The following is a 144179-nucleotide window of genomic DNA, read 5'->3' on the forward strand; positions in this document are numbered from 1 at the left end:
TATTTTGCTACGTTTTCGAACTTCCACTGCTATGAGTGTGAACCCCGAATCCTTTCCCGTCATGATGACACAGTTTTATGAATTTATTTGTAAAAGTGGAAATTAAAATGTCCTGTGGTGCCTCCCCTGTTTCAAGTCGGCTCGTTTCACGTCCTACCCGTCTTAAGTTGGTGGCGGAAGAGACCCCTCTGGCCTCTGCAGGCTACCTGGGGGAAGTTCGTAGCAGGGCGAAATGTAAACAATGTGATGGTGTAGGATGTCTGCATATAACTGAACAACAGAGTGGCAGATAGGGGTTATCGTCAAAATTTGTTGTTCTGTGTGGATCCTGCAATAAATATACCTCGAAAATGACTCAGAACATTGTACATAATTCATATGATTTTAATTTGAAGCTAGTGGTTGGAATGCGCGCAGTAGGAAAAGGAAAAAAGGCTGCTCAAACGCTGTGTGGTTTGATGGGCCTTCCTCCTCCGACTAGGTTCAGAAAGTACTTAAAAATACTGTTAGGTGCCTTGGCGGTTGTGTCTAAAGCATCTATGAAACGTGCAGTAGAAGAAACTGTAAATGTTAAGATAATCAGGGATGTTGCTGTTGCAATTGATGGGACATGGCAACGTCGAGGACATCGTTCCTTGAATGGTTTGTGTTACTTCTCTGGAGCATGGAAAAGTTGTTGATGTTGAGCGCTTATCTAAGTGCTGCCAAACATGCCATGGTAACACTGAAGGACTTATTGAACATCAGTGTTCTAAGAATTATGATGGTTACAGTCGAGGTATAGAGTGTGTTGGAGCTCTAAAAATGTTTCAGGGGTCGGTGCCCGTGTATAACGTTAGATATACGAAGTACCTAGGCGATGGGGACTCTAAAGCTTTCAATAAAATTAATGAGTTCAATGTTAATGGTGATACCTTGGTAACAAAACTGGAGAGTTGTGAACATGTGCAAAAGAGGATGGGTGCTAGGTTGAAGAAGCTAGGGAGGGAAATGTAAGGAAAGTTGCTACCTGATGGAAAATCTCTATCTGGCCGAGGCAAATTGACAGAAACTGAAATAGACGTTCTTTAGACTTATTACGGACTGGCCATTAGACGAACTGCACCTTTCAATGAGAAAAGCTGCATGGGCCACCTACATTCATAATTTGTCCACAGATGACCACCCTGTTCACGGACTTTGCCCTAAAAGAGCAGATTGTTGGTGTGGTTACGAAAGAGCAAAAGCAAGTGGTCAAATATACCATCACAAGCATTCTCTTACTGAGCCTGTTCTGAATTAAACAAAACGAATTTTTAGAGACCTGAGTGACCCTATTTCGCTTAGTTAATGACTTCATAGGGGCACTCAGAATACAAAAAAAAAGTTTGAACCATTGCATATGATAAAGATTACCCAAGAATGTTTCTGTCGGACCAAATACATTAAACGTTGGTGTACTAGATGCAGTGATATGTTTCAATGATGGAGTGATAGGAAGTTTGGAAGTCCTGAGAAGTTTAGAAATAAAATGTTGCTCTAATATGGAAGATCAATTGCTTGTGTTAGACAGACAACAGCTGCATGAAGCTGAATGATTTGCTCTTCAAGTTACCAAAGAAGCAAGAAGTGCTACAAGGAATGCCATGAGGAAGCTTGAAGAAATGATGCAGGATGAATACTATGCTTCAGGAATGTTCTGAGGTACAGTTTAATTGGACTCATATCTTCATTCGGAATTTCCTGGAAGTTGTATTTTTCAGAATTCAGATACAAGTATTTCCTAAAGTTTATAAAGCATTGCTCTAATTTATTTAAGTTGCGGAAGTCCATACCTATGCAGTAGACTTAAGCTTTCTTGCAGAATGATCTAAATTATAGACAAAAATAACATTTTACTAGGAAAAAAATTATAACAATTAAAATGTAAGATGTGATACTTGTTATCTTTGGAAAAAACAAAACAGGTGGAATTCAATAGGTCTAGTACTTAAGACATCATGTCATGCACGTGTGGTAAAAATGTATAACATTGGATTAAATGCTACTTCAATTTGAGGAAGCATTTTGGAAAAAAATGCATCAATTTCTTTGTAATTTTTAACAACACAAAGCAGGTGCAAAAACGTTCAAGATACTTCTAATTTGTTTAGAAAGAGTGCTGCATTACGTGATATCAACAAAAAATATGTAAAACATATACATTATAAACAGTGCCTCAAAGAAATAGGTGTTGATCTTCCATAATATTGCGCCAAAAAGTACCCTGCATTCTTAATGGTACAGGGCACTTATAAATGGTGAAAAAATTTAAATTTTTTATGACTGTATTAAATTCTAGAGCCTTACCTGGTTACATTGATATATACATCATAGGGTTTCAAATCAAAATAGACCTATATATATATATATATATATAGCAAATTTTAGAGCTATGGGCATGTATGCCGCCCCGCCCCTTTATTTCTGTTACAGAAACCAGAATAATTTCGAAAAGAACTGTGAAATTTCTATTTCCAGAGATTATACGTATGATACATTCTACATGTTGGTAACAGTGCAGGTTTCAAGTGTCTGTAAATGATTATCTATGCTACTATTTATGTTTGTTTCGCTGAAGCAGTTTGTTCACATGTTACTGAATGTTTGTTGCGCAAATGCTACATATACTTGCGAAAGTACATATCCCTTATGTGCAATAAATACGAACTCTGGCACGCATCAAGGAATTCAATAAAAGGCAATTCCATGGTAACCAGCTCACAAACAAAGCAATCCATACTGTTGAAAGTAATCTATGCATCAGTTCTTCAGGGAAGAAACCCCCACATGGCACACCTCCTGGTGATTCAAATTTTCTTTTAACCATGACGCTGTTTGTAGTGGATTTGTTGTTGTTGATGTGGGCATCTTATCTTCTTTGGTAATGGAAGTGGTACTCGAGACTGGACCTTTGGTGAAGAAGGTACTCTTAAGAGCGACTTCGTGCTGCAGAATGTGTTAATGTGTAATGGTGTGTAGCTATTCCCACTGATGTACACGTTTGCTCTGCTGTTTCAATTTCAAGTTCGGTAGTCGTATTTTTATATTTTTCAGACTGTAGTCATGAGTATATTTTTCTGTATGTAGTAAGGTTTCTGGGTCCATTCTTTGTGTAAATAGAATACGTGGTGTAGGAAGTTCGTTATAACAGAGCAGGTTTAAAATTCAGTCGTCTGACTTCTCTTCCAACTGGAATGTGTGTGTGAACTTTTCTTTTGTGTGTGTGTGTGTGTGTGTGTGTGTGTGTGTGTGTGTGTGTGTAAATAACAGTTCAGTTTCCATACCACGTGGTGGCGATTTCAACATATGTAATTTTAGTGTCATATTGAATAAGTTTTGTTCTTAATTTCGTGAGAAATTTTATTGCTATTTGTGTCTATACGATTTACATCTGTGTTCTTGAAGTTTTCACGAGTCTTAGTAATTTTGCTTTGTTCACGAAAATTCACAGCATTTGCGGATGTTTCACACCAGCGTAGCTAGGTTTCATGTACAAGGTGATGAAAATAAATTTCTTGTCGGGAAGTATTCCGTAGTATTCTTATTTGCAATGATTGAATGACAGCGACAGAGATGAGCCTCTGAGCCTTTGACTTATTGTGATGGGCAAGATTCTTTTTATCTGTATTCTTGTGTGTGTGTGAATCGTGTATGTTTGTGTGGACTTTTCCCATGCGCGCCGAATGTTTCCATCTCATTTATCACCGCAATTTTCCTCGGCACTCTCTGTGAGTGAGTTAATTAATTAAATAACATGCAGCCACGGATTATACTTTAGAATTACTGTGTGAGTTTTAAGTATGATGCTTTAGTATAATTAACTAAGTTAAATGGTGAAGACTGTTTCTCAGACAAACCCCTCCTCATTTGTAAGACTATTTTTAATACATCACACCTGGCGTTTCTGAGGAGGAAAAGACAGGCCTTATATTTGCAGACGTTTATCTGATTATCTTATCTTTTTGTTGAGGCTTAAGCTTCTGCTTGCTCTGAATTATGGGATGTATCGTTTGAGCTCAAATTGTTCCCATACATTCATTCATTGTATTAACTTGAAACGTGTTATTCATATGTGAGTTATGCTTACCAATTCAGTGATCAATTCAGTTCTTATATTACATTTTCCCAATTTTCATTACATTTGGCAGCGACTCAGAAATATTTTATGGTACACGAAATTTACAGTAGACTGCAGAGTTCCAGAATTACCAACTTCCCCCAGTTTCTGTTTGCAAATAACTTTCCAGATAACCGTTCACCCACTAACAACTATTTAACAGTTAAGCTTTAACTAACTAGCTAATTTGTAAGAAAAAAGTAGTGGGAGACACATAGTTGCTCTATGTGTACTTGAATTATACTCCCTAATCATTATTACTGTTATTATTATTATTGGCGAATTCTCCCCAGAAATGGAAGACGTTAAGCAAATTTTTCTTTGAATCCTTCTTGTTCCAGTAGGCTTTCATTTTTTCCGAAAAGGCTTGTTTACGCTCATTCGACCACTTTGGTCTGTACTGTTTTTCTTTTTGTTGCTGTGATATAACTTAACATTTGTCTGTGTCTGAACATGTCTCTTTCTAGAATGTCGGCTGGTCTTATGTTTGCAGGTCCTTTCGAATTTCGTCTAGCCAAGGTATGGAATTCTTAACTGAGAATAGATAATCTATAACTCTCTTGTCAATCGATTTTCTGGTAGTCGGCTGATATTACAAAAGAATTTCATTCGCCTTTTCCTAATATCAGTTTCGATGTTACAAGACTTTTCTGTTGTTTTAACCGATAATAACCTATAGTCGTCTTGGGTCTTCCTCCCAGAATTTTTCTGATTATCTTTCTCTCTTCAATTATTATTATTATTTCTTTCCTTTCTCAGACGTTATGTCTGGTTAAAAATGGAAAGTGGCGCGGACCTTGATCAAGCGTGACTTCCTTTTAACTATACAGGATATGTTACATTGCATTTAGGAACTTTTGGGTAATTGAACAGGTATCAATAATTACAGTTTCTGTAGTTGTATATATACGTTTGGATGTAGCTGTATTGCGTTGATGTACTGGTGGATATTGTGTGGTATGACTCCTGTAGTTGATAGTATAATTGGTATAATGTCAACTTTATCCTGAAGCTACATGTCCTTGACTTCTTCAGCCAGTTGGATGTATTTTTTTATAATTTTTTCTCCTATTTTCTTCTGTATATTTGTTGTATTGGGTATGGATATTTCGATTAGTTGTGTTAATTTCTATTGTTTATTGGTGAGTATGATGTCAGGTTTGTTATGTGGTGTTGTTTTATCTGTTATAATGGTTCTGTTCCAGTAAAATTTGAATTCATCATTCTCCAATACATTTTGTGGTGCATACTTGTATGTGGGAACGTGTTGTTTTGTTAGTTTATGTTGTATGGCAAGTTGTTGATGTATTATTTTTGCTACATTGCCACGTCTTCTGGGATATTCTGTATTTGCTAGTATTGCACATCCACTTGTGATGTGATCTACTGTTTCTATTTGTTGTCTGCAAAGTCTGCATTTATCTGTTGTGGTATTGGGATCTTTAATAATATGCTTGCTGTAATATCTGGTGTTTATTGTTTGATCCTATACTGCAATCACGAATCCTTCCGTCTCACTGTATATATTGCCTTTTCTTAGCCATGTTTTGGGTGCGTCTTAATCGATGTGTGGCTGTGTTAGGTGATACGAGTGCTTGCCATGTAGTGTTTTCTTTTTCCAATTTACATTCTTGGTATCTGTTGATGTTATGTGATCTAAACGGTTGTAGAAGTGGTTATGAAGTTGCAATGGTGTAGCCAATGTATTTATATGAGTGATTACTTTGTTTATTTTGCTAGTTTCTGCTCGTTCTATAAAGAATTTTCTTAAATTGTCTACCTGTCCATAATTTTATGTCAATAAATCCCTTTCCGCCTTCCTTTCTGCTTAATGTGAATCTTTCTGTTGCTGAATGTATGTGATGTATTCTATATTGTGGCATTGTGATCGTGTAAGTGTATTGAGTGCTTCTACGTCTGTGTTACTCCATTTCACTACTCCAAATGAGTAGGTCAATATTGGTATAGCATACATATTTATAGCTTTTGTCTTGTTTCTTGCTGTCAATTCTGTTTTCAGAATTTTTGTTAGTCTTTGTCTATATTTTTCTTTTAGTTCTTCTTTAATGTTTGTATTATTTATTCCTATTTTTTGTCTGTATCCTAGATATTTATAGGCATCTGTTTTTTCCATCGCTTCTATGCAGTCGCTCTGGTTATCCAATATGTAAACTTGTTGTTTAGTGTGTTTTCCCTTGACTATGCTATTTTTCTTACATTTGTCTGTTCCAAAAGCCATATTTATATCATTGTTGAATACTTCTGTTATCTTTAGTAATTGGTTGAGTTGTTGATTTGTTGCTGCCAGTAGTTTTAGATCATCCATGTATAGCAAATGTGTGATTATGTGTTGGTATGTTCCAGTAATATTGTATCCATAGTTTGTATTATTTAGCATGTTGGATAGTGGGTTCAGAGCAAGGCAGAACCAGAAAGGGCTTAATGAGTCTCCTTGGTATATTCTACGTTTAATCTGTACTGGCTGTGATGTGAATTTGTTTGGATATTAAGTGTGGTTTTCCAATTTTTCATTACTATGTTTAGGAACTGTATAAATTTAGGATCAACTTTGTATATTTCCAATATTTGTAGTAACCATGAGTGGGGTACACTATCAAAAGCTTTTTGGTAATCAATGTATGCGTTGTGTAGCGACCTTTGTTTAGTTTTAGCTTGATATGTCACCTCTGCATCTATTATCAGTTGCTCTTTACATCCTCGTGCTCCTTTGCAACAGCCTTTTTGTTCTTCATTTATCTCTTATGTGGTATTATTATTATTATTATTATTTTTACTGTTGTTGATGCAATTGATAGTTGCAAAAATTAGATGTAATTTGATAGATACTGCACGTCGTTTCTGTACCAAGTATGAGAAGAGCTGAGGAAGGCAAGAGAAGTAGGGACAGGGGGGAGGGGGAAAAACAGTTTTCAGAAGTGGGAGAGCGACGGAAAAAGTCTGAGAGCTCCTGATCTGGATCACCCACAGACTTGTACAAATTGTAAATTGTCACTGAAAAGCATTTTCCTGGCACGGGCACTACTTACGGTACCACTGCTGGGAGCCATGTCTCTGGCACTTACTACTGTTCACAGGTCTGCGTTTTGACAAAGGTGGCACCAGCGAGAATCTGGAGCTAGAGAGATGTGGTCCTCGATTTATTACGAAACTATTGAGTAATAAGAATAGTTGGTTGGTTGGTTCGTTTTAGGGGGAAGACGAAACAGTTAGGTCATCAGATTAGTGGAGGATGGGGAACAAAATTGGCTGTGCTCTTTCAAAGGAATCACCCCAGCATTTACCTTGAGCGATTTAGGGAAACCACCTGAAACCTAAATCGGGATGGCCAGACGAACCGTCGTACTCCCGAATGCGAATGCAGCGTGCTAACCACTGTGACACCTCACTTGCTGACTAATATGAATAAAGCACATTACATCCCATGCTTTGAGTGCTGTTTTTATAATCATCTGTCCCCAAATACTGGTTATAAGTGAGTATAAGTGAGGTCTGCAGGTGGAAAGAGGTATAGAAAATGAGGGAATCAGCATGGACACAATAAGGAACAGAACACATTTAAAAAAAGTAAGAGAAACGCTTGATATTGAGCGCTGGGAAAAAATATAAGGAAATAGACATGAGGAGAGAAGGAATTGTGGCATCATCCAGAGATTGTGGTGGCACACCATAGTCGGCAAAGCGAATCAACACCACTGATAATATTGAGGGCCCCACCACAATCCACTACCATGCCTCGGAGGCACTGCGAGGACTACCCCTCACCCCTCACCCCTCACCCCCCCCCCACACACACACACACTCTCAGCACTGCAGCGCCCTCACACTGAGCTCAATATACTGCTGAGCAAGCAACTGCGGCGAGGTGGGTTGGTCTCTCACCACCCCTTAAACAATAAGTCGGCCTACCCGGATAGGTTTCAGGTTCCATGCCCTTTCACTCTGTGATGGTAGATACGGGTTCAGCGGAACAAAAGCAGCGTCGACGAAAATTCGACTAAAAACCTGCCATGCAAAGGCCAATAACTCCAATCGATATGCAGTAGCTGAAACTTAGTTAAACTGTCGAGCGTTTGGGGTTCTTGCACGACTCATTTGAAGAAATGTCTAAAATTTCCTTTAGTTGGTTTATCGCCTTTAAAATGCGGAAAACAGCTGTCACCTCCATATTTAATATCCAGAAATTAGTCACGCAACGTTACCAACGTCTCTGTTACAAGTCCACACCCCAAAGCTGTCAGAAGATATTTAGTATGACCCAATATTTTGAACATCGTAAACAGTCAGTGACCCATGACTACTTGCTAGTTAACACAGTCAGTCGTTCAGCAGGTTACTTGTAAAGAAGTGCTCGCCCTTATGTATCATGAAAATGTACGAAACACCCCACTCAGAGTTTATGTGCTGCATGAAATGTTCACATGGGAATATCTCCTAAAGCAAACACTCACGAAGCTCAAAGTTTCACAAAATGCGCAATACTGTGGTGTGCATACTGTAAGACCTTCGGTACACACACCATCAGATAATTTGACTTGTCGCTCTACCGAAGTAGGCGAGTGTCAGCAATATGTCTCGCGGTCTTATCGTGGCGTGTTTATCTTCTGCCGTTAGGTCAGACGGTAGAAATGCCACTTGCATGCTTACAGTAGCAGATTGACGGTGACCAACTTTAAACAGAACTTGATTAATTTTCACACATATTTATGAAAATAATAAGCATAAACATTACGTAACTTGATTCGGGATGCTATTTACAATTGACAATCTGAAGTTCCTTTGGTCTTGGTATGTTAATCTTATTCTCACGTATCTCTGATACTTGACAAAGTGTCTATACATTTCTCTTCATGGCTATGTACGGGAATATGATAATCTTATTAGGCGCAGACTGAAACTTGACTACAGACTAATGTAGACTGGTACAGACTGCTGCAGACAAATCCAGACTGACTAATCGGAGGTCGGTACACTTATTATAATACCTCGAGTGTTCATGTATCACTGCGCGAGTGTGATCCGTGAGGAGAAAAGGTTCGACATTAGCAGCAATCTCATTGGCTGCGTTACATATTAATACGCAGATCGGCAGAAGCAGAATTTGGTCCGTCTCTATGGCAGCGCCATCCCGTAGTGCGGAGACGGACGAGCGCTGCACCTGCGCTGTTGTGCTTAGCGGGGTGCACTCTAGTAGGAAAGTTGTGTACGCGCTGACTACGCGGAACTATATACACAACAAATACTCTAGTCACTTTTCGTCAATGACACGAGAACGGACCAGATGCACAAATTTCTTCATTTTAGTACACATTTCGTCAGCGCGGTTTAACACACGTGCTTTACCAGAAGACAGCCCCCGAGCGACTATCTACCCATAGATCTATGGCACAAATATTCCACTCAAAAGCTTGTGTAAATGCTCAATTCCTATCGGCTGGTATGTTAACCAGCCAATCAGATCATCTCGAGCAGTTGTATACTCAGAGTATTTCTAATGCCAGCCAATTAGATTACTACAAGCGATTTAGACTAGAAATCTGGTAATGCCAAAACTAAATATAATTTAGTGAAAACAAACTATGGTTCTTTTTCACTAAATATATAACTAATAAATTTAATACTCCACGCCCCTTCTAGCTGCCTTTTACAAAATCAAGCACACTCGACCATACATCACAAATTCCGCTAATGCACAACAGATTTTTCACACATCTATTTACCTAGTTTTAATAAAACATCACATTTTCCCTTTATGTATGTCCTCCATTCACACTCAGACTCTCTAAAACACTCACACAACCAAAAAAACGATGACATAATAATTTCCCAAAGTGCTTTTAATTACGTCAGAAATCTGTGGTTCAAAAAATGGCTCTGAGCACTATGGGACTTAACATCTTAGGACATCAGTCCCCTAGAACTTAGAACTACTTAAACCTAACTAACCTAAGAACATCACACACATCCATGCCCGAGGCAGGATTCGAACCTGCGACCGTAGCAGTCACGCGGTTCCGCGCTGAAGCGCCTAGAACCGTACGGCCACAAAGGCCGGCAGAAATCCGTGGTAACTAAACTTAAGAAAATTTCAGAAAATTAGATTATATGAACCTATCCTGTTGGTTGTAGTTTTAATTGATACTACAGATGAATAGATTACATTTTCCAACTCAGTTTTATAAAGCTAGCACGATTATTATGTGTGTGAAGTAAAAATCTATATAGCTGAAGGTATGGGCGTTATTGATTTGAAATCTTAACAGTATCGTAGGGTTATCCATGGAATTTGCTATACTAGCCGTGAAAAATATTGATTAGTATTTAACAGTACTTCTTCAGATTCACAGAGAGTATGTGTAACGTACAGCACGCGGTGGTCAGCAAGTACACGGTTCGCTGGGCCCATTAGCGTGCGTCATCTGTGCCAGCGTGAGAACCAAACATCTGCTCTCTTCATGGCTCCAAGGCAAGCTACGCTTTCAGTGCAAGATGGCAACCCGTAATAATTCGCTACCCTACAGCAGTTCGAGCAGTCAGCTACATCAGTGAACATCGTCGAGTAGGGCAGTGGCAGTTGAAGTTTCTAATGAACTTTATAATATCCGTTCTCCAAGTTTACTGCAATAACTTACTAATTCACTCTTGAATGAATGTCTACTCTACTGGATGACTGTGCAGATAAAAATATTAAAAACCAAAAACCAGAATATTACGAATGTTTGTGAAGTTAATTGCAGGGCTTTCCCTAGCAAAAAATCTTGAAGATTCTCTGAAAATAATAATAATAGTAATTATTATTATTATTGTATCTGCAGCAATAGAGATTCTATGGAGTAAAGAGTTCTTCTTCTGAATCTCGGTGATGTCGATCCCAGGACTCCACAGCTGCGGTGATCGACGGTGGTTCTGCACAATCAAAGAAAAAACTGGAGGGGATTGAAAATGTCAGCAGATCCTTAAGCGTTGTAGCGAGAGTAAAGCTACGTCCGGGGTACTGAATGTTACTTTCGAGAAAAGACGGCATTGTCGTTCGTCGCTGGTTTTGATCCGTGTAATTATAAATTCGATGCAGGCTCTTGCAATTATTTGTGCCAGAGAATGTAAACCTTTCTGGTAAAACTTAAACATATATAATGTCCAATTTGAAGTGTCAGGGATTTAAAAGAATGAATTACCCTTTCCTGTTTTGTTGTATTTGACATCTACATCTATGTGATTACTCTGCTATTCACAATAAAGTGCCTGGCAGAGGGTTCAATGAACCACTTTCAAGCCGTCTCTCTACCGTTCCACTCTCGAACATCACGCGGGAAAAACGAGCACTTAAATTTTTCTGAACGAGCCCTTATTTCTCTTATTTTATCGTGATGATCATTTCCTATTTTGCCGTTTATTCACCAAGATGACCTCTTTCGACTTACAATGGTTTTTAATCCTTCCACCTTTCCTATATTGGCACCAGACATTAAAGTCACAGTCGTGATTGCAATGGCTAACTATCCCATTCATACAACAGTAATTACCTCTCTCTACCCCCGCTAGGAAGACAACGCAAAACAACAACAAAATTAGAAATTATATCCAAGTCGGCAAACAAAGCCAGAGAAACAATGTACAACAGTCTCTTTTTTGCATCGCTGCTGCCACTCTTTGAGTGTCAATATTACCGTCGTATTTTTTAACATACAAAATAATGTAAAGCTTGCTTAGTCTGTCTAGATATGACGTAAAACGAACAATGATGCATTACGTTTCAAATCACATGCGAAGTAAACATTTGGCCAGAACCAGCTTTTAACAAAATAAAAAACGTTGACAGCTTCACCACTTTCGCACACGCGCTGTAAGACAGAGAATACAATGAAATACTAAATTCTCTCGACGTGATACTACAAACTGTACTGTTGTTTATGCTTAACACTGTACAACAAGAGAACGGGTTGTTAATTAGTGTATCAAGAAATGTTTTTTCTAATCAATGATGGTCGTTAATTATCAAGTTGGTTCAAATGGCTCTGAGCACTATGGGACTCAACTGCTGTGGTCATAAGTCCCCTAGAACTTAGAACTACTTAAACCTAACTAACCTAAGGACAGCACACAACACCCAGCCATCACGAGGCAGAGAAAATCCCTGACCCCGCCGGGAATCGAACCCGGGAACTCGGGCGTGGGAAGCGAGAACGCTACCACACGACCACGAGATGCGGGCAATTATCAAGTAATCCTATGACAAAGAAGCGTGTCGAAGTTAAGTAAATCTTTAATTCATTAATGCAATAAAGTGAACTGATATTTCACGTGTTCTAGTATGATAAGACTTCTCCCAGAGTAATAAAAAAAACCACAGTTGTGGCCAGACGAAGGTAGTTCTGTCGTCTCACAACAGGAACAATAATTATTTTTTAAATATATGATAAATTCCTGTGGGACAAAACTGCTAAGGTCATCGGTCCCTAGGCTTACACTCCGTCTTCAGGCCACGAGTGGTCTACCCGGAACATCCGACCGCCGTGTCATCGTCCAGGGAGGATGTGGATAGGAGGGGCGTGTGGTCAGCACACTGCACTAACGGTCGTTATGATGGTGTTCTTGTCCGAAGCCGCAACTATTTGGTCCAGTAGCTCCTCAATTGGCATCACGAGGCTGAGTGCACCCCGAAAAACGGCAACAGTTCATGGCGGCCCAGATGATCACCCATCCAAGTGCCGGCCACGCCCGAAAGATCTTAACTTCGGTGATGTCACGGGAACCGGTGTAACCATTGCGGCAACGCCGTTACCTATGCTTACACTCTACTTGATATAACTTAAGCCAAGGACAACACACACATACACACACACAGACCCATGCGCGGCTACCCCGTGTGGTCAGGAACAATATCCTTGAAGAGTGAAAGAAGTTTCAGCATAAAGGAAACTGCAGTGGATAATAAAGAAGCTGAAACAACGTTTATTTCTAGTACACTCTAAGATGGTCATTCCAAACAATTAATAATAATAATAACAATTGTACTATGAGTATAAAACTACTAGGTTGGTACATAACTTCGTAGCGTTTTTGTTTTGCATGATGCTATTCCGGTTGCTATAGGTTTATTTCTCGATTGTCATATTTTATTTGTAGTTGACGTATTGTTATTTGGTCGTTAGGAGATACTGTGTGGAGCTGTGGACGCTAGAAACTGGAGTGACAAGTGAAGAAATCGGAACATTTCCGGCATATTCTTGTGCATTAGTTAAACAGAGGGATGACATTAGCGGAAGCAGCCAGAAACATTTGTGCCACGTATGGGGATAATGCCACTGAATAGAGCACTGCAGGATAACGGTATTCTCGTTTCCAGAATGAGACTTTCACTCTGCAGTGGAGTGTGCGCTGATATGAAACTACCTGGCATATTAAAACTGAGTGCCCGACCGAGACTCGAACTCGCTACCTTTGCCTTTCGCGGGCAAGTGCTCTACCAACTGAGCTACCCAAGCACGACTCACGCCCGGTCCTCACAGCTTTACTTCTGCCAGTACCTCGTCTCCTACCTTCCAAACTTTACAGAAGTTCTCCTGCAGGTGTGAGTCGTGCTTTGGTAGCTCAGATGGTAGAGCACTTGCCCGCGAAAGGCAAAGGTAGCGAGTTCGAGTCTCGGTCGGGCACTCAGTTTTAATCTGCCAGGAAGTTTCATATCAGCGCACATTCCGCTGCAGAGTGAAAATCTCACTCTGGAAACATCCCCCAGGCTGTGGTTAAGCCATGTCTCCGCAGTATCCTTTCTTTCAGGAGTGCTAGTTCTGCAAGTTTCGCAGGAGAACTTCTGTAAAGTTTGGAAAGTAGGAGACGAGGTACTGGCAGAAGTAAAGCTGTGAGCACCGGGCGTGAGTCGTGCTTCGGTAGCTCAGATGGTAGAGCAGTTGCCCACGAAAGACGAAGGTCCCGAGTTCCAGTCTCGGTCGGGCACACAGTTTTAATCTGTCAGGAAGTTTCGGTATTCTCGTTTTTAACATAATCGTTTTTGACACTAGTGACTCGCAAAGTTCATGGAAGACCTTCGGAGTCAGATGAAAATCTTTTAACGCATTAATCCACGACTATTCACGTCAGTGTAGCGAGAACTGGCAGATGTAGTGAAATGTGATCATTTCACTATCGTATGAAATTTGGGTATAATGGGAAAGATTCAGATATCAGGTGTATGGGAACCACATGTTGTTGTTGTTGTGATCTTCAATCCTGAGACTGGTTTGATGCAGCTCTCCATGCTACTCTATCCTGTGCAAGCTGCTTCATCTCCCAGTACCTACTGCAGCCTACATCCTTCTGACTCTCCTTACTCTATTCATCTCTTGGACTCCCTCTACGATGTTTACTCTCCACGCTGCCCTCAAATACTAAATTGGTGATCCCTTGATGCCTCAGAACATGTCCTACCAACCGATCCCATCTTCTTGTCAAGTTGTACCACAAACTCCTGTTCTCCACAATTCTATTCAATACCTCCTCATTAGTTATGTGATCTACCCATCTACACTTCAGCATTCCTCTGTAGCACCACATTTCGAAAGCTTCTGTTCTCTTCTTGACCAAAGTATTTATCGTCCACGTTTCAGTTCCATACATAGCTACACTACATACAAATACTTTCAGAAACAACTTTCTGACACATAAATCTATACTCAATGTTAACAAATTTCTCTTCTTCAGAAACGCTTTCCTCGCCATTGACAGTCTACATTTTATATCCTCTCTACTTCGTCCATCATCAGTTATTTTGCTCTCCAAATAGTAAAACTCCTTTACTACTTCAAGTGTCTCATTTTCGAATCCAATTCCCTCAGCATCACCCCACTTAATTCGACTACATCCCATTATCTTCGTTTTGATTTAGTTGATGTTCATCTTATATCCTCCTTTCAAGACACTACCCATTCCGTTCAACGGCTCTTCCAAAACCTATGCTTTCTCTGACAGAATTACAATGTCATCGGCGAACCTTAAAGTTTTTATTTATTCTCCATGAATTTTAATGCCTACTCCGAATTTTTCTTTTGTTTCCATTACTGCTTTGTCAATATACAGATTGAACAACATCTGGGAGAGGCTACAAACCTGTCTCACTTCCTCCCCAATCGCTGCTTCCCTTTCATGTCCCTCGCCTCTTATAACTGTTATCTAGTTACTGTATAAATTGTAAATAGCCTTTCGCTCCCTGTATTTTACGCCTGCCACCTTCACAATTTGAAAGAGAGTATTCCAGTCAACATTGTCAAAAGCTTTCTCTAAGTCTACAAATGCTAGAAACGAAGGTTTGCCTTTTCTTAATCTGGTTTCTAACATAAATTGTAGGGTCAGTATTGCGTCTCAGGTTCCAATATTTCTACGAAATCCAAACTAATCTTCCCCAAAGTCGGCTTCTACCAGTTTTTCCATTAATCTGTAGAGAATTCGTGTTAGTATTTTGCAGGCGTGACTTATTAAAACGATAGTTCGGTAATTTTCAGGTCTGCCAACACCTGCTTCCTTTGGGATTGGAATTATTATATTCTTCTTGAAGTCGGAGGGTATTTCGCCTGTCTCATACATTTTGCTCACCAGATGGTAGAGTTTTGTCAGGATTGGCTCTCCCAAGGCTGTCAGTAGTTTTAATGAAATGGTGTCTACTCCTGGGGCTTTGTTTCGACTTAGGTTCTTCAGTGCTCTATCAAACTCTTCACACAGTATCATATCTCCCACTACATCTTCATCTACATCCTCTTCCATTTCCATATTATTGCCGTCAAGTACATCGTCATTGTATAGACCCTCTATATACCGCTTCCACCTTTCTGCTTTCCCTTCTTTGCTTTGAACTTGGTTTCCATCTGAGCTCTTGATATTCATACAATTGGTTCTCTTTTCTCCAAAGGTCTCTTTAATTTTCCTGTAGGCAGGATCTATCTTATTCCTAGTGAGATAAGCCTCTACATCCCTACATTTGTCCTCTAGCCGTGCCTGCTTAGCCATTTTGCACTTCCTGTCGATCTCATTTTTGAGACGTTTGTATTTCTTTTTGCCTGCTTCATTTACTGTATTTTTATATTTTCTCCTTTCATCAATTACATTCAATATTTCTTCTGTCACGCAAGGATTTCTACTAGCCCTCGTCTTTTTACCTATTTGATCCTTTGCTGCCTTCACTACTTCATCCCTCAAAGCTACCCATTCTTCTTCAACTGTATTTATTTCCCCCATTCTTGTCAATTGTTCCCTTATGCTCTCCCTGAAACTCTGTACAACCTCTGGTTTAGTCAGTTTATCCAGGTCCCATCTCCTTAAATTCCCACCTTTTTGCTGTTTCTTCAGTTTTGACCTACAGTTCACAACCAATAGATTGTGGTCAGAGTCCACATCTGCCGCTGGAAATGTCTTACAATTTAAAAACCTGGTTCCTCAATATCTGTCTTACCATTATATAATCTGTCGGAAACCTGTCAGTATCTCCAGCCTTCTTCCATATGTACAACCTTCTTTTATGATTCCTGAATCACTTGTTAGCTATGATTAAGTTATGCTCTGTGCAAAATTCTAGAAGGTAGCTTCCTCTTTCATTTCTTACCCCCAATCCATATTTACCTACTACATTTCCTTCTCTTCGTTTTCCTACTATCGAATTCCAGTCACCCATGACTATTAAATTTTCGTCTCCTTTCACTATCTGAATAATTTCTTTTATCTCATGATCTGCAGAACTAGTTGGCATATAAACTTGTACTACTGTAGTCGGTGTGGGCTTCGTGCCTATCTTGTCCACAATAATGCGTTCACTATGCTGTTTGTAATAGCTTACCCGCATTCGTATTTTTTTTTATTCCTTATTAAACCTACTCCTGCATTACCCCTATTTGATTTTGTATTTATAACCCTGTATTACCTGACCAGAAATCTTGTTCTTCCTGCCACCAGACTTCGCTAATTCCCACTATATCTAACTTTAACCTATCCATTTCCCTTTTTAAGTTTTCTAACCTACCTGCCCGATTAAGGGATCTGACATTCCACCCTCCGATTCGTAGAACGCCAGTTTTCTTTCTCCTGATAACGACGTCCTCTTGAATAGTCCCCGCCCAGAGATCCGAATGGGGGACTATTTTACCTCCGGAATATTTTACCCAAGAGGACGCCATCATCATTTAACCATACAGTAAAGCTGCATGCCCTCGGGAAAAATTACGGCTTTAGTTTCCCCTTGCTTTCAGCCGTTCGCAGTACCAGCACAGCAAGGCCGTTTTGGTTAGTGTTACAAGGCCAGGTCAGTCAATCATCTAGACTGTTTCCGCTGCAACTAGTGAAAAGGCTGCTGCCCCTCTTCAGGAACCACACGTTTGTCTGGCCTCTCAACAAATACCCCTCCGTTGTGGTTGCACCTACGGTACGGCTATCTGTATCGCTGAGGCACGCAAGCCTCCCCACCAACGGCAAGGTCCATGGTTCATGGAGGGAAAGGGGGGGGGGGGGAATGGGGCAGAACTAAATGATCTAAGCCAAAATCACAAAAACCAGTGCGTGACCAAATGTGCACCTTTGCTTTCTCTTCATCTGTTGGCTCGTAAACCAACTATTCCTATCCTGTGACGAGAAATTGTGTTTTTATGCTATCGTAGGGGACGGAAAGCAGTGGCTGAGCCCAAATAATGCAGTAACGCTCCGTACAAAGACCTGTGCACATACATACAAGGACGTAGCCAGGATTTTGTCAAAGGGGGACGACGGGGCGTGTGGGTGTGGCATCAGATTTGTTCAAGAGAGCGTTAAAAAATCAGATGTTTTTCTTTCATTAAGAAAATTCCATAGTAAACGACCAACCGTTTTATTCGAAATTTATCTCGGAGTTTTCACCAACCGTAAACGTAATCTCGTTCGTTAAAAGTGCGGTATTTTTCATACCACTAACAAGAGAACCTCCCCATCGTACCCCCCTCAGATTTAGTTATACGTTGGCACTGTGGATAGTCCTTGAAAAACTGAACACTGATCAATCGAGAAAACAGAAAGAAGTTGTGTGGAACTATGGCAAAAATAAGCAAAATATACAAACTGAGTGGTCCATGTGCAAGATAGGCAACATCAAGGATAGCGTAAGCTGAGCAGTGCCGTGGTCCCGTGGTTAGCGTGAGCAGTTTCAGAACAAGAGGTCCTTGGCTCAAGTCTTCCCTCGAGTGAAATGTTTAGCTTATTTAATTTCGCAAAGTTATGATCTGTCCGTTCGTTCATTGACGTCTCTGTTCACTGTAATAAGTTTAGTGTCTGTGTTTTGCGACCGAACCGCAAAACCGTGCGATTAGTAGACGAAAGGACGTTCCTCTCCAATGGGAACCAAAAACATTTGATCGTAAGGTCATAGGTCAACCGATTCCTCCACAGGAAAACACGTCTGATATATTCTATACGACACTGGTGACGGCATGTGCGTTACATGACAGGAATATGTTGTCGACCCACCTAACTTTTACATTTGGCGAATGGGTAAAAAGTTTCTTCTACCTTTCCCAATTTACGTTTTCTTTTGGATGTGATAATCACTCCCAAAAAAGTGATGAAAACATAAGAGTTTGTCACATAAACTGAAAATAAAAAATTAAACTTTTCGCTTGAGGGAAGATTTGAATCTAGGATCTCTCGCTCTGCAGCTGCCCACGCTAACCACGGCACCACGACGCTTCTTAGCGCACATTGTCCTTGATGTTGCCTTTGTTGCACATGGACTACTCAGTTTGTATATTTTCCTTATTTTTTCATAGTTCCACACAACTTCTTCCTGTTTTCTCGATTGATCTGCGTTCAGTTTTCCAAGGCCTATCCACTGTGCCAACTTATAACTAAATCTGACGGGGGTGCGATGGGGAGGTTCCCTTGTAAGAAGCAGTCATGCTCCAAACTTCCTCCATCTTCCACGGTCATTTAACACTCTTCTTCTTTCAGTGTGTACTGTAGCTGAGGAAGTTATCATGAACGCACGAGTGCAAATTTTTTGGGGCACCGTGATTATTACCGACACGACTATTGGAACAAAGAGAAGTCTGTTCGAAAGAGAAACTAGAATAATTTTGGGTGGCGAAAACGCAAAAGTTTCGGAATCATTCAGCCTTACACTTTTCCACATTTCTTCATTTAAGTTTACATGTCTCCCTTCTTGTGTTGTAAGAACGATCATTTTATGCGCTAAAGAATGTCCCTGTAGACCAATGCATGAGCCTAAAAGAGGAGAATTTGAGTTATTATTTATTTACCGTACGCTTTCTGGTTCTGGGAGTCTTTGAAGAGCGGCTTGGCTCGCATTTGATGCAGCTCTTTTAATTTTAGCATATCTACATCTACATGGATACTCTGCAAAATCAGATTTACGTGCCTGGCAGAGGGTTCATCGAACCACCTTCACAATTCTCTATTATTCCAATCTCGTACAGCGCGCGGAAAGAATGAACACCTATATCTTTCCGTACGAGCTCTGATTTCCCTTGTTTTATCGCGGTGATCGTTCCGCCCTATGTAGGTCGGTGTCAACAAAATATTTTCGCATTCGGAGGAGAAAGTTGGTGATTGGAATTTCGTGAGAAGATTCCGCCACAACGAGAAACGCCTTTGTTTTAATGACGTGCACCCCAAATCCCGTATCATTTCTGTGACACTCTCTCCCATATTTTGCGATAATACAAAACGTGCTGCCTTTCTTTGAACTTTTTCGATGTACTCCGTCAGTCCTATCTGGTAAGGATCCCACACCGCACAACAGTATTCTAAAAGAGAACGGACAAGCGTAGTGTAGGCATTCTCCTTAGTGGGTCTGTTACATTTTCCAAGTGTCCTGCCAATAAAACGCAGCCTTTGGTTAGCCTTCCCCACAACATTTTCTATGTGTTCTTTCTAATTTAACTTGGTCGTAATTGTAATACCTAGGTATTTAGTTGAATTTACGGCTTTTAGGTTAGACTGATTTATCGTGTAACCGAAGTTTAACGAGTTGCTTTTAGTACTCATGTGGATGACCTCACACTTTTCGTTATTTAGGCTGAACTGCCACTTTTCGCACCATTCAGATATTTTTTCTAAATAGTTTTGCAGTTTGTTTTGATCTTCTGATCACTTTATTAGTCGATAAACGACAGCGTCATCTGCAAACAACCGAAGACGGCTGCTCAGACTGTCTCCCAAATAGTTTATATAAATAAGAAACAGGAAAGGGCCTATAACACTACCTTGGGGAACGCCTGAAATCACTTCTGTTTTACTCGATGACTTTCCGTCCATTACTACGAACTGTGACCTCTCTGACAGGAAATCGCAAATCCAGTCACATAACTCAGACGATATTCCATAAGCACGCAATTTTACTACGAGCCGCTTATGTGGTACAGTGTCAAAAGCCTACCGGAAATCCAGGAATACGGAATCGATCTGAAATCCCTTGTCAATAGCACTCAAAACTTCAAGTGAATAAAGAGCTAGCATAGGGGCTGCATGTCTAAGGGAATTGGAATCTGTCAGGAATGAAGGACATTCGAAGGGAATTGGCTGTGACTTATAGTAAGGGGAAAACCCCGGCATTCGTCTAAATTAAAAATGGGAAACCACAAACAACCATTTTCGAGGTCGCCTGCGAATGGATTTCAGCCACCTCGTCTCCCTAAGCTCAGCGACCCGACACCTAGAGGTACCCCAGGTCGGTGGGGAATTTGGAGAAACTGGTTGTTGTACATTGTTTTAAAGTAAAATAAAATGCAGCGCAAAAAAGAGTCAATTCTGACATTGTATATTTTTCCTTTGATTGCAGACATTTGACAGTTCATGAATGCATGCGTATCTTAAGATTTAATTTTGCATGGAATTGCTGGCTTCAGTTGTTACAGTATTACAAAGGCGTAAATAGGTTTTGGACGAAAGTGCAGGGGGGGGGGGGGGAGGAGAAGTTGCAAGGTGCAGTCGGTTGGATCTAAGTCAAGCAGTCCGCTGAAAAAAAATCTTTTTGAAACGATCGAGCTATAGAATGTGCAATCGTCACATACCCCTTCCGCTCTTCACAAACCCTTCCTCAGCGTTCCGCATCAGAACTGGTTTTTGGTAATTGAGAAACTCCCAGGTGACAAGATCGGGCGACATTTTGCCATTTGGGCTACTATTGATACAATATAAGCAGTTTTTCCTTAAAAAATGGAGCCATTTGGGCGATATTTTTGTTGACCAACTCAAGTTTTGGGCACCACAGACCAATCTGAGTGTACTTGTATGCACCTATTAATTATATGTTATTTATAATGATCTTGTGGTGTGTGTACTGTAAGATCTTTGGTACACACACCATCAGATTATTTGACTTGTCGCTCTAATGAAGTAGGCGAGTGTCAGCAATATGTCTCGTGGTCTTATTGTGGCGTGTTTATCTTCTGACGTTAGGTCAGAAGATAGAAATGCCACTTGCACGCTTAGAGTAGCAGATTGATGGTGACCAACTTGAAATAGAACTTGATTAATTTTCACACGCATTTATTAAAGTAATAAAAACATAAAATTACTTAACTTGATTCTGGATGCTATTTACAGTTGACAATCTGAAGTTCCTTTGGTCTTGGTACGTTAATCTTACTCTCACATATCTCTGATACTTGACAAAGTGTCTATACCTTTATCTTCATGGCTATGTACAGGAATATGGTAATCTTCTTAGGTGCAAACTGAAACTTGACTATAGACTGGTACAGACTAATGCAGACTGGTACAGACTGGTGCAGACAAATGCAGACTGACTAACCGGAGGTCTGTACACTCGATATAATACCTCGTGCATTCAGGTATCACTGCATGAGTCCGATCCGCGAAGAGAAAAGGTTCTAGATTAGCAGCAATCTCATTGGCTGTGTTACATATTAATACGCGGATCGGCGGAAGCAGAATTTGGTCCGTCTCTAAGGCAGCGCCATCTCATAGTGCGGAGATGGACGAGCGCTGCGCCTGCGCTGTTGTGCTTAGCGGGGCGCGCTCTAGTGGGAAAGTTGTGTACGCGCTGACTGTGTGGAACTATGTACACAACAAAAACGCATTGCAACAAAAGAGTCAATTGACAGTTCATGAATGCATGCGTATTTTAAGATTAAATTTTGCATGGAATTGCTGGCTTCAGTTGTTGCAGTATTACAAAGGCGTATATAGATGATTTTGGACTAAAGTGCGGGGAGGGGGGGGGGGGGAGGAGAAGTCGCAAGGTGCAGTTGGTTGGGCCTAATTCAAGCAGCCTGCTGAAAAAAAATTTTTTGAAATGATCGAGCTATAGAATGTGCTATCATCACATACACCTTCCGCTCTTCACAAACCCTTCCTCAGCGTCGTTCCGCATTGGAACTGGTTTTCATAATTGAGAACCTCCCAGGTGACCAGATCAGGCCACATTTTGCCATCAGGGCTAGTATTGATGAAATATAAGCAGTTTTTCTTTAAGAAATGCAGCCATTTGGGCGATACTTTTGTTGACCAACTCCTGTTTTGGGCAGCACAGCCTCAGGAAATGCAGAAACAGAGCTCGACGGTCAGCCACGCTCAGGACGTCCTGTCACAGCCACTGCTCCAGGCGTGCTGAATCGTGCGGATGCCATTATTCGTGCCGACCTGCCAATCACAACTCGACAGTTGGCTCTACAGTTGTCGGTCAGCATTGGAAGTGCGTCTGCAGTGATCGAGACTCTCGGATATTCAAAGAGGTGCTCACGACGGACTGCACGAATGCCCACAGTGCACCACAAGATTGAAAGAAAGGCCATTTTATCTGAATTGTTGGAGCGTTTTGAGGCTGATGGAGAGGCCTTTCTGTCACGGACCGTTAAGGGGGACGAAAGCTCGGTGCACAAGTTTGCGCCAGAAACAAAAAGCAGTCCATGGAATGGCATCATCCTCATTCACCACAAAAGAAGAAATTCTAGACCGTCCCCTCCACTGGAAAAGGTTCAAATGGCTCTGAGCACTATGGGACTTAACATCTATGGTCATCAGTCCCCTAGAACTTAAAACTACTTAAACCTAACTAACCTAAGGACAGCACACAACACCCAGCCAACACGAGGCAGAGAAAATCCCTGACCCCGCCGGGAATCGAACCCGGGAACCCGGGCGTGGGAAGCGAGAACGCTACCGCACGACCAAGAGATGCGGGCTCCACTGCAAAAGTCACAGTGACAGTCTTCAGGGATTGGGATGGCGTCATTCCCGAGGATGTGATGCCAAGAGGGTGAATCATCAATTCAGATGCATACTTGAAGAGTGAATAAAGTCAAGAACCGTTTCCGACGCGTTCGATCGGACAAGAATCCGGCAGAAAGCTTGCTCCATCACGATAATGCTCGCCCACACACAAGTCTGAGAACCCGGGAACACATTGCCAAATTAGATTGCACATCATTGCCTCATCCACCCTACAATCCATCACTGGCACCCTCGGATTTCTATCTCTTTTGGCTGCTTACAGATTCTCTATGAGGAACACACTTTGAAGATGACGAGAGTGTCAGGCATGCAGTGAAAACATGGCTATGCCTACAGGACAAGATCTTTTACCAGCAGAGAAAGCATGCTCTTCCACGACGTTGGTGTATGGCTAGAGTAAGTGATGGAGGCTACGTAGAAAAATATGACATTGACAAGGCATATTGATGTATATTGTCACCAGATTCTGACTCTTAACAGTAAATACAGGGTCTTACAAAAAGGTACGGCTAAACTTTCAGGAAAGATTCCTCACACACAAATAAAAAAAAGATGTTATGTGGACATGTGTCCGGAAACGCTTAATTTCAATGTTAGAGCTCATTTTAGTTTCGTCAGTATGTACTGTACTTCCTCGATTCACCGCCATGCTTTCATACGGGATACTCTACCTGTGCTGCTAGAATATGTGCCTTTACAAGTACGACACAACATGTGGTTCATGCACGATGGAGCTCCTGCATATTTCAGTCGAAGTATTCGTACGCTTCTCAACTACAGATTCGGTGACCGATGGATTGGTAGAGGCGGACCAATTCCATGGCCTCCACGCTCTCCTGACCTCAACCCTCTTGACTTTCATTTGTGGGGGCATTTGAAAGCTCTTCTCTACGCAACCCCGGTACCAAATGTAGAGACTCGTCGTGCTCGTATTGTGGACGGCTGTGACACAATACGCCATTTTCCAGGGCTGCATCAGCGCATCAGGGATTCCATGCGACGGAGGGTGGATGCATGTATCCTCGCTAACGGAGGACATTTTGAACATTTCCTGTAACAAAGTGTTTGAAGTCACGCTGGTACGTTCTGTTGGTATGTGTTTCCATTCCATAATTAATTTGATTTGAAGAGAAGTAATAAAATGAGCTCTAACGTGGAAAGTAAGCGTTTCCGGACACATGGCCACGTAACATCTTTTCTTTATTTATGTGAGGAATGTTTCCTGAAAGTTTGGCCGTACCTTTTTGTAACACCCCGTATATTCTGAGAAAAAAAAATGGCGTATGACTCATTGCGCGAACCTCGTATGTATGTTAGCTCCCAAACTTCCAAACAACTCCCACTATTAGATCAGGTGTTATGACTAATTATAGTAGTTCAGATTTATATGGATAGTACTATAGATTCGTAAACACACACACACACAAACACACACACACACACACACACACACACACACACAAGACACACACTCACACAAACACATGTCTAAAATGTCTGGAATAACCAGCTACCACTGTGTTACGAGCTAGCAATAAATGTCAGGGAGAAACAGTAAAGCAGAGGGAAACACACATGTAAGTGTATAAAAATGGCAGTTTATTTACAGAAACAAAGTGGTACAAATGAGAGCACACATCTTGTTATTCCCGTGCAGACTAATTTGTGATCAGCACCTCGTACTCACTCTTGCCTATCTCTCTGCCACCATATGGGATGTAGCACACGCCGTGGGAGGGATGGATCTGTCGACAGCAGAAATAAAGACATGTAAAAAAATTGTTATCTCACATTTTGAGAATTGTAAAAGTTGTTGGTGAACATAGCAGCACAAGCTGCTGACAAAAGTAACAAGGAGTTAGTAAGGAGAGTTAATGTAGTAGGTAAGTAATACACTGAGGTTCCAACTGTCGTGGATAGCGGTATGCACATATACAGATGGTGGTATTATCGCTTATACTAGGCTTAAGAGGGCAGTGCATTCACGGAGCTACCACCTGTACTCAGATGATTCATGTGAAAAGGATTCCGCCATGATTTCGGCCGCACGACAGTAATTAATAGACTTCGAACGCGAAGTGGTACTGGGAGCTAGATGCTTGGGACATTCCATTACGGAAGTCGTTAGGGAATTCAGTATTCCGAAATCCACAGTGTCAAGAGTGTGCCGGCCGACAATACCAAACTCCAGGCATTAACTCTCAGTATGGACAATGCAGTGGCCGATGGCCTCCACTTAACGATCGAGAGCAGCGGCGTTTGCGTAGAACTGTCAGTGCTGACAGACAAGCAGCACTGCGTGAAATAACCGCAACAGTCAATGTGGGGCGTACGAAAAGAGCATCCATCAGGACAATGCGGCGGAATTCGGCTTTAATGGGCTATAGCCGCAGGCGTCCAGTGTGAGCGATTTTGGTAACAGCTGGACATCTTCTGTGGCGCCTTCTCTGGCCTCGTGGCCACATTGGTTGGATCCTAGAAGAATAAAAATCTGTGGCCTGGTCAGATGGGTCCCGATTTCAATAGCTAAGATCTAATGCTACGGTTTAAGTCTGGCGCAGACCGCTCGTACACTACTGCCCATTAAAATTGCTACACCAAGAAGAAATTCAGATAATAAACGGGTATTCATTGGATAAAATATATTATACTAGAACTGACATGTCTTTACATTTTCACGCAATTTGGGTGTTTGATCCTGAGAAATCAGTACCCGGAACAATCACCTCTGGCCGTAATAACGGCCTCGATACGCCTGGGCATTGAGTCAAACAGAGGTTGGATGGCGTGTGCAGGTATAGGTGCCCATGCAGCTTCAACACGATACCACAGTTCATCAAGACTTGTTGTTGTTGTGGTCTTCAGTCTGGAGACTGGTTTAATGCAGCTGTCCATGCTCAGTAAAGCTGCATGCCCTCGGGAAAAATTACGGCTGTAGTTTCCCCCTTGCTTTCAGCCGTTCGTAGTACCAGCGCAGCAAGGCCGTTTTGGTTAGTGTTACAAGGCCAGATCATCAGTCAATCATCCAGACTGTTGCCACTGCAACTACTGAAAAAGCTGCTGCCCCTCTTCAGGAACCACATGTTTGTCTGGCCTCTCAAAAGATACCCCTCTGTTGTGGTTGCACCTACGGTACGGCTATCTGTATCGCTGAGGCACGCAAGCCTCCCCACCAACTACAACGTCCATCGTTCAAGAGGTGACCGAGACGTGTAACCAATGGCACCCCATACCATCACGCCGGGTGATACGCCAGTATGGTGATGACGAATATACGCTTCCAATGTGCGGTCACCACGATGTCGCCAAACACGGATGCGACCATCATGATGCTCTAAACAGAACCTGGATTCATCCGAAAAAATGACGTTTTGCCATTCGTGCATCCAGGTTCGTCGTTGAGTACACCGTCCCAGGCGCTCCTATCAGTGATGAAGCGTCAAGGGTAATCACAGCCATGGTCTCCGAGCTGATAGTCCATGCTGCTGCAAACGTCGTCGAACTGTTGATGCAGATTTTTGTTGTCTTGCAAAAGTCCCCATCTGTTGACTCAGGGATCGAGACGTGGCTGCACGATCCGTTACAGCCATGCGGTTAAGATGCCTGTCATCTCGACTGCTAGTGATACGAGGCCGTTGGGATCCAGCACGGCGTTCCGTATTACCCTCCTGACCCCACCGATTCCATATTCTGCTATCAGTCATTGGATCTCGACCAACGCGAGCAGCAATGTCGTGATACGATAAACCGCAATCGCGATAGGCTACAATCCGACCTTTATCAAAGTCGGAAACGTGATGGTACGCTTTTCTCATCCTTAACGAGGCATCACAACAACGTTTCACCAGGCAACGCCGGTCAACTGCTGTTTGTGTATGAGAAATCGGTTGGAAACTTTCCTCGTGTCAGCACGTTGTAGGTGTCGCCATCGGTGCCAACCTTGTGTGAGTGCTCTGAAAAGCTAATCATTTTCATATCACAGCATCTTCTTCCTGTCGGTTAAATTTCGCGTCTGTAGCACGTCATCTTCGTGGTGTAGCAATTTTAATGGTCAGTAGTGTATTTTCTCTCAGATGTTATATAAATTAAATAAAGTGACCACTGATGAAAAAAAGTAGTTTAAAAAAATTAGTGTTAGCTGGATTCGAACCCTCGCCTCGTCCACGATGCTCTCGCAAAAGCGCAAGCAGTAACCACTTTATTGTTGTTCATCTCATTTTGTTCGTTATTGTTCGTTGCATTTGTTCATTCAAGTTCATCGGTGATCCATTCACTCAGCTTTCTTCGTTACAGAGGGCAGTTAACCCTCACACCGAACAAGCTAAGCTATTGTGCCGGCATTACTCTGAGTTGTGACAACCGGAATCTTCGCATAGATGCGTCAGTTACGTAACTGTTCCTATTTCGAATTGTAATGACTCGGCTTTGTCTTTCAATGTTCTTTTACGCAAGTGGGCCGAACGTACTAATGTTATGGATTACACTGATCCGTTCTTAGTAAATAATTGGTCTCGTATTCGGTTCATTGAGAAGTATTTTGATTCATTTCAGGCAAATCGTTTGATCGTTAGGTCCCTAACGGAGTGTCATTTAAATTACAATGGCTGGGCGGGCCGCGTTGTACGGTGGTATAATAAGGCCTATCGGTCCACGGAGATGCGTAAGAAACAGTTATATCTTTATGGAGATACAAATATTGGCAAGTCTACATTAATTGAGAAAATACTGTCGCGGAAGCAGCATGTGTATCTACCATTTTGTTCCGAATTTGGATTTGGTGGATACGATCCTCGCGTCCATAATGTTATTGTTTTTGAGGAATTTGAGTGGTCTTGGTGGAGGCCGTACGCCACAATTTTGAAGCGTATAGTTGAAGGACGGCCTGTCACTGTTAATGCAAAGAATAAACCTGGCATGGTTATTAAATATCGTGGCTTGGTCATATTTGTATCCAACGAATATTCAATTGGTGATGAAGCTTTGATTTCACGACTTAATGTAATACATGCAGATTGTCACATATTGCATTGTTGTTCTATGAAGGCGGAATTGGACGCGTCGGACGCGTCGGATATGGAGGCCACGGAGGAAGTTATTTGCCTTTCGTCGGATGAGGATGATCCGCAGGGTTCGCGCTGCACGCCCGAGGCGTTGGATACGCCGACGGACGAATCTCAGTAGACCGTACTTTGGTAGTATGTGCAGATGGCGCACAGAGTACACTCAGTCTGATGGTGTTAGGTTCGAATATGGAAAAATGGGCGCCACTGAGAAATATGATGAGAGTGCTATTAATTTCTCTACATTAAAACATTACGACATTACAGATGAATTTAAGTTCTTTGCTAACAAGTATGCATCAATTAATAAAGTTGTTACGTATGTGTATAGGATTAATGTAAGAGTTGAACGCTTGACATTGGATGATAGAGCTAATAAAAAAATATTTGAGGACCAAGGTGCTTTGGAGAAAGTTCGGATAGCTTGTAGTAATAAAATTGGTCCATTTAGTCTTAGACCTGAACGATCTTCTGGAGTCCCATGGCGTAGATATAGTAGAAGAAACAGATTTAAGTTTGTAACGTATTCAAAGCTCGAGACAAGTGCAGACATATCAAAAGTAAAATTATGGACAGATTTGGAAACGCAATGTCGAGCTAAAAATAAGTTATTTCAAGGTATTAATCCGTTTTATATTGGGCTTCAAATTGCCGGCGATGAACCTGCGAAGAATGATGTAAAACTTCTCTTGCGATTTTCTCTGAATTGCCAGAGTAATGAACCTTACCACATGTACAGTACGTTGTTTAAATGGCCAACTAAAGTTGTACAAAGTTTGAAGTAAATCCGATTCCAGCATTGTATCCTCCCCTTATAATATACGTGAGGTATGTAGTTGCTTCCCCCTGTCGGTGGAGTACATAAGTTCTGAATAATGTTCACCAACCTGCAGTCTTCTATAAATGTTATCCCCTGCGCACATAAAAAGCACGTTCGTCGTGAATCCGTCGTCTTGAGTCTGTAACAAACTTTTCACGAGGAACTGATATTGTATAAATAGCTAGGTTTCCAATTAGTTTGTTTATACGGTATGCCACTCGCTTTTTATAAGTAGAATTCGAAAAATTGCAGAATGAAAAACTCAAGAGCCAAAGAAACTGGTACACCTTCCTAATATCGAGTAAGGCCCCCGCGAGCACGCAGAAGTGCCGCAACACGACGTGGCATGGACTAGACAAATTTCTGAAGCAATGCTGGAGGGAACTGACACCATGAATCCATAAATCCGTAACAGCACTAGAGGGTGGAGATCTCTTCTGAACAGCACACTGCAAGAAATCCCAGATATGCTCAACAGTGTCGATGTCTGGGGAGTTTGGTCGCCAGCGGAAATGTTTAAACTCAGAAGAGTGTTCCTTGAGCCACTCTGTAGTAATTCTGGACGTGTGTGGTGTCGCATTGTCCTCCTGAATTGCGCAAGCCTGTCGGAATGCAGAATGGACATCACCGGGTGCAGGTGATCAGACCTCTGTGTCACCTGTCAGAGTCGTATCTGGACGCGTCAGGGTTTCCATATCACTTCAACTGCACACGCCCCACCCCATTACTGAGATTAAAGAGCCTCCACCAGCTTGAACAGTCCCCTGCTCTAAAATGCAGGATCCATGGATTCATAAGGTTGTATCCATACCTGTACACGTACATCTGCTCCGTACAATTTGAATCGATACTCGTTCGACCCCCTACATTTCAGCAGGATAATGCACGATCACATGTTGCAGGTCCTGTACGGGTCTTTCTGGATACAGAAAATGTTCGACTGCTGCCCTGGCAGCACATTCTCCAGACCTCTCACCAATTGAAAATGTCTGGTCAATGGTGGCCGAGCAACTGGCTCGTCACAATACGACAGTCACTACTCTTGATGAACTGTGGTATCGTACCTGTATACGCCATTTGACTCAATGCCCAGGCGTATCAAGGCCTTTATTACGGCCAGAGGTGGTTGTTCTGGGTACTAATTTCTCAGGATCTATGCACTCAAATTGCGTGAAAATGTAATCACGTGTCAGTTCTAGTATAATATAGTTGTCCAATGAATACCCGTCTATCATCTGCATTCCTTCTTAGTATAGCAGTTTTAATGGCAAGTAGTGTATAATGAAAAAAATACCAAGTGCATTTTCATGAAGTTGTAGAGAATTTAATACGAAGAGGTTATTTCAATAGTGGTACAAGTACAATTTTGTTCATCTTGAGATACAGAGTCCTAAAGTGAAATTAGCGCTGAAAAATCTGCAGTTGAGATACCAGAAATATTCAAGCATATGGCTTCTGGCTAGAGATGAATCTTTCTTTCTGTTTGTTTGGATCATTAATTTTAGAATCATTATAGGCAGAAAAGTGGAGGTAATGAACTTGTACCACTATTGAAATAAGCCCTTCATATGTTATTTGACTATGTACTATTTGTCATTAAATTTTCAAGGACTAGGGACTGGCTTCTAAAGCCCAAGTCAAACTTCTATAAGCAATAATGCGATTCACGTTATTCAGAATCAGTAATATAATAAACCACAATATGCGGGACCAGAAGAGTAATTTACAAATACTCGTCCGATATGCTCCTCGACATCACAGGTTTCAGGGCGGTATTTGTCATACAGACATGGAAAATACGAATTGTAACTTCATGCAAATACACGTCGTTTTTTTTGCATTACATTACTTCTCAAATGTCATATAAATTAAATATTACAACCAGTGATGAATAAAAATACATTCATAATTAAATTCGATCGGGAATCGAATAGTCGCCTGATAGATGTTTGGCTTATGAAGCCGAATGCTAATCGTTTGAGCACCACGAACTCTAACATCGGGCACTTATGCACAAACGTGTAAACTTCTCAGGATTCGAGAGCAGCGCACGTAACTACGTGCACATTATGTTGTTTTAACGGCCTTTTAGAGGTTTAAGTAAATCTGTGATACCAACATCGTGGCATCCCCTTGTTAGGACAAGTGAGAGATCAGTGACACGAGGTAACACAGAGGAGGTACGGAGAGAGGAAATTTTAGAGGGAAGGGGTTTATCATACACACGTAAATCTCTCTCACTATATCTCTCTATCTCTCCCCCTTTTCTCCATTGCATACATGGAATCCATAGTGGGGATTTCCTTGATATCGAAGTGTTTTGAAATTATGAGGCTAGATTTATTATCGAGTATTGTGAACTGCTACCGACCAAAGAACTGTGGAAAGTATGCATAAAAGTGGAGGCTTTCATTAAAAAAAACTGTTAAGAAAAATCTGCCTCTTTTATTTTTATTTGAGGAAAGTCTTTCTTTAAAAAAATGCCTCGTATAAAAACAGAAGACCCTTCTTTTGAATGTACCACTGGAATTACATTACAGTCAAATCAGATTTGTTGTGTTGGAGCCAGGTATGAACAAATCTTTTGAATGATCCGTTGGAATTATATACAACCAAACAATATATACTGATGGAAAAAATCGCAACACCAAAAAATAATTAATGTAGAGTGATGAAATTTCGGGAGTACGTGTATCTAGGTATAATATTTAAGTTATTAGCATTGGAAAATCATTGGCTATTATGACCGCGAAATAAGCCACTGCAAATGTGAAATGCTGGCCCGTTAATAACCGATACAATGAGATCCCCCTAAGCTTGTGGTTATAGCTTGATACCAGTGCCTACCAATTATAATTATATATTACAGCACTGAGGATGGTCACTAAGTGACCGAAAATCGATTCTGCTGGCAATAAAACTACAAAATACGGCCAATGCTGATTTTCCTTCCAATTCTATCCACTATTTGGTCGTGGTGCACACAACACGCCATGGAGTCGCCAATCAATCATCAAAATGTTGAATGCATGCATGCAAACGTGCATGCATTATGTTGTACAGGTATCGCAAGTCAGTTTGCGGGATGGAGTTCCATGCGTGTTGCACCGGGTCGGCCAATGCAGGGTGTAATCGTTCTTTATTTACGTGACCATTAAGGCACTCCAACCCCAGTTCTCGATACCAGTAATATCGTACTACTTTCCTGCGAAGTAGCAGACATATTTTTGTGACAATATTCACATTTGGTTTTATTAATGCATAGGTACTCCGATGTAACGATATATTACAGTGATACGGTTCTTGTGTGTATTCATCTCTGTGAGACTGTCATAATCTTTGACTTACTTGTAACCGTTACCGCGCGAATGCGCACAGAGAGCAGTCTTTGTTTCACTTTGCAGAAGTTAAGTTGTTATTTCGCTTTGTAAAAGAACAGTCAAGTCTTGTGCTTGGTTAAAGTGGAAATTAAATGTATGAAGACTGATACAAAACTGTTTCTTGATGATGTGACAGTTAAGAAGAAGTATATGTGAATTTACAAGAAGTTTAATAAAAATGTGGATCGTGAACACCAAGTCAAAAATTATTTCTACCATACCATTGTTCCAATCTGGGATTTTTTGATCATTAAGAATTTCCTGAAAAACGCATTTGTTAGGTCTTCAAATATTGCTAAAATACAGATCTGTACCTTCTAGCAGTCAAAGTGGAATCACCCTAGAGTCAACAAGATGAGCCATAACAACTTCGACGAAATCTATGTGGAAATCCATTCAAGATAAGCGCCAAAATTAATGACTTTTTTCAGTGACTTCATTATTTCCATTCTGACGATACCATACAAACAAATGACTCTGAGCACTATGCGACCCATATCTGAGATCATCAGTCGCCTAGAACTTAGAACTGCTGAAACCTCTAATATTCAGTAGCACGTCCTGTTGCATTGATGCATGCCTGTATTCGTCGTGGCATACTACCCACAAGTTCATCAAGGCACTGTTGGTCCAGATTGTCCCACTCCTCTATGGGGATTCAGAGTAGATCACTCAGTGTGGTTGGTGCGTCACGTCGTCCATAAACAGCCCTTTTCAATCTATCGCAGGCATGTTCGATAGGTTCAAATGGCTCTGAGCACTATGGGACTTAACTGCAGAATCAGTCCCTAGAACTTAGAACTACTTAAACCTAACTAACCTAAGGACATCACACACATCCATGCCCGAGGCAGGACTCGAACGTGCGACAGTAGCGGTCGCTCGGTTCCAGACTGTAGCGCCTAGAACCGCACGGCCACTCCGGTTGGCGATACAATCCACAGTGAATATCTTTCTTGTTGCCCGAAAAAGCGAACATAATGCTGCGTGAGCAACATTATTAATCTGATTTTTAACCTACGTTGCAAGTGGTGGTATTGTTAGAAGGGGCAGTTAATACAGTTTATGTATGACGCTGGAGTTGTCCGATGATGTGCCGTGCAAGATCGATTAGAGGCGGATCTGCTGATCGAACAGGCCAATGCAAAGTATCGAACCTCTGAAATGCTGTCCATGAATTGCAGCAAGACGGGTCAAATCACCAGATTCTCTTACAAATTTGCAGTCAGGGTGCGTGGGACAACCACCATTGTGCTCCTGGTGTCATAACCATATCTCCTGGTGTGGGTCCAGTCTGAGCATCTCGCAGACAGATTGGTTCCAGGCCATCGAATGGCGTCCTTCTGAACAACTCACGACCATCATTGGCACAGAAATGGCGTTTTAGAGTAACCGTCGACAAGTACGAAGCCGTTCTGTTCACTAGAAGACCGAAGCAACTGCGCAAACACCGATACTGCACACCAATAACTCTACATGTACGCCCAATACGTTTCCGCGAGAAAGTCAAATACCTTGCTGTCTGGCTGGACCGGAAATTACTCTGGAGGAGGCGCGGGGACACCACATACAACACATGACCAACCGAGCAAGCGCGAGGCTCAAACAGCTCTACCCTATGCTCAACAGGTGTAGTACACTGAACAGAAGAGTGTCGAAGTCCATGTACATGAGACTTATTCGACCCATGATGACGTACGCAGTCCCTGTCTGGTGTAGCAGCCCTTTTTCTGTTTTCGCTTTTTCGTCTAATACGTGAAAGTTTGATTTTATTTTTTACACATTGACTGTCATTGAAGGGTTTTACTTTTATTTAATATTGTCCCGGCTAAGTATCAGTTTGATTACTTTTAAAACCCAATGTTAAACGTGGGCCACTACACGTATAGTCTTCCCAACTCTGAGAGAAAAAAATCTGTAGTTGCTTTACTACCAATGTATACAGACGACGATACTTTAACCTTTCGTTCATTTGTTTTAGTTACGAATCGCTAGTTTGTTCTAGGCATAGATCACGTAACCTTAACGTATATTAATCTAAGTTAAATTAATGTTCCAGCCTTGTATTATGATTCAAATTAACAACGTCAGTTTATTGACAAGAATTATTAATAAATAGATTCACTCATACGATCTCATTCAAAGAAGTTCTTTAATTAGATGTCTAAGTAGGATTCCCGCTAGCATCAGAGATGTTAGATAATATCCTGTCACTTTCGGTAAATAAGTTATTTCCATTTAATATCCACAAACTGTCATTAACTATGATCTCTAGTCGCGTAAAGTTAAAGTTTCACACTATCACACTTCAAAGTCCGAATCCGGTTAAAATTCAGTAAAGAGTTTAAATATTCACACGAACTGACATTAAAGCCAAAGACATTACTATTCACCTTCCCGTTTATCTAATCTGATAAATGTCCAAAGTCTTGAACTGACAATCCTCAAAAACAATCTCGTCACGATCTATTCTTGATCCCCGTTTAATAAAGTCACAATTGTTGTTCTCTAAAGCTGTACGTCCTAAATAACTTCCGAACTAGAGCAGACTAGAGACTAGAGTATCGTAATTACAACGTAATACTTTAATAAACGCTAGCTTTGGTGTCCCAGACCTACGTTCTATGACTATAATATTGATTTTCTTACGTATTGGAATAACTAATATTTTAATATTTTCTACTATTTTTCCCCCTTCCCATGTTTCTAAAATTTATAATTAAATTTTCCTTTTCTTGTCTTTTGCTTTCTATGCTAGATATTGCCCTTTATCTGTTTTTTATTTATTTTTCGTAATTACTACTTGTGGAGGGACATGGGCCATTTTGTGAATTGATATTTTAGGGACAAGGGAGATAATTTGGGAGCTATTTTTGTTTTTTCAACACCAAGAGGCGCTGTGGGTGTTACACTGGGGATACGCTGCGCTCACACGCCTGCGGCGTCTGCAGATCATACAAAACAAAATCATAAGCGACGCTCCACGATACACACTGTGATATTCGCTATTTTTGACTTCATTACAACAGCAAATAGTTAATGCTTTCAGCCAGAAGGCAAATACCTGTTTATAATAAGGCGTCGCATAGCGACGGTGGAATTTCCTAAATAAAGTAATTCGTCGTCTTTGGGCGGCAACGTAAACAGAAAAATACAGATAGATATGCGATCCTTCACTATTTTGTTTGCTGGAGAACAAATGAAGCCTTGAGCGTTAAAATAGTTGTACTGTTTTTCTTAAGTAAGACGGACGCAGATTTGTGGCAGTCTGATCTCACTTTTACTAAATGTATAAAAACATGTTGCGTCTAAGTTTGAGTGAACTGTAAAAAGAAGAACTGTTATAACTTATCGTGACGACACACGAGCGACTCAAAGAGGACAATGGCTATATAAAAGAGTGCTCAATGGACATGAAACGGACATAAAAATCTACTGTCATTGTAGTACTAAGCTTAAGGTACGATATATGGTTTAGTTACAATAAATATTTGTTCTGGAAATATTGGATCATTTAGCAGTGCTCATTCCTATCATCTCCTCAGTATTAGTTTCATTCTAATTATGCATTTTGCTAATATTACAGACACCAAGATCAGCAGTCCAATGTGCGTGTTACATTGATAAAAAGAAAACTGTTTTATCGTTTTCTTGCATCAGCTTTAATATTGAATTTCCCTTTTGTGTGGTGTTACAGTTGTTTTTGCGCCCTTAAGAACTTTCTGGTCCCTTAGGAAATTGTTTTGTCATAACAATAACTTCACAACCGGGTATGATCGTATCTACGATCATGAAGTAATTAGAAAGACGATAACGCAATTACTTAATCAATAGCACGCTAGCTGTGAGTGCTTCAAGCCACGCGAAATTGCAAGTAAAAACTATTCACATTTCATAATGCAGTATTTTATGACAATGGTCATTCATGAGTCTCAGGCCAATTGTGACTGATAAAACAGTAAGCGAAATCTCAAATTCCAACTTTTCCATTGAATAACAACATCACTTTTATTTTGTTACATCACAACACGCATCGCGTACCTTCACCGGGAATACCGACTTGAGACTCTCACTGAGGTAATCCACAAACTCACCACAAGACTATACAGAAACTCCAGACATTCGTAGAAACCCGTTTATTCTGGATCTGGGGAACTACGACCATAGATGGAAACTTAAAAGACCAAAAGACATACTTGTAAGCACCTAACATCTATGGCCAAGTACACGCAAACACAACGGTACAGGTGAGCCCCTGTTAATCAACCACCATTACTCTGGATATGCAGTTGGAACACACTTGCCGAATAACTGGCACTGCGCAGGGAAGTCGTCCCGTACAATACATGCAGACAAGCTCCACGCACCCTCCACACAGTGAGATGATCTATGGCCGATCTCCCACTACTACACTCCTGGAAATGGAAAAAAGAACACATTGACACCGGTGTGTCAGACCCACCATACTTGCTCCGGACACTGCGAGAGGGCTGTACAAGGAATGATCACACGCACGGCACAGCGGACACACCAGGAACCGCGGTGTTGGCCGTCGAATGGCGCTAGCTGCGCAGCATTTGTGCACCGCCGCCGTCAGTGTCAGCCAGTTTGCCGTGGCATACGGAGCTCCATCGCAGTCTTTAACACTGGTAGCATGCCGCGACAGCGTAGACGTGAACCGTATGTGCACGTGACGGACTTTGAGCGAGGGCGTATAGAGGGCATGCGGGAGGCCGGGTGGACGTACCGCCGAATTGCTCAACACGTGGGGCGTGAGGTCTCCACAGTACATCGATGTTGTCGCCAGTGGTCGACGGAAGGTGCACGTGCCCGTGGACCTGGGACCGGACCGCAGCGACGCACGGATGCACGCCAAGACCGTAGGATCCTACGCAGTGCCGTAGGGGACCGCACCGCCACTTCCCAGCAAATTAGGGACACTGTTGCTCCTGGGGTATCGGCGAGGACCATTCGCAACCGTCTCCATGAAGCTGGGCTACGGTCCCGCACACCGTTAGGCCGTCTTCCGCTCACGTCCCAACATCGTGCAGCCCGCCTCCAGTGGTGTCGCGACAGGCGTGAATGGAGGGACGAATGGAGACGTGTCGTCTTCAGCGATGAGAGTCGCTTCTGCCTTGGTGCCAATGATGGTCGTATGCGTGTTTGGCGCCGTGCAGGTGAGCGCCACAATCAGGACTGCATATGACCGAGGCACACAGGGCCAACACCCGGCATCATGGTGTGGGGAGCGATCTCCTACACTGGCCGTATACCACTGGTGATCGTCGAGGGGACACTGAATAGTGCACGGTACATCCAAACCGTCATCGAACCCATCGTTCTAACATTCCTAGACCGGCAAGGGAACTTGCTGTTCCAACAGGACAATGCACGTCCGCATGTATCCCGTGCCACCCAACGTGCTCTAGAAGGTGTAAGTCAACTACCCTGGCCAGCAAGATCTCTGGATCTGTCCCCCATTGAGCATGTTTGGGACTGGATGAAGCGTCGTCTCACGCGGTCTGCACGTCCAGCACGAACGCTGGTCCAACTGAGGCGCCAGGTGGAAATGGCATGACAAGCCGTTCCACAGGACTATATCCAGCATCTCTACGATCGTCTCCATGGGAGAATAGCAGCCTGCATTGCTGCGAAAGGTGGATATACACTGTACTAGTGCCAACATTGTGCATGCTCTGTTGCCTGTGTCTATGTGCCTGTCGTTCTGTCAGTGTGATCATGTGATGTATCTGACCCCAGGAATGTGTCAATAAAGTTTCCCCTTCCTGGGACAATGAATTCACGGTGTTCTTATTTCAATTTCCAGGAGTGTATATAACGATCCTGATTGTTCCAGGAACGCAGCGGCTGCGGTAAACTTGGATACATCGCCTTCACCTGCCACGGTAATGATGCATGATACCCACACTAACAAACCCAACCTTGCATGAACTATGGCAGCTAGTAAGCCACTACTGCTCTTACTACCCATCCCACTGTCGCATAGGTTTTTTTCCCACGGTACGAGCCTTCGAACTTTATTCCCTGTGCTCTTCAAATTGCTACCTTCATTCGCGTTTCGTCCACTATGGACCGTGTTAATGCGTAGTCTTACCGAGACGCACGGACAACATCACAGCCCAGCATCCTGTGATCCACTTATTACATAAGTAACATGTTGACGGAGGTGACAGTATTTATTTTTTATTTGCACGTCAAGTTCCATAGGACCAAATTGAGGAGCAAATCTCCAAGGTCATGGAACGTGTGAGTACATGAAATTGCAACATAAAAGTGATAACAGATATAAATAAATTGTTTACGAACCAAAAAACAATCTAGTCATAAGTTTAAGTAAACGCAATCAACAATATGTCATAGGAATCGTCTTAATTTTTCAAGGAACTCCTCAACAGAATGGAAGGAGTGACACATGAGGAAACTCATCAGTTTCGATTTGAAAGCGCGTGGATTACTGCTAAGATTCTTGAATCCTTGTGGTAACATTGAAAATGGATGCAGCAGTATACTGCACACCTTCGTTCACCGGAGTTAAGGAAGTCCGATCAAAATGCAGGTTCGATTTCTGCCTAGTATTAACTGTGTAAAAGCTGCTAATTCTTGAGAATAAAGTGATATTTTTGCCACGCGGGATTAGCCGAGCGGTCTGGGGCGGCACAGTCATGGACTGTGCGACTGGTCCCGGCAGAGGTTCGAATCCTCCCTCGGGCATGGGTCTGCGCGTTTGTCCTTAGGATAATTTAGGTTAAGTAGTGTGTAAGCTTAGGGACTGATGACCTTAGCAGTTAAGTCCCATAAGATTTCACAAACATGTGAACTGATATTTTTAACAAGGAACGACAGTAAATTTTATATATATATATACATATTGAGAGGCCAATGTCAAGATACCCAGACTCGTGAACAGACGTCGACAAGAGATTCGTGAACTCACACCACTTATTGCCCGAACCGCCCGTTTCTGAGCCAAAAATATCCTTTTAGAATGAAAATAAGCGGAGTAGACTAATTTTCGTGTCGAATGATCACTCACTTCTGATACCGTTTGAATAGTAAAAACGGCAGTATTAAGTCATTGAATAAGATCCTGAACGTGGGCTTTCCACGACAGCTTGCTATCTACATGAACACCTAGATATCTGAACTGTTCAGTTTCACTAATCATATGCCCGTTCTGTGAGATTAAAGCGTCACGTTTTGTTGAATTGTGTGTTAGAAACTGTAAAAACTTAGTCTTACTGTGATTTAACGTTAGTTTATTTTGTACAAGCTATGAAGTGAGGTCATGTACTGCACTATTTGAAATCGAGTCAATGTTACAAACAACATCCTTTACTACCAAGCTAGTATCATCAGCAAAGAGAAATATTTTAGATTTACCCATAATACTAGAGGGCATATCATTTATATAAATAAGGATCAGGAGTGGCCTCAACACTGATCCCTGGGGCACCCCCACTTGACAGTACCCCACTCAGATCCCACATCACAGTCGTTATCAACATTGTGAATAATGACCTTTTGCTGCCTATTGCTAAAGTAAGAGGTGAACCAATTATGAGCTACTCCCCTTATTCCGTAGTGGTCCAACTTCTGGAGCAATATTGTGAGATCAACACAATCAAATGCCTTAGTTAAATCAAAAAATTAGCCAAGCGTTCGAAACTTTTTGTTTAGCCTATCCAGTACCCCACAGAGAAAAGAGAATACACCATTTTCAGTTGTCAAACGACTTCTAAAGCCGAACTGTACATTTGATAGCAAACCGTTTGATATACGAGGTGCATTCAAGTTCTAAGGCCTCCGATTTTTTTTCTAATTAACTACTCACCCGAAATCGATGAAACTGGGCTTTACTTCTCGATGTAATCGCCCTGCAGACGTACAGATTTTTCACAATGCTGACGCCATGATTCAATGGCAGCGGCGAAGGCTTCTTTAGGAGTCTGTTTTGACCACTGGAAAATCGCTGAGGCAATAGCAGCACGGCTGGTGAATGTGCAGCCACGGAGAGTGTCTTTCATTGTTGGAAAAAGCCAAAAGTCACTAGGAGCCAGGTCAGGTGAGTAGGGAGCATGAGGAATCACTTCAAAGTTGTTATCAGGAAGAAACTGTTGCGTAACGTTAGCTCGATGTGCGGGTGCGTTGTCTCGGTGAAACAGCACACGCACAGCCAGCGGCGAGAATGAGAACTGTTTTAAATACTTAAAGTGGCGACGTTTTCCTTACTTGAACAGAGTGCAGTCATGTGCAGTTACTGGGTTAAACTGTTAACATAAAAGTAGACGTCTCAATGAGTAGACTGTGACAGTATTTTAAATGTTTAATACGCGAAATGCCTTCACACGGTTGGCTTGCAAGCTGTGGAAGGAGCACTAGAATCCGCCGGTACAGAGTATCTCAGTAAGTGGATAAAGCGACATCTGTGCGTGGAAACACGCACTACATGAACGCTGATGGCTGCGGCGTGCACGCTGCGACCAACAAGTTGCACATGTGCAGGAGCACCGCGCGCGTGCAGAATTTCTGGCCGGCCCTGATTTAAAGCAAACCTGGTTTGCATCCGCATGTTGGAGCTACTAGCGCCGCCCTTATGCGACTGGCTTGAAATCTGAATAATCATCATTCAGATGTAGAAACACGCCTACCAATTTCGTTTATGTTGCACTACTCCTTGGTGCTGTGATTTTTTTCTGTCAGCGTACGTACGTTAATATTTTTTTTGTGTGTTTTATTAATACTGTTTTTTGTTATATACCTGGAAGAGCAGTAGAATGGAATGGACAGTGTCTTCAAACGAGGATATAAGGTGAACACCAACAAAGCAAACCGAAGATAATGGAATGTAGTCTAATTAAATCAGGTGACGCTGAGGGAATTAGAGTAGAAAATGAGATACTTAAAGTAGTAAAGAAGTTGTGCTGCTTAGGGACCAATGTAACCGATGATGGGCGAAGTAGAGAGAATATAAAATGTGAACTGGGAATGACAAGAAAAACGTCTCTGAAGGAGAGAAATTCATTAACACATGAGAATTGATTTAGGTGTCATAAAGTCTTTTCTAAAAGTATTCGTATCAAAGTATTTGTATCTACATAAATGATCTTTTGAATAGGGTGGATAGCAATGTGCGGCTGTTTGCTGATGGTACTGTGGTGTACTGGAAGGTGTCGTCGTTGAGTGACTGTAGGAGGATACAAGATGACTTGGACAGGATTTGTGATTGGTGTAAAGAATGGCAGCTAACTGTAAATAAAGATAAATGTAAATTAATGCAGGTGAATAGGAAAAACAATCCTGTAATGTTTCAATACTCCATTAGCAGCGTAGTGCTTCACACAGTCACGTCGATTAAATATTTGGGCGTAACACTGCAGAGCGATATGAAGTGGGACAAGCATGTAATGGCAGTTGTGGGGAAGGCGGATAGTCGTCTTCGGTTCATTGATAGAATTTTAGGAAGATGTGGTTCATCTGTAAAGGAGAAGGCTTACAACACACTAATACGACCTGTTCTCGAGTACTGCTAGAGCGTTTGGGATCCCTATCAGGCCGTATTGAGGGAGGACATAGAAGCAATTCAGAGGCGGGCTGCTAGATTTGTTAGTGGTAGGTTTGATCATCACGCGAGTGTTACGGAAATGCTTCAGGAACTCGGGTGGGAGTCTCTAGAGGAAAGGAGGCGTTCTTTTCGTGAATCGCTACTGAGGAACTTTAGAGAACCTGCATTTGAGGCTGAGTGCAGTACAATTATACTGCCGCCAACTTACACTTAGCGGAAAGACCACATAGATAAGATAAGAGAGATTAGGGCTCGTACATATAGGCAGTCATTTTTCCCTCGGTCTGTTTGGGACTGGAACAGGGAAAGAATATGCTAGTTGTGGTACGAGATACCCTCCTCCACGCACCGTATGGTGGATTGCGGAGTATGTATGTAGATGTAGATGTAGATGTAGAGTGTAACCATGTATGCAAGTGAAACATGGACGATAAATAGTTTACACAAACAGAGAATAGAAGCTTGTGAAATGTGGTGCTACTGACCAATGCTGAAGATAAGATAGGTAGAACACGTAACTAATGAGGATGTACTAAACAGAATTGCGCAGAAGTGAAATTTGTGGCACAAATTGGCTAGAAGAAGGGATCGATTGGTAGGACATATTCTGAGGCATCGAGGGATCACCCAAGTTAGTGTTGCAGAGCAGCGTGGAGGATAAAAATCTTAGAGAGACACCAAGAGCTGAATACACCAAGCAGATTCAGAAGGATGTAGGGTGCAGTAGTTACTTGCAGATGAAGAAGCTTGCACAGGATAGATTATCATGGAAAGCTGCATCAAACCAGTCTCTGGACTGAAGACCACAACAAGAACAACTTTGTTATGTCCCTAATTGGGCTGACACCGAATGCACATGTACGAATGTCGTCACCAATAAAAAAGTATGCATGTCTGAGATACACACCTCAATAAATAATTAGTAATGAATCTGAGTTGCTGGCACTTTACACCAATGCAATCATGGAATTACCTACATATGGCATTGTCTAGTTTTATAACTCAGAAACGTGTGGAAATGACCAGAAGGGATTTAGGAAGTGTTTTTGATGAAAAGCATCTTAAGCTGTTTGTTGACCAATAAGCCTCGGAATGGAGTGTTCTGCAAATGGTTCAAATGGCTGTGAGCACTATGGGACTCAACTTGTTCAAATGTGTGTGAAATCGTATGGGACTTAACTGCTAAGGTCATCAGTCCCTAAGTTTACACACAACTTAACCTAAATTATCCTAAGGACAAACACACACACCCATGCCCGAGGGAGGACTCGAATCTCCGCCGGGACCAGCCGCTCAGTCCATGACTGTAGCGCCTTAGACTGGGACTCAACTTATGAGGTCATCAGTCCCATAGAACTTAGAACTACTTAAACCTAACTAACCTAAGGATATCACACACATCAATGCCCGAGGCAGGATTGGAACCTACGACCGTAGCGGTCGCGCGGTTCCAGACTATAGTGCCTAGAACTGCTCGGCCACCCCCGGACGGCAGAGTGTTCTAGAGCCTAGCGGGTACCAAAACGACGAATTCTAGCTCATTTCACGAATGGTGAAGACAGATGTCCTGGGACTGATCTTCACATCCTAAGAGGTCCAGTAAATAAGGTCCCCCTGTGAGACTCAGGGAGGGAGTGGTATATGCAAAGTTAGTGTGAAGATGCAAAGTTAGTTCTTTTTGCTGATGATACAAGTATAGTAATAACATCCAAAAACCAAGAACTAAGTGATGTAATTGTAAATGATGTTTTTCACAAAATTATTAAGTGGTTCTCAGCAAACGGACTCTCTTTAAATTTTGATAAAACGCAGTATATACATTTCCGTACAGTAAATGGCACAACTCCAGCAATAAATATAGACTTTGAACAGAAGTCTGTAGCTAAGGTAGAATTTTCAAAATTGTTAGGTGTATCCATTGATGAGAGGTTAAACTGGAAGCAACACATTGATGGTCTGCTGAAACGTCTGAGTTCAGCTACGTATGCTATTAGGGTTATTGCAAAATTTTGGTGATAAGAATCTCAGTAAATTAGCTTACTATGCCTACTTACATTCACTGCTTTCGTATGGCATCATATTCTGGGGTAATTCATCGTTGAGTAGAAAAGTATTCATTGCTCAAAAACGTGTAATCAGAATAATTGCTGGAGCCCACCCACGGTCATCCTGCAGACATCTATTTAAGGATCTAGGGATCCTCGCAGTAAACTCACAGTATATATATTCACTTATGAAATTTGTTGTTAATAATCCAACCCAGTCCAAAAGTAATAGCAGTGTGCATAGCTATAACACCAGGAGAAAGGATGGTCTTCACTATGCAGGGTGTAATCTGACTTTGGCACAGAAAGGGGTAAATTATGCTGCCACAAAAGTTTTTGGTCACCTACCAAACAGCATCAAAAGCCTGACAGGTAGCCAACCAACATTTAAAAATAAATTAAAAGAATTTCTAGATGACAACTCCTTCTACTCATTGGCTGAATTTTTAGATACAAATTAAGGGAGTGAAAAAAACAGAAAACAACTTAAACATTAGTGTCATGCAATATTTTGTGTAATGTAATATCTTGTACAGACATCTTTTATTAACCTGACACGTTCCACATCATTACGAAGTGTCGTATTCATGATCTATGGAACAAGTATTAATCTATTCTAATCTAATCTAATCTACCTTGCCAACGGCGGTGGCCCCGTCGTGCATCACACGGCCAACGAACAGCCTCTCGCCTGTGGACGTCTGCCCCACGTGGTACCCCGAGGGCGGCACGTGACCTGCTTTTGCATACATCCAGGCGGGGCTGCCACCACACAGCACCTGTCAACGACAGCAAGCAGCATCTATAAATATATGTACAAAACACTGCCTTACGTGCACCACCTCCGCTCTACTCACTATTCAGGCAAACCTCTGCAGGGGGAAAATACCACACTGTGCATGTAGCCAGTATCAAAACAAAATAACCACATGATGTTTCGGTACGAAACAGTTTTTTGCATTTTGTAATGAGGTAGATCACGGCAAGGCAAACCTACGCTTCTAGCATTTGTAGACTTAGAGAAAGCTTTTGACAATGTTGACTGGAATACTCTCTTTCAAATTCTGAAGGTGGTAGGGGTAAAATACAGGGAGCGAAAGGCTATTTACAATTTGTACAGAAAGCAGATGACAGTTATAAGAGTCGAGGGACATGAAAGGGAAGCAGTGGTTGGGAAGGGAGTGAGACAGGGTTGGCCGGCCGCGGTGGTCTGGCGGTTCTAGGCGTGCAGTCCGGAACCTTGCGACTGCTACGGTCGCTGGTTCGAATCCTGCCTCGGGCATGGATGTGTGTTATGTCCTTACGTTAGTTAGGTTCAAGTAGTTCCAAGTTTTAGGGGACTGATGACCTCAGAAGTTAAGTCCCATAGTGCTCAGAGCCATTTGAACCATTTGAGACAGGGTTGTAGCCTCTCCCCGATGTTATTCAATCTGTATATTGGGCAAGCAGTGAAGAAAACAAAAGAAAAGTTCGGAGTAGGTATTAAAATCCATGGAGAAGAAATAAAAACTTTGAGGTTCACTGATGACATTGTAATTCTGTCAGAGACAGCAAAGGATCTGGAAAAGCAGCTGAACGGAATGGAAAGTGTCTTGAAAGGATGGTATAAGATGAACATCAACAAAAGCAAAACGAGGATAATGGAATGTAGTCCAATTAAGTCTGGTGATGCTGAGGGAATTAGATTAGGAAATGAGACACTTAAAATAGTAAAGGAGTTTTGCTATTTGGGGAGCAAATTAACTGATGATGTTCGAAGTAGAGAGGATATAAAATATAGACTGGCAATGGCAAGGAAAGCATTTCTGAACATGAGAAATTTGTTAACATCGAGTATTGATTTAAGTGTCAGGAAGTCGTTTCTGAAAGTATTTGTATGGAGTGTAGCCATGTATGGAAGTGAAAAAGGGACGATAAAAAAACTTGGACAAGAAGATAATAGAAGCTTTCGAAATGTGGTGCTACAGAAGAATGCTGAAGATTAGATGGTTAGATCACATAACTAATGAGGAGGTATTGAATAGAATTGGGGAGAAGAGGAGTTTGTGCCACAACTTGACTAGAAGAAGAGATCGGTTGGTAGGACATGTTCTGAGGCATCAAGGGATCACCAATTTAGTACAGGAGGGCAGCCTGGAGGGTAAAAATCGTAGAGGGAGACCAAGAGATTCAGAAGGATGTAGGCTGCAGTAGGTACTGGGAGATGAAGATCCTTGCACATGATAGAGTAGCATGGACAGCTGCATCTAACCAGTCTCAGGACTGAAGACCACAACAACAACAACAATGAGTCACAAACCTTAATACTACACATACTTTCTCCAGTGCTGAATTCCGAGATTGGTTTGCAGTAGTACGCCATTCTCCTTCTGTCTGCCTTCTTCTTCATTTTCACTTACGCAGTGCATCTCACATGTACGTATAGGGTAAGTCACGAAGATATGCAAATAGTGTAATAAGTTACTCTACATGTAAAATTAAAGAAAAAAGTTCATACAAACACAGGTCTACAAATATTTAGTTATGGAGTTACGTCCAATGAAAGATTTTGCATGAAATTTAGCAACCCGATAATATGAAGCCTTCGCAGAACTATACGCGGTTAAAGTAAAGAACGATTTCCATTTATTTTGTTGTTATTGGTCTGGTGAATCTAATAAAACATGTCCCACACGTGTACCTGCAGTAGTTTTCCAGGACAATCAGAGAAGCAAAGATAATTATACAAGTACATTTGTTTACTTCCCACTTACTACTTGTTCAACAGGTTTCTATTTCTGAACACGAGCATTCAGTAACAGCACGCTGCTTGTAATGTGAGCCATATGTGGACGCCATTTTGACGTTGTACTACGACTCTGCCATCGGGAAGCACGGTTCGAAACTTCACCAGCGCACAGAACGAACATCACATCTGAAGCACATTCAATGACATTTGTCTTTGTATATTTACGGCTTTTTAAAATGATGTGGGGCATTACTTATTAAACGATGCTCTTAAAAGATCATGAACCACAATAAAACTCGTAAGGTTTATCATTTAGGCAACATGCATGGTTCCTTCTACCCTCTGAAAACAGATATTCAAAAGCTGGTTGGGTCTGAAATCGGATTTCTGGCCTGTGTGGGAAGTGGGCTCACCTCAAAGGCGGTCTTGAAGTGTTCCTGGCCGTTGTGGGGCACGTAGGCGCCGCCCTTGTTTGGAACCACCTTGGCCGGCACGAGGTCACCTGCGTGGTGAGCCCTTCCGACGTACACGGGGGCGCCGTCCTTGTCGTGCCCCGCCATCACCGCGCCATGGGGGACGTGTCCGCCCCTGCACACCTGCCAGTAGTAAGCTGCGGGACAGAGACAACACGACGTTACGTTGGATCCTTCTGCCTCAAACATCCTGTCAGACCGTATCAGCGCACACTCCGCTGCAGAGTGAAAATCTCATTCTGGAAATATCCCCCAGGCTGTGGCTAAGCCACGTCTCCGCAATATCCTGCCCTGCAGGAATGCTACTTCTACAAGGTTTGCAAGAGAGCCCCTATGAAGTTTGGAAGGTAGGAGACGAGACAGTGGTGGAATTAAAGCTGTGAGGACGGGTCATGAGTCGTGCTTGGGTAGCTCAGTTGGTAAAGCACTTGCCCTCGAAAGGCCAAGGTCCCCACCTCGACTCTTGGTCTGGGACACAATTCTAATCTGCCAGGAAGTTTCTTATCAGCGCACTTCCCACTGCAGAGTGAAAATCTCAATCTCGAAACATCCCCCAGGCGGTGACTAATCCATGGCTCCGAAATATCCTTTCTTCCAGGACTGCTAGTCTTGCAAGGTTCGCAGGAGAGCTTCTGTAAAGTTTGGAAGGTAGGAGACGAGATACTGGCAGAAGTAAAGCTGTGAGGAGGAGTCGAGAGTCGTGCTTTGGTAGTTGGTAGAGCCCATTGTTGGAAAAAGGCAAAGGTCCAGATTTCGATTCTCGGTACGGCACACAATTTTAATCTGCCAGGAAGTTTCTTATCCACGTACACTCCGCTGAAGAGTGAAAATTTCATTCTGGATACCTCTCACCATTGAGATTGTCCATATCGAAACAAGTATCAATGACAGTGATGCGGTCGTGACAGCAATGATTACTAAAGGTCAAAGGACAAATAAATTAGATAAAACAGTCGGTTATGCCACTTCTCAATGAGGAACTTGAAACTTTCAGCGCAGGTCAGGAGCATGTGGAAGAACGTTGGCGCCAATTTAAAAGTATACTTGACCGCTCACTGAATAGACATATACAGAGTAGTACAGTTTACAGTGGAAGTGAATCTCCATGGTATATAGTCACTGTAAAGAAACTTCTACAGAAACAGATATTACTGCAAGATAGGTGTAAAACAACACGCAAATCTATAGATAGAGAGATGGTGAATGAAATACCTTTAACTGTCAAGAAAGTAATGCGTGATTCCAGCAATAACTACCGTAGCAGAATATATCAGGTGATCTTTCACAGAACCCAAAGAAATTCTGGACCAAAGAGTGCCTAGTCCCTAGCGACTGAGATCAAAATGGTTCAAATGGCTCTGAGCACTATGGGACTTAACATCTGAGGCCATCGGTCCCCTAGAACTACTTAAATCTAACTAACCTACGGACATCACACACATCCATGCCCGAGGCAGGATTCGAACCTGCGACCGTAGCGGTCGCTCGGTTCCAGACAGAAGCGCCTAGAACCGCTCGGCCACACCTCCCAGCAGCGAATGAGAGACTGTAACTGAGCGTAGCAAAGCTAATGCTGAAATGCTTAATAGGGTTTTCAAACGTTCCTTTACAAAGGAAAACCCAGAACTGCTCCAATTTAATCCTCGTGCCACTGATAATGTGATTGAAATAAGTATTGGTGTCAGTGGTGTTTAGAAACAGCTAAAATTGTTAAAACTGAACAAAGCTCCAGTGCCTGGTAGGATCCCTGTCAGATTCTACGCCGAATTTGCGACTGATTTAGCCCCACTTCTCACTATAATTTATCGTAGATCCCTCGAACAAAAAACTGTGCCCAGTTCTTGGAAAAAGTCGCAAATCACTCCCGTCTACAGCAAAGGTACTAGAAGTGATCCACAAAACTACCATCCAACATCTTTGACATTGATTTTTTTTTAATCTTACGACACAGTCTGAGCTCAAACATAATGAGGTATCTTGAACAGAATGAGTTCCTTACTGCCAACCTGCATGGTTTTCAAAAACGTCGATCATGTGAAAATCCAACTTGCACTTTTCCCCATATGACGTACTGAAAGCCTTGAATCAAGGCAATCGCGTAGAAACACTGTTTCCTGATTTCCTAAAAGCATTTGCCTCTATACAGCACCTATGCTTATTGTCAAAAGTACCATCATATCGGATATAAATTGAAATTCGTGACTGGATTGAGGTCTTTTTGGTAGGGAGGACAGAGTATGTTATTTTGGAAGCACAGTCATGGTGAGATGTAGAAGCAGCTTCGAGTCGGTCCCAGAGAAGTGTGTTTGCACCCTTGCTGTCCATATTATATATTAATGACATTGCAGACAATATTAATAGTAAAATCAGGCTTTTTGCAAATGATGCAGTTGTCTATAATGAGAGAAGCTGAATAATGAGAGAAGCTGAATAAAAATTCAATTAGATCTTGATGAGATTGGTGCAGAGATTGGCATCTTCCTCTAAATGTTCAGAAATGTAAAATTGTGCACTTCACAAAAAGAAAAAAAACCTGGTGTCCTAAGTCTATCATATCAACGAGTCGATGGTAGAATCGCCCAACTCATACAAATACCTGGGTGTAACACTCTATAGGGATATGAAATGGGATAATCACATAAGCTAACTCGTGGACAGACCAGGTGGTTTATTGTTACACTAGTGGGGAAGCACAGTCAGTGTACAAGAGGGATTGATTACGAATTATTCGTTAGACCTACCCTAGAATATTACTCAAGTGTGTGAGATACGACTAATGGTGGACATGGAACGTATACAGAGAAGGGCAGCCCGAATGATCACAGGTTTGTTTAATCCATGGGATAGGGTCATAGAGATACTGAAGAAACTGAACTGGTAGATTCGTGAAGAGAGACGTAAACTATCCCGAAAAAGTCTACTAGCAAAGTTTCAAGAACCGGACATAAATGATTACTCTGGGATATACTACAAATGGTTCAAATATCTCTGAGCACTATGCGGCTTAACTTCTGAGATCATCAGTCGCCTAGAACTTAGAGCTACTTAAACTTAACTAACCTAAAGACATCACACACATCCATGCCCGAGGCAGGATTCGAACCTGCGACCGTAGCGGTCGCTCGGCTCCAGACTGCAGCGCCTAGAACTGCACAGCCACTCTGGGATATCCCTTATGTATCGCTCACACAGAGATTGCGCGGAAAAGATTAGAATAATTACGACAACCATTCACCGCACACGCCATATGTGAATGGAATAGGAAGAAACCATAATAACTGGTATAGTGGGACTTATCCTCTGCCTTCCAGAGTTGTTGTTGTTGTTGTTGTGGTCTTCAGTCCAGAGACTGGTTTGATGCATTTAATACAGAAAACAATGTCCTCCTGAGTAGTCCCCGCCCGGAGATCCGAATGGGGGACTATTTTACCTCCGGAATATTTTACCCAAGAGGACGCCATCATCATTTAACCATACAGTAAAGCTGCATGCCCTGGGTAAAAATTACGGCTTTAGTTTCCCCTTGCTTTCAGCCATTTACAGTACCAGCACAGAGAGGCCGTTTTGGTTAGTGTTGCAAGGCCAGATCAGTCAGTCATCCAGACTGTAGCCCCTGAAACTACTGAAAGGGTGCTGCCCCTCTTTGGGAACCACACGTTTGTCTGGCCTCTCAACAGATACCCCTCCGTTGTGGTTGCACCTACGGTACGGCTATCTGTATCGCTGCGGCACGCAAACCTCCCCACCAACAGCAAGGTCCATGGTTCATGGAGGGTATATTTACAGATGTAGATGTAGACGTACAGATGTATATTCGTCCATTTGTGACCATCCGCAGCACAGTAATCTGCAGTCATACTGTAAGTAGGCTGTTTAGGTTCTTATACCGGTAACGCCGCCGCCATGTAGCGCTCTCTGTATGAAAATCACTGGCTGTGCTGTGTGCAGTCTGTGGCTAGTTAGCATTTTTGTCTGCCATTGTAGTGTTGGGAAGCTGGATGTTAACAGCGCGTAGCATTGCGCAGTTGGAGGTGAGCTGCCAGCAGTGGTGGATGTGGGGAGAGAGATGGCGGAGTTTTGAAATTTGTAAGACTGGATGTCATGAACTACTATATATATTATGACTGTTAAGGCAAATACATTCTCTATTAACATCTTTCAATTGATAACTATGCCTATCAGTAGTTAGTGCCTTCTGTAGTTTGAATCTTTTATTTAGCTGGCAGTAGTGGCACTCGCTGTATTGCAGTAGCTTGAGTAACGAAGATTTTTGTGAGGTAATTGATTTGTGAAAGGTACAGGTTAATGTTAGTCAGGGCCATTCCTTTGTAGGGATTTCTGAAAGTCAGATTGCGTTGCGCTAAAAAATATTGTGAGTAAGTTTAAGCACAGTCATGTATAATTGTTGAAAGGGGACGTTTCATATGGCGACCCTGCCAGGATTCGAACCTGGAATCTTCTGATATTTCTTGTAGTTTGTGTAATTAGTGTAGCTATTGTTTATTGCTAGTGTGTAATTGTAGAGAGAATCTCCTTTGTAGTTGCAGTCTTTCATTGTTGTACAGTACAACAGTTGTGGCATGCATGTAGATTTGCACCAAGTATTTCGCAGCTGCACTTGCAATTAACTACATATTATTTTCAGTGCTATGTTAATGTGTTCTCTTATTTTTGCTCTTCAAATTGTGCTTTTCTGTGTTATCGTGTGAAATATTGTGACAATAATGGCGTGTGAAAAACGTAACACTAGGCTTCAAAGTAAACTGAGAAGTAATAGTGACAACGAGCGTAGCTTATCAGCACCACTGTGTAGTGAATTAACAGACATTCGAAGTAGTAATTTGGTAATTGTGCATAGGGAAATGGAGCGGGCTGCAAATAATGGTGTAGACAGTGAAACAGGTAGTGAACAAGGAAGCATTATCGATCGATCGGTAGGCAACAGCTCGCCTCAGGAATCCGAAATGACAGAACACAATATTGCAAATACTGCAGACTTAGGTTTTGGGTCCTCACCATTTTCTCAAATGAGTCAAGACACATATTCTGTTTGTCAAAATGTGAATGTTGCCGGTGAAAATGCACTGCCAAAAAGCATAGAGAAATAGATTCCAGACACTAATACATTATTATTGCAATTAACGCAACAAATGGAACAAAATCAGAGACAAATGGGACAAAGGCTTCAAAAGTTAGACACAATGGAACAACACCAGAGACAAACACACCAACAGTTAGACACAATGGAACAAAATCTTCGGAAGTCAGACACCACACTTGAACAAACACGTGAAGATTTAACTACTGAGTTACATAACATTGAATCGAAATGTCAAAAAGTCTGTAATGACGTAAAAACACAAATTTGTGAGCATTTTCAACCTATTTTTTCGCGGCATGAAAATGCATTACAGAATCACGAAGCAGCCATAAAAGAACTGCAAACCGTTGTTCATGAAAATCATGAGACCTTGTGGGCTAAAATTGACTCAGTTGCATCTACCGATTCGGTTACGCAACTTGCAAAAACTCAGGAAAACTTAAAGGACACAGTAGATTCGATTTCAACAGAAATGGACACTCTGAAACTAGGTTCAGAAAAACACACTGAGGACATGTGTTCACTATCGGAGAAAGTAGCCGAACTTTCGGATCAGGTCACTAACTTATCTACAAAGGTAGATGATGATCTGAATGACACAAGACCCGTAGCCTTCACTGACACAGAAGAGTATGAACAAATTAGAAAATTCAAACAAAATCAAAATCAAATCAATACACAGTACAAAAGAGAAATCCGGGAAGTACAAGATCAGTTGACGCAGGTAATACAAGAATTACATATTTCAGGCAACACTCGCGCTCCAGTACGGGAAGAGGGACGTAGAAATACGGAACAACCACAAAATAATAACACAGAACACTTCGGAAATTATGAAAGAAATTGGCAAGGCGCATTGGATTTTGAGATGGAACCGCCGAAACGAAGTAACAATGAGCGATGTGCGACTCGCCGACACGATGATTTCGACTATAAGCTGTTCATTACTACACGTAAATTTAAAACATTTAAGAATTCTGACAACGACATTCATTCACAAACATGGCTTCATCAATTTTCTCATTGTTTTCCTCCCAACTGGTCATTGGAGCACAGGTTAGAATTTATGTGTGGCTACTTGGAGAATGATCCAGCTGTAAGAACGCGATCGGTCATTCACGATTGTCACAGTGAAGGAGAATTTTATCATGCCTTCCTCTCAGCGTATTGGTCTCAAGCTACAGAAGACCGAGTAAAACATAGCATCATAATGATGAAACGTTTCGAACAATCTGAATTTTCCAGTCTTATGAAATATTTTGAAGACATGTTGCATAAGAATCAGTATCTTTCAAACCCATACAGCCCCTCAGAACTCATCCGCATTTGCTTAATCAAACTGCCTGAACATTTACGACATATTATTTTAGCAGGACGTTGCAAAGACGACATTGAAGCTTTTCAGGGACTGTTACAAGAACTGGAAATTGACACTGACAATCGCGGAACGCGAAAACAGGAGTACAACAATTACAGGTCACATCTGTCACAATTCAGCGATGACAGAAATAATAAATGGACACGACAAGGCTATTCTTACAACGTAAATCGTGACCAAAACAGACACCACCCATATGACAACCGTTGGCAGAGTAGTAATAATTACAGGGAAAGATCACCTCTCCGCGGTAATGATTATCACAGAGACAATCAGAGAAACAGATAATATGGGAACCAAAATAATTATTATCAAGGCAGACAGAATAACTTTAGACGCAACGGTCCAGCGCGCAGTTACGACTCAGGGAGAAATTCTCCACCACATGACCGACAAGAAAGAAACTATGGAATCTACCGACATGACGACAGACGATATGATCGTAACGACAGACCTGAACTGCATCAGAACTGGCGGGATTTAAACAGGGCAGAGCCCTCTCGTCACGGTGAATTTGTAGAAGTTAGGTCTCCAAATCCCAATAACGATGCGCGCCAACAAAGAGACAATAGGCAATGACTCACACCGCTGGCAGCTACAAAACGTACTTATGAAACTGACGACGCAGCTGCCGTAGCTAGTAATTACGTAAAAATGGAAGACATTAGGGACATCTTACTCCAGGAACACGACGTAAAACTTAACAACATTGCATATCCTGTTATTCACATTACTGTAAATGACGTAAAATTTACGGCAGTACTTGACTCTGGCAGTCCCATTTCAGTAATTACTGAAACAGCTTTTAGCAAGTGCAACAAATCGAACGATTGCCCCACACTTCCGTTACGTAAGATTAAATTACAAGGTGCAATCTTTGGGAAAAGTGTAGATGTGCGCCAACAAACCAACTTAGAATTCTTTTGTCAAAGCCACAGCTTCTCTATGAACTTTCTTATTGTTCCATTATTGTCGACGGAAATTATACTGGGAGTAGACTTTTTGAATGATTACAAAGCAATCTTAAGCTTTCACGATGCTGAAATAAGTTTAGAGAAAGAAGGTAAGTCAATAGCTTTGAAATTTGAAGACTGGCTCTCAAACCATGACGAGGAAATTAATCGGCTTTACCTTCTGTTAGACAACAGTTCGGAATTTTCTACGGAACTAGACACTAACAATCACTCTGCAAGTACTGACAGGGATGATATCGACGGCATATTTGAAACTAATGAGTTAATTCAGAATAAAATTCAAACAATTGAGAATTGTAATGACACTGATAGGCAGGACCTTTTTGAGATTTTACAAGCACATTCCACAGTTTTTACTCACAAAACAGGAACAATCAAGGGATATCAATACCAATTTCGTGTTCGTGAGCATACTAAATTTTGTGTTAGACCATACGTAATTCCAGCACATTATAGGGACCGTGTTAGAACAGAAATACAATCTATGCTTGACGAGGGCATCATTGAGCCTGCAGTAAGCTCATACAACAATCCGTTACATGTTGTTGAGAAGAAAAATGGATCGATCAGGCTTGTCTTAGATTCGAGACAAATCAATACTATCATTATTCCTGAAACAGACAGGCCGCAGACGATGGAAGAACTTCTTCAAAATTTTAATGGTGTAAAAGTGTTGTCTTCCATTTATCTCAGATCCAGCTTTTATCAGATCGAACTTCATCCAGAATGTAAAAAAATACACAGCTTTTCTTTGTTTCGGCGTTTGTTATCAGTTTCGGAAACTTCCTTTTGGTTTGAACATTTCTTCGGCAGCATTCATTCGCGGGCTAAATTCCATATTACCTGAGTTCTTAAAACGTCACATCACCTTATATGTGGACGATATTCTGATAGCAGAAGCCTCATGGGAACAACACAATCGCATCCTCAACAGCGTGTTACATATTTTTGCAGAATCTGGAACTACAGTTAACTTGGAAAAGTCTGAATTCGGTAGGACAAAGGTGAAGTTTTTGGGACATATTATTTCTTCTGAAGGCATTCAGCCGGATCCTGAAAAGTTTGAAGCAATCAGAGCCATTCCAGTTCCATCCACAAAAAGACAAATCCGCAGTTTTCTAGGTCTCGTAAATTTTTACCGTCGTTTTCTGAATATGCAAATTCTTGTTACACCAAAACTTTGTTCTCTCACTGGAAAAAATACTATTTGGAACTGGGACGAACAAGCACAGTTGGAATTCAATTCTTTGAAAGAAGCGTTACTTCACGCGCCAATACTAGCTCATCCAGATCTGTCACAAGATTTCTGCCTTAGCACGGATTCTTCTAAAGTCGGTCTTGGTGCCCATTTATGTCAAGAAGCCATAGAAAATGACATTACTGTTCAGAAAACCATTGCTTTTGCTAGCCGAGTGCTAACAAAATCTGAAAAAAATTATTCCGTTACTGAATTAGAAGCTTTAGCTATCGTTTGGGCATTTAACAAATTCCGTTTCTTTCTTTCTGGTAAGCACGTAAAAGTATACAGTGATCATCGTGCATTACAATTTCTTATGTCTTCAAAATTAAATCATGACAGGTTAAAACGTTGGGCATTGTTTCTGCAAGAATTCCGCTTCACAATAGTCTACATTCCCGGCAAGGAGAACATTGTTGCGGACGCGCTGTCACGCGCACCGGCTGGGCTTGAGAAAAGTAACACAGAAGGCAACATTGAGAAAAATTTCAGTATTCTTTACATTCAGAAAGTCGCCTTTGAAAACTTCATCACCACACCTTTAAAGGACATTGCTCATGAACAAGATAAAGATCCGATTTGGAAAGACATCAAAAGTAAATGGCATGAAAAGACACACACTCAGATTCGGCATTATTACCTGGTTAGAAACAACATACTCTTCAAACGCTGCACTGTTGTTGACAAGCTATGGGTACTTTGCATTCCAGACGATTTTGTCAATAAGCTCATTTGGTACATTCATTTCAGCTACGCACATTTTGGCCCACGAAAATGTTATCATATTCTTCGAACGACTTGTTATTTTAACAATATGGAAAAGAGAATTCGAAGAGTCTTGTCTATTTGTAAACTTTGTCAAAAGGCGAAACCATCTACTATCTCACATCGTGCTCCGTTGTTTCCTATTATTCCTTCTAAATTAAAAGAATTTGCTGCTGTTGATCTCTTGGGACGCCTTGTCAGAACATCGAATGGATTTTCGTACGTTCTAGTTGCTGTTGAACTTACTTCAAAATTTGTTTCTTTCACTCCGTTACGTAAAGCCACTGGTCGGTCTGTATCCCACGCCTTTGTTAAAAATTTCTTACGTGAAGTTGGCCACGTTGCTAAAGTCATTTCCGATAACGGACCGCAATTCAGATCTGCTGTTTGGTCACGCATGCTTTGGAATCATAAAATCAAGCCTGTTTTTATTTCATTGTATTCACCACATTGTAACCCCTCCGAACGGATTATGAAAGAAATCAATAAGCTTTGCAGACTTTATTGTCAACGAAAGCATCAGCATTGGGACAGATATTTACACTTATTTCAAAACGTGCTGAATGAAATGCCTCATGACTCCACTGCTTTACCACCTACTCTTGTACTGAAGAATGAAGAACCACCGAACAGAATCAGAGAGCTTGTACCTTTCCCGTATACACGTAAACTTCGACACAAAGACATAATTGATTTGGCTCTTAAAAATATAAAATCTGCAGCAGACAAAAGGAGAAAACTACACGGTAAAGCAAATGCAAAGAAATTATATATTGGTCAGAAAGTTCTCATTAAAGCTCATTCATTGTCACATAAGAAGAAACACTTGAGTCACAAATTCTTTCTAGTTTACAATGGACCTTACAGAATCCGACGTATACCACACGATAATTGCGTTGAAGTTGAAACTCTGCGTACTAGGAAGAGTAAAGGTTTACACCACATTTCACATGTAAAACCGTTTATTGAAAGATAATCTGCTTTTTAACTTTGTCTTTGCCATAAAACGTTTCACTTCACATTACTAGTATGCTTTAGAAACTGTTACCATGCAACAATGTTTGAAGCTAAATATCCAGTCAAGAACCAAGATAACTTATTTAAACAGAAATTACGAATGCATTGTTATATTGAACAGACGACACAGTGTTATTGTGTGTGTACATTCTTGCTTGTTAGTTGCACGATTACGTAACGACTATAAGGCTCACATACTTAGAACATTTAACAGTACTGCTAATGAGATTTTAATGCAACATTTTGGTTTACTTGAAAATAAATTATGGATTTAAAGTACTTTCTGTGAGATACCAGATGACACAGTGGTTAGTTTATGTGACAGCTACACGATTTTATCACGACGCTACTAATGAGTGACAATTTACAATGTTGCTTTTGCGGTGTTTCTGTTTCATATCTGCACAGTTTTTCTGTATTATTCTGGAAAGTAAAACATGTTTTAGTAGTAACTTTTGGGGTATAGCTACAATGAGACAGCCTTTTCCATAGCACAGCAATACGTTACAGCACAGTACTTTCTTCATCACAACAATAAGCGTAATAACTAAGATATCTATACGCAAAGCATTTCACTTTTGTATATCATGAGGTAAGTACATTGACTTCTGCAGAACTTAGCTTTTGGAGGACAATAACTACGACACTTCCACAGAGATTATCTTACAGCAAGACGCACATTTAGCGCTTCAGGACACGTATTTGAGTGATTAATTTTGTACTTAAATCATTTGTTTTTAAAGATATTTGAAGTACAATGATACAAAGGTTTTCCGTAATACATTTCATTCCATTCTTGTAATCTGTAACACCTGAGGGTATAATTACATTAATCCTCAGGGGGGTACACGGCTTACTTTGTGTATCATGTGTTTGGCAAGCACAAGGAGCCCTAGCTAATATGGTATTTGCTTATACAACTTTACACATCTGTACCATATTCCTCTAACACATAAATTACATAGCTATCTGATCATTTAACTGAGAGAGACACAAACTTTTTTACTACGGCAGTGACAGATGTTTATGTAATTACACCGTTGGATAACTTCACACTTACGAAATTGTATTTTGTCTGTACTTTGTGAACTGTTCATATTTTTTTGGACCCGTTGTGAAATTATGAGAGCTTTGAATGATATATTTGGTATGGGATCACGATTTTTAAAGTACATTTGAGGCAGATGACACTTTTAACATGAGCAGAGAATTTTTTTAGGTTTTGAAATTATTGGAGGAAGCTACGACGATTTTGAGAGTTGACTGAGGTGTTATGATGTTATTATTACGATGACTATGTGTATTATGCTGTTGCGGTATGTTTATGATCAATAAGCGGATGCTATATGAGGAAGTTGATTATGCTATGCATTTATTATGATGAAATATTGAAGTGTCGTCGCAAGATTGACGTGTAGACGAATATATATATATGTGTGTAATAAGGTAAGGAGTACTGAATAGTGGTTAGGGACTCTGACTTGTGAAAAAGGATGTTGGAAACCAAGAATCGTACTTTAAGAGTTATGAAATGTGTGTAAATGCGTGAATGTATCACAATGCCGGCGAAAATTTTTTGGACACTGTTATATTCATAAGATTTTGTTTCTACACATTTGCAACATAAATTCTCGACCCGTGAAATTTTGTATATGAGACTGTCACTGTAGCAGAAACTGCTGTCGTAAAAATTTCTGTAAGAAAGTTAAGTGACCACCTGCACGTAATGCGTCGTGGACACCCAGCTGCGTCAGACGCCTGGAGAAAAAGCCATTAGTGTGTGCGTTTTCAGATGCACAGGCAGAAAAAAAAGGAGGCCCTTATCCTCGCTATTGACATTCCTTTGTAGAAAGCATCCCAAATACGACACGCTCAAACTTGAAAACATATGATTACACTGTGGAGCTCTTAATTTATGACTTACTGAAATGCCTAATGAAATGATGAGAAATATTTTATGTCTATACACCTGATTATGACTACTGTCTTTATAGTTGAGAGATTTTTTACTACCTTATGAAATGCCATATGGCTAATGAATGATCTTTCATGCCTTCCTTTGTACATATTTTCATTTTTTTTAATATCTAGTTTCTAGCTGCACTGCAGCATTGGTTAAAATAGAATTTTATAGATGTACTAATATAAATATTTTCTGTCTACAGATACAGTAAATACTAATTTTGTAATACATTTCCCAAAAATGGGGGAGCACAAAGACATTTCCCTTCACAGGAATTGCATACGGAATTTTCTTTTCAACTACTTGGTAATTTTTTTTTGTAGAATAACTTCTTGTGGTGCACCACTTTAATTACATAGACATTAAGATGTGAATATACATTTCCCTTGTATGCATTGTTGTCTTTAGTTTGACATTTTTTTCTGCTTGAGCTAGATATAAGTTATTTCATTTGTTGCTGCTGTTTGCCAGGCATAGTGTTACTGAATTGGACTTCTTCTAAGTCAGTTTACTACTGATTTATTTTTCTTGTTTGCTGCACATTGCCTTATATTAGTTGTAATATTGCAATTGCTTTGCTAATTTCTATTATGCTGCTTGCTTTGCAAATCTGCATTTTTTATTGCTGTTTGCGTTAATTGTTTTGTGCTGCTGCATTGCCCCGTCCCTTAGTTTAGCATCTGAGCTCAGTAGATTTAAGTTAGCTTAAGAGGGGTAGACTATATAAGAAACTGACTATGGAGAATAGGTAAAGAATGCATTGCGAAGTTATATGAAAAAGATTTGGGCCAAAATGAGTATTGTACAACGAGAAATAATTATTTTGAAAGAAATATGAATAGAATACAGGAAGGAGGTATAGATAGGACTTTTTGGGAATAATGATGAATGAAGGGAGAACTCCAAGAAGCAAAGAAAGTTTTGTTTGCAAAATACTGCAATAAAACAAAACCTGTCCTTTCCTTGTGTTATCCCACTATGTGTTTATGTACCCTTGTGTATTTATGTTTTTTCTGTCTTAATGTGTTTAGCTAATAAGAGTTATGTTGTAGAATTTTTCTGATAATATGTTATTTTCTTTGTAAAGATGTTTAGACATTATTTATTCTGTTCTGTTTTAATGCTCAGGTATGAAGTTGATGTTTCGAAAGTTATTCTGATCTTTTATGTATGTGCTCATGTCATAATTCCTGTAACACTGATGTACATGTTTATTTCTATTCTTTTGTAAAGCCTGTATTACTACAAATTTTATCTGTATTGTTATGTTCTTTAATGATGTATTTTGTACCTTTGTAATTGTATTCTTATGTTATAAAATTGTAATTGACACCAGTTCATCAAATTAAGTAACTTGTAAGCATTCATTTCACTGCACACATTTCTGTTGGTCATAGTAATGCACAATATGTGAGAAGTAGGGACTGTTAGTGTGTTAATAATTCAGCAATGGACTGGATAACAGCATTGCTGGTTCTAAGGACAATTCCGAAAGGTTTGTGAGTGCAAAGGTAGTGGTTATGGACTTGCTATATTATCCGCAAGACTCTTCAATGGTGATTGTGCACCTGCACAGTCACAACAGATGGCTGCTGGCCATCTCTACAAGGACTACAGTGGGTCTGCATCTTTGATGACCCACCAGTACCATTATTTCTACAAGGACTGCAGTGGGTCTGCACCTCTGGTGGCCCACCTATACCGTAATCTCTACCAGGACTACAGTGGGTCTGTTCTGTGATGACCTACCTACCAATATTCTTCAAAACGTCGAATGACTCTGCTGTGGGTTTGCTCTGTTGTGGCCCATTACCTGTCAGCATGTCAAGAGTCAGCACTGTCTTTCCGTTGGAAGGACAACACTACTTCTTCAAGACTGCATGGAAATCCACTACTTCCGTGTGCATTTTCTTTTACTACTCAGACTTTGAGAAAAACACTGCAATTTTTCTGTAATGAACAATCTGGACTGTCTTTATGGACTGTGAGAAAATTTTAGCTTTTGACCAACATTGTATCGATAAGTGTGTGCATTTGATTTCTTTGTTATTGTAATTACGATTATGAAAAATTTTAACAAATATGTATTGCCCAGTGCCCAAAACAATTTGTATTTTTTTGTGGGGAGCATGGGGGCTATGTAAGTAGACTGTTTAGGTTCTTATACTGGTAACGCCGCCGCCACGTAGCGCTCTTTGTATGAAAATCTCTGGCTGTGCTGTGTACAGTCTGTAGATAGTTAGCATTGTTGTCTGCCATTGTAGTGTTGGGCAGCTGGATGTTAATAGTGCGTAGTGTTGTGCAGTTGGAGGTGAGCCACCAGCAGTGGTGGATGTGGGGAGAGAGATGGCGGAGTTTTGAAATTTGTAACACTGGATGTCATGAACTACCATATATATTATGACTGTTAAGGTAAATACATTGTTTGTTCTCTATTAATATCTTTCAATTGCTAACTATGCCTGTCAGTAGTTAGTGCTTTCTGTAGTTTGAATCTTTTATTTAGCTGGCAGTAGTGGCGCTCGCTGTATTGCAGTAGTTCGAGTAACCAAGATTTTTGTGAGGTAAGTGATTTGTGAAAGGTATAGTTTAATGTTAGTCAGGGCCATTCCTTTGTAGGGATTTCTGAAAGTCAGATTGCGTTGCGCTAAAAAATATTGTGTGTCAGTTTAAGCACAGTCATGTATAATTGTTGAAAGGGGACGTTTCAATACATGAGAGCTCCGTCCGCTCTCCCGTACCAGGGATGTTTCCTTCGTAGACAGAAGAAGCTAATCATGTGTGTATTAATTTTAGGTGCCACTGTATCAGCATCATCTTCGAAATCTGCATCTATATCCAGTACTGCATCTACATTTACAACTAGATCTACATCTACAGCAATGCCTTCATCTCAATCTACACTACTACATCTGCATCTATGTCCAAATATGCGTTACTGGTTATTACTGCTAGCATTCAACCGCGATTCTTATACATATATTTTAACAACGCGTTTCAAGAGACAATGCTCCCATCATCAGGTTGTAAAATCTATGTCATGAAATTAAACGGACTAAAAAGAGACAATACCATCACAAATAGTTGGGAAGTCCATACAGTAAAACTATTTGTGATGGTATTGTCATGAAATTAAACGGACTAAAAAGACACAATACCATCACAAATAGTTGGGAAGTCCATACAGTAAAACTATTTGTGATGGTATTTAGTCGTTTTAGTCCGTTTAATTTCACGACATAGATTTTACAACCTGATGATGGGAGCATTGTCTCTTGAAACGCGTTGTTAAAATATATGTATAAGAATCGCGGTTGAATGCTAACAGTGATAACCAGTATAACGGCAACTGCTACCTCGACTCCATAATGGATTATATTAAATCTACATTTCTCATATCTGAATCTACAGTGGTTGGTCATAAGGCTTTCAGCAAGCACTGGAATTATTAAAAATACGTACCAGGGTCATTTCAAAAGTCTAGCACGCTACTCATGCGCGAGTGTTATGGTCGCGTGATCAAGTGTAAATTCACGTCAGATGTGAGCGAGACTTAAGCCGTGCTGGTCGTATCGCGTTTGTTGGTTCGTGTGGCACTGTTGTGAGAAATGCAGTTTTGAAACAGAAACTGAAACCGAATCAGGTGGGATTACGCATGACGACGAGTGTTGCTACATCAAAATCGAATCCCTACGTGGAAAGAATCCAAAGAAAATTCCCAATACTGTGAGAGAGCTGTGTGGGAATAGTTTCGGGGATCGAAGCACACTACCTCGCTGACCTGTTCGCTTCCGTGAAGGTCGGGTAAGCACTGATGACAACCCACGAAGTGGTAGGCCATCGACTGCAACAAAGAACACCTCTCACTTTACTGTTAGTGGCATTTTGAGAGAGGATCGACGAGAAGCTTGTGATGAAATTGTGTTGATGTTGTGGTGGTCTTCAGTCCTGAGACTGGTTTGATGCAGCTCTCCATGCTACTCTGTCCTGTGTAAGCTTCTCCATCTCCCAGTACTTACTGCAGCCTACATCCTTCTGAATCTGCTTAGTGTATTCATCTCTTGGTCTCCCTCTACGATTTTTACCCTCTACACTGCCCTCCAATACTAAATTGGTGATCCCTTGATGCCTCACAACATGTCCTACCAACCGATCCCCTCATCTAGTCAAGTTGTGCCACAAACTTCTCTTCTCCTCAATCCTATTCAGCACCTCCTCATTAGTTATGTGATCTACCCATCTAATCTTCAGCATTCTTCTGTAGCACCACATTTCGAAAGCTTCTATTCTCTTCTTGTCTAAACTATTTATCGTCCATGTTTCACTTCCATACATGGCTACACTCCATACAAATACTTTCAGAAACGACTTCCTGACGCTTAAATCTATACTAGATGTCAACAAATTTCTCTTCTTCAGAAACGCTTTCCTTTCCATTGCCAGTATACATTTTATATCCTCTCTACTTCGACCATCATCAGTTATTTTGCTCCCCAAATAGCAAAACTCCTTTACTACTTTAAGTGTCTCATTTCCTAATCTAATTCCCTCAGCATCACCCGATTAATTCGACTACATTCCATTATCTTCGTTTTGCTTTTGTTGATGTTCGTCTTATATCCTCCTTTCAAGACACTATCCATTCCGTTCAACTGCTCTTCCAAGTCCTTTGCTGTCTCTGACGGAATTACAATGTCATCGGCGAACCTCAAAGTTTTTACTTCTTCTCCATGGATTTTAATACCTACTCCGAATTTTTCTTTTGTTTCCTTCACTGCTAGCTCAACATACAGATTGAATAACATCGGGGAGAGGATACAACCCTGTCTCACTCCCTTCCCAACCACTGCTTCCCTTTCATGCCCCTAAACTCTTGTAACTGCCATTTGGTTTCTATATAAATTGTAAATAGCCTTTCGCTCCCTGTAGTTTACCCCTTCCACCTTCAGAATTTGAAAGAGAGTATTCCAGTGTATAAGACCAAAATGTCTGTGATTTCCGTTTACAGGATCATAACGGAAAAGATAAGGAAGAGGGAAGTTACTGTGAGATTGGTAAAGGGCAGAAAGCAGGTCGCAGAAGATTCGTAGAACAATCGCTTCACCGCTGTCGAACATAAAGAGAACAGTTTCTGAAACCCACCAGACTTTGATTTGTTTCCTAAATTGAGCTAACAGCCCTGTGGAGAATATTTTGATACGACTGCTGAAGCTTCCAGTGAGGTGGCCCAAGCAATCAGAGAGGTCAACAATGAAGGTGCAATATCTGGAATTGAGAAATTACCAGAACCATGGGAAGCTGTCGTAAGCAAGAATGGAGGTTATATTGAAGGCCTGTAAAGGAATTTCTAAAATAAATTATTTTCCTCAATCCTATCTTACATTGTGCTGAACTTTTGAAATCACCTTCGTAAGTAACCTTTTGTTAGTCTGCAGGCACATGTCTGTCCTGGTACATACTGAATTCCTTTAGCCACTGTGTCATGGTTCGCTGACAGAGGAGCTAAGACAAAGGAATGCAACCACCTCCGCTTTGTCAACAGGCAGACGTATAATCATAGATATAGACCTACATCTGCATCTACATTTGCATCTACATCTGCATCTACTCCTACATCCACATCCATGTGTACATCTACATTTAGCACAAATCCAACTCCATCTACTACTGCTTCTGCTTCTACATCAACGTCAACATCTAGCAAAGATCGTCAAAAATTTTAATTGCAGCGTCGGACAAATAAAGTTATGCATTCAACTTTTTGTTTCTTTGCGGATGCACGTCTGCAGTCTTCGTACTCTCGTATTCCCTGCACCACAACAGCATAGCATGCTGATAAAGGAGGCAATAAGATCCATCTCCACATTATTAGCGGATTACGCTATTTTGTTGCCATTTCTCTATGAGCGTCTACGGTCTTGTGGGAGCTCAGTTGGTGGGGCGCTTACTCGCGAACGGCAAAGGTCCTGAGTTCGAGTCTCCGTCCGGAACGCAGTTTTAAGTTTCATATCAGCGCACACTCCGCTGCAGAGTGAAAATCTCATTCTGGCTAGTTAGAAGTTTGTGAGGTGTACCGAAGTCTCAACTTGTACTAAACTCTTCAATGGTTGTTTGTTCGAGTAAAGAGAACAGAAGCACTATTGTAACACGAGTCACTTTACACTGTATGTTAGGTGATCTTTGGTACTGATAACTGATATTTACTCGTCCATCCCACTCTCGTAAGGAGAAGGAGAAACGACTGTGTGTATGTCTCGGTAAAATACTAAAGACGTTCTTACCGCCAAGTTTGGTTGGTTGGTTGGTTGGTTTGGGGAAGGAGACCAGACAGCGTGGTCATCGGTCTCATCGGATTAGGGAAGGATTGGGAAGGAAGTCGGCCGTGCCCTTTCAGAGGAACCATCCCGGCATTTGCCTGGAGTGATTTAGGGAAATCACGGAAAACCTAAATCAGGATGGCCGGACGCGGGATTGAACCGTCGTCCTCCCGAATGCGAGTCCAGTGTCTAACCACTGCGCCACCCCGCTCGGTGTTTGGTTTGAATCGTAAAATGCTCTACTACACATGTTCTTATTAGGCTGGTCTGCCCTCACTTTAATCTGACTATGACCTTATTTAGTCGATTATAATGGGGAAGATGACCATCAGTTTGGCTTTAGGAAAGGTAAAGGCACCAGATAGGTGATCCTGAGTTTCGATTGGTAATGGAAGCAAGACTGAAGAAGAATCAAGACACGTTCATTGCTTTCGTCGACCTAAAAAAAGCTTTCGATGAAGTAAAATGGTGCAAGGTGTTGGAAATAATGAGAAAAACATGGCGGTGAGGAAATACGAGTTATGTAAAATATGTACAAGAAGCAAGAGGGAGCAAAAGACTCCGATTAAAAAGAGTCTAAGACAGGGATGTAGTCTTTCGTTCCTACTGCTCAATATACACACCGAAGAAGAACTGACGGAAATAAAAGGAAGGTGTAAGAACGGGATTAAAATTCAAGGTGAAAGGTACCAATGATAAGACTCGCTGAAGATACTGTTATCGACAGTCAAAGTGAAGAATAATTACAGAAAGTGTTGAATGGAGTGAAAGGAGAGTAATGAGAAGCAGCAGAAATGAGAACAGCAGGGAATTTATCATCAGAATTGGCGATAACGAAGTAGACAAAGTTAAGGAATTGTGCTGCCTAGGCAGCGAAATAACGCTTGATGGACAGAGGAAGGAGGAGATAAAAAGAAGACTAAAACTGGCAAAAACGACATTCCTGGTCAATAGTAGACCACTAGCGTCAGACATGGGCCTTAGTACGAAGAATAAATTTCTGAGAATGTACGTTTGGGGCACAGAACTCTATGGTAGTGAAACATAGGACTGTGGGAAAACCCAAACAGAAGATAATCGAAGCATTTGAGATGTTAAAAATTAAGTGGACTGATAAGGTAAGGAGGTTGTGCGGAGAATCGTAGAGGAAAGGAATATATGGAAAACACTGACAAGAAGATGGGGTAGGAAGATTGGCTATCTCTTAAGACAACAAGGAACAACATTCATGGTACTAGAGGGAGCTGTAGAGGGTAAAAACTACAGAGGAAGAAAGAGATTGGGATACATCGAGCAAATAATTGAGGACATCTGCTGTTAGTGCTACTGTGAGATGAAAAAGTTGGCACAGGAGAGGAATTTGTGGCAGGCCACATCAGACCGGCCAGGATTGAAAAAAAAAAGAAAGAAAAGACGGGAAGCAGGATTCATTTAAGATATTTCAAGTGTAGGAATAATTTCCGGGGTTTAAGGCAGGTATAAGCAATAGATCTATAGAAAACCGACATTTGGACCTTTGGTTCCGTAGTTTCATTTCGACTTCGCCATCGAGCAATACTTAGCAAACCTCCTAGACCCTCTCTGAAGAATATCTGATGATGAGTACCGGACATGCAGCATACAGTCTGAGGAATTGTTTCACATTCTCTCTCAACTATTGGTTTACCGTGTCTTCCTAACAGGAATTTGTGAAAAATTTATACTCTTCTAAAAAAAATTCTGACCTTAATTTAAGGAGCATTATTCTTTCACTTTCGTCTGACGATTAACGAACTTTTAAATCGTATTCATGTGCCGCTACGTTCCTTCGACCTCTTCCATACAAGTGAGTTAATAAGAATCGCCGTGTGCACGTACTATAATCCCATTTCTTCACAGGCGGTTGGTATTACGTACGGGATTTTCACTGCTTGCTCTAGACATTCTGCTTTGTGGTCCCTAGATTTTCACTGTTTAACAAAGTAGTAATCTGCAGTCTGCTCTCGACAACCGATGTCAAAATCTCGTCTTAGAGGAATATATCTACATCTACATGACTACAGTTTACAATTAAGTGCCTGGGAGAAGGTTCATTAAACCACCTTTAAGCTAATTCTGTACCGTTCCACTCTCGAACAGTCCCCGGGAAGGACGAACACTTAAATACAGGGTGTCCCAAAAATAATGACCCGATTTTAAATAGAATTATTTATTAGGAAGAAGGGCTTATCACCAACAAATTGCATACTACACTACTGGCCATTAAAATTGCTACACCACGAAGATGACGTGCTACAGACGCGAACTTTAACCGACAGGAAGAAGATGCTGTGATATGCAAATGATTAGCTTTTCAGAGCATTCACACAAGGTTGGCGAAGGTGGCATCACCTGCAACGTGCTGACATAAGGAAAGTTTCCTACCGATTTCTCATACACAAACAGCAGTTAACCGGCGTTGCCAGGTGAAACGTTGTTGTGATGCCTCGTGTGAGGAGGAGAAATGCGTACCATCACGTTTCCAGTTTTCATAAAGGTCAGATTGTAGCCTATCGCGATTGCGGTTTATCGTATCGCGACAATGCCGCTCGCGTTGGTCGTGATCCAACGACTGTTAGCACAATATGGAATCTTTGGGTTCAGGAGAGTAATACGGAACGCCGTGCTGGATCCCAACGGCCTCGTATCACTAGCAGTCGAGATGACAGGCGTCTTATCCGCATGGCTGTAACGGATCGTGCTGCCACGTCTCGATCCCTGAGTCAACAGATGGGGACGTTTGCAAGACAACAACCATCTGCACGAACAGTTCGACGACGTTTGCAGCAGCATCGACTATCAGCTCGGAGACCGTGGCTGCGGTTACCCTTGACGTTGTATCACAGACAGGAGCTCCTGCGATGGTGTACTCAACGAAGAACCTGGGTGCACGAATGGCAAGACGTCATTTTTTCGGATGAATCCAGGTTCTGTTTACAGCATCATGATGGTCGCATCCGTGTTTGGCGACATCGCGGTGAACGCACATTGGAAGCGTGTATTCGTCATCGCCGTACTGGCGTATCATCCAGCGTGATGGTATGGGGTGCCATTGGTTACAGGTCTCGGTCACCTCTTTTTCGCACCGACGGCACTTTGAGCAGTGGACGCTACATTTCAGATGTGTTACAACCCGTGGCTCTACCCTTCTTTCGATCCCTGCGAAACCCTACATTTCAGCACGATAATGCACGACCGCATGTTGCATTTCCTGTACGGGCCTTTCTGGATTCAGAACATGTTCGACTGCTGCCATGGCCACCACATTCTCCAGATCTCTCACCAGTTGAAAACGTCTGGACAATGGTGACCGAACAACTGGCTCGTCACAATACGCCAGTCACTACTCTTGAAGAACTGTGGTACCGCGTTGAAGCTTCATGGGCAGCTGTACCTGTACACGCCATCCAAGCTCTGTTTGACTGAATGCCCAGGCGTATCAAGGCCGTTATTACGGCCAGAGGTGGTTGTTCTGGGTACTGATTTCTCAGGATCTATGCTCCCAAATTTCGTGAAAATGTAATCACATGTCAGTTCTAGTATAATATATTTGTCCAATGAATAACCGTTTATCATCTGCATTTCTTCTTGGTGTAGCAATATTAATGGCCACTAGTGTACATTATTTAGAAAAGACAGAAGTTTATAAAAATCCATCATAAATGGTCAATATGTTGTCCATTGGCTTCATGGACGACATCTAGCCGATAGCCGATTTCATCCCGAACTGAGCGTAAGGTGTCTTCTGTGACTGAAGCTACAGTAGCTGATATTCTTGTTTTTAGTTCACCAATGTCACGAGGTAAGGGAGGAACGTAAACACATTGTTCAACATATCCCCACAGGAAGAACTCACGCGGTGTTAAGTCAGGGAACCTAGGAGGCCAAGAGTGTAAAGCCTGGCCTCGCTGTCTTGTAAGCTCTATCCAACGTTGAGGCACTTCGGCACTGAGGCAACAGCGCAAGTTTTTGTGCCAGTGCGGTGGTGCTCCATCTTGCTGATAGATGAAACTGTCAGGGTCAAGTTGCCTGAATAATCAGTTCCGTAGCATTCAAGATTTCAATAACACAATACGCCTTCTGATGCACGGACGCCATATTGCGTGAGACTGGCCGCTCGCTCCAGGTCAGCGCTCGTACCGACATCTAGCGGGTTTTATCTGAAACTCTAGACCCTGCCGATTACATCTAGCGCTGTTTCAGTTACCTAGTGACATTTGCCTCAATATTATTACAAGTTAAAATCGGGTCATTCTTTATGGGACACCCTGTGTTTCTCTGCGAGCATTGATATGTTTTGTTTTATTATGATGATCATTTCGCCCTATGTATGTCGGCGCCATCATCATTGGTGGAATTGAATGGACAGTGTCTTGAAAGGAGGGTATAAGATGAACATCACCAAAAGCAAAACGGGGATAATGGAATGTAGTCGAATTAAGTCGGGTGATGCTGAGGGAATTAGATTAGGAAATGAGACACTTAAAGTAGTAAAGGAGTTTTGCTATTTAGGGAGTAAAATAACTGATGATGGTCGAAGTAGAGAGGATATAAAATGTAGACTGGCAATGGCAAGGAAAGCGTTTCTGAAGAAGAAAAATTTGTTAACATCGAGTATAGATTTAAGTGTCAGGAAGTCTTTTCTGAAAGTATTTGTATGGAGTGTAGCCATGTATGGAAGTGAAACGTGGACGATAAATAGTTTAGACAAGAAGAGAACAGAAGCTTTCGAAATGTGGTGCTACAGAAGAATGCTGAAGATTAGATGGGTAGATCACATAAATAATGAGGAGGTATTGAATAGAATTGGGGAGGAGTTTGTTGCACAACTTGACTAGAAGAAGGGATCGGTTGGTAGGACATGCTCTGAGACATCGAGGGATCACCAATTTAGTATTGGAGGGCAGCATGGAGGGTGAAATCGTGGAGGGAGACCAAGAGATGAATACACCAAGCAGGTTCAGAAGGATGTAGGTTGCAGTAGGTACTGGGAGATGAAGAAGCTTGCACAGGATAGAGTAGCATGGAGAGCTGCATCAAACCAGTCTCAGGACTGAAGACCACAACAACAACAACAACATGTCGGCGCCAACAAAATACGTTCCAAATCGGAAGTTCGTGACTGAAATTTCATGTTGAGAGCCCGCTGCAACGAAAAACGCCTTTGTCTTAATGATTGCCACCCCATTTCGCTAATCATATCCGTGGCGTTCTCTCCTCTACTTGGTGGTAAGACGAAACGAGCTACCCTCTCTTTGAACTTCGATGTTCCATTCAAAAACCAAGATAGCACAAAGTTTTTTTCTATTCAGCATAACGGGTTTTAACACTCTTAGCTGTCACCTTCACCTCTTGTAGTAAAACATGTTCATTTTACGCTCAACATCATGTACAAGATGTTAAGTGGATGGAATTCAGCACGTTATAAGCGTTTCTCATTGCTAAAATATTTTAATACACACAGCACATTGTCCAAGAGGCCTGGTTCATGTTTGTAAAATGAACCTTTTCTACTACAACAATTAATTTTCTACTGTAACAATTAAAACAGATCGCCCTTCAATACTACGACAAGATTCAATTCTTCGATGTCCTTTGTCAATCCTATCTGATGTGTATCCCAGACCGCACAGCAGTACTCCAAAATAGGACGGACAATCGTAGTGCAGGCAGACTCTTTAGTTGACCTGCTGCACTTTGTAAAAGTTCTGCCAACAAATCGCAGTCTCCGGTTCGCTTTTCCACAACATTTTCCTTATTTAGATTCAACTGCCACTTTTCGCACTATAGGGATAAATTGGTTTTGATCATCTGATGACTTCACGAGACGGTATATAATGGCGCCATCTGCAACCGCTTTAACAATGTGCTGAGATTGTCTCCTTGGAAAACACCAGATATTGCTTCTGTTCGACGATTTTCCATCAGTTATTACGAATTGTGACCTTTCTGAAACCACGAATCCAGCTACACAATTGAGACGATAATCCATAGGCAGTCGATTTCATTAGGAGTCGCTTGTAAGAAACAGGATAAAAGCCTTATGGCTATCTAAAAATATGAAATCAATTTGACGTCCTCTATCGATAGCTCCCATTTCGTCGTGGGAATAAAGAGCTATTTATGTTTTGCAACAACGATATTTCCTGAATCAGTGTTGGCTATCTGTCAATACACTGTTTTCTTCGAGACAATTCATACCGTTTGAGCACAGCATATGTTCGAAAATCCTACTGTAAATCGAAATAGTAACAAATAATAATAAAATTCTATGTACTACTCGGAGCTAGTTTGACGATGGCAGCCGGCCGTGGTGACCAAGCGGTTCTAGGCGCTTCAGTCCGGAACCGCGCGACTGCTACGGTCACAGGTTCGAATCCTGCCTCGGGCATGGATGTGTGTGATGTCCTTAGGTTAGTTAGGTTTAAGTAGTTTTAAGTCTAGGGGATTGATGTCCTCAGATGTTAAGTCCCATAGTGCTCAGAGCCATTTGAACCATTTGACGGTGGCAATTGGAGCCATAACAGCCTATCGCAATAAACAAATTCAGTTGAAACAGCGGACTAGGATTCATCGCTACAAGACTTATTTCACGCTAAGGGGCACACAAGAACGTAAACTGACAATCTTTTTTTTTTAGTTACTGAATTTTCCGTCGGCGTCCGGTAGAACATAATAATATCAAAGAGGAAAACACTTCCTAATGTTTTGCGAAATTATATTTGTTTGCTCACGAAGGAGTTTTCGGCTTACAGTGAAAGCCATAATAATCAGAGAGAGAACGCGGATAAGAAATGAGAACTGGTACAAAAACCCTGATAACCTAAGTTGACATTTTAAAGCTTGTCTCACGCTCATTACGACCGTCATGCTTCTGTAGTAACTGGGTGGATTGAGCGCACTCGCTCAATTTTCCATTTCTTTTATAAATAGATCACATGTGCACAGGAGGGGATAATTTTGCTGAGCAAACACATACACAAGATGAATAAAATAGTTTGAATAACTGAGCAAACACACTCACGAGATAAATTAATGACTTTAATAATTGTTCATTAAACTTTAATAAACGTAAGGTACTGTATCAAAATTTTCTATAACAACTCTTTTATCAAACTGAAATGAGACTTCTTTCTTACCTTCTTTGTTAACCAGATTTTTAGTATCTGCATCTCTGGTTACCTGATACTCCAGTTTTATCACATCTTTAACTTCGTTCACAGTTAACTTTATCATAGATTCACCACTCAGATTTTGCATATTCTTATTGTTTAAACTGAAACCCTTTACATTCAACTATGGTTTTTTATCATCTTTCTCCTAATCTTTCATCTTTCTTTTCGGGTCAGTCAAAGCCCAATCTGTAATCCAGTTATTTCCTAATTCATCAGTCCATTCACCCAACATACAACCCGTTTGCACAGAATTTTTCCCATTGTCAATGTATACTACAGAATCAGTATCAAAATATATAACAGATTCTCCAAGTGTGGCCAACATATTATATAATCTAAGCCTTGTATTTGATGTAGTAAATGCTGCTATAAAAATATTTGTGGACGTATTATTTTCCACATAATAATCCTTGAAATTGTATTTCATTTGAACCACAATGCCATTAATGAACTTCATATCTATATTATCTAATCGGTCATCCAAAAGTATCTCATAAAATTTTTGTAAATCCGTCACATACTCAGTTTTACTCATATTTTGCCTTTGTCCAAATTTTCCCTATAATGAATTAAGACGTCTTAGCAACAGCTCGTTTCCCAGGATTTTCCTTTATTCTGTCAGGATCTAAGTCGATATCCAATTTCTCTTCAACTATTTTGATATACTCTTCATCAGTTTCGAAATTTCCAGGTTTATTTTCATAAAATCTTCCACATAATTTTTAAACAACATGTTGCTTTTATCTGTAAAATCCCAAACTTCATAGACATCTAAAATTTTATATCCCGTTACTACAGCCAACTTCACTTCATCTGTTACCCAGGTACCAATAAAACTTCTCTCATCATCACTGTGACTGCATTTATTTATTTTTTCTTCAACACATTTGGCACACAAAGGAAACAACAGTTTCTCATTTCCATCGATTTGTATATGTGCAGGTAAAACAGAGTGTTACAATCCTCTAGGTGCCAATACTTTACATTTTATAAAATCATACCATTTTTACCATAATGTCTTGGTCTATATATTTTTCGTTCATGTCGGTCAGGATAATAATCATAATATCGCACGGTTGGATACAAACTACATACATCAATGTATTTTATTTTTGTGCTAACACCAGCTGCTTTAACTCTTAATTTTATCACACTTGTATGGCCACCATAAAATGCATCTCTTCGATTCAATGGTTCGACAACTTCTGGTAACTTCTCGAATTTTTTAAGCTTTTTGTACTCCGGTGATTTAAGCCAATCACATTCCCACATCTCTACTAAATTGTATCCAGCATTTCGTATTTCTGCATTTCTCGTTAACGTCTTTTGATAAAAGCCATCCATTCTTGCTTTATTTTTATTGTTACTCATCTCACTTTTGAAGAATTTTTTACAACCATGCCAGAAGCAAGCATGATAATCAGTATTGCTTTCTTTATTAAATCCATGTACTTTTGCACCAGCGATTCTTACTTCGCCACCATTAAGAGCATGTGAGATATTGTTATTGTTTAAACCGCTTAACCAATCTATGGATACATTACTATAGTCCTCTTTCTATTCTTTATCCAATACAGCAATTGTATTTTCACGTAAATATTTATATCTGTAAATAGCCATGCAGACTCCAGCAATGGTTAAATAACAGAATGGGTCTACATTAGCTATTTCTAGAAAAATGTTTTCTCAGTTCTAAGCAACCTCTTCTCAAAATATCTACATCAGAATTAGAGTATTCAACAATTTCATTCTTCATATTGAACACAAAATTTTCTTTGACTCTGGAGCTATGCTATTTGAGTAATGCTTCTCTATCTTTTGGCTTCATAGTGTCAACACAATAATATAGAGTATCTGGAATAGGTCCTATGTAATTTTCATTTTCTTGTGTATTGAACAAAAGAGGGACGTAGTCTTTCTTCAGTTCCTTCAAATGAAAAGTTTCTGTAAAACTACTAAGAGGGTCTTGGACAAAGTTACTACCATTATAATTTTTAGACCTAAATGTTTGATCTCCAATTACATCAGTTTTGTTCCGGTGTAGATGGTATATGGCTTTATTGTATTTTCAATGCAGTACTTCCAAATAAATTGGGAATCGTAACCTTTAGGATTGTGAGCTATGAATGTATAGTCACAGTGTTCATCAGATATCATCCAGCAACAGAATTCATCATTTGTATTAAATTTATATTTGTCACCACTAAAATTGTGAGCTATTACGAGATTTGGAATATGTTGAGCTTCATAACCAAGCCACATATATCTTTCAGTATAGGTACAATTCACTCTCCTCAACTCGGTGTTGAGAATGCTACCTCAACATCGACTGCACCCATACCATATTTCTATGCACCAGGAACTGCATGGTGACGCCTTTGAACGTCTTGTACAGTTCTGCCACTGGGCACAAGAGAAATTACGGGACGATGACAAATTTTTAGCACGCGTTCTATTTAGCTACGAAGCGTCATTCACCAACAGCGATAATGTAAACCGGCACAACACGCACAACTGGGCAACGGAAAATCCACGATGGCTGCGACAAGTGGAACATCAGCCTCCTTCGCGGGTTAATCTACATCTACATTTGTACTCCGCAAGCCACCCAACTGTGTGTGGCGGAGGGCACTTTACGCGCCACTGTCCTTACCTCCCTTTCCTTTTCCATCTTCTGAGCAAAACAGATCACGTTATAAAAATGAACCCTGTTCCTTCATAGTTTCGACTCCCAACATCAACAAAAAGATCTGACTGCAGCTTTCGATGAACAAATAAAAATCACTATCAAATGATGAAGAAGTATTATATCTGAAACCAACAGCAATATGCTAATTAATATGAATCCCATGGTTCTTGGAGTATATAGCTTACCCAAATTACATTAAGATAGTGTTCCAGCATGACCAATAGTGACGTCCTTTTCTGCTCAATGATACTAATAAACGAAACACGTACACAGAATGCTAGTCTAGTATTAACTGATTAGACTCAACTTTCATTTTCCCACCTTGTTAGATTAAGTTTTCGTTACAAATAACAGATTTCAACTCGTTTAAATTTGGCGTGATTTGTTATATTTCCACATAAAAACTATGTTTACCCCTCTTCTTTTTTTAGTTAGTGTAATTATTGTAAATTTTTCCTATGTAAACACTATCTAATTTTTGTATCTTCCGTGGATCCGAGTTTGCGACGCTCGGTTGTCAGCTGAAATAAGATGCCTAAGAAGCTGAAAGCAGGTTCGTGACCAAATAAATATCATTTTGCAGAACATCAGGAAGTGTTTTCCGTTTTAACATTATATATTTATTGCTGTTCTTGTGATTAAGAAACTCTCAGTATATGCCATAGCATAAAAAATATAATGCAGCACCACGTCTCAAAGACTTTGGTTGTCTTCTTGTACGGTTTTACCGACACCCATGAATGAATCACTCTGATTCAATGCTTTGCTCTAAACGTAGATTTTCACAATCTTCCTCGTAGATCTAGGACCGTGTTTGATATCAGCAGACTTCTCTTGGCCAGGAATACACTCTTTATCTACGTTAATCTGCTTTTTACGCCCTCCTTACTTCATCTGTGATATGTTATTTTGTAAGAGAATTCTTTCACTTCACTGGCTTTGTGGTCCTCATTTTAGATGTTAAGTTTAATGCTAATATCATTTCTCCTACTCCTCTTTACTTTATCCAATGACATATGCAGTTGGATAGAAAGTTTTCTAACTAACAGAGAGCAGTATGTCTTCCTGAATGGGGTGACTCCAACAGAAACAAGCGTAACATCAGATGTGCCCCAGGGCAGCGTAATAGGTCCACTGCTTTTTACGATTTACATAAACGATCTGGTTGATGGTATTGACAGCGGCATTAGACTGTTTGCCGATGATGCTGTAGTCTACAGGAAAGTAGTATCACACGGAAGTTGTGAACAAATCAATGAGGATATGCAGAAAATAAATGCGTGGTGTAATGACTGGCAGTTCTCTCTCAATATTGGTAAGTGTGACCTACTGCGTATAAGAAAGCGAAAACCCTCAATAGTATACGAGTATAAAATAAATGCCCAGTCTTTGGAAGCGATAACATCCGTCAAGTATCTGGGTGTGACTCTTCGAAATGATCTCAAATGGAACGATCAGATTACACAAATAACGGGTAAGACGAACTTTAGACTGCGGTTTATTGGTACAATCCTAAAGCGATGCAGTCCTTCAACAAAGGAAATTGCTTACGATATTTTAGTCCGTTCAGTCTTTGAGTATTGTTCGTCTGTGTGGGACCCGTACCAGTTAGGTCTGATTCAGCAGACTGAGAAAGTCCAAAGAAGAGCAGACAGATTCGTGACTGTTACATTTAGCCATCGCGAGAGCGTTCCAAATGTCACAGAAAGTTTGAAGTGGGACGTACTTGCAGACAGACGACACACTAAACGGAAGGGCTGCTCACTAAATTCCAAAATCCGATCTTTGCCGAGCATGTAGAGCATATATAATTACCACCAGCTTTCAAATCGCGCAATGATCACCATTTCAAGATAAGGGAAATTAGAGCTCGTACTGAGGCGTTCAGACAGTCGTTTATCCATCGGGTGATCCGCGAGTGGAGAAGAGGGGAAATATGACTTTGGCGCGAATAATGTCCTCAGTTATGAAACTTCCTGGCAGATTAAAACTGTGTGTCAGACCGAGACTTGAACTCGGGACCTTTGCTTTTCGCGGGCAAGTGCTCTACCATCTGAGCAACCCAAGCACGACTCACGTCCGGTCCTCACAGCTTTACTTCTGCCAGTACCTCGTCTCCTACCTTCCAAACTTTACAGAAGCTCTCCTGCGAACCTTGCAGAACTAGCACTCCTGAAAGAAAGGATACTGCGGAGACATGGCTTGGCCACAGCCTGGGGGACGTTTCCAGAATGAGATTTTCACTGTGTAGCGGAGTGTGCGCTGATATGAAACTTCCTGGCAGATTAAAACTGTGTGCCCGACCGAGACTCGAACTCGGAACCTTTACCTTTCGCGGGCAAGTGCTCTACCATCTGAGCTACCGAAGCACGACTCACGCCCGGTCCTCACAGCTTCGCAGGAGAGCTTCTGTGAAGTTTGGAAGGTAGGAGACGAGATACTGTCAGAAGTAAAGCTGTGAGAACCGGGCGTGAGTCGTGCTTCAGTAGCTCAGATGGTAGAGCACTTGCCCGCGAAAGGCAAAGGTCCCGAGTTCGAGTCTCGGTCGGGCACACAGTTTTAATCTGCCAGGATGTTTCATATCAGCGCACACTCCGCTGCAGAGTGAAAATCTCATTCTGGAGTGCCGTCTGTCACACACCGCTTGGTGGCTAGCGGAGTATATATCGAGATGTAGATCTTTCTTTGCTTGAATCTCTGTACATATTCTGTGCTCATTAAACTGTTCATTTCATCTAACACGTTCAGCGATTCTTTTGCTTCTATGCCACATGTACGATGAATACGGCCAGATTATTTAATATGTAGCATGTGATACGTATGTTTTGTAAAGCGTGTGGCAGTACGTATTTTTCTTATTATGGCGGCTGGTCGAACTATCTCTGTGTTTACATGGTACCTTTCACGCAGATAATTCAGACTCAAGCGTCGAGATAAGGATAACGCGCTGGAACCAGATAAAAAAGTAGCTGATATGGAGTACCGGCAGAGCTTAAAGGTCAAAGCACTTCCTGTGGAAAGATACCGTCGAAAATGTGCTCACATGTAGGCAGGACTGATTGTGCCAGGGTAAAGTGATTTATAAGAAAGGTAGTCAAAGGTATCCTAAAGAACAGCATTCCCAAAAACTGGTGACCAAAATCAAAGTAACAAAAGGAAATTTTCCAAGGTTGCGCCTATTTTTCCACGAAAGAATATAAACAGGTTCTAGTGAAGTTGAAACTATGTAATGAATACAGAACGCAAACAACTGAAGCATGCATAATGCTGGACAAAAATGTTCTTTGTTTTTTTTTTCAACTTAATGGGTTTGTACACTCATTCTGACAACTGATGATCGTACTCAGTATGGGTGCGACCAGCTCAGGCAGCAATTCAAGCCTGACAGCTAAGAGGCATGCTGTGGTTCAAATGGCTATGAGCACTGTGGGACTTAACATCTGTGGTCATTAGTCCCCTAGAACTTATAACTACTTAAACCTAACTAGCCAAAGGACGTCACGCACATCCATGCCCAAGGCAGTATTCGAACCTGCGACCGAAGCGGCCACGCGGTTCCTGACTGAAGCGCCTAGAACCGCACGGCCACACCGGCCGGCCAAAGGCATGCTGTGAGCGATGTCATCAGCCTCATGTTGAGGCAATAACGCCCATTCTTTATGCAGAGTTGCTCGCAAGTCTTGGAGAGCGCTTGGTGAATGCTGACGTGATGTAAGCCATCTCCGGGCGGGATTAGCCGAGCGGTCTCAGGCGCTGCATTCATGGACTGTGCGGCTACTCCCAGCGGAGGTTCGAGTCCTCCCTCGGGCATGCGTGTGTGTGTGTTTGTCCTTAGAATAATTTCGGTTAAATAGTGTGTAAGGTTAGGGACTGATGACCTTAGCAGTTAAGTCCCATAAGATTTCACACACATTTGAACATTTTAAGCCATCTCCCTAGTGCATCCCAGACATGATCTACAGGATTCAAATCAGGAGAGCGAGCAGGCTACACCTTCCGCGCAATATTTCCAGATTCCAAGAAGACATCAGTATGAAGTCTGGGCTCAAATCATCTGGCAACAATCGCAAATGAGGTCCCAACATCTCGTCACGATACCTGACAGAAGTTAAACCTTGCCATTTCACCCTTACAATTTCATGAGGGCTGGTTCGTGTGGTGAACATAATCCTTGCCCACACCATTAGAATGTTTTTTGCTCGAGTATCTTGTCGTTTCTGGAAACCCAGAATCTGCCCTGTAGGAATCAACATGGATTCCGGAAACAGCGATCGTGTGAGACCAAACTCGCTTTATTTGTTCATGAGACCAAGAAAATATTAGATACAGGCTTCCAGGTGGATGCCATTTTCCTTGACTTCCGGAAGGCGTTCGATACAGTTTCGCACTGTCGCCTGCTAAACAAAGTAAGAGCCTACGGAATATCAGACCAGCTGTGTGGCTGAATTGAAGAGTTTTTAGCAAACAGAACACAGCATATGAAACTTCCTGGTAGATTAAAACTGTGTGCCCGACCGAGACTCGAACTCGGGACCTTTGCCTTTCGCGGGCAATTGCTCTACCATCTGAGCTACCGAAGCACGACTCACCCCCGGTACTCACAGCTTTACTTCTGCCAGTATCTCGTCTCCTACCTTCCAAACTTTACAGAAGCTCTCCTGCGAACCTTGCAGAACTAGCACTCCTGGAAGAAAGGATATAGCGGAGACATGGCTTAGCCACAGCCTGGGGGATGTTTCCAGAATGAGATTTTCACTCTGCCAGGAAGTTTCATATCAGCGCACACTCCGCTGCAGAGTGAAAATCTCATTCTGGAAACATCCCCCAGGCTGTGGCTAAGCCATGTCTCCGCTATATCCTTTCTTTCAGGAGTGCTAGTTCTGCAAGGTTCGCAGGAGAGCTTCTGTAAAGTTTGGAAGGTAGGAGACGAGATACTGGCAGAAGTAAAGCTGTGAGTACCGGGCGTGAGTCGTGCTTCGGTAGCTCAGATGGTAGAGCAATTACCCGCGAAAGGCAAAGGTCCCGAGTTCGAGTCTCGGTCGGGCACACAGTTTTAATCTGCCAGGAAGTTTCATATCAGGCACACTCCGCTGCAGAGTGAAAATCTCATTCTGGAAACATCCCCCAGGCTGTGGCTAAGCCATGTCTCCGCTATATCCTTTCTTTCAGGAGTGCTAGTTCTGCAAGGTTCGCAGGAGAGCTTCTGTAAAGTTTGGAAGGTAGGAGACGAGATACTGGCAGAAGTAAAGCTGTGAGTACCGGGCGTCAGTCGTGCTTCGGTAGCTCAGATGGTAGAGCAATTGCCCGCGAAAGGCAAAGGTCCCGAGTTCGAGTCTCGGTCGGGCACACAGTTTTAATCTGCCAGGAAGTTTCATATCAGCGCACACTCCGCTGCAGAGTGAAAATCTCATTCTGGAAACATCCCCCAGGCTGTGGCTAAGCCATGTCTCCGCTATATCCTTTCTTTCAGGAGTGCTAGTTCTGCAAGGTTCGCAGGAGAGCTTCTGTAAAGTTTGGAAGGTAGGAGACGAGATACTGGCAGAAGTAAAGCTGTGAGTACCGGGCGTGAGTCGTGCTTCGGTAGCTCAGATGGTAGAGCAATTGCCCGCGAAAGGCAAAGGTCCCGAGTTCGAGTCTCGGTCGGGCACACAGTTTTAATCTGCCAGGAAGTTTCATATCAGGCACACTCCGCTGCAGAGTGAAAATCTCATTCTGGAAACATCCCCCAGGCTGTGGCTAAGCCATGTCTCCGCTATATCCTTTCTTTCAGGAGTGCTAGTTCTGCAAGGTTCGCAGGAGAGCTTCTGTAAAGTTTGGAAGGTAGGAGACGAGATACTGGCAGAAGTAAAGCTGTGAGTACCGGGCGTCAGTCGTGCTTCGGTAGCTCAGATGGTAGAGCAATTGCCCGCGAAAGGCAAAGGTCCCGAGTTCGAGTCTCGGTCGGGCACACAGTTTTAATCTGCCAGGAAGTTTCATATCAGCGCACACTCCGCTGCAGAGTGAAAATCTCATTCTGGAAACATCCCCCAGGCTGTGGCTAAGCCATGTCTCCGCTATATCCTTTCTTTCAGGAGTGCTAGTTCGGCAAGGTTCGTAGGAGAGCTTCTGTAAAGTTCGGAAGGTAGGAGACGTGGTACTGGCAGAAGTAAAGCTGTGAGTACCGGGCGTGAGTCGTGCTTCGGTAGCTCAGATGGTAGAGCAATTGCCCGCGAAAGGGAAAGGTCCCGAGTTCGAGTCTCGGTCGGGCACACAGTTTTAATCTGCCAGGAAGTTTCATATCAGGCACACTCCGCTGCAGAGTGAAAATCTCATTCTGGAAACATCCCCCAGGCTGTGGCTAAGCCATGTCTCCGCTATATCCTTTCTTTCAGGAGTGCTAGTTCTGCAAGGTTCGCAGGAGAGCTTCTGTAAAGTTTGGAAGGTAGGAGACGAGATACTGGCAGAAGTAAAGCTGTGAGTACCGGGCGTGAGTCGTGCTTCGGTAGCTCAGATGGTAGAGCAATTGCCCGCGAAAGGCAAAGGTCCCGAGTTCGAGTCTCGGTCGGGCACACAGTTTTAATCTGCCAGGAAGTTTCATATCAGGCACACTCCGCTGCAGAGTGAAAATCTCATTCTGGAAACATCCCCCAGGCTGTGGCTAAGCCATGTCTCCGCTATATCCTTTCTTTCAGGAGTGCTAGTTCTGCAAGGTTCGCAGGAGAGCTTCTGTAAAGTTTGGAAGGTAGGAGACGAGATACTGGCAGAAGTAAAGCTGTGAGTACCGGGCGTCAGTCGTGCTTCGGTAGCTCAGATGGTAGAGCAATTGCCCGCGAAAGGCAAAGGTCCCGAGTTCGAGTCTCGGTCGGGCACACAGTTTTAATCTGCCAGGAAGTTTCATATCAGCGCACACTCCGCTGCAGAGTGAAAATCTCATTCTGGAAACATCCCCCAGGCTGTGGCTAAGCCATGTCTCCGCTATATCCTTTCTTTCAGGAGTGCTAGTTCTGCAAGGTTCGCAGGAGAGCTTCTGTAAAGTTTGGAAGGTAGGAGACGAGATACTGGCAGAAGTAAAGCTGTGAGTACCGGGCGTGAGTCGTGCTTCGGTAGCTCAGATGGTAGAGCAATTGCCCGCGAAAGGCAAAGGTCCCGAGTTCGAGTCTCGGTCGGGCACACAGTTTTAATCTGCCAGGAAGTTTCATATCAGGCACACTCCGCTGCAGAGTGAATATCTCATTCTGGAGAACACAGCATGTTTTTCTCAATGGCGAGACGTCTACAGACGTTAAAGTAACCTCTAGCGTGCCACACAGGAATGTTATGGGACAAATGCTTTTCACAATATATATAAATGACCTAGTAGATAGTGTCGGAAGTTCCATGCGGCTTTTCGCGGATGATGCTGTAGTATATAGAGAAGTTGCAGCATTAGAAAATTGCAGCGAAAAGCAGGAAGATCTGCAGCGGATAGGCACTTGGCGCTGGGAGTGGCAACTGACCCTCAACATAGACAAATGTAATGTATTGAAAGAAGGATCCTTTATTGTATGATTATATGATAGCGGAACAAACACTGGTAGCAGTCACTTGTGTAAAATATCTGGGAGTATGCGTGCGGAACGATTCGAAGTGGAATGATCACATAAAATTAATTGTTGGTAAGGCGGGTTCCAGGTAGAGATTCATTGGGAGAGTCCTTAGAAAATGTAGTCCATCAACAAAGGAGGTTTCTTACAAAATACTCGTTCGACCTATACTTGAGTATTGTTCATCAGTGTGGGAGCTGTACCAGGTCGGGTTGACATAGGAGATAGAGAAGATCCAAAGAAGAGCGGCGCGTTTCGTCACAGGGTTATTGGTAAGCGTGATAGCGTTACGGAGATGTTTAGCAAACTCAAGTGGCAGACTCTGCAAGAGAGGCGCTCTGCATCGCGGTGTAGCTTGCTTTCCAAGCTTCGAGAGGGTGCGTTTCTGGATGAGGTATCGAATATAGTGCTTCCCCCTACTTATACCTCCCGAGGAGATCACGAATGAAAAATTAGAGACATTCGAGCGCGCACGGAGGCTTTCCGGCAGTCGTTCTTCCCGCGAACCATACGCGACTGGAACAGGAAAGGGAGGTAATGACAGTGGCACGTGAAGTGCCCTCCGCTACACACCGTTGGGTGGCTTGCGGAGTGTAAATGTAGATGTAGATGTAGATCCTCTTCGATATCGGTCTCTTTCCATTATGTTTGGGTCCCGAAGTCGTGTTGCAAGTACACTCCTGGTGTGAATCCGTCGACATTCACTCTCCAGCCCAAATCGCGACTTATCTGTGAAAAGTATATTGGCCCACTGTTCGACCTTCCAGGTCGATGAATCCACCCTACAAGTTCTCCTCTGACAAGGGGCGTCAGAGGTGCACATACATCATCACCGATAGTAAAGACAACCCTGTCGAAGCCTTCTGCTCAGAGTTTGCCTCGATACAATATGTCCAGTGGATGCAGCGAGCTTACACGCCGTGCAGTACAAAGGTGGTACCGCCGTGCCCTTGCAGCCAAATAACGCTCCTCTGTCTCTCTCTGATGTCACACATGGTCGGCCTGCCCTGGTCTTCGGGATACAGTTTCGGTCTCTATAAGCTATCCCCACATCTGAAGAGCTAATCATATTAAACAATCGGAGCAAATCAGTTGCCGGACGGGGGTGGCTGAGCGGCTCTAGGCGCTACAGTCTGGAACCGCGCGACCGCTACGGTCGCAGGTTCGAATCCTGCCTCGGACATGGATGTGTGTGATATCCTTTGGTTAGTTAGGTTTAAGTAGTTCTAAGTGCTAGGTGACTGATGACCTCAGAAGTTAAGTCCCATAGTGCTCAGAGCCATGTGAACCATCTGAACCAAATCAGTTCGCTACTGTCCTGCTTCCATTCTTCCTATAGCCCTCCACTGCACAGTCTGGTAGGCGTCTTGTCTGTGCCATACTGCACCGTGTACACAGCGATTGTGGATGTGGGGCTACCTGGCCAACACTAGCTTGTTTCATAGGTGCCCTGGCGTCATCGTTGACATGGTTATCCGTTGACCGGAATGCCATATTTCGTGCTGAACACCAACTACGGGCAATTGGTTGACAGTTAGTATGATTATATTGTGGATTAGACACAGGACAGGGAAATGGCGGTTTGTTGTTTTAATTTTGGACACCAGCATGTTTAGGTTCGTATACAATACTCGTTCTGATCAGTCTGTGGAGAGCAATAAACGAGGAAATTGGAATACCAAAGACCCATGTGGGGGACAAAAAGGACCACAGGGTTCACGTGGACTGCCTAGCCTTTCCAGATGACGTAGCAATAGTAAGTGAGATGGAAGAAGACGGAAAGACACAAAAATGGCTCTGAGAAATTTGGGACTTAACTGCTGAGGTCATCAGTCCCCTAGAACTTAGAACTACTTAGAACTAACCAAAGGACTTCACACATCCATGCCCGAGGCAGGATTCGAACCTGCGACCGCAGCGGTCGCATGGTTCCAGACTGTAGTGCCTAGAACCGCAAAGACACAACTCGACAACTTAAGTAAGGTAGCCAGAAAAGTGGGACTGAGGATTGCCTATAACAAGACAAAGACATTAAATAGCACTGCAGACTGGGAAGCACCGGAAGGCACTGCGCAAATGGTGGACAAATTTAAATATCTTGGAAAATTTATAACAGGAAGGAACAGGAGCAAGGAGGGAATGACAGAGAGAAAAAAGGAGATGAGGTCAGTCTTCTGCATGACAAGAGAGATATACAATAAGAAGAATATATCCGCAGAGGCAAAGATAAACCACTACAAGGCAATGGTGAGGAATGCAGTATTATATGCTGCTGAGACGATGACACTAGGAAGAAATGGGGCAGAACAACTAGAGAAAGAAGAGAGAAAAATACTGAGAAAAATAATAGTTCCCAAAAGAGGTGGGTGCGAAGATACAGGGAAGAATTGTACCGGAACATGAGAACAATATCTGGAGAAATCAGACTCAAAAGGGCAAGGTTTGTTGGACATGTAGTTAAGATGAATATGGACAGAATGACGAAGAGAGTGTGGGAACCGACAGGGAGAACAAAGGGAAAGAGAGGAACCAAGTGGGTTGTTGAACTTCGGAAGTACTGTTTGGAACTGGGGATCAAGGTCGAAGGAAAGGAAAATTGGAGGAACAAATATACACCGACCAATATGCCGGAGATCAATAACAGAGAAGAATACAGGAAAAGATTAGAGTGTCACCAGTGGAGCCAACAGGAGAAACGGAAACTGAAGATCTCGGAAGAAGAGAGGGAGAGAAGAAGAGAAAGAGGCTCTGGTAGAAGAAGAGGAAAATACAGTCCACGTGAGGCTACCTGTGGTCCTACAGAGGCCGTAACGCGAGAAGAAGAAGAAGAAGAATACTCGTTGTCATGTAGGTGAACTGTGACGAGGCATCATTAACACGTTTTTTAACCGTTCTATGTTACATGGAATTGTATCTTCTTCTTCCAAGGTATCAATTCCCCGTATGAAAAATCCACCGGTTTATCTATTCTGGTGTACGCATTCTTGGAAGTGCGTTGGGCTTAGAGTTGTTGCTTTTGCAGCAGGCTGAATAACTCGTTATACAGGGCAGGGCAAATAAAAGTGGCACAGAGAAGAGGTTCCAGGATCCAGAGAAGGCACAACAGGGGAAAGGAAACGCAGTAATAGTCTGACCGCCATTGATCTCTTGCCCTGATCAGCAAGTTGCTGATGGGGGATCGAAGCTAGACAGCTGGAATTGCTGCAGTCTCATCGGAAATGCTGTGTTGCAGTTCTTGGAGACTATAAGGGTTGTTGCGATACACAGACTGGAGGGCTCCGCGCACAAAGTAACCGCACACTGACAGGTCACGTGACTTTGGTCGCCAGACTGACCGCTGCTGTCAGGCGTGGTGGACATCACGTGGTCAGGCTACACGTGGTGTGCAAGTCATAGGGTATGGTTACATGCATACATTCATGTCGAATCGTGACCTCTCGTCTGCGTCACTTTTATTTTCCCCACTATGTAAAACGTTTATGCGGTCCTCTAAGGCAATTTGCATCACTTGTGTAAGAGATACCTCGCGAAGGGGAGTATGCCCTTATTTTCATCACTATTTTTCTCTTTTGTCGCAGTAATTTTTCCACACAGCGAGACACGTTGCATGGGGGCTTAATTAAGTAAAATGCAAATAATTTTTTTGGTAGCTGTATGTGCGGTTACGAAGTCTCGTAACTGGTTGGCCCTGAGTAGTATTAGTACACAATCTGACTGCATAGAATAACAATAAAGAATGAAAGGAAATTTCCGTTAACACAGTTGATTAATTAAGTCCCCAGCAACTATAAAAGCAACGAAACAACAAAGCACAAGTGTAACTGTTCTGTGTGTGGAAGTGTGATTCAATGTACACATCTGGCACGGTTCTTCCTCAATACGACAAGATATTTTAAACACCATTTACAATGAAGTAATTAAAAAACCAGAAATACTATAATTACACATAGAAACTAGAATTACAGTCTAATACATGAACACAATCCAGATGCTTTGTTGACTGAACCTGTGACCAAGAGGCATTGTTATTTAGGAAATTTGAAATAAAAAATTTTTTTTGTTACCTACATATACAGGGTGAGTCACCTAACATTACCGCTGGATGTATTTCGTAAACCACATCAAATACTGACGAATCGATTCCACAGACCGAACGTGAGGAGAGGGGCTAGTGTAACTGGTTAATACAAACCATAAAAAAAAGCACAGAAGTATGTTTTTTAACACAAACCCACGTTTTTTAAATGGAACCCCATTAGTTTTGTTAGCACATCTGAACATATAAACAAATACGTAATCAGCGCCGTTTGTTGCATTATAAAATGTTAATTACATCCAGAGATATTGTAACCTAAAATTGACGCTTGAGTACCACTCCTCCGCTGTTCGATCGTGTGTATCGGAGAGCACCGAATTATATAGGGATCCAAAGGGAACGGTGATGGACCTTAGGTACAGAAGAGACTGGAACAGCACATTACGTCCACACGCTAACACCTTTTTATTGGTCGTTTTCACTGACGCACATGTACATTACCATGAGGGGTGAGGTGCACGTACACACGTGGTTTCTGTTTTCAATTACGAAGTGGAATAGAGTGTGTCAAATGATGGCCACCACATTGAACATCTATTGGCCTGAGATGTCGAGAACTTCACGAGTGGCATTTTCCGTGTGAGCCCGGGCGTCGCCATGAATCGGCAAGATCTTTGAGCCCAACTTTCCCCTGCGCTTGTTTTGTATTGCTCTTCTGAGGTTGTGCAGCGTTTGGCAATACCTTTGAGAGTTTATTGTAGTGCCTCTTTCCAGGAAATCCACAAAAATCACACCTTTTCTGTCCCAAAAGACATTCGCCATCACATTCCTTGCCGACATTGTCTGCATGCATTTCTTGGGTTTTTGGGGGGAATTTGTGTGCCCTCACTGCATTGAATGCAATTTTGTCTCGCAGTTCACATGCTTAACTCGTGTTTCGTCACCAGTATCGATGCGATCGAGTAATGAGTCGCCATCTTTCTCGTAAGCGTCCAAAAACGTCAACGCTGCAGCCATTCGCTGATTTTTGTGAATCTCTGTCAAGATTTTTGGTATCCATCTTGCACAAAACTTGTGGTAACCAAGTTTTTGCGTAATGATTTCGTGCAGCAAACTTCGTGACATTTGTGGAAAACTCATAGAGAGTTCCTGTTGTGTCTAGACAAGACAGCCTAGACACAATGAGAGGAAGCCGAAAGGCACGCGCTTAAACTCACGCAGGCTGGCGTGAGGTCTGAAACAGGATACGTAATGAATGCTATTAAGAAAAGTACGTAGCTTCTGGAATACGTAACTTTAATCCACATTTGTAGAACATCGCTCTTGATGATACATTAAGAGAATCTTAATATCTATTGAATACGGCGCCTTGCTAGGTCGTAGCAAATGTAGCTGAAGGCTATGCTAACTATCGTCTCGGCAAATGAGAGCGTATTTGTCAGTGAACCGTTCCTTGCAAAGTCGGCTGTACAACTGGGGCGAGTCCTAGTACGTCTCTCTAGACCTACCGTGTGGTGGCGCTCGGTCTGCTCTCACTGACAGTGGCGACACGCGGGTCCGGCGTATACTAATGGACCGCGGCCGATTTAAAGGCTACCACCCAGCAAGTGTGGTGTCTGGCGGTGACACCACAGTTCCGTTATTGTGAAATTACGGTTTTCACGGACCGCGGCATCGACTTTTTCGACAAGTTCGGCAGTCACTATGCTGGGTCTTCCACTTCGCTCTTCGTCGTGGACGTTAGTTCGGCCATTTTTAAATTTTATGACCCATTGACGCACTCCACCTTCAGTGGTTATGTTGTCCCCATACACTTCACAAAGCTGCCGATAGATTTCTATCGGTGTACAGTTTTTTGCAGTCAGAAACCTTATTACAGTACGCACTTCACACTTCGCGGAATTTTCAATTACCGCTGACATTTCAAACTGTCACAGCAACTCAACGGAGTACAGCACGAACCTCTCACTAGCACGGCAGGATGCCGACTGAGCGGCGGAATGCCATGACACCAAGATGACCGCGCTAGCCCCGCCACTAACGGACACAAACGAAAACGTAATGTACTTTGTGGATAGCCCCCGTATTTCGAGAATCACGAACGTGTCGACATGAAATGCCGTGTGTGTCTACCAGAAACAGATGCAGCGCAGTTCGAGGTTACAGAAAACATGAAGCGCATTTCGTGTGGGCGGTACTTACGCGGCATTCTGTAGTGATGCGATACAGAACAGATCTGGTCGAACGCCGGCTGTCGTATGTGCCGGGTTTGCTCGCATGTGGCGGGGAGGGGCGTGAGACAGAGATTAGAGTTGAGCTATCAGCAGCTGTTACTGTTTGCGCACAGTGACTGCAGGCCGAACCACTTAGTCCGTCGGAGGTAGACACGCGCATCTGTGACGTCACGTTTCCAGAAATACGGGGACGCTTAATGCGTTTTCTGGAGCAACTGCTTATGGAAAAGGGAGTGGGGCGAAGGGGGGGGGGGGGGAAGGGAGGGGAGGTGGAGTGACAGCCGCTCTTACACATCAGGGAGCGAACAGCGGAGCAGTTTCGTCATTTCCGCAGCCTTCGTTCCCAGGCGATGCGCCATAGCAGTCATTGTCGAAGTTCCCTACGTGTTTCCGCTTTAGTGGCGCTTACGGGCGCAACAACGATTCACGTTCGTCTATGATCCACTTCAAAATTCGCACTGGTTTCGACTAATCAAATTACGAACTTTTATTCGCTCGAAAGGCTTTGTGTCTTTCGGTACTGTTTGTGATCCGAGGCTAGTTTTATTATTGGAAGCAAGCGACTTTAGCCACTGCTGGCCTGCTGGTCCAACCGTATCTTCACCAGAGCCCGGTTGCTGGCGGTCACTTTTCGCGGTTCCTGCAAGGCCTTCAGAATCGTTCAAATGGCTCTGAGCACTATGGGACCTAACAACGGAGGTCACCAGTCCCCTGGAACTTAGAACTACTTAAACCTAACTAACCTAAGGACGTCACACACATCCATGCCCGAGGCAGGATTCGAACCTGCGACCGTTGCAGTAGCGCGGTTCCGAACTCAAGCGCCTAGAACCGCTCGTCCACCGCGGCCGGCGCAAGGCCCTCAGACTTGCCATAGCTAGGGATCGGTAAATTTTTAGAAATATCGATATTTATAGAAGACGTCGATATTATCGAGACAGAAACGCCGACAATTCGATGTATCAGTCGATATTTTCAGTATTTACAGGAATTAAAAAAAAAGAACTGATTATTGGCAATTTTTTAAATTTTTTTATAAATATCAAAGTTATCAACAGAAGCTCAGATATTTCGATATATCATTAGGTATTTGGAAAATTTACGGGAATTTAAAAAAAAATATCTAAGTCACAGAAGTGATTATCAGACACTTAAAAATAGACAAATAGTTTTTTATACCCAATATTAACGAATAAAAGACGCACAATGTACTATAAAATCACCAATTTACAAAAAAATTACAGATACTTTATTATCCCCACAATTAATCAATAGAGCCGGCCGCTGTGGACGAGCGGTTCTAGGCGCTTCAGTCCGGAACCGCACTGCTGCTACTGTCGCAGGTTCGAATCCTGCCTCGGGCATGGATGTGTGTGATGTCCTTAGGTTAGTTAGGTTTAAGTAGTTCTACATCTAGGGGACTGATGACCTCAGATGTTGAGTCCCTTAGTGCTCAGAGCCATTTTCTAATCAATAGAAGACGCACTGTCAAATCGTAAGACCTACTGCAAAATCACTTACTTACAAAAAAACTGATAAATGAAAACATCAATCATCACCGATAGACATTAACAGAAATTTTTACTTATTTATTTATTTACATGTCTAGTTTTGTAGGAGCAAATTCTGGAGCAAATTTCCAAGGTCGGGAAACGCGACAGTACAAGAAATTGCAACATAAAAGTAATAGCAGATAAAACTAAAATGTTTACGAACCCAAAAAAGTCAAGCCATAAGTTTAAGTAAACGCAGTCAACAATATATCATAGGAATCGGCTTAATTTTTCAAGAAACTCCTCAACAGAATAGAAGGAGTGACCCATGAGGAATCTCTTCAGTTTCCATTTGAAAGTGCGTGGACTACTCCTAAGATTTTAGAATTCTTGTGGTAACTTATTGATATTGGATGCAACAGTATACCGCACACCTTCCTGCACAAGAATTAAGGAAGTCCTAGTATTAACTGTGTGAAAGCTGTTAATTCTTGCGAATAAACTGATACTTTTAACAAGGAACGACAGTAAAGAATATATATGTTGTGTTGGCAGAAGAGCCAACACCGTGTTACGAGTGGAGGCCGAAATGCACGCGTTTTAGCTCACGCAGGCTGGCGTGAAGAGGGAAGGACTATACTGACGTGAGGTCTGGAACATGACAAGGAATTAGAATTCAGAAAGCGGACTTAATTAGTCTGATACTTAACTTTAATCCATTAATGAGGTACGTCGCTCTTGACGGTACATGATTCACAATATTATCTGTTCATAAGACATATAGTAACTGAATATGGCGCCTTGCTAGGTGGTAGGAAATGACGTAGCTGAAGGCTATGCTAAACTGTTGTCTCTGCAAATGAGAGCGTATGTAGTCAGTGAACCATCGCTAGCCAAGTCGGCTGTACAACTGGAGCAAGTGCTAGGGAGTCTCTCTAGACTAGACCTGCCGTGTGGCGGCGCTCGGTCTGCAATCACTGATAGTGGCGACACGCGGGTCCGACGTATACTAACGGACCGCGGCCCTATATATATATAGGGCTATTACAAATGACTGAAGCGATTTCATAAATTCACTGTAGCTCCATTCATTGACATATGGTCACGACATACCACAGATACGTAGAAAAACTCATAAAGTTTTGTTCGGCTGAAGCCGCACTTCAGGTTTCTGCCGCCAGAGCGCTCGAGAGCGCAGTGAGACAAAATGGCGACAGGAGCCGAGAAAGCGTATGTCGTGCTTGAAATGCACTCACATCAGTCAGTCATAACAGTGCAACGACACTTCAGGACGAAGTTCAACAAAGATCCACCAACTGCTAACTCCATTCGGCGATGGTATGCGCAGTTTGAAGCTTCTGGATGCCTCTGTAAGGGGAAATCAACGGGTCGGCCTGCAGTGAGCGAAGAAACGGTTGAACGCGTGCGGGCAAGTTTCACGCGTAGCCCGCGGAAGTCGACGAATAAAGCAAGCAGGGAGCTAAACGTACCACAGCCGACGGGTTGGAAAATCTTACGGAAAAGGCTACAGCAGAAGCCTTACCGTTTACAATTGCTACAAGCCGTGACACCCGATGACAAAGTCAAACGCTTTGAATTTTCGGCGCGGTTGCAACAGCTCATGGAAGAGGATGCGTTCAGAGCGAAACTTGTTTTCAGTGATGAAGCAACATTTTTTCTTAATGGTGAAGTGAACAGACACAATGTGCGAATCTGGGCGGTAGAGAATCCTCACGCATTCGTGCAGCAAATTCGCAATTCACCAAAAGTTAACGTGTTTTGTGCAATCTCACGGTTTAAAGTTTACGGCCCCTTTTTCTTCTGCGAAAAAAACGTTACAGGACACGTGTATCTGGACATGCTGGAAAATTGGCTCATGCCACAACTGGAGACCGACAGCGCCGACTTTATCTTTCAACAGGATGGTGCTCCACCGCACTCCCATCATGATGTTCGGCATTTCTTAAACAGGAGATTGGAAAACCGATGGATCGGTCGTGGTGGAGATCATGATCAGCAATTCATGTCATAGCCTCTACGCTCTCCCGACTTAACCTCATGCGATTTTTTTCTGTGGGGTTATGTGGAAGATTCAGTGTTTAAACCTCCTCTATCAAGAAACGTGCCAGAACTGCGAGCTCGCATCAACGATGCTTTCGAACTCATTGATGGGGACATGCTGCACCGAGTGTGGGAGGAACTTGATTATCGGCTTGATGTCTGCCGAATCACTAAAGGGGCACATATCGAACATTTTTGAATGCCTAAAAAAACTTTTTGAGTTTTTGTATGTGTGTGCAAAGCATTGTGAAAATATCTCAAATAATAACTTATTATTTGAGATATTTTCACAATGCTTTGCACACACATACAAAAACTCAAAAAGTTTTTTTAGGCATTCACAAATGTTCGATATGTGCCCCTTTAGTGATTCGGCAGACATGAAGCCGATATATATAGGGTTATTACAAATGATTGAAGCGATTTCACAGCTCTACAATAACTTTATTATTTGAGATATTTTCACAATGCTTTGCACACACATACAAAAACTCAAAAAGTTTTTTTAGGCATTCACAAATGTTCGATATGTGCCCCTTTAGTGATATATATTGAGAGGCCAATGTCAAAATACCCAGACTAGTGAAGAGGAGTCGACAAGAGGTTCGCGAAGTTGCGCCACTTACTGCCCGTTTCTGAGCCAAAAATATCCTTCTAGAGTGGGAAAAGTTACCCCAAAATACAATACCATACGACATAAGCGAATGGAAATAAGCAAAATACACTACTTTTCGTGTCTAACTATCACGTGCTTCAGATACCGTTCAGCATTGAGCAAGATCCTGAACGTGGGCCTTTCCACAACAGTTTACTGTCTATCTGTACACCTAGAAACCTGATGTGTTCAGTTTCACTAACCATATGCCTATTCTGTGAAATTAAAGCTATGTGTTTAGTATGTTCCTCTGTCAGTCTACTTCTCTTATCTACCAGAACCAACTACCCTGAGAAATAACCTTTCGGACAAAACAGAAGGAGCTTGGAATATTTTCTGAGCAGTTTCTGTCAAAATAGGTGCGAATTAACGACTAAACATTTCAGACGACAGAGTCCATACTCCATTAGACACCACTGCAGTAATGTGTGCGTTTTTGTGCCGAGTGTACGATACCTTTCCAGTGCGTCAATCTTTTCTTGATCCTGGCAGTCAGGAACTAACAGAAGCGCACATTTTGCCTCATAGCCGGGAGCAGGGTGTGGTAACTTCCATCACTCTCATACAGTGCTGTCACGAAACGTGTTCATTTTGCACCTCGCACCTATCATTTGCGATGGTACAAACGACACACAGAAGTAACAAGCTTTCATGAGCATGCAGTATAAATTAATTCGTTTTCCAATCTGGTGCTCATTTGTGGTAGTGAATACGAAATTAAATGAAGGCCATTCTAAGACATTTGCAGTCAGATTGTAAAGGTGGGTAGTGATTGGAATTGGCAAGAAATAAAGAATTCAAACCTGAAAAACGGTAATCGATTAATTAATTTATTGAGAATGTAAATATCGTCCATGTTTATCAATATTATTTTGAAAAAAAATCAACATTTTAGTGTATCGATATTTTCTACCCCTCACTAACCGTAGCGGTCTCGGTGGGCCACACACAGTCCCACACACCCCCACAGGCCATCCCCTACTTCATGCCTCCACCCCTTTTTCACGATGCCGACGAGAGGTTGGACTTGCGTGAGATGAAAATCTGCAGGAAAATGAAAAAAAATAAGTATCTAACTTTCAATGGAAAGTAGACGCTTTTAAGTATCTACGAAATAAATTAACCAAGAAAGGAAATATCAAGGACGAAATTTCGGAGATAATGGAAAATTTTATTATTGCATAGCGGACGTAGTCTGCAGCTTGTGCTCTCGCGGTAGCGTTCTCGCTTCCCGGGCGTGGGGTCTCTGGTTCGATTCCCGGCGCTGTCAGGGATTTTCACCTTCCTGGAGATGACTAGCTGTTGTGTCTTCTTCATCATCATCATTCATCCCCATTACGGCCGGAGGAAGGCAACGGCAAACCACCTCCATAAGGACCTCGCCTAGTACAGCGGTGCGGGTCGCCCGTATCCTTCCCCTATTCTCTATCAAGTAGCATAGGTCTTAATTTCCATATCGGACATAATTAGAAATCGCAAACTACCTGCTATAAGAAAGATCATGACGTATAAGTCATATTATCTGAGATATGGATCAGAATGGTGGACTTGGACGCCGAAAGATGCGAGCAGCCGAGACGCGCTTTTCTATGAGGGACTCTGGGTATGACGAGTAGGGACAGGATAAGGAATCAAGCAATACGAAACACCTCGCAGGTGACGCCCCTAAATGAAACAGCGGATGCTAATAGGCTTACAAAGTCTGGCACCATTAAAAGAGTGGGACCAGAAAGACTGCCGAAAAGAGCCCTAGAATGGGCAGAATCTGAGCCAAGATAATTTGTAACACCACGAAGAAGTTGTAGAGACCACGCTGATAGGTGTCACGTATGAGTTTGATATCTGAATCGATTGTCAGCGAGCAGCGGTGTTGTAAAGCTGTATCGCAGAAGTTCGGTTATTATCTTTGGTGTGCGCGAAGCCGCAGTGAGCAGATAATGTAAAATGGTGTTAGAATAAGGAAACAATGGTAATGTTATATTTCAAAGGTAAAGTCTCAATTTATCAAAGTGTTTAATGAACATGATTATCTCAAGATTTCAACGGAAACTGATCTGTGAAGGAGGAAGGTTAATGGGACTGAGTGTATACCAGAAGTGGAATGTCAGAGGTAAACATTATATTGATGCTATTCTTTTTCCATTATTGGTGGACCATTGAACTAACTTGCTTATTGTGCTGAGAGTTGCTAGATTTCAAAGACTGGAAATTGTATTGTTTGTATGTTAATACGTTTATTAAATTTAACCCTTTCTGACCTGAATTATTTTCTACCACCAAAAAATTTTTTATTCCAATGTGTGTGGTCTTTAGGTCACAGTGTGCAAGAATTTTAATTATATTTTTGAAAAATATATAAAAGAATCATAAAAGAAGGTTGTATACCTGAAAGGTGGGAATTTAAGGAGATGGGACCTGGATAAACTGAAAGAACCAGAGGTTGTACAGAGTTTCAGGGAGAGCATAAGGGAACAATTGACAGGAATGGGGGAAATAAATACAGTAGAAGAAGAATGGGTAGCTCTGAGGGATGAAGTAGAGAAGGCAGCAGACGATCAAGTAGGTTAAAAGACGAGGGCTAATAGAAATCCTTGGGTACCAGAAGAAATATTGAATTTAATTGATGAAAGGAGAAAATATAAAAATGCAGTAAATGAAGCAGGCAAAAAGGAATACAAATGTCTCAAAAATGAGATCGACAGTAAGTGCAAAATGGCTAAGCAGGGATGGCTAGAGGAGAAATGTAAGGATGTAGAGGCTTGTCTCACAAGGGGTAAGATAGATACTGCCTACAGGAAAATTAAAGAGACCTTTGGAGAGAAGAGAACCACTTGTATGAATATTAAGAGCTCAGATGGCAACCCAGTTCTAAGCAAAGAAGGGAAGGCACAAAGGTGGAAGGAGTATTTAGAGGGTTTATACAAGGGCGATGTACTTGAGGACAATATTATGGAAACGGAAGAGTATGTAGATGAGGACGAAATGGGAGATAAGATACTGCGTGAAGAGTTTGACAGAGCACTGAAAGACCTGAGACGAAACAAGGCCCCGGGAGCAGACAACATTCCATTAGAACTACTGATGGCCTTGGGAGAGACAGTCATGACAAAACTCTACCATCTGGTAAGATGTATGAGACAGGCGAAATACCCTCAGACTTCAAGAAGAATATAATAATTCCGATCCCAAAGAAAGCAGGTGCTGACAGATGTGAAAATTACCGAACTATCGGTTTAATAAGTCACGGATGCAAAATACTAACGCGTATTCTCTACAGACTAATGGAAAAACTAGTAGAAGCTGACCTTGGGGAAGATCAGTTTGGATTTCGTAGAAATATTGGAACACGTGAGGCAATACTGACCCTACGACTTACCTTAGAAGCTAGATTAAGGAAAGGCAAACCTACGTTTCTAGCATTTGTATAAGTCTACACGAAGCTTTTGACAATGTTGACTGGAATACTCTCTTTCAAATTCTGAAGGTGGCAGGGGTAAAATACATGGAGCGAAAGGCTACTTACAATTTGTAGAGAAACCAGATGGCAGTTATAAGAGTCGAGGGGCACGAAAGGGAGGCAGTGGTTGGGAAGGGAGTGAAACAGGATTGTAGCCTATCCCCGATGTTATTCAATTTGTATATTGAGCAAGCAGTAAAGGAAACAAAAGAAAAATTCGGAGTAGGTATTAAAATTTATGGAGAGGAAGTAAAAACTTTGAGGTTCACCGATGACATTGTAATTCTGTCAGAGACAGCAAAGGACTTGGAAGAGCAGTTGAACGGAATGGACAGTGTCTTGAAAGGAGGATATAAGATGAACATCAACAAAAGCAAAACGAGGATAATGGAATGTAGTCAAATTAAATCAGGTGATGCTGAGGGAATTAGATTAGGAAATGAGACACTTAAAGTAGTAAAGGAGTTTTGCTATTTAGGGGAGTAAAATAACTGATGATGGTCGAAGTAGAGAGGATATAAAATGTAGACTGGCAATGGCAAGGAAATCGTTTCTGAAGAAGAGAAATTTGTTAACATCGAGTATAGATTTAATTGTCAGGAAATCGTTTCTGAAAGTATTTGTATGGAGTGTAGCCATGCATGGAAGTGAAACATGGACGATAACTAGTTTGGACAAGAAGAGAATAGAAGCTTTCGAAATGTGGTGCTGCAGAAGAATCCTGAAGATAAGGAGGGTAGATCACATAACTAATGAGGAGGTACTGAATAGGATTGGGGAGAAGAGAAGTTTGTGGCACAACTTGACTAGAAGAAGGGATCGGTTGGTAGGACATGTTTTGAGGCGTCAAGGGAACACAAATTTAGCATTAGAGGGCAGCGTGGAGGGTAAAAATCGTAGAGGGAGACCAAGAGATGAATACACTAAGCAGATTCAGAAGAATGTAGGCTGCAGTAGGTACTGGGAGATGAAGAAGCTTGGACAGGATAGAGTAGCATGGAGAGCTGCATCCAACCAGTCTCAGGACTGAAGACCACAACAACAACAACATTTTTTGGTGTATGGTTTTTTAAATGACTCCAGTTGGAATCATTGGGACAGTGGTGTGACATGTGAGAGCAAAGAATAAACATTTTTACTTTTGACAGTTCACATCTGATTCGAGCAAAACTATACACATTCTACAAATTACATATGAAATTATGGAAGTTTGAAGTTAAACATTTCTCCTTTTGACAGTTCACGTTTGATTCAAGCAAAACTATGCACATTTTACAAATTACATGTTAAATTATGAAAATTTGAAGTTTTTCGTTAGAGCAACATATTTTTTAGTTAATATGTGGCAATACTCAACATACTACATGAAAGTCCCTGAAACAGTTTTTATCCTTGTTAAGACAAAGTGAGACATTCCGTTTCATACACTTCATGCTAGAATAGCTTGTTACACACAATTTACATCATGCTTTGTCAGGGAGGTGTTCTGGCCAGTGGCCTATACCATCATAGCGTACATCAGCAACTAGACGATTTGCTTTTCCTGTTCTCCTCTTCTTCGTTGGGTTTGGACTTGGTGAACTGGTTGGATGCCTTCTCTTTTTTGGTTCTGCTGTACCCCTGTTCAAAAGACCTTCTGCAATATCACTGACAAAATCAGGTAGTGGTCTGTATTTTACATTTTTTTTGCCCACAACGTCTTCTGTACAATAGCCACGCATTAACACCTGCCATGTTGACGAGATGAAATATTATTCTGAGGTGGAACCGATGGCCCTTGTTATTTGTTCTATAGAGTTGTACTAGCAGGTCAACATGTTTTGACAACACATTAAGAAGTGATAAAAGTGGATAGCAGAAACTAAATATCCGTGTAATCTACAATAAACAACATCAGCATATGTTAAAGTATGCACATAACAAAAACCTACTGGTTCGAAAAGGAATCGTTCTTTTCTCATTTCGAATATTCTTATTTCGGAAACACATTCTAAAAATTGAATATAAGCACATTATTCTCTAATTCTAAAACGACAGAAAGCGATAAAAGCTAATATTTATAAATGCAATAAATATCTGTTATTATTTTACGAAGTTGCTATTGCATACGGAAACAGGAACGACATGCGCACGTCAACAAACAACAGAAGATTGAGACCTAACAGTCGATTATTATCGACCAACAAGGTGCTACAATCTGTTGGCAGAAAACAGAAGTAAATCTTATGATTTCACCTGGGAGCTGGGTAATATGGGCTCCACAAGCCAGATTATTTGTTGATTCCAATTGGAATCACACGGTCAGAAATGGTTAAAATCAGTCTTGAGCACTTTTTCACAGTATACAAAAGACTTAGTGTTTTCATTTATGCCAATATTTCATTTTCCACTTACCTCTCTCTTAAAATTTTTAATTGATCATGGTTTTTTCACAAGCAAAAAAGGAACCAAGTGTGTTCCGAAAATATCTGGATTTGCAACTAACAGAGAACTTATTGCACCTCACTAGTGTCTCAGTGCAGGTACAGCTTTAGCATAGCGGCGCGCAAGACAGAGCAGCACTGCAACGCTTTATGCAGATTTGCGCAGAATAGAAGTAAGGAGAAAATATTTTGATGTTTCTTTTTTTATTCAGTCATAGCCAACATATGTCATTGAGAGAGAGTTAGATTTTCTGTGTTGTGTAACACGTTTAGTTCTGGGATCTGTGATCAGTTTTCCAAAACTAGCTACCGCAGTCTTTATGCCAAAGTTCATTATTCAGGCAGTTTATGCTGTTCAAAATTCTTGCAGGCAGATCTGCTAAGTTTTACAGTATGAAAGACGTACCCTAAAATTACGCCAATTAAATATTATTACAATGCAGCTTTGCCTTCAGTTACGACAGTACAAGTTTCATTACGACAGTTCATTTATTATTACAGCTCAGATCTTACAATCAGAAACAGTATTTCAGATATATCTTTATTATTTATTTAGATAACCTTCACTCATATTTTCATTTTGTTTAGGTAACTCTCAAGGTGAAGGCTGACGTGAAGAGGACGGCAGCGGGAGGAGCTGCTAGATGATACTCTGTGGGAGAAAAGAGGTCCCTGGTGTAGGCTATGTGAAAAAATTACATAAGCATAAACGTTTCTGGAAAAAGATTTTTTTTCGAAACATATTGCATAAAACTCGCCAAGTGCTGGTAGAACACGCGCACTGACAAGATATACATATATATGTAGTACATCTACATTTACATCTACATCCATACTCCGCAAGCCACCTGACGGTGTGTGGTGGAGGGTACCTTGAGTACCACTATCGGTTCTCCCTTCTATTCCAGTCTCGTATTGTTCCTGGAAAGAAGGATTGTCGGTATGCTTCTGTGTGGGCTGTAATCTCTGATTTTATCCTCATGGTCTCTTCGCGAGATATACGTAGGAGGGAGCAATACACTGCTTGACTCTTCGGTGAAGGTATGTTCCCGTACCGAGCCACTGAGCGTCTCTCCTGCAGAGTTTTCTACTGGAGTTTATCTATCATCTCCGTAACGCTTTTGCGATTACTAAATGATCCTGTAACGAAGCGCGCTGCTCTCCTTTGGATCTTCTCTATCTCTTCTATCCACCCTATCTGGTACGCAACCCACACTGTTGAGGAGTATTCAAGCAGTGGGCGAACAAGTGTACTGTAACCTACTTCCTTTGTTTTCGGATAGCATTTCCTTAGGATTCTTCCAATGAATCTCAGTCTGGCATCTGCTTTACCGACCATCAACTTTATATGATCATTCCATTTTAAATCACTCCTAATGCGTACTCCCAGATAATTTATCGAATTAACTGCTTCCAGGTGCTGACCTGTTATATTGTAGCTAAATGATAAGGGATCTTTCTTTCTATGTATTCGTAGCACATTACACTTGTCTACATTGAGATTCAACTGCCATTCCCTGGACCATGCGTCAATTCGCTGCAGATCCTCCTGCATTTCAGTACAATTTTCCATTCTTACAGCCTCTCGATATACCACAGCACCTTCCGCAAAAAGCCTCAGTGAACTTCCGATGTCATCCACAGGGTCATTTATGTATATTGTGAATAGCAACGGTCCTACGACACTCCCCTGCGGCACACCTTAAATCACTCTTACTTCGGAAGACTTCTCTCCATTGAGAATGACATGCTGCGTTCTGTTATCTAGGAACTCTTCAATCTAATCACACAATTGGTCTGATAGTCCATATGCTCTTACTTTGTTCGTTAAACGACTGTGGGGAACGGTATCGAACGCCTTGCATAAGTCAAGAAACACGGCATCTACCTGGGAACCCGTGTCTATGGCCCTCTGTGTCTCGTGGACGAATAGCGCGAGCTGTGTTTCACACGACCGTCTGTTTCGAAACATTCCTACAGAGTAGATTTCTAGTCTCCAGAAAAGTCATTATACTCGAACATAATATGTGTTCCAAAATTCTACAACTGATCGACGTTAGAGATATAGGTGTATAGTTCTGCACATCTGTTCGACGTCCGTTCTTGAAAACGGGGATGACCTGTGCCCTTCTCCAATCCTTTGGAACGCTACGCTCTTCTAGAGACCTACAGTGCACCGCTGCAAGAAGGGGGGCAAGTTCCTTCGCGTACTCTGTGTAAAATCGAACTGGTATCCCATCAAGTCCAGCTGCCTTTCCTCTTTTGAGCGATTTTAATTGTTTCTCTATCCCTCTGTCGTCTATTTCGTTATCTACCATTTTGTCATCCATCTCGTAAATCGAGCATCACGACTAGTTTTGCCCCTTATCAATATCGCTAGTGGCCAGATATTAGTGCCGGCAAATCTGAGACTTATGACAAACTTTTAAGTTTCTAATTTACATTTGCTATTTTAATTTCCAACAAAAAATGGTTTTTACAGACTGGTAGAGAGGTAGTCGGATAACAAATTTTAAAAAAATATTTATTTTGTGTGACGTAACTACAAAATAACAATATCTGAATCTTTTTCCTTTACTTGTACTGTGAAACCTTGGTTCCAGTAGATGTGCTGGAACGCATGTAAGAGAACACAACGATTGTGCATCACGTATAAAACTATGCTTTAATGTATTTTTATTAATAAAAAAACTTAGACATGGCACCAAATACTCAAATAATCTTGTATAGTGTGGAGCATACGACCTTCTCTTCATCAAAACACCAATGTAGCGACAAATAGTATCCATCTGAAGATGGGCCTGATAGTCTGAGTCCAGTTACAGCAGTGAAGTAAAACATTTGGAAAGTATTTGTGGCAGGTTGCGTCATCCACCAACTACACGAACATTTTAACTCAATGTAAATCTTTTGTTGCTCTAACTGTTGTAAATGTTTATGAATTCTTCACTTATTTTGTATAATAATACCTGCTATCAAGTCATTGCAAAATTCATAAAACAACTTATTTCCCCACCACCACCATAGTTCATAAAGCCCCTCAATACCCCTGCCCAAGGGAGCAATAACAGTCCATCATTCACAGTGTACAGTACTATCGTGGTAAACTGACTCCTGTGGTGGGGGAGGAGTGTACAAGGCACCAACTGGTCGGAAGGGCTAGACAGCATAACTTTTTTAAATACTTTTATTGAGACCAATACTTGTCAAGAGCTGACAAGCTGTAGGGACCAGTTACAACTGGTCCACGATTTTTGGAAGTGTTGCTGAGCTGTCATTGCTCCCACGGTAGATCTGCTGAAGAAGGGGCGCCTCATCGTGGACCTCGTCCACAATTCTCGGCCAATAGGCGTGCATGGAATGGTCATGTCGTGCGTAAGACGAGATGGCGCCAAGGAGCGGAGTCGCTGGCCTCCCCCTCGTGCTTGGTGACCCTCGACTATCTAGCACGTATATTTGGTTGGTTGGTTGGTTTGGAGAGAAAGGGAATAAACAACAGTGTCATCAGTCCCTTTTTCCAGATTGAAACAGGTCGCAGTGTAAAAAGATTCCCCAAAAGAATCAGGGAAAGCAAAAAAGCCGTAAAACTAACTGGGAACAGCACTGAAAGAGAAAACGATAGAAATAAAACAAAAGGGAAAAAGCGTCAGGAGCGTTGAAAATGATGTCTTGGGCTGGCTGATTCAAATTATTCAAATGGCTCTGAGCACTATGGGACTTAACATCTGAGGTCATCAGCCCCCTACACTTAGAACTACTTAAACCTACCTAAGGACATCACACACATCCATGGCCGAGGCAGTATTCGAACTTGCGACCATAGCAGAAGCAAGGTTCCGGACTGAAGCACCCAAAACCGCTCGGCCACAGCGGCTGGCGGTTGGCTGATCGCAATCATAAAAAAGAATTAGCCAGCTACTCTGAAACACTCTAAAATTTCCAGCCTAAAAGACAAGGCTAGAGAAGCACAGATAGGGAAACACGAAGGCGAACAAACAGCAAATATAGACTGAGGAAAAGTTGAAGTGGAGGAAGGGTGAAGGCCTGGGAGAGAAGGCCAGACGCCCACCCTTAGACTGTGTGACAAAATAACCCCCTCACGATGAAACGTAAAACTTGATCAACACCTGAGGCATCATCTCCCAAAAGGAGTACCAGAAAGGTTAGAAGTCCACCTCAGGGCAGCTAAAATAGGTCAGTCCAACAAGATGTGAACGGCAATCAAATGGGAAAAGCGACAATGGTGTGGTGGGTCCTCGTGATGTAGGACCTGACCATGAGTCAGGCAAGTATGGCTGACGCAGAACCCTCAAAGGAGGTGACTCGCATGGCTGATCTTCACACACTCGTTGTCTCCTTGATAACACATAGTTTATTTGGTGTACTAAAGGCGCGCCAGATCGGTGTAAGACCGATTGGATATCAGCCTCACGATTCAGATTAAAACCATTCCCAAAAGAAGTCAGGGAAAGTAACAAGGCGTAAAACTAACTGGGAACCACACTGGAATCGAAAACGAAGGAGCTAACCAAAACGGGAAAACGTACAATAAAAGGTGAAAGTAGTAGACGCTACTAAAATTATTATAAAATAATATAGCAAATGGCCTGATCTGGCTAACTGCAAGATTAAACAAGGATGAGCCAGCAATTCTGCAATGTACTTAGATCTCCAGCCTAAAAGACAAGACTAGAGGAACACAGATACACAAAAGATGGACACCAAGGCGAACAAACAGCAAGGACGAGTTAAAACTGAGGGAGGGTTGAGGCCTGGGAGAGAAGGCCAGACACCCACCGTTAGACTGTACTGTGAAAGCCCCCGTCTCGAATAGAATTTAAAAGTATATCAGCTGATGTGGACGACAGTCAAGTGGGAACCTCAGCGAAACTTAGGCGGGTCCTTTCGGCCATGAGTTAGCCAAGTATGGTCGATGCAGACCCATAAAAGGTCAACAGAGTCCCTGAGAGTGGCTTGCATGGGTAACCCCCACACATTCGCTGTCTCCTTGATAACATGTGGTTTATTTGGTTTTCTGAAGGTGCACCATTCAGTATCCCTGATGTTAAAAACTTCATGGTGAAAGACCGATTGGAGATCAGTCTCCAATGGATCTATATCCAGAGTGTGTTTATGGGTAGCCTGTTTGGTGAGCATGTCACCATTGCCCAGGATCGTGACATGCTCTGGGGTCTAACTGAATAAACGTCCTCTGTTTCGAAGGGCATATAGAGACCCCTGGATAGTCATTACCATAGGATGGCGAGAGAAGCACTGGTCGAGAGCTTCAAGGATGCTTATGGAGTCATTACAGATGATGAAGGACTCACCTGTGCAGGAGCGGATATGCTCAAGAGCTCCAGATACGGCGATGAAGTCTGTAGTGAAAAGATCTATCTGGCAAGGCGCATTGTTCAGTATGTCCAACGTGAACGTAAGTGAAACCAACCTGAACATCGACCATCGAGTTATCGGTGTAGGCTATTTCTGAGCCCTAGAACTCACCAAGAATAGACAAAAACTGCCAGCAGAGGGCCTTAGGTGGAACTGAGCCTTTGACTTTGTGAGAGGTCCAGACGAAGCCATGGGCAAGGCACAGACCATGGAGCTATACGTGAGTAGACCCACAGGAAAGGTGGTAGAGGGAAAGTGCCGAGTTCAGTAAGAAGCGACTGGACACAGACTGCCATTGACTTCTCTGATGTGGGCTGCCATTGCAGGAGATGGATCGCCAAGATGGTAATTCGGGTATAGAGGCGAATTGCAGGTGGTATAATCTGGAAGCAGCTCTTGTCGTCTGATTCGCAATGGATCCATGAGGGAGCTGTTCACGAGGCTCATCCAGAAAGCTCACTTTTCAAGTCGAACTCCAGAATGATGTATGTCGATAAGCTCCGACGTTGAGAGCAAGACTGAGCGCTATATCAGGCTCCCATAATCAAGACGGGACTGCGCAAGGCTTAAGTACAGCTGCAGCAGTGTAGGGCGATCAGCACCCCAGTAGTGTGATTCAGGCATCAGATAATATTAAGATGCTGCCAACACATTTCCTTAAGCTGACGAAGATGGGGAAGCCAAGTTAAGCAGGCATCTAAGACCAGTCCCAAAAACCGGTAAGTCTCCACTATGTTAAGTAGTTGGTCATTGAGGCAAAGTTCCAGATGTGTGTGGACAGTACGACAGTGACAGAATGCCTGCTGCAAGTTTTGGAAGCAGAAAACTGAGAGCCATTACTGAGGGACCATGACTGCATCTTTCGTATGGCTCCCTGCAGGCGACGTTCAGCCACACCAATAGGAGCAGAAGGAAATACAAAAATCGTCAGCATATAAGAACAGAAACCAGATGGCAGTTATAAGAGTAGAGGGATATGAAAGGAAAGCAGTGGTTCGGAAGGGGGTAAGACAGGTTTGTAGCCTCTCCCAGATGTTGTTCAATCTGTATATTGAGCAAGCAGTAAAAGAAACAAAAGAGAAATTCGGAGTAGGTATTAAATTCCACGGAGAAGAAATAAAAACTTTAAGGTTCGCCGATGACATTGTAATTCTGTCAGAGACAGAAAAGGACTTGGAAGAGCAGTTGAACGGAATGGACAGTGTCTTGAAAGGAGGATGTAAGATGAACATCATCAAAAGCAAAACGAGGATCATGGAATGTAGTCGAATTAAGTCGGGTGATGCTGAGGGAATCAGATTAGGAAATGAGACACTTAAAGTAGTAAAGGAGTTTTGCTATTTGGGGAGCAAAATAACTGATGATGGTCGAAGTGGAGAGGATATAAAATGTAGAGTGGCAATGGCAAGGAAAGCATTTCTGAAGAAGAGAAATTTGTTAACATCGAGTATAGATTTAACGTGTCAGGAAGTCGTTTCTGAAAGTATTTGTATGGAGTGTAGCCATGTATGGAAGTGAAACATGGACGATAAATAGTTTGGACATGAAGAGAATAGAAGCTTTCGAAATGTGGTGCTACAGAAGAATGCTGAAGATTAGATGGATAGATCACATAACTAGTGAGGAGGTATTAAATAGAATTGGGGAGAAGAGGAGTTTGTGGCACAACTTGACTAGAAGACGGGATCGGTTGGTAGGACATGTTCTGAGGCATCAAGGGATCACCAATTTAGTATTGGAGGGCAGAGTGGAGGGTAAAAATCGTAGAGGGAGACCAAGAGATGAATATACTAAGCAGATTCAGAAGGATGTAGGCTGCAGTACGTACTGGGGGATGAAGAAGCTTGCACAGGATAGAATAGCGTGGAGAGCTGCATCGATCCAGCCTCAGGACTGAAGACCACAACAACAACAACATAAGAAGAGGAATACTGGGTACCCCACTGCAGCTGTGAGACCATTAATGGCATTTAAAATGAGTGGGAGTCTCACTGCAGAGCACTGCAGGACTCCATTCTCTTCGATGTTGGCCGAACTGTGCTAACTACCGAACTCGAAGTGCGAAGCGACAAGGAGTTCTGTATAAAATCGGGAGCGGGACCCAGAGACCCCACTCGTGTAGAGCAGTGAGGACGTGGAGTCGCCGAGTGTTATCATAGGCTTCCGTCCGATCAAAAAAGACTGTAATAATGTGATGACGCCGTCTAAAGGCCGTTCAGAAGGCAGACGCCAGGTAGACCAAGTTGTCAGTGGCGGAGCGACCCTAGCAAAAACCGCACTGGGATTTAGTCAGAAAGCCCTGAGACTCAAGGAGCCATCACAACCACCAGCTCACCATGCCTTCAAGCAGCTTGCACAGACAGGATGATAGTTAGCCACAGCTAATGGGTTCTTACAGGGTTCTAGCATTGGAACGATGGTACTTTCTCGCCATTGTGCCCGGATTTCGCCATACCTCCAGGCGTGCTTGAAGACAGCAATGAGATAGCGCTGCTAATCCGCCGAAAGATGTTTAATCATTTGGGAATGGATGCGATCTCGTCCAGGGTATGTCAGGAATATCGGAAGGGCACTGAGAAATTCTCACTCGCTTAAGCGAGCATTATAGAGCTCAAGGCCACGTGGAGCAAAAGACAAATGTTGTCATTCCACCCATTCTCTGAGGAGACGAGAGGTTGAGTGGTAAATCTCAGATGGAGAAGTGTGAGCATAATGCTCAGAAAGACACTCTGCGATTATGTCTGGATGGGCTTATACAGCTCTGTATATGGGAATTCCAGGCATACTTACAGGTATCTGATATCTGTGAAGATGTCTGAGCAACATCTAAACCTCGAATGGAGATGTATCGTTACCAATACGGCTGCTTCCATCGTTTGATGAGTTGACAGAGCCAGAAGCACAGCCGACTCAATGTAATGAGGAGCTTGAGGGACAGGTGGTGCTTATGATGTTGAAGAGCCCTACTGTGGTCTCTAATGGCCACAGCGACTTGCGGCGACCACAAAATGATGGACCTGTGCTCCACAGATGGTGGTGGTAATGGAGGTGAAAGTGTCCAATTCAGGCTTGGTAAGAGCCCATCTGGGAAGCGTCCAGGTGAGTGACGCTGGAGGAGGGACAGAAGGAGTGGAAAGTGGTCGCTACCACACAGGTCATCGTGACGTCTCCAGTGGATAGACGAGAGAAGGCCAGAAGAGATCAACGGCAGAGTATGTGCCATGCACCACACTGAAATGAGTGGGGCACCTGTATTTAGTAGGCAAAGTAGATTGCCAGTAATCTTCGTTCCACTCAATAAGGGGTTGTAGACATTAAAATCACACAGAAGCAGAAAAGGTGGGGGTAGTTGGGAAATACATGCAGCCAATACATGGATCGATACATCACTATCTGGAAGAAGACAGATGTTACAGGCAGCAATTTCCTGCAATGTGCCACCCTGACAGCCAGCTTCTAAAGGTCTTTGAAGGGCCACAGGTCCATTTATACACAGGTAATGACATAGATATCCTGTTACAGTTAGTACGATTTATGTCAGATTCCAGATAGCCATGAATGGCAGGGGTCCACAATGCTGGAGACCCGGTATCCTGAAGGGCAATGCAAAAAGCAGGTGTAACGCCTAAGAGCTGTCGTAACTCAGCCAGATGAGGAAAAAAACACCGCAATTCCACTATAGGATGACGCTTTCTATGGTCTTGGAAGGCATGAAGCTACGAAGGGGGCAATTTACGCTTCAGGGCCACCCGCTACTACTGGTTGTGTCCATTTCCATTGCAGCTGAGGCGTTGGCGAGATCTGGGTCCTTGGGGGATGTCAAAATCTCTGCCTCTTCCTCAGATGCACAACTGGTAAGAAGATGTGGCGTGGGGGCTACCAGAGTCTCACGTTTCTTGACAGTCTTCTTCTTGGACTGTTTGTCCACTCGCTGCTCTTTAGAGGCTTACTGGGAGGGCTTCTCGAAAACAGCTTCAGGTATAGATGAAGACCATGAAGCACTTTGGATAGCAGCTTCTGGCCCCTTCAGCCACTGGCTGATGTCCATTTTTGCACAGTGGGAGACCTTGGAAGGTAGAGTCCAAAGTGACCTCTTCTGTGGAAGAGGAGCAGGAGGAGGCTGTCGCTTCCTCAGCTGGTGTGAGGGGACCAATGTCCCCGGCGATTGGAGGGTGCAGCGCTCCCAAAGTGGAAGATTTAGGTGCAACAGAAGAAAATGTGTCGAACCCACCAGGAGGGCCCATTATACAAGGTTTACATGAGGTGAGTCTAATTGAAAAGCTTGCCACTCATCACATTTCAGTTTAGCCTTTCTGTAAGTCATCCTGTCCAGGGTCTTGTACTCCAAAATTTTCCTCTCTTTTTGCTGTACTCTGCAGTGCAGCGAGCAGGGGGAGTAGTGCCCTCCACAGCTGACACACGTGGGAGTAGGGGCACATGGAGTATTCAGATGCAGTGGACGCCGACAGTCTCGACATGTGTGGTTGGAATGGCACCAGGAAGACATCGCGGCTGGAATGGAACGAGGAAGACATGTGGTTCAAAATGGTTCAAATGGCTCTGAGCACTATGGGACTTAACATCTATGGTCATCAGTCCCCTAGAACATAGAACTACTTTAACCTAACTAACGTAAGGACATCACACAACACCCAGTCATCACGAGGCAGAGAAAATCCCTAACCCTCCGGGAATCGAACCTGGGAACCCGGGCGTGGGAAGCGAGAACGCTACCGCACGACCACAAGCTGTGGACGAAGACATGTGCCTGAATTTGTGGTACTTAAAGCACCACTTGGGGGGAGAGACATGTCGTTTGACCTCTCATCGTTAGACCATCATCTTGACCTTTTCAGGTAATGAATCACCCTCAAAGGCCAAGATGAAGACACCGGTAGCAACACTGTTGCATTTAGACCCCCTATAGATGCGCTGGGCGAAGTGAACACCCTGGCGTTCTAAATTTCCGCGTAGCTTGTCGTCTTACTGCAACAGAGGGTAGTGATGATAAAGAATACCCTGGATCATGTTGAGCCTTTGGTGGGGGGTGACCAGAATATCATCCAGCATGCAACAGGCGAGTCACGACTGTAACTGGGCTGGGGATGCTGTCTGAATCAGGATTGATACATTGTGCATTTTGGACAGTGCAACCACTTCCACAAACTTATCCTCCAGGTACTGTATGAAAAAGAGTGGCTTGGCAGCCAGACACACTAAATAACGAGATGAATGTGGCTCTCTTCTATCTTTAGCCCTACGTGCCACCCATGATGTAGCATGGGAGGGGAACGTCTTGGGGTCGTATGTCTCAGCATTGTGTTCAACCTTCCCTCAGAGACTGCTGCAGCCTTTCGGTCCCCAGAAAAATATGACTTCATCTGCTTTATTGAGGGTCATCTGGCCTGATGCCGAATGTTCGATCTGGGGCTCTTCTCACAGGCGCCTCCCAGCCACAGTAAAGGCCACCTGGCCCAATGGCCATTGCTCTTAGTCTTGATGCCCCAAGAAAATGGGCATCTAATCCTTGGCTTACATCGGGAGTTTTCTCGCTCAGGCATCAGCAGTATGATCCCTGTGTTGTTGGGTTGGGGGGGGGGGATATGACCAAGAGGACACTTGACATGCTCACCACAACAGACTGCCTACTGTGCTGGATAGTGCATGTGGAGAAATACAATACTTTCATGGGGTAAAAGTGGACAGTCGGCAACTGAAGTGGATGGTGTACCATGTAAGGTGTCCTGGCCCAAAGAGCTTGATTGTGGGTGTACCTCCAGAGCCGTGACGACAAGAGGTGCAGAAGGACTAATCACACAATAGATATATGGTGTCCCATATAAGACGTTCTTTACTAGATGGCCTACACTGCGGAGGTGTGGAGGTCAAACCCTAAAGGGAATCATGATGCTGAAGGACGAAAAGTAGGAGACTCCTAGTACTCGCTTCTTACCACAGGTAGTCCTATTCTAACCCCTGAACCGCAGGCGGATTTTTCAGTTTTCGGTTCAATATAGGTTTCACATTTCAGCGATATAAGGAGTCGTCCAAAACAATACATGGCTCAAATTCGTCGGTAAAGTGTAGTTCGCTTGTTCCCTTGGTGAGAAACTGGGGTACGACGTGCAGGTCTCCAAACTGGTGTGCAGGCGACCTGCATATGTAATTATGTTTGAAGTAGCTCCGAGCGTGGGTCCTACACGTTCGGTTATTTATGCTGTGATCTCTCATCCCAATAACTAGCATTTTGTTGTTTGTGCAATGATTGAAAGAAGGACCCGATTCTTAATGATGTGCGATGAAACGTGCTTTAGAGGTTGTCAAATTCACCATAAACATAATCTCACTACCTATATAGTGTCAGATATCATATTACTTCATTCAATGTATACCTTATAAATCGGATGATCAGAAATATTGCAGTTCACTCAGAATTTTGCTTATGGTATGAGTTTTGTAGCAGCTTTCACGAACGACAAGGAGAGAGAAGAAATGTACAGAGTTACGCTCTGCTACACAATGTAGCCACGCGGGATTAGCCGAGCAGTCTTAGGCGCTGCAGCCATGGACTGTGTGGCTGGTCCTGGCGGAGGTTCGAGTCCTCTCTCGGGCATGGGTGTGTGTGTTTGTCCTTAGGATAATTTAGGTTAAGTAGTGTGTAAGCTTAGGGACTGATGACCTTAGCAGTTAAGTCCCATAAGATTTCACACACATTTGAACATTTTTTTTACACACTGTAAGATATATTTCCAAGTATAAATTTATGATAATTCTCATATATTGTTGTGCTCGATTGCAACTTTTTTAATTACATTACACGTTTCCATTACTATGGATCACCTTTGGATCTAAGTAGTTGCTTCAGCAACCAATCTTACCTACTCAGAATCACATATCAGAGTGTGGTACTCCAGTATATGGTTCTAAGTAGACAAGGGACCGATGGCCTTTGTAGTTGGTCCCTTCAACCCACACAAACCAACCTAAGTAGACAAGACAGGTTGCTGACGCAAGTACGTAGATCTGAAGATGATGCAGAGTGATCGAAACATGTAACATAACAAAAATGTGCAGCTGATATGAAACAATAGATGAGAATTATCTCAAATATCCATACAGATGTGGAATCTCTCAAGAGGATTATATCGACTACAGTACAAATGGAGATGTAGATTACAACAGAAAATACCGGGATAGGTCTTTGGTTAAACCGCACTAGTCATCCGAAGTAGCCTCTTGCATTACCGAGCCTAAATCGACCCCGATAGACTACTCCACTGATGACGCTCGCCGACAATCATCCTGTCAAGTGAAGCAAATAATAACGCAACCGGCGTATCGAAAACTGCATTGGCTCCGCCCCGGCGGAAAATGAGACGCCTGCAGCAATAACGGCGCAACGCAACGCTTCCCTTGCGGGCTTACACAGCGATTGGTGGAATAATTGCGGCCACAGCTCTGTATTTCTGTCGCACCAGTAGCCAGACTAGATGCGAAAGCTTGGCGCGCCACACGTTGCCAGTTGTCAGGAAAGATCTGACGCCTGGAGACCGTCACCTGTCACCGGCACTGTGCGCTGCGATTGGCCACGGCGTGCCGGCTCCTTGCGGCCCAGTTGTGACGCCATTTTTACTGCTGTTCACTAGCAGGGTGGTTGACGCGGCGTGCTTGACACCAATCCATCACAAATCGTCCCCCACTACAGTCATTTGGATCAGCAGCTACTAAGGAGCTTAGATGACCGACCATTTAGACCTTAATTGTAGTTAGCAACATCATGTGACGCAGATAGTATCATGGTCGTATATGACTACGAGGTCCTTCACGACGGAGTCCTTGCATAAAAAGTTCTCGGTCTACTTGCCGCGTCTAATTTGGATAAAATCCCACGCTTTCGATGACTACCTCCATCATCTTCGTGAGGGGTAAAACTGACCGCAGTGGACCGGTGAGGCTTCCGCTTTTATAAGCAGTGGACGGCTTCTCATTGGCTGGATGACGTCACGGTGAAACCGGCGCGTACATAGGTGGCGGCCTCTGTGTCCATAGATTTTGTTTGCGCGATTTATCCAGCGTTGGTTGCAGCGCCATCCATCGCAACAGGTGGAGAACTGCGAGGAATGTAAGAAGTCTCCCTCTGCGCTCTTTCTTTATCAATTGCGCGCTTCCATGCACTGCCGAGTGCATAGCTGGAGTCTCTGTTGAAATTATTTTCGCAGAGTTTAATTTCAACTGCTTCCCTGATGACAGAGTCCCAATAGTTTGAAGCGTGAGCAAGTAGTCTTGTTTCATCGAATAAAATCTTATGTTTATTTAACAAACTGTGCTCAGCCACCGCTGATTTTTCTAGAAACCTGTATTTCAGGTGACGCTGATGTTCCACACACCGATCGGTGACAGTTCTTATAGACTGGCCCACATAATTTTTGCCACACTCGTAAGGAATACTGTAAATTCCCGGCAGTCTCAGGCCAAGATTATCTTTCACGGGTCGCAGCATCTCCTTAATCTTCCTGGGTGGCCGGAAGACTGGTCTGATTCCCTGCCGGTTCACAGTGGAGGTGGAGAAGGATGGGAAGTTACCCTTCTTAGATGTGCTGGTGGAGCGAAAATCAGATGGACGTCTCGGACATTCTGTGTACAGAAAACCGACGCATACAGATTTATATCTAAACGCGCGTAGTTTTCACCACCCAGCTCAGAAGAGAGCTATGCTGAATACCTTGGTACTCAGAGCAAGGACTATTTCGGACGAGGATCATCTCGGCTCTCAGATTAACCATCTGACGATGGTATTCAGAAAAAAATTGATATTCCGATCGTGATATCAGATCTACTCTGGCGAAGAAACCTAGGAAGGACGCTGTTCGAACAGATGAAGAGGACCAACACATCGCGCGGCTACCACTCTGCGGTGCAACGACCAGCAAGATCGGCAGAGTCCTGAGCCGGCAGGGAATCAGATCAGTCTTCCGGCCACCCAGGAAGATTAAAGAAATGTTGAGACCCGTGAAAGATAATCTCGGCCTAAGAGCACCGGGAGTTTACAGTATTCCTTGCGAGTGTGGCAAAAATTATGCGGGTCAGTCTATAAGAACTGTTGTCGATCGCTGTGTGGAACATCAGCGTCACCTGAAATACAGGTACCTAAAAAAATCTGCGGTGGCTGAGTGAGCACCGTTTGTTAAATAAACATAAGATTTTATTGGATGAAACAATACTACTTGCTCACGCTTCAAACTATTGGGACTCTGTCATCAAGGAAGCAGTAGAAATTAAACTCTGCGAAAATAATTTCAACAGAGACTCCAGCTATGCACTCAGCAATGCATGGAAGCGCGCAATTGATAAAGAAAGAGCGCAGAGGGAGACTTCTTACATTCCTCGCAGTTCTCCACCTGTTGCGATGGATGGCGCTGCAACCAACGCTGGATAGAGCGCGCAAACAAAATCTATGGACACAGAGGCCGCCACCTCCCTATGCGTCGTTTTCACCGTGACGTCATCCAGCCAACGAGAAGCCGTTCACTGCTTGTAAAACCGGAAGCCTCGCTGGTCCACGATCCAGTACACCTCTTGCAATATGCTGATGACACCGCATTCCTCGCCCTCGCTCCTACCCTCCAACGGTCCCAACGCCTCCTCCAGAATCACCTTGACCTTTTCGCTGCACGGTGTAACCAGTGGCTCCTGAAAATCAATCCTTCCAAGACCCAGGCAATCATCATAGCTCGTACCACTCACTACTTCCGGCTCCTGCATTTCTCCCTTACTGTCTGCGCCCATCCTGTCCGCCTTATAACACTCCCTGTCTGCTTCTGCTGCTATACCATAACCTCGAAGCTGGAGGCAGTTTCCAAAACAGGATTATTTTGTTATAGTAATTATGGTATAACGCATCAGAGCAGTGTTACCCTCTGAGAGGAATTTTGTTATGTTGACCGTATTGTACCTAACGGAGGTGGCTTATCGGAAGTGAAAGTCAGAATTACGTAAATGTTTGAACAGTAACAAACAAAATTTTGCCTATCTGTACTGTTCAACTGATAAAGAAAACGGTCGCCAGCCTAGCTAGGCAAGAGAATGATTAACATTCTCGTTCAAGAAAATAGTTATTAGTAATTTTAACGAATAAACACCACCTATACTTTGTCACACGCTAGTGCAATGAACTCTGACACATACATATGATACGGTAAGATTGAAGCTAACAGTTAGAGCAGCAGAAACTATTTGCAAAATTATACGAGATACCGAAACACCCTATTACTTTCAGGCTTTAAAGAAATTATGGTTTTTTATAATTAGTGGTCTTCCCGTTACTAATTACCCAGCATTAATACAATAGACAAACTGTGGATCCTGTTATGTTATTAATATGCACTTCCTACACACAAGAGAAACATACACTTAACAAACATGAGTATATAACGTTTCACAATTGCAGTCTTCCACTTTAACTACAATGAAACACAATGTTGGCAAAATTGCAAGAAACTGACTCACCTTTTTGAATTTACTACAGACAGCAATGTGATCATTTACTAAGCAAAACTTTATAAGCCTCAGTCTTGAGAAATTTTAATTTGAAGTTGGCAACAACACATTAATAAGCAGTGTTACTTGGAAAATTATTATCAGCAAACAACATTTACTTTAACTCACTCTCTTGCCACATTAACTTTCTTTTTACTAAGTTCAAGAGGCATCAATTAGCAAAACTCTAGGCTTTAATTTCTTTCAGTAAGGACACTCGGAAATCACTTTAGTTCAAACGGAGAGGAACCTGAGAGTTGTTATGATTAGGAGAAAAATCAAGGTAGGTACATAAATTCAGATATAAATTACCTTATATTTGAGCACAATAACACATCCATTAAGCTGATCCTTCACTGTACATCATTATAGTATTACGTTACAGTGATTGCGCAACGTGGTGGCAACTGCATGTTGGTAGGTGGATTCGCAGACAGAATTGCTGGACTCTGTCATTTCTTGGTGGCGACGACAGATACAAATTCCAGAATAGTTCCAGCTATTTATCCATCCATCCTAGGCATTGGAAAGCGGCAGGAAAAGCCTCTCTCGGAACCAGCACGATATTCAACATTTACATGACAGTGCACAGTTTGGTAGCTCGTCCCCGACTCGTAGCTCGCCTCCGACTGACTATCAGTTCCACCTTTTCCACCTAGGCCAACCACAATTTGCGCGCGCTACACAGTTCCGTTCCCGAGGGGAACCACACTACCTTTTACATACAAACTAACTAAGAACCCTAAGTGAGGATCAGCAGTTTACATAACAGCAACCAAATGCATTAAATAAAACAAAACATTTACACATATTGACATCTCTACAAAAAATTAATCACACAAAATTACAATCATATACAGTAAGTTTTGTTCCCTCCAAATGGAACAAAGAATATAAATTGTAGATACACTACTTTGCATTGAACCAAAACATGACGTCAAAGTTTGTACAAAGAAAGGAGTATACAATTTTGTGTTATCCATTCAATCAAACACATTTACAGAAACACAGCAATGTAACATTAAATGAAACAAAAGCAAAATAAATCAGTACAGCATTAGAGCTATGGTGGTGCAGCCTCACCCCCAGCCTCACCTACTTTGGTCTCACGATTGACCGTCACCTCACCTGGATCCCTCATCTCCGCTCCATCCAATCCAAAGCCCACAACCGCCTCCGACTCCTCAAACTCTTCTCTGGCCGGATATGGGGGTTGCACCCCTCTACCATCCTCCACACCTACAAATCCGTAATCCATCCCATCCTCTGTGATGCCAGTCCTGCCTGGATATCTGCCCCCCCCCCAAATTCTATAAGTCCCTCCAAATCCTTGAGCGTCATTCACTCCGCCTCGCCTTCCGTATACGCCTCCCGCCCCCGACGCGGATCCTCTATGATCTCATTCCTTTCCCCCATCTGCTCCTATTCCTCAAACATATCCGCATCCTCTACACCTCCCACCGCCTTGAACCCCCTCACCTTCTGGTTGCTCCTCTCCTCTCCCATCCCCGCCCCTTGCCATGTCTTCACCATTGTGTGCCCCCTACCCTCCATCTCTACACCCTACATCTCCTTTCCCAAGGTGGCTTCCATCAACTCCCCCTCCCAGATGGTGCCCTCTCTCCCTCCATTTATCCCTCCTATCAACTCTGATCCTCACCCCCCTCCTTTCATCCTTTCCCTGGGCTCCCTCCCCCCTTCCATCCGGGTGTTTTCTCCCCACCCAAACTCTCCCTATCTCCTTTCTCTCCCCCTCCCCGAGTCCATTTGTGTTCCCCTCCGCTGCCTTCCCCACTCCCTGGCACGTCTGCTCACCACCCCCACCCCTCTTATGGGTCCTCATTCTCCATTGGCTCCTTTCCCCCCTCCCCCTTCACTTTTCCTCTCCTTCCCACCCTTTTTTATTTTCCCATCATCTGTCCAGTTCCCCCCCACCCCCCAACTGATATCGGCTGTGGTATATCATATTTGTGCCAACTTTTTGGTGCAGTGTTCAATGTTGTGCGTCTTTCCACAGTGTTGTGAACAGAAGTCATGCTGTCGCTGGGTGTGCATTTTACATCTCTTGAGAACAGAAACCAGACTGTCGCCGTGTTTTTTAATTGTCTGTCTGTTATTTTTCTGCCTCCTGTGTATTTTCTTAGCATCATCAACCCTGTGTTTTATGCTTTAAGTTCCAGAATTTTCTGCCATTTTACCTTTAAGTCACCGATTTTACCGCCAACTGTTATTTTTTATTATCTTCATCTTTTTAAAACAAATTCTGTAGGCTGAAGAGCGGCGTACTAAGCTGCTGCCAGCCCGCCCCCTTCAGGGAGAATCGAAACTCAAGAAAGGAAAGAAAGAAAAAAAAAATGGTCCACGACAGTCAGTTTTACCCCTGATGAAGATGACGGAGGTAGTCATCGAAAGCTCGGGATTTTATCCAAATTTGACGCGGCAAGTAAACCGAGAACTTTTTATGCAAGTATCATGGCCGGTTTAGAATTCATAGTCTGTCTTCATCAGATGATTTGTTTATAAAGAGACTAGCTATCCCGGCGAACTCTGTTCCTCCTTAAAGCCAATAAATAATCAGATTTTGGATGTTAAGTTCAATTTTTATTAGGAAATACAAATAAAAAAATTAAGTATTTTAATGATTCTTTATGTTTTTTGATGCATAGCTTCCACTTTTCAATTAAGTACCTTGTGATACACGACATTTTTTGTTTTACTATCAGGCGCAAGAGCAAACAATGAGATGGTCTTCCAACCTGTGAACATCCCACATACATATGACCATGTGAAAAACATGGATTTCCGATATTTAAACCACAAACTTTCAACGATTGGCCTTGTGATTTGTTAATGGTCATGGCGAATGCAAGACAGATCGGAAGTTGAAGTCTTTTAAACTCATACAGCATATCGGTTGAGATAATCGGAATCCTCAGAATGAGAACTTCCTCACCTACGAATTTTCCTTTGAGTATCGTCGCCTAAATAACATTGTTCATCAATTTACTTACCACCAAACGCGTACCCTTGCACAGTTTTAGTTGGTTTATGTTTCGAAGCATGATTACTACGGAGCCAACTTTTAGGCGTAAATTGTGTGGTGGTAAGCCAGGCACATCCAAGGAGTTTAATAATTCAATTGGATAGTTGGTGGCTTCATCTTCATTTCTTACACAGTCAATAGATTTGAATGAATGTATTTTACCAAAGATCTCATTCTGAATTATTGGTTTAGGTTATCTACATCTTTATCCTTAGCCGCTAAAATTGCTCGCTCACTCAGCCATTAATTACTTTTGTAGTTAGTAATGATGTCTGGGTATACTTTGTTCAAATGGCTCTGAGCACTATGCCACTTAACTTCTGAGGTCATCAGTCGCCTAGAACTCAGAACTAGTTAAACCTAACTAACCTAAGGACATCACACACATCCATGCCCGAGGCAGGATTCGAACCTGCGACCGTAGCGGTCGCTCGGCTCCAGACTGTAGCGCCTAGAACTGCACGGCCACTACGGCCGGCAATACTTTGTTGATAAGTTCGTCTTTAAATGACACAAACTTACAGAAATTTTGAGGAAATGAAATCAATCCGCTCGATTCTTCGACATGTACTCGACCAATATCGATAGTCAGCAACTGCTCAGAGAAATCTTCAGCAGATGTAACATTAAGCAATGCAACTCTCATGTTTGTTGTCAGCTGAAGTTTCTTCACATAGCGCCGCAGATTCGATGATTTGAGGCAAGCATTTATTTCGTGTGCAGCCGTTGATCTTGGAAGTACTGGCAGTGATTGGTGGAAATCGCCAGACAGTAAAATCATCTCTCCTCCAAAACATCTCAAGTCATTGCACAGATCTTTCAATGATCGGTTAAGTGCCTCCAATGCACGCTCATGCGCCATTGTGCATTCGTCCCAGAAGATGATCTTGGATGCTGATAAAACTTTGGCCATTGCTGATTTTTTTTTTTTTTTTTTTTTGTAACATTACATGTTGGTTCTTCAATAACTTGAAGATTTAACGGTAATATTAATGCAAATTTTAATACAAATTATTACTTTAAATTTTTAATTAATGATATATACTGATACTTAACCATAGACGTTTAGCTGTCATTTGTGTTTTGTTATTCTTTGTCAGATGCGTTTTTGTTATTCCACGTTTTATAGTGACGTTTAGCTGACATTTGCATTTCGTTATTCCAGCCAGATGCATTTTTGTTACCCCACGTTTTATAGCGGTCCTAAGCTACCTCTCCACCAATTTTCAGCCAAATCGGTCCAGCCGTTCTTGAGTTATAAATGGTGTAACTAACACGACTTACTTTTATACATATAGATAACAGGAGGGGCTGTGAAATTTGAGGGGTGTCGAAGAAGTAATGGAACACATTCTTTTCTGAAATCAGGTTGGTTTCATTGGGAATTGCAACACATCATATTATTCGCGACACTTTTTGCTACCAAACCATATTTCTTCCAAGCCCTGTTCAATGTGATGGTATTACGTCAGCCTACTGGGAGGGTCTCTACGCCCGCATGGTACCACTTTACAGGTCAATGAAGGAGTAAATGTCTTGCTCCATCAGTAACCTACCTATGGTCCTCATGCTGCTTACAGCAGAGTGGATCCTTAACTTGGCCAAACGGATGGAAGCCAGAAGTGTATGTGAGATATCCGGGCTGCAGGTTGGATGAAGAAGAATACTACAGTGAAGTATTGTGAGCTCCTCTTGGATGTGTGGGGCGTAGCGTTTCCATGAAGAAGGAGATACTACACTACTGGCCATTAAAACTGCTACTCCAAGAAGAACTGAAGATGATAAACGGGTATTCATTGGACAAATATATTATACTACAGCTGACATGTGATTACATGTTCACGCATTTTGGGTGCATAGATCCTGAGAAATCAGTACGCAGAACAACCACCTCTGGCCGTAATAACGGCCTTGATACGCCTGGGCATAGAGTCAAACAGAGCTTGGATGGCATGTACAGGTACAGCTGCACATGCAGCTTCAACACGATACCACAGTTCAAGAGTAGTGACTGGCCTATTGTGACAAGCCAGTTGCTCGGCCACCATTGACCAGACGTTTTCAGTTGGTGAGAGATCTGGAGAATGTGTTGGCCAGGTCAGCAGTCAAATATTTCCTGCATCCAGAAAGGACCTGCAACATGCGGTCGTAAATTATCCTGCTGAAATGTAGTGTTTCGTAGGGATAGAACGAAGGATAGAGCCACGGGTCGTAACACATCTGAAATGTAACGTCCACTGTTCAAAGTGCAGTCAGTGCGAACAAGAGGTGACCAACACGTAAAACCAATGGCACCCCATACCATCAAGCCGGGTGATACGCCAGTATGGTGATGACGAATACACGCTTCCAATGTGCATTCACCGCGATGTCGCCAAACACGGATGCGACCATCATGATGCTGTAAACAGAACCTGGATTCATCCGAAAAAATGACGTTTTTCCATTCGTGCACCCAGGTTCATCGTGGAGTACACCGTCGCAGGCGCTCCTGTCTGTCATGCAGCGTCAAGGGTAACCGCAGCCATGGTCTCTGAGCTGATAGTCCATACTGCTGCAAACGTCGTCGAACTGTTCGTGCATATGGTTTTTGTTTTGCAAACGTCCGCATCTGTTGACTCAGGGATCGAGACGTGGCTGCACGATCCGTTACAGCCATGCAGATAAGATGCCTGTCATCTCGACTGCTAGTGATATCAGGCCGTTGGGATCCAGCACGTCCTTCCGTATTACCCTCCTGAATCCACCGATTCCATATTCTGCTAACCGTCATTGGATCTCGACCAACGCGAGCAGCAATGTCGCGATACTATAAACCGCAATCGCGATAGGCTACAATCCGACCTTAATCAAAGTCGGAAACGTGACGGTACGCATTTCTCCTCCTTACACGAGGCATCACAACAACGTTTCACCAGTCAACGCTGGTCAACTGCTGTTTCTGTACTAGAAATTGGTTGGAAACTTTCCTAATATCAGCACGTTGTATGTGTCGCCACCGGCGCCAGCCTTGTGCGAATGCTCTGAAAAGCTAATCATTTGCGTATCACAGCATCTTCTTCCTGTCCGTTAAATTTCGCGTCTGTAGCACGTCATCTTCGTGGTGTAGCAATTTTAATGGCAAGTAGTGTAGTTAACATTTTTGTGGCAGTGAAAACATTGAAGTCATTTCTTCAGTTTCCTGATAGTAGCACAATACACTTCAGACCCGATCGCTGTAACAGGAGGGAGGACATCATACATAATAATTCCTTAAGAGTCCCAGTCCAGTTGTGCACCAAAGTGTTTCATTGTGATCTATCGACACCTAGAATGAGAGTGTCCACACGTTCCAAAACTGCAGAACTATGTTTGGTTAGCTGAGATTCGGGGGATCAGACAGGTTTGTGCGACCTTGCTGCGCTGATGGGAGATGCGTCGCCCATCGACTAACCGTGCCTTTGTTCACAGTCAGGTCTCCACAGACATTCTGCAAGCGCCTGCTAATATCCGCGATACTCTGGTTTTCTTCCAAAAGGAACTCAGCAACAGCTCTACGCTTGGACGACACCTGCGCCACAGTCGGCATATTGAAGGCCGCATATAACGCCTCCAACTATCGAAACTTAAAACAACGGTAGGGGCTGAAGCGGGAGAATGCCGCGACGTCTCACAGCAAATTCCTCATTTTTTCTGCCTAAACTGGCCGACAAGGGAATGCCTTGCATTACTTGCTGAATGTGCCTCGTACCAGAAAACCACATTTTTGATCACAGAGCTACACACAATGCATCTACCTCAGTGTTTGGAAGTGCTGTCTGCATTATCACCTGTTTCTCAGAAGAGAATTTCTCAGAAAGAATTATACATATTTCCGAATTTTTCCTACTACCTTCATATCTTTTCCGAGTTTACGTTCTATATCCTCACTCTCACTTTGCAAAACTTATTTCTTGGGCTGAATTCTACTTTCTTTGAATCTCGTATTCTATGCTTCACTTCCACAAACTAGTCTTGATACCCCTAAGGTTTTGAAAAACTTCAGCTCTGATTGTCTTCATATTTATATATGAAGATCAGTGTCAATTTCTTAAAGAAGTGAGAGACAATTTAAAAATACTAAAAAAAATCACTTTTGAATTTTGAAAATTTCCGAGCACTGTTGAGTAAAAAGCATTTCAAACTCGTGATATTTCTCCCTACGAGCTGAACAAGTAATATAAATAGTCTGTAATCGTAAAGTTGCTGGTTATAATTTTATTAGTTCCTAATTTCTTTTACTTTCATTAAAAGTCCATATTATTAACAAACAGCACCGTTAAATATTGAATCGCAATTTATTCTTCTTCTTCGCTTCACATTTTAGCCAAACTGCCAGTTACGCTCTTTAGTTCTTGTATTGGCCACCTACATTTCTTCTTGCAGTGTCTTTCTCTACTCATATAGTCTGCATCATCCTTCCTTTTACTCCTATTTTCTTACATTATTCCGGTTTGGTTACATATATACTAATTTTTCCTACTACTCTCATTTCTTTTGCCGTCTTTCCTTGTACATCCTCACACTCACCTTAGAAAACGCGTTTCTTGAGGCTGGTTTCTACTTCCTTCACGTCTTGTATCCCACACTTCCCTTCCCCAAACAAGGCTTCGTGCAGCTAAGGTATCGCAAAACTTCAGCTCTGTTCCTTTCCTGCCTTTATTCTCAGTCTTTTTGCAATCTATGCGAAAATATTTATTTATCTTTTTGCCCATCACAATGTTTTGTAATGAAAACAACAAGTCATTATTTTTAATTATGTATTTCGTGAAAATAAAGTTAATATTTGATAGATGTGTGCACAATGAGATAATATTCAATGAAAAACCGTATATACATCGGTAATAATGTCCAATCACCAGAAAAACAAAAACGAATTTTACTTTTATGGCTCACTATGTTATCTGTTTGTCTATCTGTGTGTCTGTCCGACTGTTAAAAAGCCCTGTTTCTCGGGAACTGGTACATGTGTCAAATTGAAATTTGTGGCAGATAATGCGGCCTGTGGTCCCTTGGTGGTGACAAACATTGATGCTCCTACGTCAATGCATTCCAAAGATACGGCCATGATGGATGAGTTTGCAAGTATTAAAATGTCTGACATAATTCAGACATTTTTCTACTCGTAGACTGACTTATCAAAACCTGTAGGATACATCCCGCTGCCCTAGACTCACGAAATTTAGCAGAAGGGAAGCATTAACAGTACAACCAAAGAAAAAATTCGAAAACTGTAAATTTATAATTGTATCACACGAAATTATTTTTTGTCCTATCTTATACGACTGTCGGTTTGCGCATTGGTCAGACCCATTTTTCTTAGGCATGGATAGACGTATCAAGTTGAATTTTGACACATACTAAGACCCTTGACTGTGTAAAAAATTCAGTGAAATTATATGGCATTTAAGTCAGATGTTTTGATGCTCGCAATCTCAACCATCAAAATTAGAATTATGAAATTTGTCAAAAAGGAAAGCTTTTTCTGTATAACGAAAGTAAAGCAATCCGAATGCAGTTTGTAAGTATCACATGCGAAAAAGAATTTACCATTTTTCATCTGGCTGACTATCAGAACGCCTGTTAAGACCCATTTTCCCCAGGAACTAGTAGACATATCACGTTGATAGGTTGGTTTGTTGATTTGTAGATTAATGGACTAAATTGCAGGGTTGTCACTGGCTGATCGTAAGAATAAAAAAGGAGGAGCAAGCCACTCTGGAACACACTAAAATCTTCAGCCGCAAACACTAGCCTAGAGAAACTCAAATTGGGAAAAGACAAACACCAGGCGAACAAACAGCAAAGAAAGAGCGTGGAAGAGTTAAAAAAAGAGAGAGGGTGAAGGCCTGGGACAGGCCACACACCCACCCTTAGATTGAGCAATAGAAACCTCCCTCTCAAAATAAACGTAAAACTAGAGCAGCCTCTGAGACATTGTGTCCTAACACGATAGGTAGTGTGGTAAGAAGGTTAAAAGTCCGCCTCAGGGCGGCTAAGATTGGGCAGTCCAAGAAGATGTGGACTTCAGCCAAGTAGGAACCACAGTGACTCAGTGAGTCAGCCATGTATGGCTGATGAAGAGCGGGCAAAGGGCAACGAAGTCCCTGCAAGTGGCTTGCATGGATGACCTCCACACATTCTTTGCCTCCTTGATAACATGTAGTTTATTTGGTGTACTGCAGGCGCGCTATTCAGTATCCCAGATCCCAAAAACGTTACGGTGTGAGACTGATTGGAGATCAGTCTCTGGTGTGCCAATCTGTAGGGTCGGTTTACCAGTAGCCTGTTTGGGCAGCCTGTCAGCATGTTCATTGCCTGGGATCGTGATATGTTCTGGGGTCCAAATAAAGGTCACTGAACATCCACTATTTTCGAGGACATAAAGTGACCTCTGGACAGTCATTACCAAAAGATGGCGAGGGAAGCAGTGGTCGAGAGCCTCTAGGCTGGTAAAGGAGTCACTACATGGCATGAAGGCCTCACCTGTGCAGGAATGGATGTACTCAAGAGCTCGAGAGACGGCTATCAACTCTGCAGTGAAAACACTGCAGCCATGTGGAAAGGAGCGTTGTTCAGTATGTCCAGCCAACGTGACCACCGACGATCAAGTCATTAGTGTAAACCATTTCTGAGCCCTAGAACTCGCCAGGAATATAGAAAAATTACTGGTGGAGGGCCATAGACGGAACTGAGCGTTTTGGGCATAGTGATAGGTTCAGACGAAGCTGTGGCCGAGGCCTGGTCCATGGAGGTGTACATGAGTGAACCGAGAGTGATGGTGGTAGATGAAGACACTCGAGTTCTGTCAGAAGGAATCAGTCACAGTCTGGAATTGTAATTCCCGATATGGGTCGCCACTCTTGGAGATGAATCACAGTGTTAGGGAAAAAGAGATGGAAACTGGGACGCTGTGGAAAGTTGCGAATGTGTACAATATAATTCACAAGCAGATCTTATCGGCTGATCCGCAATGGAGGTACGCAAGCTTCCACAAAGAGGCTGTTCACTGGGCTCATTTGGAAAGCTCCTGTTGCTGGCAGACCTTCACAGTGGTGTGCAGGGTTCAGCATCATCAGTGCTCACATAGTCATGATGGTTCTGTACCAGTGCTTTGTGCAGTTGCAACAGTGTAGGACGATCTGCAACCCAATCAGTGTAACTCAGGCATCGAAGAGTGTTAAGATGCCACCAACACTTTTGCTTAACCTGACGATGATGGAGAAGCCAAGCTAAGTGGGCGTCGAAAACCAGTCCTGAAAAAGTGATACCTTTCCACTACGTTAAGTAGTTGGTTACTGAGGTAAAGTGCTGGATGTGGGTGGACGGTACGACGACGACAGAAGTGTATGACACAAATCTTAGAGGTTGAAAACTGAAAGCCAGGAGGGAGGGTCCATGACTGCGCTATTTGTATGGCTTCCTGCAGTCTAAATACAGCCACACCAACAGCAGACGAGGAAAAGTGAATACAAACGTTGTCGGCTTATAAAAGGGCAATACTGAGAATCCAACTGCCGCTTCGAGACCATTAATGGCCACTAAAGATAGTAAGATGCTCAGTACGGACTCTTGCAAGACCCCATTCTCTTGAATATGGGGAAAATTGTGTGAAGTGGCGATTCGACTCGAAGCGACTATGGTGGAAACCGTCCTGCGACGGAGCCAGGAGGCCCTGAGACTCAAGAAGGCAACACAACTGCCGACTCACCAACCATTCGAGAGGGTTGCGTAGAATGTTGGCGAGGCTGATAGGGCGATAGGTGTCCACATCTGCCAAGTCATTGCCAGGCCTTAGCACTGGAACGACGGCACTTTCTAGCCATTGCGACGGGATTTCGCTATTGCACCAGATGCAGTTGAAGATGGCAAGGAGGTAGCGTTAGTAATTCCCTGCAGATTTTTGATCATTTGGGAATGGATGTGGTCTGGTCCATGGCATTCCCAGTCACTGAAAGGAGCATTATATTGCTCAGGGTGGGGTGTTGTCAGTCCAACCACTGAAATGCTCAGACACAGACGCTTGGGCAAAATTCTCTGCAAGACGCTCTGCAATTGCGTGGAAATTCTAGGTATAAATGCAGGGGTCTGAAATCTGTACACACGTCTGAGCTTAATCCAGACCAGGGAAGGAGAGGTTTGTGTTTCGGTGGTGGAGACATACCGTTCCCACCACTCCTGCTGCAGTCTTTTGATTGGTTGAAGGACCCAGGCACTGAGGTGCTCGAGGGACAGGGCCCACCTATAGTCTTTAATGTGAATCTACAATTTCCAGCTCCAGACATAATGATAGTAGTATTGGTCTGGGTCACCTGATCGATGTTATCATCTGATGGAGATCCAACGATGTTATGAGAAGTGAAAGCATCCCAGGCAGCTTTGGTTGGAGCCCATCTGGTTAAGTGTCCAGTTGAGTGACACTGAGGTAGTGATAGGAAGAATGGAAAGTTTTCACTGCCACACAAATTGTTGTGAGCTCTCCAGTGGATAGAGTGTAGAAGGTCAGAACTGCAAACAGAGAGATAAATGGCAGAGTATGTGCCATGTGCTACACTGAAATGAGTAGGGACAGGTCGAATTCAGTTAGTAGATTCTCGATCTGTTTATTACGGCCAGTAACCTTGGCTCCATTCCATCAAGAGTTGTTGGCATTGAAATCACCCAAAACCGTGTGGAGGAAGGTGGATATTGCAGATGGTAATCTCCTGTGTTGTCCTCATCCTGTCACAGCTTCTAAAGGTGTTCGAATTGGCACAGGTTCGCTATATACAAAGGTAAGGATATATGTAGATACTCTACCTGACATCCTCTTGCCGTCATTACGATATTTGTAATATCTCTGACAACCACGAAGGGCATTTGTCTACATTGCCTGAAACCAGGTTTCCTGGAGGGCAACGCAAAAAGCAGGTATAATGCTTGAGAGTTGTAGTAATATACCCAGGTGGGCAAAGAAACCGCCCAACTCCGCTGTAGGATAACGCTTTCTGTAGCCTGGGTAGGCATGAGGTCAACAAGGAGGCAGCCTAAACCTCAGGGCCGCCTGCTGCCACTGGTTGGATGTTTGTATCCAGTACTATGGCGTCTAAGAAGATGAGAGTTCTAGATCCATGTGGGATGCTAAAAACTCGGCCTCGTCCTCAGATATGGAACTTGTAGGGAGTGGTGGTGTGGGTGCTACCAGTCTCTCGTTTCTTAAGCATCTTCTCTTTTGTCTGTTTGTACTCCTGCTGCTCTTTGGGGGATTGCAGGGAAGACTTCTCTGAAGTAGCTTCAGGTACTGAGGAATATCATGAAGCCCTTAGCCCAGCAGCTTGTGGCTCCTTCACCCATTGCATGGGAAGAGACTTTGGAAGGTAGGGTCCCAAAGGACTCCTTCCACGCGAGAGGAGCTGAAGGAGTCTGGTGTTTCTCCAGTGGGGTGAAAGGGACCAATATCCTCGGGGTCTGTGGAAGTTGGGCGGTGCTCCCCACTACACAAGGCAAAGACGAGGGGACTACCATCGCCGGCGAGGACGATGTCGTAGTAGCCACAGCTTAGGAAAATGCAGGCAAATGGGATTCAACGTTCATATTTCTGTTTAGCCTATTTTTAGGTCAGACGGATAAGGTTCTGGACTCCATAATTTACCACTCCTTTTGGAGTGTAGTCTGGCAAGCAGGGGGATTGGTGACCTCCACAGTGGACATAGGTGGGAGGAACGGTACACAGACTGTTTGGATGCAGTGGACGTCGACACTCTCTGCATGTGGCGCCGTAACTGAATTAGGATCATACAGGGTGTTTCAAAAATGACCGGTATATTTGAAACGGCAATAAAAACTAAACGAGCGGCGATAGAAATACACCGTTTGTTGCAATATGCTTGGGGCAACAGTACATTTTCAGGCGGACAAACTTTCGAAATTACAGTAGTTACAATTTTCAACAACAGATGGCGCTGCAAGCGATGTGAAAGATATAGAAGACAACGCAGTCTGTGGGTGCGCCATTCTGTACGTCGTCTTTCTACTGTAAGCGTGTGCTGTTCACAACGTGCAAGTGTGCTGTAGACAACATGGTTTATTCCTTAGAGCAGAGGATTTTTCTGGTGTTGGAATTCCACCGCCTAGAACACAGTGTTGTTGCAACAAGACGAAGTTTTCAACGGAGGTTTAATGTAACCAAAGGACCGAAAAGCGATACAATTAAGGATCTGTTTGAAAAATTTCAACGGACTGGGAATGTGTCGGATGAACGTGCTGGAAAGGTAGGGCGACCGCGTACGGCAACCACAGAGGGCAACGCGCAGCTAGTGCAGCAGGTGATCCGACAGCGGCCTCGGGTTTCCGTTCGCCGTGTTGCAGCTGCGGTCCAAATGACGCCAACGTCCACGTATCGTCTCATGCGCCAGAGTTTACACCTCTATCCATACAAAATTCAAACGCGGCAACCCCTCAGCGCCGCTACCGTTGCTGCACGAGAGACATTCGCTAACGATATAGTGCACAGGATTGATAACGGCGATATGCATGTGAGCAGCATTTGGTTTACTGACGAAGCTTATTTTTACCTGGACGGCTTCGTCAATAAACAGAACTGGCGCATATGGGGAACCGAAAAGCCCCATGTTGCAGTCCCATCGTCCCTGCATCCTCAAAAAGTACTGGTCTGGGCCGCCATTTCTTCCAAAGGAATCATTGGCCCATTTTTCAGATCCGAAACGATTACTGCATCACACTATCTGGACATTCTTCGTGAATTTGTGGCGGTACAAACTGCCTTAGACGACACTGCGAACACCTCGTGGTTTATGCAAGATGGTGCCCGGCCACATCGCACGGCCGACGTCTTTAATTTCCTGAATGAATATTTCGATGATCGTGTGATTGCTTTGGGCTATCCGAAACATACAGGAGGCGGCGTGGATTGGCCTCCCTATTCGCCAGACATGAACCCCTGTGACTTCTTTCTGTGGCGACACTTGAAAGACCAGGTGTACCGCCAGAATCCAGAAACAATTGAACAGCTGAAGCAGTACATCTCATCTGCATGTGAAGCCATTCCGCCAGACACGTTGTCAAAGGTTCCGGGTAATTTCATTCAGAGACTACGCCATATTATTGCTACGCAAGGTGGATATGTGGAAAATATCGTACTATAGAGTTTTCCAGACCGCAGCGCCATCTGTTGTTGACAATTGTAACTACTGTAATTTCGAAAGTTTGTCTGCCTGAAAATGTACTGTTGTCCCAAGCATATTGCAACAAACGGTGTATTTCTATCGCTGCTCGTTTAGTTTGTATTGCCGTTTCAAATATACTAGTCATTTTTGAAACACCCTGTATGTGCCCAAATTTGGGGCACTTAAAGCACTGGATGGTTTTACATCGCGTTGGTGTACCATCATCTTGACCTCTTCAGGTATCGAATCACCATCAAAGGCCAAGATGAAGGCACCAACAGCAAACTTACTAACTTCATGTCCCCAACAGTCGCGCCGGACGAAGTGAACGCCCTATCGTCCGAAATTGGCGAGTAGCTTGTCGTCGGACTGCAACAAAAGGTTTTGTTGAAAAATAATCCCCCGGACAATATTTAGGCTACTACGTTGAGTGACAGAAACGTAAATATCATCCAACTTGTCACAGGTGAGGAACACACGTGCCTGGGCTGGCCATGCTGTCTGAATCAGTGCTGACGCAAGGCACATTTGGCCGGCCGGTGTGGCCGAGCGGTTCTAGGCGCTTCAGTCTGGAACCGCGCGACCGCTACGGTCGCAGGTTCGAATCCTGCCTCGGACATTGGTGTGTGTGTGCGTGATGTCCTTAGGTTAGTTATGGTTAAGTAGTTCTAAGTTCTAGGGGACTGATGACCTCAGATGTTAAGTCCCATAGTGCTCAGAGCGATTTTGGACAGCGCCATCACTTCCTCAAAGCTTTTCTCCAAAAAATAGAGACTTCATATACAGGAAGTAGTCCCCATCCGTTCTGCTGCATACCATATACCAGGCAAATATGGCTTCCTCTTCACCACAGGCCTATGTTCCTGCCATGGTGGAAGTAGGGAGGGGAACAATTTGGGATCATATGTCTCAGCACTGAAGTATACGTTTCACTTCTTAGAGGCCATTCGGTCACAAGCAAAAGATGACTTGATCCGCTTCATTGAGAGTCATCCACTCTAATGCAACCTACTGTGCCGAGAACCTCTCGCCACGGGTGCCACCTAGCCTCAGGTGGATGGCTCTTGTGTGGAGTCCTGAGTCCTGGTAAACTTGGTAGCACAATCATTTAAACCTGCTGTAACGCCAAGAATGGCAATTATATAAAAAAATTTAGAAACACACACTAAAACAGCAAATACAATAATAAAACACAAAGGACAGTCACAGACGGTGCACCAGAAATCGACCTCTGCTTCAGTCCGGCAAAAAAAAAAAAAAAAAAAAAAAAAAAAAAAAAAAAAAAAAAAAAAAACTCTCTTTAGTGAGCGATGAGATAGGCAGACAAGAGTTGTATTCACTTCACAAGATGGTAACTCAGACTAGTGGCAGTCTAACGAATGACTAATGATAATCTTTCTGAGGCTGCCTGACGCCCAATAAAACAAATGCAAAGACTTGGAACAAGGCGCCAAAGCCGGAACCGGCAGTCTGGACTGCGCCCACAGAATACTGTGCTTAGAGGGCCCAGAACGAGGACGGAACCACTACGACCAGAGTAGAAGAATCACCAACCAACCTACAATCAAGAAAGCTGTCAAAACTACACACCTTACTGGACAGCAACGGCAAGGCCAGCAAACATACACTGCCGTTACATATACTAACCCCCAGCACAGGTAACTGGGACGTTAGCGGCCACCAGGCAGGAAAAATACGGCTGGTTGAACTTGACAAATAGTAATAAACTGAACGCAACAAATAGTAATTAGAAGTCCAGGAAAGTTAATCAGATCCGCCTTCCGCAAGCACTCCACTCGCTGCTCTTCACCTCGGCGACACTGCGAGCAGCAACACGAACCCAAGTCGCTGGAGAATCGCGAGATGTCACAATGAATCGAAATGTACTCAACTTAAAACTTGCAGGATCCGGTTTACGACGAGGTCTTGCACCCTGGTGACCACAGCCCTTCCACCCGGCAGTCCATGCGTGCCGCCAGCGGTCACGGCGTCTTCTCGCACTGTGCGGACCTGGCTCCTCCTGAGTCCCCAACTAACTCGCACACTCACACGACCCGAAAAAACAGCGATGTCGCCCCAAAGATGGGGCAACACTTACTACACATCGATAACCGCCGCTGCTGCCACTAGCGGACAGGCAACGCTTGCGAAACCGAGTGGCGCCAGTGAACACGAGAAGACAAACAACCGCCAACTAAACAATACGGTCTGGCCTCCAACAGAGGACAGGAACCTACAAACAGCACCAACAAGAGTAGCAGCACGGCTCAACTTTTCTAATGTTTTGGAAAGTTTATGTTCATAAAATTCCCTTCAGCTTCTTACACCACCATCAAATGACATGTGAAATTCGCAAACACAGGTGAAATGACGTGCAACTTACACAGATACTAGTTATCTAGAAGATACAAAACTGTGGTAAAATTTGAGATAATTAACCAAAAAATTTGAGGTTTTCCTAAACATTAAGTTTAAAATGTAACAGCTCCTTCATTTTTATCGTAAATGAAATGAATTCTAGAGTTCCATGCACCAGTAAGTATGGTTTGTTTGCTGGGCAAAATTCATCTCAGAATCTCTCTTACTTATGAAGAAAAGTGTACCTACAGCAACAAACGCAGCCAGCAGTAAATGAAAAAATTGATAAAATTGCACATGTAAAAAAAAATTTTTTTGTTATGTTTTTGAACTTCCACTGCTTTGTGTGTGAATCCTAAATCCTTCCTGGTCATTCTGACAAAGGTTTATGAATTTATTTGTAAAAGTATAGACAGTGGAAATTAAAATGTCCTGTGGTGCCTCTCCTGCTCCAAGACGGCCCGTTTGACGCCCTACCCCTGCAAAGATAGCATTATGTGTTTTTTTAAGTAAGAAAAAGTTGCCCCGAGAGAAAACTAAACGATATCGCGAAAGTCCTTCACGCAGTACGAGGGCAGTTGCTAAGAGCAGCGAAATCCGCAATTTTCAACCAAGAACAAAATGTCAAAAACTGCTTTGAAACATGATACTGTCTAACGTAATATGGTGGGAGTAAAAAATGGTTCGTAACAAAATGATGGCAGTCTGAAATAAAACTCAGTTAAAATATATAACCAAAATGCTGCATACTACAGCAGAAAAGACGTCGTCTTAAAATAAAAAAAAGGGTATAACGTTAATGCATGTACATTTAGTGAGTTATAGCGAACTTGAAAAATGTTTTAAACAAGTCTTTAAATGGTTCAAATGGCTCTGAGCACTATGGGACTTAACATCTGAGGTTATCAGTCCCTTAGAACTCAGAACTACTTAAACCTAACTAACCTAAGGACTTCACACACATCCATTCCCGAGGCAGGATTCGAACCTGTGACCGTAGCAGGTCCGCGGTTCCGGAATGAAGCGCCTAGAACCGCTCGGCCACCGAAGCCGGCAAGTGTTTAAAGTCTCAGTTTGCATTTGTTAATATTCAAACTGAACAAGCCTATAATCGGCGACGATGGCACTGTACAGTTGGCTTTTTTTTCCGCCGATGTCTAAACTTTTTCATTTTGACAAAATTATATCGATTAACTGGCTTCCGATTTCCAGTCGAGGCGTTCTTTTGTATGTCTGAGATTACTTATCAGACCGTTTCTATCAGTGTAAATACGTTTGTTTGTCATTTCCAAGCACTCATGTTGTACTTCGTATAAAAAACAAGCGTAATGACAAGTTCAGTAGATGCGGAACAAGCACGTGCTTTCAGACTACTTACTAAAAACTAATCACGCTCCGAAGAGATATTTCTTGTTGATGTATCTCTTTATAGTCATGTCGCTTTCTATTGTGGTACGGTGGTGGCTTTCGAGATGTTCTGCAAATAGAACTAGGCGTTCAAAATTGGTAGAACGTCTCTGGCAAGTAAACCAACACCCTAGTGCAGTAGAAAAGGATATGGAAAGAGTCAGATTTAGTGACCATAAACATCTTCTACACCTGCAAGAAAACTTCCAAATTCAGATATCAGTAATAAACACATCATAAATGACCAAACAAACATCAGCAACCAGTCGCTATTTAAACTAATCACATGCAAGCACACACATACACACATACACACACACACACACACACACACACACACACATACAAGCGCGTGCGCGTGCTGTCTCTCTCTCTCTCTCTCTCTCTCTCTCTCTTCCCACTCACAAGCGGCTTGTCATGAAATCGCGTGATTATGAAATATCGTCTCAGTAATGTGAATGGATTCGTGATTTCCTGTCAGAGAGGTCACAGTCCGTAGTAATTGACGGAAATTTATCGAGTAAAGCAGAAGTGACTTCTGGCGTTCCCCAAGGTAGAGTTACAGGCCCTTTGCTTTTCCTTATCTATATAACCGATGTGGGAGACAATAAGAGCAGCCGTCTTCGGTTGTTTGCAGATGACGCAGTCCTATATCGACTATGAAAGTCATCAGAAGATCAAAACAAATTCCAAAATTATTTAGAAAAGATTCCTGTATGGTGGAAAAATTTGCAGTTGAACCCTAAATAACTTGCCCTAAAACGAATCCGTTAAACTTCGGGTGTAAGATAAATCAGTCAAATCTAAAGGCCATAAATTCAACTAAGTACCTAGGAATTACAATTACAAACAACTTTAACTAGCAGGAACACAGAAAATGTTGTGGGGAAGGCTAAACAAAGACTACGTCTTATTGCCAGGGCACTTAGAAAATGTAACAGATCTACTAAGGAGACTACCTACATTACTCTTATCCGTCATCTTTTAGAATACTGCTGCGCGGTGTGGCGTCCTTACCAGATAGGATTGCGAAAAAGTTCAAAGAAGAGTAGCAAGTTCTGTATTATCGCGAATAGGGGAAAGAGTGTCACTGACAGGATTTTTCGTTGCGGCGAGATCTCACTAACTTCCAATCACCAACATTCTCCTTCGAATGCGAAAAAATTTTATTGACGCCGACCTACACAGGCAGAAATGATAACCATGATAAAAGAATGGAAATCAGTGCCCGAACCGAAGACTACGGGTGTTCGTCCTTTCCGCGCGCTATATCAGATTGGAGTAATAGAGAATTGTGAAGCAAGGCACTTAATTGAGATTTGTAGAGTATGCATGTAGATGTAGGTGTAGAAAACATAAACATTCACAGAGCAACAGCAGACGCCTCCACTAATATCAGAACAAACAAAAGAAGAACTCAACCAGTAGCAAAACCAAACAGGAGAATAGCGAGAGGGAAATGATATGAGCAACAATGAAGCGAAAATTGGTTAAGTGCAGCGAAAGTGCCGTGTGCAAGTACTCAACAAATAAACGCGAAAGACGAAGAAGAATGCAAAAAACAAAAGAAAAACAGTAACGAAAAAATAATAAAAACTGTTTATAGTAATAAGTATAGCAAGCGCACTGTTAAAAATCATAGCAGACGAAATTGTAAGAGAAAACCCATATTGCTTCAGTGACAACTGAAGATGCTTTAAAATAAAGCGATACGCGTCTGCTCTTAATAAGACTTTAATTACAGTTGGTAAATACGGCAATTAACCTATACAACTTGAATTTTTAAAGCTAGATTTATGAAAACTGGTATTTGCCTTCTCGGTTAGTTGTTGTTGCTGTGGTATTCAGTCCAGAAACTGGTTTGACGCAGCTCTCCATGCTACTCTATCCTGTGCAAGCTTCTTCATCTCCGAGTACCTACTACAATCTACATCCTTTTGAATCTGCTTAGTGAATTCATCTCTTGGTGTCCCTCTACGATTTTTACCCTCCACGCTGCCCTCTAAAACTAAATTGGTGATCCCTTGACGCCTCAGAACATGTCCTAGCAACCTATCCCTTCTTATAGTCGAGTTGTGCCACAAACTCCTCTTCACTTACATTGTATTCAATACCTCCTCATTAGTTATGTGATCTACCCATCTAAACTTCAACATTCTTCTGTAGCACCACATTTCGAAAGCTTCTATTCGCTTCTTTTCTAAACCATTTCACTCCATGCACGCCTACACTCCATACAAATACCTACAGAAAACACTTCCTGACACTTAAATATGTACTCGATGTTAACAAATTTCGCTTCTTGAGAAGTCAATGCCAGTCCGCATTTTATATCCTCTCTACTTCGACCATCATCAGTTATTTTGGTCCCCAAATAGCAAAACTCATCTACTACTTTAAGTGTCACATTTCCTAATATAATGCCCTCAGCATCACCTGATTTGATTCGGATACATTCTATTATCCTCTTTTTGCTTTTGTTGATCTTCACCTCATATCCTCCTTTCAAGACACTGTCTATTCCGTTCAACTGCTCTTCCAGGTCTTTTGCTGTGTCTGACAAAATTACAATGTCGTCGGCAAACCTCAAAGTTTTTGGTTTTCTCCATGGCTTTTAATTCCTACTCCAAATTTTCTTTTGTTTCCTTTACTGCTTCCTCATTCTACAGATTGAATAACAGGGTACAGCCCTGTCTCACTCCCTTCTCAACCACTGCTTCCCTCTCGAGCCCCTCGACTCTTATAACCACCATCTGGTTTCTGTACAAATTGTAAATAGCCTTTCGCTCCCTGTATTTTGCCCTTGCCACCTTCAGAATTCGAAAGAGAAGATTCCAGTCAACACTATCAAAAGCGTTATCTGAGTCTAGAAACGCTAGAAACGTGAGTTTGTCTTTCCTTAATCTATCTTCTAAGATAAGTCGTAGGGTCAGTATTGCCCACGTGTTCCATCATTTCTACGGAATCCAAACTGATCTCCCCCGAGGTCGGCTTCTATAAGCTTTGCATTCATCTGTAAAGAATTTGTGTTACTGTTTTGCAGCCGTGACTCATTCAACTGATAGTTCGGTAATATCACACCTGTAAACACTTGCTTCCTCTGGGATTGAAATTAATATATTCTTATTGAAGTCTGATGGTATCTGGCCTTTGTCATACATCTTTCTCACCAGATGGTAGAGTTTTGTCAGGGCTGGCTCTCCCAAGAGTAGTTCTAATGGAATGTTGTCTACTCCTGGGGCCTTGTTTTGACTTAGGTCTTTCAGTGCACTGTCAAACTCTTCACGCAATATCATATCTCCCATTTCATCTTCATCTGCATCCTCTTCCATTTCCATAATATTGCCCTCAAGTCATCGCCCTTGAGAGACCCTCTATATACTCCTTCCACCCTGTTGCCTTCCCTTCTAAGTGCAGTGCAACTTTAGCTAGAAAAATTAGACGAAAATTCGAAGTATCGCAATCAATTGAACAGTAAAAGACAAACAGAATGGACACCACAAATACAGGCCGCACGTTCCATTATTGATAACACGACGATACATTCAATGAAGCAGACTTGTAACAAGTAGCATTGTAGCTGTTATCAGGTAGGCTTGACGGATTCTTTCGAAAGACAGAACAAAAATCTTGTCAAGAAAAGATATCTATAAGCGAAATACAAAAAAATGCTTCAAATGGCTCTGACCACTATGGGACTTAACTTCTCAGGTCATCAGTCCCCTAGAACTTAGAACTACTTAATCCTAACTAACCTAAGGACATGACACACACACCCATACCCGAGGCAGGATTCGAACCTGCGACCGTAGCGGTTGCGCGGTTCCAGAATGTAGCGCTTAAAACCGCTCGGCCACCCCGGCTCTCGAAAGGCTTCGAGTAAGTCTACTGGAATCATGTATAAAGCTAGGAAGATTAAGAAATTCCTGTCTCTTTTTGATCGCACCTCAACGCCAGCGAAGCATAGGATGCTAATCTGGTGTGTACTACAATCTTTTACGAAATCCCCGTAGTAAAAATTGACTTAGGAAAATACCACGGTAAGCGGGCATTTCTTCTGCATCAGTGCTTGCCTTGCGTGGATTATGAAGGCGTGAGGCACCCCGCAGGGTACGGACCGGTGGGGCAGCGTGCAGCTGTGAGTGTGCGTGGGTGTGTCTGTGCGTGGGTGTGTGTGGGTGTGTGGTGGTGTGAGGTTTTACAGTGCGGGGGAGGACAGATTGTCGCGGCGAACGCCGCGGTCTGCAACTTGGCCCAGCGATGGCTCAGCAGCCGCCGCAGAAACCGCCTCCCGCGGGGGCGGAAGTTGGCCAACTTGCACGCCAGTTCCACGCGGAGGGGCTGGAGGAAGGGGCTGGAAGGCAAAATCCTGTGTGAGGTCGCGATAAAAGCTGTTTCAGACCGGAGAGAAAGCTGACACCGCCGCAGTTGTTATCACGTGCGTGGCGGTACAGTGTGTTCCACAAATAGCACACCACCGTATTACCTACTGGGTGTTCCCAAAGTCAATCCCCACTTGTTGTTGTTGTTGTCGTTGTGGTCTTCAGTCCTGAGACTGGTTTGATGGAGCTCTCCATGCTACTATTTTCTGGCAGGTTACGAGAGAGAGTTTCTTTGTGACAGAAGCGCACGTTTGTAAACAAACTTCAAACTGACGGGAGAAGAGCACATGATTAGCACTGCGGAACAGGACACATGTGTGACGTCGACAATCTTTAATGGCGCTTCTCTATAGTGTGGTGATGGGGTTAGGGGTGAGGGGGGGGGGGAGTTAATTATGTGCAATGTGCAAGGTAATAATCGCTTACGGGAGGAAAAAGAGCGGAGAAGTAGACGCAGCGGAGAAGGTATGGCGAGAGAGGTGAGAGGGAGTGGGCACTTTCAGCACTCGGCACAACACACGCACGCTTCTCAAAGCGATATTAGACAAAACGTTCTATCAAGCACAGCTGGTGGTGCCTACCGGCGGTTTAACATTAAGTACGCGCAAAAACAGAGAAAGATAATGCTGTCTGACAATATCTTAAACATCAAGTGCAGAGCGACACCAAATGTGTACATGAAGGGATCCTAACTTTTGTATGACAAAAACGAATGCAAGGCAGCATCGTAAACAACTTTCAAGCCGTGCTCAGTTCAGGTCGTTGGTACAGTACTTTTTTCGATTTTGAAACAGAAATAGGATGACAGCGTGAATCAATGTGTTCAGTTTCAGCGAGCACAAAATTCTGAAACCGCTGGCCTGTTGTTTTAGGAATTGGTTGTCTGCATGAAACTTAAAACAAAGACGCGTCAAGGCGACGAAAATTACGATACAGAAGGACCAGAGATATGATAAAAGTAATGCAGTTCGGGCTTTATCTACCGGAGAAACACGTAAGTACGAAGAAATGCATATTAATTTTTCTAGGACATGGGTCAGGGAAATGTTACAAGGAGAGACTGAAGGGAAACGGTTAGTTCGAGGTACATAAGAACTGAAAACACGCAGTTGTTTTTAATCTTTATGAGTGGAGCCTTGAAAGAAAATACGGTCATAAATGCTTGTAAACCGACAATAAAATTAGCTCCTCAGCAGAGCAGTGCAACATTGTTGTTGTTGTCTTCAGTCCTGAGACTGGTTTGATGCAGCTCTCCATGCTACTCTATCCTGTGCAACTTCTTCATCTCCCAGTACCCACTGCAACCTACATCCTTCTGAATCTGCTTAGTGTATTCATCTCTTGGTGTCCCTCTACAATTTTTATCCTCCACGCTGCTCTCCAGTACTAATTTGGTGATCCCTCGATGTCTCAGAACATGTCCTACCAACCGGTCCCTTCTTCTTGTCAAATTGTGCCACAAACTCCTCTTCTCCTCAATAGTATTCAACACCTCCTCATTAGTTCTGCGATCTACCCATCTAATCTTCAGCATTCATCTGTAGCACCACATTTCGAAAGCTTCTATTCTCTTCTTCTCCAAACTATTTATCGTCCACGTTTCACTTCCATACATGGTTACACTCGATACAAATACTTTCAGAAACGACTTCCTGACATTTAAATCTATACTCGATGTTAAAAAATTTCTCTTCTTCAGAAACGCTTTCGTTGCCATTACCAGTCTACATTTTATATCCTCTCTACTTCGACCATCATCAGTTATTTTGCTCGCCAAACAGCAAAACTCCTTTACTAATTTAAGTGTCTCATTTCCCAATCTAATTCCCGCAGCATCACCCAATTTAATTCGGCTACATTCTATTACCCTTGTCTTGCTTTTGTTGACGTCATCTTATACCCTCCTTTCAAGACACTGTCCATTCCGTTCAACTGCTCTTCCAAGTCCTTTCCTGCCTCTGACAGAATTACAATGTCATCGGCGAACCGCAAAGTTTTTATTTCTTCTCCATGGATTTTAATACCCACTCCGAACTTTCCTTTTGTTTCGTTCTTAAAACTAAATAAATAAAAAGGTAAACGTTCGTTCGTTCAGAGTCTTAAATCTCCGAAAGATCTTCACCTATTGCTTTGAAATACTGACACAACGTTACATAAAATTTATTTCTGGACCCATTTGCAAAATAATCTTATAACTTGGTGATGATTCTTGTTTCGTCAAGAAACACTGTAAACTCTTTTACTTTGTAAACTCTTTGGAATATTGTGAGTGCCGTGGAATGTAAGTAGTGGTGGGCATGCCTCTGATGGAGACAGACGTACTTATATGATCGACACTAACAATGTAATTTGGAATATTAAGTGGAAATTTTGAAAACGGTGTGATATTTAATAACGTGTCAAAGAATAAAATCCAAGAAACGTACAGGCAAATCTCCATCAGTTATTTAGTCATCAGGAACCCACAACGGTAAATCAAAATTTCAGTCTCAAGAATGTACCCTTAGACGCAGGAATGGGAGCCAACAAAAAGAGAACATGAAGATAAGTAAAAAGTTTTCCATTTGTATATCTTGCTCCTCTCGAAGCTCTGAAAACTTGTGCAGAGACAGAGAATTTCAACAGTGATGTGTACGAGGATAATATTACAATACGGTGAGTCTACTCTAAGTAAAACAAATGTTTACAGGGGGTACAAGCTCTTCCAAGATGGCCGAGAAGATGCCAATTACGAACCTCGCTCTGGGCGCCACAGAACGACAACAACAGGTGATAACGTCGAAGCTGTGAAGAAAACTGTTTTGGAAAATCGTCGAACTACTGTACGAGAAGTTGCCGAGAATGCTGGCATATCGGTCGGCTCGTGTCATGCAATTTTTTCGGATGTCTTGAGCACTAGACGTCTGTCAGCGAAGTTTGTTCCAAAACTTCTCAATTTCTGATCAGAAGAACAGTCGCATGAGCATCGCTCAGGAGCTCTTGAATGACGTCAGTGATGATGCTGACTTGCTCAAAAGGGTCGTTACTGGTGACGGAACGTGGTTTTACGATTATGATGTCGACGCAGTCGAAGCATCCGGGAGAGCCAAGACCGAAAAAAAGCACCCTAGGTTCGATCAAATGTCTAAGTTTTGCTCACTGCTTTCTTCAATTACTGTGGCGTAATGCATCGTGAATTTTTGCCTCAAGGTCGCACGGTCAGTAAGGAGTATTGTCTTGACGTTATTCGCCGTTTGCGAGAAGCAATACGCAAAAAACCTCCGGAATTGTGAAGAAACAATTCATGGCTTTTGCACCACGACAATGCACCCGCTCAATCATCGTTGTTTGTGAGGGATTTTTTGGCCACAAACAACGTGACAACAATGTCTCAGTCACCATATTCACCAGATGTGGCCCCTGCGACATTTTCCTGTTCGCAAAACTGATGAGAGCTATGAAAGGACGAAGATTTTCAATGAATGATAAATAAGAACTGCATAGCTGGAAGTGCTCAAGAGTGTACCAAAAGTATTTATGACAAGTTCTTCGAGGATTTCAAGAAGCGTTCGCACAAGTGTATTGTGTCTCAGGGGAATTACTTTGAAGGGAAGAACATGAGTATTGATGAATAAATAAATATTTTTTCATAAAAATATAAAGGCAGCTTACTGTTTGAACACGGCCTCGTACAGGCGTTTGCAAACTCTCATTGCAAACTTCTAGGACTCGTAAAGGAGAGTGAGTACGTTATACTTTCTATGGCAACAAACTTACCGTTAACGTTGTAAGACATTTTCCATTCAGATACGTAATGTGTCCATGTTTGCTGAGTAGTCTCAGATTTGATTCTCCTAGTATGCAGCCAGGCTTCACCCGATTGACATCGATATCTCTCCTCAGTGCAGCACTCTACATCTACATCTACATCCATACTCCGCAAGCCACCTGACTGTGTGTGGCGGAGGGAACCCTGAGTACCTCTATCGGTTCTCCCTTCTATTCCAGTCTCGTATTGTTCGTGGAAAGAAGGATTGTCGGTATGCTTCTGTGTGGGCTCTAATCTCTCTGATTTTATCCTCATTGTCTCTTCGCGAGATACACGTAGGAGGGAGCAATATACTGCTTGACTCATCGGTGAAGGTATGTTCTCGAAACTTTAACAAAAGCCCGTACCGAGCTACTGAGCGTCTCTCTTGCAGAGTCTTCCACTGGAGTTTATCTATCATCTCCGTAACGCTTTCGCGATTACTAAATGATCCTGTAACGAAGCGCGCTGCTCTCCGTTGGATCTTCTCTATCTCTTCTAATAACCCTATCTGGTACGGATCCCACACTGCTGAGCGGTATTCAAGCAGTGGGCGAACAAGCGTACTGTAACCTACTTCCTTCGTTTCCGGACTGCATTTCCATAGGATTCTTCCAATGAATCTCAGTCTGGCATCTGCTTTACCGACGATCAACTTTATATGATCATTCCATTTTAAATCACTCCAAATGCGTACTCCCAGATAATTTATGGAATTAACTGCTTCCAGTTGCTGATCTGCTATTTTGTAGCTAAATCATAAGGGATCTATCTTTCTGTGTATTCGCAGCACATTACACTTGTCTACATTGAGATTCAATTGCCATTCCCTGCACCATGCGTCTATTCGCTGCAGATCCTCCTGCATTTCAGTACAATTTTCCATTGTTACAACCTTTCGATACACCACAGCGTCATCTGCAAAAAGCCTCAGTGAACTTCCGATATCATCCACAAGGTCATTTATGTATATTGTGAATAGCAACGGTCCTATGACACTCCCCTGCGGCACACCTGAAATCACTCTTACTTCGGAAGACTTCTCTCCATTGAGAATGACATGCTGCGTTCTGTTATCTAGAAACTCTTCAATCCATTCACACAATCGGTCTGATAGTCCATATGCTCTTACTTTGTTCATTAAACGACTGTGAGGAACTGTATCGAACGCCTTGCGGAAGTAAGGAAACACGGCATCTACCTGTGAACCCGTGTCTATGGCTCTCTGAGACTCGTGGACGAGAATGGGCTGCCATTCCCCAAGAAACCTTCCAGCACCTCATTGAACGTATGCCTGCGAGAGTGAAAGCTGTCATCAAGGCTAAGGGTCTGCCAGTACCATATTGAATTCCAGCATTACCGTTGGGGGGGGGGGGGGGGCGCCACGAACTTGTAAGACATTCACCCAGGCGTCCGGATACTTTTGATCACATAGTGTATTTTATGGTGTCGCCCCCAGAGATCGGAGTAGTCCCGTAGCCGTGATCCATTTTAGTATACAGGATGTTTCCAGTTGAGACAGCTGTGTCTTCTGGAGTCGTTTTAAGCTGCAATATCTGTCGCCTGAGAATGCCTGCTATAAGCATAGACAGCATGATGCAGACACATGGGCCGGCATACCTATCGTCTTACGCTACCACTTCCTCCCTCTTCTTCCTCTTGTCTGTCGTAATTAAGTCCAATTTTCATACGATTTATAAGTTATTCATTGCACTGGTTTTGAGTGACAGCATTATAGTATTATAAGGTGTATAAATTTTAATTCATTGTAAGCGTTAATAGGCCGCCCGAAGTGGCCGTGCGGTTCTAGGCGCTGCATCTGGAACCGCAAGACCGCTACGGTCGCAGGTTCGAATCCTGCCTCGGGCATGGATGTGTGTGATGTCCTTAGGTTAGTTAGGTTTAAGTGGTTCTAAGTTCTAGGGGACTAATGACCTCAGAAGTTGAGTCCCATAGGGCTCAGAGCCATTTGAACCATTTTGTAAGCGTTAATAGTTTTTGTGTGAAACGTGACCCAGATGCATGCACATTTGCATTATGTGGAAAGTTTAGCTATTTCATAAGATTTTGA

The 144179-nt window shown here is 42.6% G+C and overlaps 1 protein-coding gene across 1 annotated transcript; it reads right to left on the reverse strand.

Moving 5' to 3' along the window:
- Positions 1–24952: 24952 nt before the first annotated feature.
- LOC126428269 (uncharacterized) lies at positions 24953–90031 on the reverse strand. The gene is made up of 4 exons (XM_050090184.1): positions 89898–90031; positions 47404–47600; positions 44898–45041; positions 24953–25119 (listed from the first exon to the last, which is right to left on the reverse strand). Exons 1-4 carry the CDS (start codon positions 89902–89904, stop codon positions 25033–25035), a joined length of 435 nt encoding a protein of 144 aa, XP_049946141.1. The 5' UTR covers positions 89905–90031; the 3' UTR covers positions 24953–25032.
- Between the last annotated feature and the right edge of the window lie 54148 nt (positions 90032–144179).

This window comes from Schistocerca serialis, chromosome 12 (genome assembly GCF_023864345.2).
Source record: "Schistocerca serialis cubense isolate TAMUIC-IGC-003099 chromosome 12, iqSchSeri2.2, whole genome shotgun sequence".
Classification (NCBI taxonomy): Eukaryota; Metazoa; Arthropoda; class Insecta; order Orthoptera; family Acrididae; genus Schistocerca; species Schistocerca serialis.

What these genes read in the sequence shown, in the direction of transcription:
- LOC126428269 (XM_050090184.1), bottom strand. An exon ending in ACTTCAAGACCGCCTTTGAG is followed by an intron (nt 45,042 to 47,403) that starts GTGAGCCCACTT and finishes TGTCGTTGACAG; the next exon opens with GTGCTGTGTGGTGGCAGCCC. An exon ending in GGGCCACCGCCGTTGGCAAG is followed by an intron (nt 25,120 to 44,897) that starts GTAGATTAGATT and finishes TGCTGTCGACAG; the next exon opens with ATCCATCCCTCCCACGGCGT.